Here is a 115,589-nt window from a genome sequence, read left to right as displayed (position 1 = left end):
CGGGAAACAGACATGTGGTGTGGATTCTAGATAAATATTTTGGCTCTATCTTCATGGCAGAAGACACTAACAAATATTCCAATAATAATATGTAACCAAGGCGCTATAGGAAAGGAGAAACTTAAGATAATCTCTATCACCAGGAAAAAAAGTACTACTGCCTACAGTTTTGATTTCCATGTATAAGAAGGCTGTTCTTGCATTGGACGCAGTGCAGAGAAGACACACTATGTCAATTCCTGGCAAGAAAGAGCTGGCATATAGAGTGAGGTTGAGCAGGTTGATACTATAATCATGGGAGTATAGAAGGATGAAAGATCTTCGATCTTCAACCTCTCACAACTGTGGTCTGAGGTTCCCATCTGCTTCAAAAGGACACCAATCATACCAGTGCCCAAGAAGAGCAGGGTGAGCTGCCTCAACAACTATCCCCCGGTAGCACTCACATCTACAGTAATGAAGTGTTTTGAGAGGTTGGTTATGGCTAGAATTAACTTCTGCCTGAGCAAGAACCTGGACCCGCTGCAATTTTCCTACTGCCACAACAGGTCTATAGCAGACACAATCTCACTAGCTCTCCATGCTGCTTTGGAGCACCTAGACAACCGCAAGACATATGTCAGGATGTTGTTTATTACAGCTCAGCGTTCAACAACATCATCCCCTCAGTACTAATCAACAAGTTTCAAAACCTGGGCCTCTGTAGCTCCCTCTGCAACTGGATCCTCATCTTCCTTATCGGGAGACCACGGTCAGTGCTGATCAGTAATAACATATCCTCCTCACTGACAATCAACACAGGCGCACCTCAAGGGTGTGTGCTTAGTCCACTGCTCTACTCTCTCTACACTCATGACTGTGTAGCTAGGCACAGCTTAAACACCATCTATAAATATTCTGATGACACCACCGTTGTTGGCAGAATCTCAGATGGTGATGAGGAGGAAAACAGGAGTGAGATAGATCAGCTGGTTGAGTGGAGTCACAACAACAACCTTGCACTCAATGTCAACAAGACCAAGGAACTGATTGTGGAAGGGGAAGTAGGGAGTACACACAACAGTCCTCAATGAGGGGTCAACAGTGGAAAGGGTGAGTAGCTTCAAGTTCGTGGGTGTCAACATCTCAGAGGATTTATCCTGGGCCCAACACATTGATGCAATCATGAAAAAGGCACGTCAGCAGCTCTACTTCATTAGGAGTTTGAGGAGATTTGGTATGTTACCAAAGACTCTTACAAATTTCTATAGATGTACGGTGCAGAGCATTCTGACTGGTTGCATCACAGCCTGGTATGGAGGCTCCAATGCACAGGATCGCAAGAGGCTCCAGAGGGTTGTAGACTCAGCCAGCTCCATCACAGGCATAACCCTCCCCACCCTCGAGGACATCTTCAAGGGGCAGTGCCTTAAGAAGGTGGTATCCATCACTAAAGGACCCTCAACATCTGGGACGTGCCCAATTCTTGTTACTACCAGGATGTACAGGATCCTAAAGACCCACACTCAACGATTCAGGAATAGCTTCTTCCCCTCTGCTATCAGATTTCTGAACAGTCTGTGAACCCGTGAACACTACCTCTTTATTCCTTTTATTTTGCACTATTTATTTATTTTTGGAACTTATAGTAATTTTATGTCTTTGCACTGTACTGCTGCCGCAAAACAACAAATTTCACGTCATCTAAGTCAGTGATAATAAATCTGATTCTGATTCTGATTCTGAAGCTGATCTTATTGAAACATGTGAGATTCTGAAGGGCATTCGATGCTGATAGGATGTTTCCCTTTGTGGAGATATTTGGAAATAGAGGGCACGGCTACAGAACAACGGGCCATCCATTTCAGTATAAGGACGAATTTCTTCTTCCCAGAGGGTTTAAAATCTTTGAAACCCTCTATCCCAGGGAACTGTGGAGGTGGAGTCATTGAATATATTCAAGGTGGAGATTGTACATAGAACAGTACAGCACAGAACCGGCCCTTCAGCCCACAATGTTGTGCTGACATAGCTATTCCCTCCTACCTACAGAATGCCCATATCCCTCCATTTTCCTCTGATTCATGTGCCCATCCAAGCCCCTCTTAAAAGCCCCCAATGAATTTGCCTCTACCACCCTATCAGGCAACGCATTCTAGGCATCCACCACTCTCTCAGTAAAAAACATACCCCTCATGTCTGTTCTGAACCTACCCCCTCTCACCTTAAGTGCACGCCCTCTGATATTGGATCGCTCAATAATGGGAAAAAGATATTGCTTGTCCACCCTACCTATGCCCCTCATAGTTTTATACACTTCTAACAGATCACTCCTCAGCCTCCGCCGCTCCAGAGAAAAGAGTCCAAGTTTGGCCAGGCTCTCCTGATAGCACCTGCCCTCTAATCCAGGCAGCAACTAGTAAACCTTCTCTGCACCCTCTCTAAAGCCTCGACATCCATCCTATAGTGAGGTGACCAGAATTGCACGCAATACTCTAAATGCGGCCAAACCAGATTTCAATAGAGATGCATCATAACTTCTTGACTCCTATACTCAATACCTCGATTAATAAATGCAAGCATTCCATAAGCCTTCATAACCACCCTGTCTACCTGTGTAGCCACTTTCAATGAGCCATGGACTTGCACCCCAAGGTCTCTCTGTTCTTCAACACTGGGTCTTGCCCTTAAGAGTGTACTGCCTCTTGACATTAGTCCTTCCAAGGTGCAACACCTCACATTTATCCGGGTTAAACTCCATCTGCCATTTCTCTGTCCACATCTGCAGCTGATCTATATCATGCCTTATCCATCGGCAGTCTTCTACACTATTCACAACTCCACCAATCTTGGTATCGTCTGCAAACTTACTAACCCACCCATCAACATACTCATCCAGGTCATTTATGTACATCACAAACAGTAGAGGTCCCAGCACAGATTGCTGCAGAACACCACTACTCACAAGCCTCCAGCTCAAATACGTCCCTTCAAACACCACCCTCTGTATTCTGTAGGCAAGCCAGTTCTGGATCCACACAGCCAAATCTCCACTGACCCCATGCACCCGAACTTTCTTAATTAACCGATTATGTGGGACCTTGTCAAATGCCTTACTGAAGTCCATATAGATGACATCCACAGCTCTACCTTCATCAATTTTTCTCGTCACCTTATCAAAAAACTCAACTAGGTTAGTAAGACACGGCTTGCCCTGCACAAAGCCATGCTGGGTTTCCCTAATCAAGCCATTGGATTCCAGATGCTCATATATCCCATCTCTAAGAATTTTCTCCAGTAATTTCCCTACAACTGACATGAGACTCACCGGTCTATAGTTTCCCGGATTTTCCCTTGTTCCTTTCTTAAGTAGATGAACAACATTAGCCACTTGCCAGTCCTCCAAGACCTCATCCGTGATCAAAGAGGACACAAAGATACTAGTCAAGGCCCGAGCAATTTCCTTTCTCACCTCCCTCAGTAACCTGGGGTATATACCTTCGGGCCCTGGGGACTTATCCACCTTAATACTGTTTAGGAGACCTAACACTACCTCCTCCTTGACCTGTAAATGCCCTAACATGTTTCCGCCCTCAGTTCCAATTTCTGCGTCCTCATTCAGAACCTCACCCACATCCTCTGCATCCAAACATAGTTTCCCTTTCTTTATCGTTAAGTGGTCCTACCCTTTCCCTCATTATCCTCTTATTCCTGATGTAAGTATAGAATGCCTTTGGATTCGCCTTAATCCTACTTGCGAAGGAATTTTCACGGTGCCTCCTGGTTTTCCTAATTCCTTTCTTGAGTTCATTTCTAGCTTCTTTATAGTCCTCACGTGTTCTGCCTGATCCTAACTTCCGAAGCTCTACATACTTGACCTTTTTCTTCTTGACTAAGTTCATTACTTCTCTGGACATCCAAGGTTCTCTCATTTTGCCATTCATGTCCTTCCTTCTAATCAGGATGTACCTATCCTGCACCCTATGTATTTGATCCTTAAATATTTTCCACATGTTTGACATGGACTTGCCAGCAAAAAGGTGTTCCCAGTTTACTCTACCTAGTTCCTGCCTTATGCGTTCATAATTTGCCCAGCTCCAATTTAAAACCCTCCCGCTAGCCCCATACCTAGCCTTATCTATAGCTATCCTGAAAGTTAATGAGCTGTGGTCACTGTTCCCCAATTGCTCACCCACTGATAGGTGAGTCACCTGGCCAGGCTCATTACCCAACCCCAGGTCCAGAATAGCTTCTCCCCTTGTTGGACTGTCAAAGTATTGATTTAAGAACCCCTCCTGGTTACACCTGACAAATTCTGCCCCATCTAGCCCCCTTGCACTAAAAAGGTCCCAATTTATATCAGGGAAGTTGAAGTCTCTCATGACCACAACCCTGTAATTTTCACACATTTCCTTAATCTGTTTGCATATCCGATCCTCAATGTCCCGGTGGCTACTGGGAGGTCTATAGTACACCCCCTAGGGAATGATTGCACCCTTCCTATTCCTGACTTCTATCCATATAGTCTCTGTAACCGAGCCCTCCATTATATCTCTCCAGACTACAGCTGATATATTATCTCTAATTAGTATTGCAACTTCTCCCCTTCTTTTACTTCCCTCTCTATTCTTCCTAAAACTTTGAAACCCCAGTACATCAATCACCCATTCCTGTCCCTCCATCAGCCAAGTCTCTGTGATGGGCAAAACATCATAGTTCCATGTATTGATCCATCACTCTTGCCCATAATACTCCGAGCATTAAAGTACAAACACCTCAAACCATTCATCCCATCACATCTGTTATTAGGAATCTGCCTGATACTATATTCCCTGACATCAGCCCTCCTGCCCGTTCCCTCACTTACTGACCTGTTGTTCTGGTTCACATGCCCCTGCAAAGCTAGTTTAAACCTTCCCCAGTAGAATTAACAAACCTCCTTGCCAGGATATTAGTTCCCCTCCAGTTCAGGTGCAACCCGTCCCTCTTGTACAGGTCACCCCTTCCCCAGAAAAGGTTCCGATGATCCAAGAACTTGAAACCCTGTCCCCTGCACCATCTCCCCAGCCACTCATTTGTCTGTGCTATCGTCCTGTTCTTTCCTTCACTAGCTCTTGGCACCGGAAGTAATCCAGAGTTTACTACCTTAGAGGTCCTGCTCTTCAGCATCCTTCCTAACTCCCTATACTCATTGCACAGGACCCCTACCCCTCTCCTGCCTATGTCACTGGTACCAATATGCACCACGACCTCTAGCTGCTCACCCTCCCCCTTAAGAATATACTGCAACTGCACCGAGACATCCAGGACCCCAGCAGCCAGGAGGAAACACACCATCCTGGCGTCGCTTCGGCAGCTGCAGAATCTCCTGTCTGTCCCCCTGACTATCGAGTCCCTTATAACTATCACTCTGCCTGACTTCACCCTTCCTTTCTGAGCCTCAGAGCCGACCACAGTGCTTCTGGCCTGGCTGCTGCTGCCTTGCCCAGATAGGCCATCCCCCTCAGCAGTATCCAAAGGGGTATACTTGTTGCTGAGAGATATGGCCACAGGGGGACCCTGCACTGACTTCTTTCTCCCCCTACCTCTCTCGATGCTCACCCATCCACTACCTGAATCCTGCCCTCTGGGTGTAACCACCTGTTCAAAAGTCCTGTCTATGATTTGCTCAGCCTCCCTGATGTTCCTCAGTTCATCCAGCTCCAGCTCCAGCTCCTTAATCCGGTCTTCCAGGAGCTGAAGTTGGCTGCACTTCCCGCAGGTGTAGTCATCAGGGAGACCATCAAGCTCCCTGAGTTCCCAAATCCTACAGGAGGAGCATTCCATTGCCATATCTGCCATCCTGCCTACACTGTATTAAGGGAATCTAAGACCAAAGCAGCAATAATAAAAGGACAAACTTACCCTTCTTACATGTTCTTTGACTCAGCCTCTTCTCATCAAAGCCTCTTGAGACAAAGCCTCTAAATTCCCACTCTGACTCTAGCCTACTTCAAAGATAGCCGCTCCAGTGACGGCCGTTCCGCTAGACCCTACCTCCCTTTTATGGTTAAAAACACCAAGCAAATGGAGATAGGAAAAAAAACCTCACTGGCTCAGGTGACTCTCCACTCCCTTCCCACTGCTACTGCTTCCCACGCCTGCGCACTGGCTTCTGCTAGTTTAAATTTCTGTCAAAGGATTCAAGGGGCATGGGACAGAAAGTGGTACCGAGGTCAAAATTGGAATGACCATGATCTTATTGAATGGCAGAGCAGGCTCGATGGATTGATTGGTTACTTGAATGGGATGGGTGAATGGGTTGCTCATTTAAATACTTTAATGAGGCTGAGTTCCCATCCAAGCACTCGTAAATCCTGATAGTCTGGCATCTGGTTCACCCATTAGTCTGGAATGTGATCCTGGGGTCCAAAGGTTTGCAGCCAGAGCCAGGGTCCAGAGTGCTCCTTTCCTACTCCTCTTAAGCTTGTCGGATTCACTGGAAAATTTATTAATTTATCAAAACATTCAATAGTCTGGAAAATATACCAGGCTGGCACCACCAAAGTCCTAAAGCTGCCCAATTATTGGAATTTTACTCTAGCCCCTTACCCCACTGGCTAACCTGCTTCTCCCCGGCAATCAAATCTTCTTCTGAGTACCACGATCTCTAACCTGCCCCTCAATTTTTCCAGTCACTCCTTTCTCCAACCTTTATACCTGATCTCTCAAACAACTGATGCCAAAATTGATTTTGTCCGTTTCACATTACTGGACAAAGTTAAATTTACTAGTCAACACTTCCCCTCCCGCACACTTCCATCCTTCCCCCACTCCCAGCCACCCTATATCCTTTGGTCATGCTCCTTCCTCCTATAATCTGTTCCAGATCTTAAACTGCATCTACCAGCTCAGATTTATCTGCGAGCCTTAACTTAATTACCAGTGTACAATAGAAACAGCTAATGAACAAATTGATAACATCCGATTCTTTTTTTTTTGCATGTTCCCTGACTTGCCTGGCTATCTCTGTGCTGATTGCATTACCTCCAGAAGATGTTTCTGTGAGCTTGATACTCTCTGTGAACCAGATAAAACCAATTAAAATCATTTATCATTGAGTCTACTTTCACTTGAGCTTTTCCATTGGACAGTAAGGACATGTGCCAATGCTGAACACCAATCACTTAAATTACAGAGAGGCTTGGAAAAAGATTTATGAGACACTAACAAGCATTATGAGGATTTAGTAAAAACTATGGTGGTATCAGCACTTTGGAAACAGGCAACTGTGGTATGTATGTTCAAAAAGAACGATTGGATAATACACAACTGTAGATTTATTAGTCTTCCTTCGACTGAATGCAATACAAAAGGAATGAAATATTAGGTTAACGCTGAAGTGATCCTGCACTACAGCAACTACTAAACAATATTCATGAAGGCTCTACATGGGGAGAACTATTGCTTGATCAACCTCTCAATTTCTTAGAAGCTGTGACAGCTTAAGCAGAAAATGAATCCAACGCAAATACTGAAAATGCTGGAAGCATGAAGCAGCTCATGCAGCACCTGTGGGAGGGAAACAGAGTCAATATTTCAGGTAAAGGATTCTTCATTAGAACTGGAAACATGAGAAAACAAGTGTGTTTTAAGGTGCAGAGAGAGGGGATGGTGGAGGAAACAAAGGGAATGCCTGTGAAAGGGTGCAGTCCAAAATTAGAGACAGAGGAGAAAAAACTGAAACAGAAAGGTACAGCCACATCGATTAAGAGATGAAAAAGACAATAGGTATTTGAAATTGTTGAATTCAGTATTAAATCCCAAGGACTTCAAAATGTGCTGATAGAAAATTAGTTCTTTGGCAGAAAACAGATACCAATTCTTTGGCAGCATTGGAGTAACGTAGGAGACTGAGGTCAGAGAAGTCAGATAGGAAGTGAGTTGGAGAGTTAAAGTGACAGGAAACTGAAAACTCAGAGTAGCTTGTGCAAACTGAACAGATGTGTTCTCCGTTGTAGTCACCCATCCTGTGTGGTTTTTCAAACATGAGAACTAAAACCATTTGAATAGGATGAAGAAAAGTGAATCACTGATTTGATAGTGGGAAGGGAAGGGATAAACTGAATTCCTAATCCACCTTGCAGCACTTTGTTCACTATGGACCAATCTCAATACTGTCATCAAACCTGTTGACAAGTTTCCAATTCCCTGGTCATCTTCACCTTTAATGTCACATCCTTTGATACACGTATCCCACACAAGAATGGTCTGATGTCCCTTCACTTCTCCCTCAGACAGAGGTCTATCACATCCCCTTTTACCACCTCTTTGTTACATTGAACAGCTTCTCCCTCAACTCCACTCACTTCCTCCAAGTCAAAGGTGTAACTATAAAAACATGTATTGGCCCAAGCTATGCCTGTTTCTGTGTCAGATACATGCAACAGTCCTTGTTTCAGACATATTCAGGATCCCTCTCTCAACTCTTTTTCTGTAACATTAATTACTTTTTGGTGCTGTTTGCACACACACAGAATTTGAACATTTCATTACCTTTGCTGCAGATTTTTACCCTGCCTTCACTTTCACATGATCTATCTCTGACTCTTCCTTTTCATGCCATCTTCATCTCCATCTTAGGAGACAGGTTAGTGACCATTATAAGCCCACCGACTTCCAAAGCTATCCAACTACACCTCCTCAAACCCTACCTCCTGTGACCTCCTGTGAGGACTCCATTGCATTATCCCTGTTTCTCCATCATATCTGATCTGACGATGAGACTTTCGACACCTTTGAAATGTCTTCCTCTTTCCTTACCAATGCTCCCCCTCAATCATTGTCAACAGGGCTCTCAACTGCATCTCCTCTATATCCTGCAGATCTGTTTGTAACCCCTCTCTTCCCAAATGGAACAAGGATAGGGCTCCCCTTGTCCTTATCTCCCACCCACCAGCCTCCACATTCAACAGATCACCCTCCAATTCTGCATCCTCCATAACTGAAGGATGATCCACTGAATGTGGAGACTGGGAATGTTCCACCACCAGATACATCTTCCCCTCCCATCCCCTTTTGACATTTCAAAAAGACTATTTCGTCTGCTACTCCCTGGTTTGCTCTTCCATCTCCACCTACCAGAGTTGAGTGTTTCCAGAATTTTCTGGTTCTGTTCTTGATTTCTAGCCAAAGGCCAAATAGGCCAAAATCAGCATGGTTTCATTAAGGGGAGATCTTGCCTGAGAAATTCCTGTTGGAATTCTTTGAGAACGTAACAGGCAGGATAGACAAAAGAGAATCAATGGATACTGTTTACTTGGATTTTCAGAAGGCCTTTGACAAGGTGCCGCATATGAGGCTGCTAAACAACATAGGAGCCCATGGTATTACAGGAAAGGTATTAGCATGGATAGAAGATTGGCTGACTGGCAGAAGGCAAAGAGTGGGAATAAAGGGGGCCTTTTCTGGTTGGCTGCTGGTGACTAGTGGTGTTTCTCAGGAGTTACTTTTCACGTTATATGTTAATGATCTGGATGACAGAATTGATGGCTTTGTAGCCAAGTTTGTGGATGATACAAAGATAGGTGGAAGGGCAGGTAGTGTTGAGGAAGCAGGGAGTCTGCAGAAGGACTTGGACAGGTTGGGAGAATGGGCCAAGAAGTAGCAGATGGAATACAGTGTAAGGAAATGTATAGTCATGCACTTTGGTAGAAGGAATAAAGGCATAGACTATTTTCTAAGCAGGGAGTGAATTCAGAAATCAGAGGTGCAAAGGGACTTGGGAGTCCTAGTGCAGGATTCCCTAAAGGTTAACTTCCAGGCTGAGTCAGTAGTAAGGAAGGCAAATGCAATGTTAGCATTCATTTTGAGAGGACTAGAATATAAAAGCAAGGATGTAATGCTGAGGCTTTATAAGGTGTTGGTCAGACCACATTTGGAGTATTGTGAGCAGTTTTGGGCCCCATATCTAAGGAAGGATGTGCTGGTGTTGGAGAGGGACCAGAGGAGGTTTACAAGAATGATCCCGGGAATGAAAGGGTAAACGTGTTTGATGGCTCTGGGTCTGTACTTGCTGGAGTTTAGAAGGATGAGGGGGGATCTCATTGAAACCTACCGAATATTGAAAGGCCTGGATAGAGTGGATGTGGAGAGGATGTTTCCAGTAGTGGGAGAGTCTAGGACCAGAGGGCACAGACTCAGAATAGAAGGATGTCCCTTTAGAACAGTGATGAGGAGGAATTTCTTTAGCCAGAGGGTGGTGAATCTGTAGAATTCATTGCCACAGACGGCCATGGAGGCCAAGTCATTGGGTATATCTAAAGCAGAGATTGATAGGTTCTTGATTAGTAAGGATGTCAAAGGTTATGGGGAGAAGGCAGGAGAATGGAGTTAAGAGGGATAAATAATTCAGCCATGATCAAATGGCAGAGCAGACTTGATGGACCAAATGTCCTAATTCTGCTCCTATGTCTTATGGTCTTACTAAACAAAGTCAGGCAGCATAGTTGACAACAACGCATCCCTCCCCGATGAGCTCAATGTATTCTATGCACGTTTTGAACAGAAGGGCAATGAAATGACACCACCCACCCAACAGCCTCCAATGCACCTGTACCCTCAGTCACCACTGCAGACATCAGATCAGCCTTCCAGAGAGTGAACCTGCAGAAAGCACCTGGCCCAGATGGTGTCCACGGCCATCTCCTTTGATCCTGTGTGGATCAGCTGGCAGGAGTATTTGCAGACATTTATAACTTCTCCCTACTCCAATCTGAGGTCCCCACCTACTTCAAGAAGACCACAATCATCCCGGTGCGTCAATGACTACTGCCCGGTGGCTCTGACATCCACCATCATGAAGTGCTTCAAGAGGCTGGTCACGGCACACATCAACTCCAGCCTCCCAGACAACCTCAACCCACTGCAATTTGCCTACCGCCAAAACAGGTCCACAGCAGATGCCATCTCACTGGCTCTACACTCATCTCTGGAGCATCTGGATAACAAAGACACATGCGTCAGACTCCTATTTATTGACTACCACTCCCCCTTCAATACCACAATTGCAAACAAATTCATCTCCGAACTCCTGGACCTAGAACTCAGCACCTCCCTTTGCAACTGGATCCTTGACTTCCTGACCAACAGACCGCAATCAATAAGGATAGGCAGCAACACCTCTGTCACGATTATTCTCAACACTGGTGTCCCACATGGCTGCATTCTCAACCCCCTACTCCCTATACATTCACGACTGTGTGTCCAGATTCTGCTCTAACTCCATCTACAAGTTTGCAGATGGCATCAACGTATTGGGCCAGATCTCAAATAACAACGAGACGGAGTACAGAATGGAGATAGAGAGCCTAGTAGCATGGTGTCATGACAACAACCTTTCCTTCAATGTCAGCAAAACAAAACAGCTGGTCATTGATTTCAGGAAATGGGCAGAGCACATGCCCCTGTCTGTATCAATGGTGCTGAGGTGGAGATGGTTGACAGCTTCAAGTTCCTAGGTGTAAACATCACCAATAACTTGTCCTGGTCCAACTGTGATGGACATTCACTTTCCAGGCCCCAAAGAGGCTTATTGATTACTTTAGCTTTTTAGCACAGCAGCATGACCTGTCCGAAGGTCAAGAAGTGGTTGCTCATTAAGCTAAAATCCCTTTTGCAAAAACAGCAAAAATTGTCCAAGGCTCAAGATGTTTGTTGTTTGCTAAGTTAGACTTCCAACTGATATTCCCCTGCTCAGCCTCTTAACATAAACAAGAGAACAATAGGATCCATGCTTACTTAACTAAACACTCCAGTCACCTGGCCTGAAAATGTGGTTGAAAAACATCACATGCCAATGATGTCAACTAGGTGAAAAAGCAGTATAAATGTTCGAAAGCAGTCAGGCTACACGGAATGACACAGAGAAGGGGTTACAGAAAGAAGATCTAGAATTCATTCCTCAGCCTTTGGTTTTTGTGACGGATGACTGTTCGTCTGCAACTTGTTGGTGTGACTTTTTAGCTTGTAAGAATTGTATTTATGTTTGGAAGTCCTTTGTAAGTTACAAGTCATTAAGAACTACATTAAAATTAAATGTGTCTCATTTAATTTTTTTTAAATTTTTCTTTATTTACAGCATGGTAACAGGCCCTTCCAGCCCAACGAGTCCACGCCGCCCATTTTAAACCCCCAAATTAACCTACCCGTACGTCTTTAGAATGTGGGAGGAAACCACAGCACCTGGAGGAAACCCACGCAGACACGGGAGAACGCACAAACTCCTTACAGACAGCGACCGGAATCAAACCCTGATCGCTGGCGCTGTAATAGCATTGCGCTAACCGCTACGCTACCGTGCCGCCTTTTTATTAAAATAAAATAAACTGTGTTTCACCTGCTTCATTAGCTGGAAGTATCTTCTCCTTGATTGGGAGGAGGGAGCCACCGCTCGAAATAGTAATTATTAACGGCTGGACCTTTCCGTAGAGACTAAAGTAGTGAAGTAAACTAGTCCTTGAAGTGTAGGTTAATACAGTATAAAAACACTATGATGCTGGAGGAACTCAGCAGGCCAGGCAGCATCCGTGGAGAAAAGCAGGCAGTCAACATTTTGGATCCTGATCAGCACACAACCACATAGACACTATGGCCAAGAAAGCACACCAGCACCTCTACTTTCTTAGAATGCTAAAGAAATCTGCAATGTCCCCGTTGATCTTCACCAGTTCTTATAGGTGCACCGTTGAAAGCATCTTATCTAGATGCATGACAGCTTGGTATGGCAATGCTCTGCCTAAGACTGCAAGAAATTGCAGAGAATTGTGGACACAGCTCAGTCCATCACAAAAACCAGCCTCCCCTCCATGAACTCCATCTACACTTCTTGCTGCATCAGGGAAGCAGCCAGGATAATCAAAGACCCCACCCACCCTGGACATTCTCTCTCCACCCCACTTCCATTGGGCAGAAGATACGAAGCTTGAAAACACACACCACCAGGCTCAATGACTGCTTCCATCCTGTTGTTATAAGACTATTGAATAGACCTCTTGTACAATGAAGCTGAACTCTTGACCTCACAATTTGCCTTGTCATGGCCTTGCACCTTATCGTCTGTCTGCATTCCACTTTCTCTGTAACTAACCGCAAAACTATACTCTGAATTCTGTTATAGTTTTTCTGTTTGTACTACTGCAAAGTACTTATGTTTTTGAAATGACCTGTATGGATGGCTTGCAAAACTAAGTTTTTCACTGTATCTCAGTACATGGGACAATAATAAACCAATACCAACACCAACAGCTTTCCAGATCCAGCCCACTGAGTGCAGCTAGGCAGGGACCCTGGACAATAACTCCTGGAATGGGCACTGGGTCAGCATGATCAGATCCTAAATTTCATTCTTCCAAAGGTGAGGGACTGCCCAAACAGAATTACACATTGATGTTAGGAAAATAATCTAGTCTAGAACTTCCTGCTGCACTACAGAACTGAAATGCAAGTAGCTCATACAGCTACTGCCACCTTCTTGCACATGGTTGTAACTACAGGCTTCAGCAGATTCTGGGCACCCGCTCCAAATCGCCCATCTGTCTGCTGCTGCATCCTGCTCCGCATGAAATTGAAATTATTTATTTCAATGACATTGTTGATAGTATAGTGTTGGATTTTACCTTTTTCTTAATATTGTTGAAAGTCCTTCAACATTTCCGTTACCAGTGACAATTTCCAATTTGCCAAGCCTTGAGCAAAGTGAAACATCTCAGGGTGCCATACAAATGACCAAAATTTGGTTAAAGATGTGGGTTTTAATGACTGATTTAAACAAGAAAGTTTTATGGAACTTGGGGATATTTGAGAGGGGAGAATTATTGAAGCAATAGTAAACTGTGGGGTTGGAGGAGGTTACAAAGGTAGACAGGTAGAGGCCATGTAGGAATTTGGTTCAAAAAAAGCTGACAATTGAATGAACTTCAATAAACATGACAGCTGAAATATGGGACAATTAGGCAATGTTACAGATGTGGAAAAAAGTGACATTAATAATAGCACAGATATTTGATTAGAAGCTCAACTAAGGTCAAATATGGTCCCCAAATTGCAAAAGGTCTGCTTCAGTTGCCAGGGACAGGGTTGGAATCAATGGGCAGAGAACAATGATTTGACCTTTTATGTATCAGGTATATATAAGTTTCTTGAATATTGCTGGCAACTGTTTATTTTCATTACTAATGTCTCCATACTGAGATTTATAAAAGATCAAACATAGAAAAACTACAGCACAATTCAGGCCCTTCGGCCCACAAAGCTGTGCCGAACATATCCCTACCCTAAAAATTACTAGGCTTACCCATAGCCCTCTATTTTACTCAGCTCCATGTACCTATCTAACTGTCTCTTGAAAGACCCTATCGTATCAGCCTCCACCACCGTTGCCGGCAGCCCATTCCACGCACTCACCACTGTCTGAGTAAAAAACTTACCCCTGACATCTCCTCTATATCTACTCCCCAGCACCTTAAACCTATGTCCTCTTGTGGCCATCTCATCCTCTCATCATTTTATATACCTCTATCAGGTCCCCCCTCATCCTCCATCGCTCCAAGGAGAAAAGGCCGAGTTCCCTCAGCCTGCTTTCATAAGGCATGCTCCACATTCCAGGCAGCATCCTTGTAAATCTCCTCTGCACCCTCTCTATGGCTTCCACATCTTTCCTGTAGTGAGGAAACCAGAACTGAGCACAATACTCCAAGTGGGGTCTGACCAGGGACCTATATAGCTGCAACAATACCTCTCGGCTCCTAAATTCAATTCCCCTATTGATGAAGGACAATACACCATATGCCTTCTTAACCACAGAGTCAACCTGTGCAGCCGCTTTGAGCGTCCTATGGACTCAGACCCCAAGATCCCTCTGATCCTCCACACTGCCAAGAGTCCTAGCATTAATACTATATTCTGCCAACATATTTGACCTACCAAAATGAACCACTTCACACTTATCTGGGTTGAACTGCATCTGCCACTTCTCAGCCCAACTTTGCATCCTATCTATGTCCCTCTGTAACCTCTGACAGCCCTCTAAACTATCCACAACACCCCCAACCTTCGTGTCATCCACAAACTTACTAACCCACCCCTCCACTTCCTCATTCAGGTCATTTATAAAAATCACAAAGAGTAAGGGTCCCAGTACAAATCCCTGAGGTACACCACTGGTCACCGACCTCCACTCAGAATACGACCATTCAACAACCACTCTTTGCCTTCTGTGGGCCAGCCAGTTCTGGATCCACACTGCAATGTCCCCTTGGATCCCATGTCTCCTCACCTTCTCCATAAGCCTTGCATGGGGTACCTTATCAAACGTCTTGCTGAAATCCATATACACTACGTCTACTACTCTCCCTTCATCGATGTGCTTAGTCACATCTTCAAAAAATTCAATCAGGCTCGTAAGGCAGGACCTGCCCTTAACAAAGCCATGCTGACTATTCCAAATCATATTATACCTCTCCAAATGTTCATAAATCCTGCCTCTCAGGATCTTCTCCATCAGCTTACCAACCACTGAGGTAAGACTCACTGGTCTATAATTTCCTGGGCTATCCCTACTCCCCTTCTTCAATAAGGGAACAACATCTGCAATCTTCCAGAACCTCTCCCGTCGCCCATAGTAGAGTTATTTGAGATTTCACATGATACTAATGCCTCAAATCACTTGCGCTCTGGCAATATTTACGTGGCCATCATGACTGTTGATGCAGCACTGATTCCACTTCTGCATGCATGATGATTTGATTCCCACAAGATCAGTGTCCACCATATCTTCTAGTCCTGCTTGAAATTCCCTTTTAATGCTCAGGTATCACAGTCTGAGTGTGTGACATCATGCAATTGGTAAATATGACTGCTTCACAGGGGAAATTTGATGTTAAAAATGTCAACAGAAAAGGTGCAATACTGATAGAATCTGAATCGAAAAAGAACAACTAAAACCTGTCAGCTTTTGTGAGCCATTTCTTCTGCATATCTCATTTAACACAGTGCTAATTCTGCATTGTCTCCTTTTTAGTAATAAAAATCACCCCTTTTTGTTAAAAGCCCTATTCTTGCTTGATCTGCTTGTTATTTACTCCTTCGGCAAAACCTTCCTTGTTCTACCTGTGTTGTTGGTCCCTACATGGACCAAGACAACTGGACCTTTCCCCTCCATCCTAGTCCGTCTTCATCCACAAGGAGATATCCATAGTTCTGGCAACATGCTCAAAGCAACAGGGAACCATATCTGTTCTCACGATATTGTCTCCTACAACATTCCTTTTCACACCTAAATTTGAATGGTCGCCCACCCCATGGTATTATTGTCAGTTTGTTCATCCTTCCTGGAGTCCCTGCATTTATCTATGGTAACCGATTAACTTATCAGCGCATCTGTCATGTGTAGGAGGAAACTGGAACACCCAGGGGAAGCTCACACAGTCAAAGGGAGAATATATAAACCCCACATGACACCCAAGATCAGAAAAAAGCAAGAGCTGTGGCGTCTCCAATGCTACATTCCAAATCTCCTCACCTGCCTCACCCAAAGACACACATTGACTGACCAACACATCCTTTCATGCTGTAGCTTATTCCCACTTCATTCAAGTCAATTGCAATCTCTCTGATAAAACGATTTATGGAAGCATGACATTATTTCTTCAAAGGAAGAGTGACATCTAGAATACTTATCTACTGATCTAACTATGTTGTCCCATTTCTGAGAATCAGAACACGCTTGTAGAAAACTTCAGGCAATTGCTGTCAAGAAATCAGTAAGATTGATGAAAGGAAAAACAAGCAAGATTCCACAACCTCACAATCATTGGAAAAGAATTAGATTTGATATGAATTTTTTAAAAAACTAGATGATATGTGATTTTTGAGCAGTAACCCAGTAAACATTAATTTAATAGTTATACTTAATTAATATTTTTTATTTGTAGAGACTACAAAGGGAATGAAAGGAGGAAAAGAAATTGTTGTTTGAATCAGCAGGCAGAATTTAAAAAGCATCATATTTAATAAGTCCAGACATGATACCTGTAGTCATAATGGCCACTTGAGACCAGTACCTGCATTGGGCTGTCTTTCTTTGACCAGGAAAGACTGAACCTCATGCATGCATAATTTTAAGCTTTAAATGTTTATGATTAATTATACAAACTTACTGCTGCACAAGGTAGAACAATTGCTACTTTATTTAGTACAACATGCAAGATAGTGGGCATATTCGTAAGAACATAAGAAACGTAAGCAGGAGTAGGCCATTCAGCACTTTATGTCTGTTGTGCTATTTAATAAGTTTATGACTAATCTCTTACCTCAGTGCAATTATCCAGCAATAACCTTATATCCTTTGATTGTTGTAATATTGGTATTGGTATTGATTTATTTTTGTCACATGTACCGAGATACAATGAAAAGCTTTTGTTTGCATGCCATCCAGTCAGATCAAGCCATACATAAGTATATTGAGGTAATAAAAAGAAAAAACAGAATGCAGTATATAGTGTTGCAAGAAATCAATCTCTGCCTTGAATATACTTGGTGACTAAGCTTCCAAAGCCCTCTTAGATATAGAATTCCAAAGACTCACCACACTTTGGGTGAAAATATTCTTTCTCATCTCTGTCCTGAACAGCCAACACCTAACTTTGAATGGCATCCACTGTCTCATTCGTGCACCTATTCTGTCAAGCCCTGTAAAAATTTTGTATGCCTTCCAAATTCCTTACTGACCAGGTGTATTAAGAACACAAGAGATAGAAGCAGGAGTAGGCCATTTTGCCCCTTGTGTCAGCCTCAGCATTCATGGCTGATCTTTCAACTCAGTGCCACCATATTGTACTAACCCCACATCCCTTGATTCCTTTAATATCCAAAAATCTACTAGTGTCTGTCTTGAACAGACTCAGCAACTGAAAAATTCTACAGCCCTCTTGAGTAGAGATTCCAAAGAGTCACCACTCATTGGGGAAAAAAATTCTTTTCACCTCTGTCTGAATGGCTGACCCCTTATGTTGTGACTGTGGTCCTTGATTGTAGACAATCTGGCCAGGGGAAGCAGCAACTCCACCCCCAGTCTGTCAATGCCTACAAAAAAAATTGTATGATTCAATAAGATTATCTCTCATTCCACCCGAGTCATTTTCTCTTCTTCCTCCTTGAATCAGCAGAAGGTACAAAAGCTTGAGAACACATATCACCAAACTCAAGGACAACTTGATGTCATAAGACTTTTGAAAGGACCTCTTGTACACTAAAGGTGAACTCTTGATCTCTCAATCTATATTGTCATGGTCCTTGCACTTTATTTGTCTACCTGCACTGCACTTTCTCTGTACTTGTAACAATCTATTCTGCTTTCTCTTTTGTTTGCCTTTTGTACTACCTCGATGTACCTGTGTATGGATTGATCTGTCTGGATGACATGCAGACAAAAGCTTTTCACTGTATCTTGGCGCATGTGACAATAGTAAATCAATTACCTGCGACCAATTAAACTCCAGAGAGCATAGACCCTATATGCTTAATCTCACATAATACAACAAATTTACCATCCCAGGAATCAACCTGGTGAACTGTCACTGCACTCTATCATTTGTGATTATATTTTTCTTAGGCAGGGAGACCAGACCTGTACACAATATTCCACATGCAGGTTACCAGGGCTCCATATGATTGGAGCAATCCATCTGAACTCTTATACTCAAATTTTCTTGCAATAAGGGCCAAACTACCATTTGCCCTCTTAATTGCTTGCTGTTCCTATATGTTAACTTCCAGTGATTCAGACATAAGGACACCCAGGTCCCTTGAAGTACAAGCACCTTTCAATCTCTCCCTCTTGAAAAAAAATACTCTCCTTTTCTCTTTTTTTCTACCAAGAATGACCCCACATTTTTTCCATATTATGCCTTGTCATTGCCCATTTCCTCAACTTGTCTATATCCCCTTGAGGTCTTTCTACAACCTCCTCATAACAGACCTGGAACCCATGTTTGTATCATCAACAAACTTGGATATATTAGACTTGGTTCCCTCATCCAATTCATTGATATAGTTTGTGAAGAGCTAGGGTCATCAGCTCCTGGGGATTTCTTTTCCGTTCCATCAATTTCTCTAATAGTATTTTTTCACAAAAGCTCTTTTTTTTATCTCCTCATTCACTCTAGACCTGTTCTTCCCCACTATTTCTGGCAGGTTTTTTGAGTCTTTTTCTGTGAAGAGACACAGAAAATATTTGTTTGATTTCTCTGCCATTTCTTTATTATCTAATATAATTGCTTCTGTCTCATTAAGGGACCCACATTAACCTTGTAAAATCTTTTCCTTTTTACATATACACAAAAGCTTCTGGAATCTGGCTTTATGTTTCTTGTTCAATTACCTTTGTCGTCCCGAAATTAATTTTCCCCTTCTGTCCGCTGTAAGTAACACAGTGCCACGAGGTCGATTCCAACAAATACCTTTAATAGCAGTGCACCGCTAGGAGAATTCTCTTCAGCACTCACTAAGAGTCGCTTCCCGAGTTCTCTCCGCACAAAGGGCAGACAGACATTTATACAGGAATTGTCACGCACATCCCATGCAAACGGTGCCACGAGTTTCAGTCAAGCTATAGAGATCCCGAGACAGCTATCACACCTCTTGTCTTAGTATAATTGAGTTATAATCAAGGCATTCAAAGGCAGGTATCACCCTTCATTGTTCAGACCAAGCCTTCACCTCGATGTTAATTGCACCCAGTATCGCCACCGTCTGACATATCGGAATGGTCCGTTACCCGAAACAAAGGCAGTTAACATACTTAACATTCCAACCTAACTAGTGGGTCAGCAGCTTGCTAGTCCTTGCTAGAGAAATATAAATGCATATATATATATATTTTGTTTACCAGTTATAGGTATGGTTGCAATTCTTAACCCTTCACTTCCTCATTCCCTCCTTTTTATCATTTCATGATAAACTAGAGCGGCGCTGAGAACGGGGCTGAGAGCTTATTAATAAGGACCTTGCAACAGGTATTTAGACAGGCCAGCACCACACAGCATACTATTATAATCACGATTAGTCCCACAGCTCCATGCAGCAGGTATGATGCCCACGTCCCTCCTAGCAGCCACCCCAACCAACTTGTTCCTCCTGTAAGTCCCTGTCTAAAGCTATCTACTTGCGTCTGAATGTCCTGAATGGCATGGGAGGTGTTGTAGGACTCGTCTCTCACGTTGGTGATACATTTGTCCCCAACTATAGCACATACTCCTCCTTGCTGAGCCAACTGGTAGTCCATAGCATACTGGGTCTGCTGGGCATAAAGTCAAAGCTCTGCCAGTTCCCGGTTCACCGCCTTCAGGCCCTCCATAGTACTGTTTTCCAGTGCAGCCAGTCCACAAATAAGGTAGTTCCGGTTTTTTGCGGCTATAGTTCCTGCCGAACCCCCCAGAGAGAGAGTACTCAGGAATCCATAGCCTAATGATGCTAAGGGAGATCCCAATGACATAGGATCCCTCCAATCCTCACAGAACTCCTCACTAACTGACCGCACCACAAGTCTTCGTCGGACATGAGCCTTCTGGGGGCAGGGGACCGTGACCGGCCCGATCGTTCCTATTGCAAACCAGGCTGGCAGAGTGGGGGTGGCTGTGGTGTAAGTGCCATTAAAGAGGAACACATGCCCTGCCGTGGCCCGGCAGCAGGTTACATTACCCGATTGCCGTGGACTGGGCATTTGAGAATACCAAGAGATCCCAGAAACATTTCTCCCATGCTCCCTTAGGTAATTCTCCCTGGTTAGCCATTCTAAAGAGACATTAGACAATCTCACATGGGTCCCGTTCCCTTCCCCACAAACCCATCGCTCTCCTGCAAGTAACGTAACACACCTAGTGGCAGCGCACTCACAGCTAAACCATCCCCCTTTAAACCCGCGATTCCTCTCTGTACAGGTAGTGGCGGCACATGCTATCATATGCTGTACAATCTCTAGCCCACAACGCCACCCTTTGCCGGTGAAACAGTGGGAGAAGGACTGGTGGTGGGCTGTACTACTAGGTCCTGTTACTGTTCCTTGCAAGCATTTACCCGGCAGCCCCCTCCTGTAAGTTCCCGTCTGTCCAACACACTTTGTTTTTGAAAATTCATACTTTAAGAGGGCCCTGGGGCTCCAGCTTGGTGTGGCTACAAAAAGGCCTTCCACTGACTCTGCCAAGGGGTAACAAACAGTGCGATTCCCATGTAGCTGCATATGTATTTTGTAAAACAAATCATCCTCTAACGCCCACACAAGAGTACTGGTAATGGTGAGGAGTTGGAATTTAAAAAGTATTATCTTTCCTCCGGTGGCCATCGTTTACAGTCGCTCAGATGAATCCAGCATTCCTGGCCTTTTACTTTCACGGATGTCGGTGTTTGAAGTAGTATCTGGAAGGGGCCTTTCCACCGAGGTCCCAGTTTAGGGTGCTCCCAATCCCGTATCAGTACCGAGTCTCCGATTTCCAGGTCAGGCAATTCCGTGTTCTGCCCTTCAGGTGGTTTAAAGGCACTCTCCACCTGTGAATGAAGAAATTTTAAAGAGGACGTAACTTGTCTGAAATACCTTTGTAGTTCATCCCCCATGATATTAAGGTCAACCTGTGTGGGGGGTTGGGTGGCGGTGTCCCATGGGGTTCTTCCCGGACGCACATAGACGATTTCGGCAGCCGATACCCCGGTGGCTGAGTGGAGGGTGATCCTCATATGGTATAATGCTAAGGGGAGAACCTTCAACCAGTTTAGACCTGTCTCTGACACTAATTTGGTTAGTTTATTCTTAAGGGTGCTGTTAGGTCTCTCTACTACATCCACTGATTGAGGGTGGTAGGTGCAGTGGAACTGCTGTTCGATATGCAATGCCTCGCACAAATCCTTATTTATTTTCCCTATGAAGTGGGGGCCATTGTCAGAACTTATCCGTCGGGGTACCCCAAACCTTGGTATAACCTCTGAAAGCAATAACTTTACCACCGTTGAGGCCTTATTGTTGGTGGTTGGAAAAGCTTCAATCCATCTACTAAATACATCAACAATAACAAGACAGTACTTGTAACAATGTACACGCGGTAATTCAATGAAGTCGTGTTGTATACATTCAAAAGGACCACCTGGCAAGGGGGTTTTGCCTGGGGTGCACTTCACCCCTTTCCCAGCATTGGTTTGTTGGCATATCAAACACGACCGTATTTTGCCTTGTGCTGCTTTCTCCAATCTGGGGTGCCACCAGGTACGTAATAAAATGTTACCCATTCCCTCCTTGCCAAGGTGGGTGTCAGAATGTAGGCAGTCAATAAGCATTGGTAACAAAGAATCAGGCATACATACTTGACCGACTGGAGTAACCCAGAGGCCGTGTAGCACAGAGTGCGTACACCCATGCGCCTTCCACATTTGTTTTTCTGAGTCAGGGGCGTCCCCCTGTAAGTGCCGCACAGTGACCATGTCTGGTGTGCCCGGCATTGCTATCTTTGGCTTGCAAACAACTGCTTGTCTTTCCATAGTGGAAACGATTTTAGACCCCTGGTGTGCTGCCAATTTCACTTCTGTATCTGCCCTGTTATTGCCCTGGGTTATTAGGGAGGCATCTGAGCGGAGAATTTAATGATGGCCAATTTGTTTGGGAGGAGGATGGCTTGGAGGAGGTTCTTTACATAAGCCGCATTCTGTATGGGGCTACCTGTAGAGGTCAGAAATCCCCTGTGTGCCCAGAGTTGGCCAAAATCATGAGCAACTCCAAAAGCATAGCGGGAGTCAGTGAAGACATTAGCTACTTTGTCCTTGGCTAAAATGCAAGCTCGGTTCAGGGCAAAGAGTTCTGCTTTTTGGGCAGATACTGGGGGCTGCAGAGATGCAGATTCCACACTCTGGGAGTCGTTTACCACGGCGTAGCCACTAAGGCGGGTGCCCTGTTCAGAAATGTAGGAACTACCGTCAACGTACAGGTTTAAGTCGGCTGACTGGATGGCCTTATCTGAAAGGTCCAGACAGGGTGCAATTAAAAAGTGGTTACGCATTAGACAGCCATGAGGTGGGTCCGCAAGATCCTTAGGTGGGGTCTCTAGGAAGGTGGCAGGATTAATGGTCGTACAGTAGGCAAAAGTGAGGAGTGGGTTATTCAGGAGTGCTACCTCGTATCTGTTTAAGCGGGCCTGGGTAAGGTGTTGCGTCTGGTAAGAGGTTAAGAGTGCCGTTACAGTATGGGAGGAATAAACCACCACTGCCTGTTGCAGGGTTATATTGGAGGCTGCTGTTACTAGGGAATAAATGGCTGGAAGCATTTGTGAGCATGGTGGAAGTCCCCTTGCAACTGGGTCGAGCCGAGTGGAGTAGTATGCCACCGGTTTTTTCCTATCCCCATGGGTTTGAGTAAGGACAGCTGTAGTGCAGTCCTCTAGGACATTCACGAAGAGCTGAAATGGGCGATCATACAAAGGGTGTCCCAGGGCCGGGGCGCTGGCAAGGGCCTGTTTGAGGCTATCAAAGGCCTCCCTTTGTTCCTTGTTAAGTTCAAAGGGTCCCACAGACTGGCTTGAGGCCAAGGGTGTGAGGTGCTTAGTAAGGAGTGCCACGTTAGGTAGCCACTGCCTGCAGAAATTTACTAAACCTAAGAAGGCACGCATACCCTTTGGGGTAGTGGGCGGTGGGGTGGCAATGATGGGTGCAATACGTTCGGGAGTGAGCCGCCGCTCGGTAGCACTAAAGAAAGGGTGCCCAGAAATTTTACCTGGCGCTGGGTTTGTTTTACTTTCTGTGGAGGTATTACGTATCCCCAAGAGTGGAGCATGTTAAGTAGTCTATTCGTGTTCGCGATGTTGGCGGGCTCCGAGGGGCTTGCTAGTAAAAGGTCATCTACATACTGGACAACAGTGGATTTATCAGAAAGGTGCAACCCTTGGAGTTGATTATGTAAAACTTGAGAAAAAATAGTCAGGGAGTGTATAAAACCTTGCGGGAGGAGCATCCAAGTGTATTGTTGACCTTGGAAGGTGAAGACAAACAGGTACTGCGAGTCGGGAGAGAGGGGAATTGCGAAAAATGCATGCTGCAAATCCACAATGGTAAAAACGCAAGAGTCGGCAGGGATACTGCTGAGAATGGTAGCTGGATTTGGGACCACGGGATGTAGTGGCTCCACTATCTCGTTGACCTTACATAGGTCTTGTACAAGGCACCACTCTGTCCGTCTGGGTTATGGACGGGTAAAATGGGGGTGTTACAAGGTGATTGGCAAGGAACCAGGATGCCCTGTTTGCAGAACAAATCTATCAACTGAGTTATTCCGTTGACTGCCTCTCTCTGAAGGGGATACTGTGGGACAGAAGGCAGTTGTGCTCCCGGTCTTACACGGATCTGGACTGGGATCACTGGGGTGTACCCTACCTCGGACTTCGATGCAGCCCATAAGTCGGGGGTGGGATCATCCGAAGGGAGTTGATGGGGCTGGTGATGGTGTAAACAGCCCGTCACCGAGAAAGGGACGAGGTAATAAGTCAGGGTCCCCTCTGGCAGAGCCTGAGGAACTCCGAAAAGGCCTTTGTCTGCCTGTACCTCAAGCCGGTGGGCTAGGAATCCCAGTTCCTTTGGTTTATGTCCCTCGTTAACTGACAGGGTAATGTGAGGGGACATCAAGCCTGACTGATTCCACAATTCATTAGGCACTTGGACCAGAAGTGCTGCCCCCTCCTTTCCCACTACTTCCCCTAAAATAGTGACAGTCACCATGCTACCCAGGAGAGCAGCATACAACCCTTCTAGTTCCCTTGAGGCCCCGATGGGGTCGTAAGCTAGCGTCACATGCGGGTCAGTGGTTTCCAAGGGTGGGTCAAAATCGCTGCTCGTGAAGTTCACCGTCCACCACTGAGGAGGCTGGTGAATCCAGAGGATCTTGTGGGTTTTAGGACCAGTAATGGTAATACCTTCATCCAGGCATTGTATTTTGAGTCGGAGGGAGCAGAGCAGGTCCCTCCCGGCTAGGTTAACCCCCAGTTTTCTGGTTACCGCAAACTGGATCAGGCATTCCCGATCTTCAAATTTAACTTGTAAGGGTTCAGTTAAGGGGCAGGATCTTTCCTGTCCCTCCAGCCCGCTCAATGGAACTGAGGCAGTGGACTGTTTAAAATCATGCTGGGCAATACAAGGGGCTTCGAGGGTTGAAGTATTTGCTCCCGTGTCTATCATAAAGGGAATCGGTTTTCCTTCAACTAAGAAATTGACGATGGGTTCATCGTCCGGTTTATCGGTGAGGGCAGGGTACATGGAGAGGCTACTCTCCATGTCTAGTCATGCAGAAAACGGGTTGTTGGTTGAAAAAGGTTGTCGTTTATCAGGGGGTCTCGTCTGCCGATGACGGTAGTGGGGGCAGTCCCTCCGCCAATGGTCAGGTGCCCCACAAAGGTAGCATCCCGTCGGCCTGGCGCTCACTGGTGCAGGTTGTTGGGGTCCCCTGGGTCCTAGGTAATTACGAGAGGGTGGTGGTGCTGGCCCACAAGGAGGCCCATACACTGGGGCTCTTAAGTCACTGGGGTACAGTGGGTATCCTTTACCAGACCAGTCAACCCCTTCTGGAACGCAAAATTGCCGCTCCATTTGATAGCCCCTATTGTCGGAGTAGGGAGGTTGGGGCCGAGGGGGTCTCTGCAGCATTTCCTGTTTTACCTTTGTGGCTTTCTAATCGCGCCCATTACTCCAAAAGTGGACTAGTGCCCTCCTCATGGCTTGTCATGTGTGGTCAGGCCAGTTCATGTCATTAGTGCGGATAGCTGATGCCACTCCCTCAGAGATGCATCATAATAGGAGGACGTTAAACTGGGGGGAGGCATTGCCTCTGTTGTAGGCATCGTCCCCCGCATAGGTCCTGTAAAGTGAACAGAAACAGTCCCAAAAGTCTGGGCCGTCCTCACCTTGTTTCGGTCGGCATTCTAAAACTTTAGTTATGTCAATAGGCTGTTGAAGGGTTTTACGAAGGGCAGTTCTAATGGTGGCCACCTGGTCCTGAGGCCGGACGGCCACCTGAAAGGCTGTCCAGTCAGCATAGTTTCCCAGGTGTTCTTTCCACTGTGCCACTTTATTAGTCGTAAGGGCCATTAAACAAAGACTGAAAAGGTCTTGTGGGGCGGCCTGATACATCTGAATTGTTCCGATCACATAATCTATGAAATCCTCCGGGTTGGTTTTATGGTTGGGCACCTGACTCATGATTAAGCACATCTCCTGAGGCTTCCAAGGGGTGTAAATTTGGATTGTAGGATTAGCGCTGGCTTGGGCTGGATCGGGATTGGGAACACTCCTGTTGGGGAATTGTTTCTTAACCTTGGCTCCCTTAACCCCTTTCAACATGGGTGGTGGGCTGGGATCTGTAGGGTCATCATAATCAGTGGTAGAATCAGAGTCGGTGTCCATCTGAGAATCTATTGAACGACTGTCCCTTGCCAAAAAGCTTTGTCGCTTGACTGTGGCCTTAGAGCCACCCGTCTGTGGGCTTTCCCTTCGACTAAGCCGCATCCTGGTTCAGGATGCAATAGGGCTATGGACTTGTCCTGGGGGTGGGACTTGGCTAGTAGTCGCTGGTGGTAAGGGCAGGACGGCTGGCGGGCTAGCCACATTATATGGGGGTGGCAATGAAACGGGGGGGGGGGGGGGTAGGTAGGGGCTGTGGGTCGGACCATCCAATCCTCCTCCTCTTCATCCATATCATTACTTTGGAACAACAGGGGCATGCCAGACGTGTCGGGAGGTACCTCCACTTTATCCTTACTACTTTTATTTTTATTTCTGCGTTTCTCCTTATACACCTCATTTACCTCTTCTCTCTCCCTTCTGCTCCTTTCAGCATCATGGTCTCTGCACTGAGACTTCAGGACTTCCCAACTCTTAGGATTTCCCTGTTCATCACACACACTAATTCCCCTTCTGCGCGCATTATTTTCACAGCTAGCCTGCTTACATTTATTTGTTAGGTCTTCGGCCGTTTTTCTCCAAGTGGACATTAATAATTTCCATTTTCCCCCTGTATTCCACTCCCAAGTTGCCTTTTCTGCTTTTAGGCATTTATCTACGTCCCAAGTCCCCCCCAATGGCCATATTTCGTTTCCCAATTTCTTATTGAGGCATGCTGATAATTTACGGAAGTTACTCTCGTTCTTCGGATCGTCTTTACATAACTTAGGTAGTGGGGTATTGGACCCAGACTTATCGAGAGTTTGTCCCATTTTGTATTCTTCCCGATCGGACAGTACGAATCGTTGCGATTACCTATAAGATCGGTCTCTTTCCTTCACCCACTTCAGGTTCCTGACCTTCCCATGGGGGATTTCCCCTCTTAAGAACCGGTCTAAGGCAGGGTGACAGTACCGGAGAACCGATCTCAGAACTTAGAGCTCAAAACCTTGAAATTCACAAACTTAAGACCCCGAACCCGAAACTGGGGACTCGAACCCCGAACAAACTTAACTTAACTTAACTTAACTGGGGACTCGAACCCCGAACAGAATTTAACTTAACTGGGGACTCGAACCCCGAACAGAACTTAACTTAACTTAACTGGGGACTCGAACCCCTCCTTACCTGTGGCACTCGGTCAGGTTCGTGAGGAGTCCGTCAGAGGATTTTCGGTAATCGAAGGGATCGATCAGGTGTCCGACTCCCTGAGAGGGATCAAGGTGAATCATACCTTGTGGGCCCTTCCTTCTCAGGTGGCCGTTATCCCCGTCGGTCTCTCACTCCGCTTCCGAAACCTCGTCTTGGACTCCTGGCTGGCTCGCCAAATTGTCGTCCTGAAATTAATTTTCTCCTTCTGTCCGCTGTAAGTAACACAGTGCCACGAGGTCAATTCAAACAAATACCTTCATTAGCAGTGCACCGCTAGGAGAATTCTCTTCAGCACTCACTAAGAGTCGCTTCCCGAGTTCTCTCCGCACAAAGGGCAGACAGACATTTATACAGGAATTGTCACGCACATCCCATGCAAACGGTGCCACGAGTTTCAGTCAAGCTATAGAGATCCCGAGACAGCTATCACACCTCTTGTCTTAGTATAATTGAGTTCTCATCAAGGCATTCAAAGGCAGGTATCACCCTTCATTGTTCAGACCAAGCCTTCATCTCGATGTTGATTACACCCAGTATCACCATTGTCTGACATATCGGAATGGTCCGTTACCCGAAACAAAGGCATACTTAACATTCCAACCTAACAAGTGGGTCAGCAGCTTGCTAGTCCTTGCTAGAGAAATATAAATACATATATATATACTGTTTACCAGTTATAGTTATGGTTGCAATTCTTAACCCTTCACTTCCTTACCTTCACATTCTACTTTCCTCATCATTGCCTATATATTTCTTTGCTGAATTCTGAAATGTTTCTTATCCTCATCTTACTGCTCCTACTATCCACATTATATACCTTTTTCTTTCACCTAGTGCTATACTTATCATCTCTTAGCCACAGTCGGACACTCTACCTATTGTTTTTATGTGTCTTAAAAGAGAAATCAAGTTCCAGTTTATTGTCATAGGCAATACATACACAGGGTACAAATGCCATGAAAGTTAGCTTTGTGTCGCAGCATCACAGTACGTTACAAATATGACTAACATAAATTAACATAAATTATACATAATTTACATGACAAAATAAACAAAATAAACAGAATGACATCAGTGCAAATTGTATCTGTTGTGAACTATGTATGAAATTCTTTAAATCTTAACCATTGCTAATCTACTCTTTTACCTATTAATGCAATTTCCCAATATACCAAAACCAACTCACACCTTATACCTTCCTAGCTGACTTCATTTAGATTTACACAATTGAAGGATAGATCTCTGCATTGAACACTGACTCCTTCAGAAACAAATAAGCATACAAACAATACAATCCTATGTCTCCAAAAAGCAATAGCTCAGAACAATACACAGTCTTCTAGAGGAAAAGTGCAAAGATTTCTTAAAAAGAAAATGGACTACCATAACAATAGCAACATTACACCCTACTCCATGTTAATTAAAACCACCACTGTGATCTTCACATTGTTACAAAATATCTCAGCTATGAAAGAGCTTTCCACTTGAGTAATGGAGAGTGACTGGTGATTTCCAGATGTGAGGTATTGGCTGTGGGATTGTTTCTCCTTCGACCTGAGACTAGTTAGACAGCACGGTGGCACAACTTCAGCACGTAGGTTCAATCCTGAGCTCTGGATTTGTCTGTGGACTTTGCACGTTCTCCCCGTGACCATGTGGTCTTTCTCTGGGTTTTCCGGTACTTCCCACATCCCAAGGTTGTGGCTACTGTAAATATGTAGGTGAGTGAGAGAACCTAGGGAGAGTTGATGGGATTGTGGGGAGAATAAGATTGGAGTAGTGTAAAATTAGTATAAATTAATAAAGCGTAAAATTAATAAAATTGGGGTAGACTCGATGGAGCGAAGGGTCTGTTTCTGTGCTGCATGACTATCTATTTTGGATTCACCAACAGTGGACAAAACTTTGAATATGTTAAAGAAAAATACCTTTCTTGTGATACTTTGCAAACCATATGACGATGGAGCTTTTTGGGGTAGCCATTTCCAATGTCTTCAGTTGCTTTCTTTCCCAGATGGCTAGCACAATTCCAAAAACTGTAGCCCAAGGCTGTGATAGCATAGATCTACAATTGCTATACTTCTCTGCATAAGCTTTCATTGTGTTCTTCTTGGCTTTATCACTCTTAAGCTGATCATCTCTGATAGATATATGTAGCTGACCTTATTCTTGATGTTGAGTGAAGCATTGCTCTGTAATTCTGCATAAACATATAAAGTTCTTGCATTCCTGATTTCTCTTTGGGACAATCAGCATGCATAAATTTCTTTAGTGTTTGCGTAAATCTAATCATTTCACCATTGGATTGTGGACCGAAACTGTGATCTTGCAATATGCGAATATTTCTGAAGTCATCACTGTTGAACTGCATTCTATTATCTATTCTCACTATTTGCAAATACAAAGAACAATGCAAAGAGATGATTAAGCTTTGGACTGCTGGCTTTCTTGAAAGTAGAACTAACTGTTGTAACAATAAGGGATCCTCTGTAGTCATCAACAATTACAGAAAAATGATCACCTAACAAAATCGAGGAGCAACACACAAAATGCTGGAGGAACTCAGCGAGTCAGGCAGCATCTATGGAGGGAAATGGACGGTCTATGTTTTGGGCCAAGACCCTTCCTCAGAGCTGCCCAGATGATTTGGATCAAGAATCTCCATCTCGACTGAAAGATAAAGGGGAGATAGCCTGTATCAAAAGGTGGAGGGAGAGGGTGTAGCAAGAGCTGGCAGGTGATAGGTGGATCCAGGTGAGGTGGGGTGAGAGGCAGATGGAGGAGGGGAGAGTGGGAATAACGCCAGAAGCTGGCAGGTGATAGGCAGAAGCAACAAAGGGCTGAAGATGATGGAATCTGATAGGAGAGGAAGATGGAGCATGGAATTAAGTAAGGGAGGTGGGGATGGTGGGGGGGAGGGGGTGCGGGAACCAGTGGGAGGAGTGTGTGGGTGATGGGCAGATGGACAGGATGGAGGAGGGGAAAGAAACAGACTGATGGAAGCTGGGGTGAGTGATCCCTGCAGAAGGCAGAAAGGGGTGGGGATCTTCCCCTCCCCACCCCTTTCTTCCACTCCCCACCCCTTTCTTCCACTCCCCACCCCTTTCTTCCCCTCCCCACCCCTTTCTTCCACTCCCCACCCCTTTCTTCCACTCCCCATCCCTTTCTGGTTTCCGCAGGGATCACCCTCTCTGTGAATCCCTGGTCCGGTCACCCCTCCCCATCCCTCCCCCTCCCCAGACACATTCATAGGAGGTCTAACACCTGACCCTATACTTCCTCCCTCACCACCATCCAGGACCCCTGAACATCCCTTCCAACTCACTTCTACTTGAGATTGGGAGCCTGTTGCATTGTTGTGAATAACAAATACATAGAAGAGATTATCAGAACGGTTGTTACTTCTACACTGGCTCCAACACTCAGTGTATGATTCAATGAGTTTTGGCACAGTATGCTCGCACGAAATGGTTGAGTTTTCCACTGGACTTGTACCATGGTCCCTTAGCAGAACATTCTCCTTTGTCGAATCAAAGAATCATACAGCATGAAAAGAGGCCATTTGGCCCAATTTGTCCACACCAAACAGTGGGCACCCTTCCGTATTTTTCCCATTTCCCAGCACTTGATCCATAGCTGTCTATGCTTAAGTGATTTAAGTGCTCATCTAAGCACTTCTCAAATGTTGTCAAGTAGCCCAGCTTCAACCACTCTCTCAGACAGCGCATACCACTCTCTGGGTGAAGGACATTCTCCTCCTATCCCCTTTGATCTCTTCCCCCTTACCCTGAACCTATGTCTTCTAGTTTTATCTACCTCTGCTATGGGGAAAAGTGTCCTGCAGTCTACCCTATCTATACCCCTCATAATTTTATATACAACTAGCTACCACCACAATGATGGATCTGTTTTCAATTCTGCTTATCTGTATGGTGCTGTGATTTTTCTCTGTTGATGGTTATGAGTGAAATCTTTGACCCTGATGTTATTTACCCTTCTGACCCTATTCACAACAATGTTGTGTGGTCTTTCTGAATCAACTGCTCTGTTCTCTGTAAGTAACAATGATCTTGTTTACTGAAGCTGCTCAGATTGATTACTATCTTTTCCAAGTGTTTTCCTCTGAAATTACTTTGATAAGCATCCTTCAGTGTTCTGCAATTTCATCTTTTGCTCAAGATCAGAAAATATATAATTTACAACAAGCTGTCTGAATACCAACAACAATAGTTAATCGCTTCATTTAGTTCTTGCATTGTGTACTGGAACACAATTGTCTCATGGGCCAGATTCTGTTGTGGGGTGAAATGTGCAGCTTTTACTCCTTTGCTAGTAACAATTACTTGTAGGTGATAGTATTTTGTAAATATTGTGTAATTCTTCACTAAGCAGCCAGCATAATCAGAGACCCCACCCACCCTGGACATTCTCTCTTCTCCCTCCTCCCATCAGGCAGAAGATACAAAAGTCTGAAAGCACATACCACCAGACTCAAGGACAGCTTTATTCCACTGTTATAAGACTATTGAATGGTCTCCTAGTACAATAAGATGGACCTTTGACCTCACGATCTACCTTGTTATGACCTTGCACCTTATTGTCTGTCGGCCTGCACTGCACTTCCTCTGTAACACCTTATTCTGCATTCTGTTATTGTTTTCCCTTGTACAATGCACTGATGTGATGAAATAATCTGTATAGATGTCATGCAAAACAAAGTTTTTCACTGTACGTCGGTACATGTTATGATAATAAACCAATTTACCAGTTTACCACTACCATAGTGTAACAGGAAAGCTTTTATTTTCTTTGTATCATCTATAGTTTCAGATCCTATCATTCCATTTCATACCTGTCTTGGTGGGGCAGAATGGCTCAGAATGCAAGTCCAACATTGAAGCACTGAATGCACAGAGTATTACTGTTTGCTCAAGCATACATTTTCAATGTTGGCTGACTTGCACAGACTGATTGATTGGATTAGGCAATACACTGTCCCATCAGCAGCCACAGGGTAGACTGGAAGGTGGATTCAATTACAGAACCAGCATGCAAGGAATTTTACACACTACATTAAAAAGCAACAGCAGAAGTACATTCTGAGTGGTATTAACATATACAAAGTGTTTAAAATTGCAACAACTACATTAACCGTGAAACCTATGACCAGTAAACCATTGATATTTCTGGTTCTTTAAACAACATACTGTTGCAAAATGTACAACATTGGCTGTTTCCTTCATTGCTAGATCCAGATATATAATAATGCACATGCTCAGTAGACACACACAATCTTAAGTAGGAAATACACACACAATTTTTTAAAAGGAGATGCACTTACATATCAAAAACAAGACCATGGAGCCCTGATCCTGAGGGATGGATATGGAAATTATGACTCCTCTTGTGAGATAATTTAAAAACTGGAGATCAAAAAGGGGTCATCTTTTTGTGACAGAGATGAGGTGAAATGTTTTCTCTGAGAGGATCTGAGACAATACCACCACCTGCATGTTCCCTCTAGATCACACACCATCCTGCCTTAGAAATATATTGTCCTTCAATGTCACCAGGTAAAAATCCTGGAACTCCCTCCCAACAGTGCTGTGGGAGGACTGCAGTTGTTCAAGAAGGTGGTTCACCATCACCTTCTCAAAGAGTGATTAGAAATGGACAATAACTGCTGGCCTTGACAGCCACCTGTAGATTCCAAAAGCAAAATTTAAAAATTCATGAAAGTCTCTTCCTTAAAGGGTGGCAGAAGCAGTGCCTTTGAATGTTTTAAGACAGAGTTAGATAGATATTTGATAAGCAAGGGGCTGAAATGTTACAAGGGGTAGACAGAATAAAGAATTGAGATTAAAACTAAATGGTGAAGCAGGCTTTAGGAGCAAATAGCCTACTCCTGTTCCTAATCTGTAATTTTATATGGTTGTACAAATGTACCACTCTGCCTAGTTAAGATCCTCTTAATCTCCATTGTCCGTTTCCTAAATTGCATCAATCCTGTTTACCCAATATGTGTACACTGGCTTCCAATTTAGCCAGTCATGATTTTAAAATTCTTATCCCTGTATTCAAATCCCTCACCATCTCTGCAATCTTTTCCACCAGCCATATGTCTGATATACGTATCAGCAGATCTTAAAATTTCCTACACATCCCCAGTTTCTTTCATTGCTCCACTGACGGTCAAACCTAAACTGGGCCCTAAACTCTGGAACTCTTAACAACCCCTCCAGCCCCCAAATCCCTTGGCCCCTTTAAGCACTCTTTAAAACTTACCTTTTGCTCAAATTTCCTCATAACTCTCATATGGTTTGTGCCAAGTTTGATCTGGGATGTTTTATTACGTAAAAGGTGCTGTATGAATGCAAACAGCTCCTATTGTTATTATTCATCTCCGTGACTTTGAGACACTTGTTCATTTAGCTGTGCAGCACATATTAGATGGTACTTTGTCCCTTATCTAATGATGTGGGAAACACAAACTAAACAGTGCTACTTACAATGAAAAGGTAAAAATACAAAACTGTTTGATAAATGGAAGGCCTAGAAATACTATCATTTTAAATGCAATCATTTATAATCCGGAAGACCAATAAATTTTCTAATACATAGACCAAGTCTAACCAAAGTTAACTATTCCCATAGAGCCTCAGACATTATTCCTAATCCTGAAGCTAACTGTAGATATTAACACATATCCTGTTGCAACGTCTTCATCATTAATCTGTTTAGATTCATAGATTCATGGAGTTATGTAGCATGGAAACAGGCCCTTCAGGACAACTCGTCCATGTCAACCAAGACACCTATCTACGCTAATCCTATTTGCCTGCATTTGGCCTATATCCCGCTAAACCTTTCCTATCCATGTACTTGTCCAAATGTCCTTTAAGTATTGTAATTGTACCAGCTTCTACCACTCCTCCGGCAGCTCGTTCCATATCCCCACCACCCTTTGTGTGAAAAACTTGCCACTCAGATCCCCTTTAAATCTTTCACCTCTCACCTCAAACCTCTGCCCTGTAGTTTTAGACTTCCCCACCCTGGGAGCTGTTCTGTTCTGTTCTGCTGCTGCTTTTCAATGTGGTGTGTAAGATTCCTTTAATTCCTTTAGAGGTTTATAAAATTATGAGAGGCATCGATAGGGTAGATAGTCACCGTCCTTAACCCAGGGTGGGGGAGTCTAAAACTACAGGGCAGAAGTTTGAGGTGAGAGGGGAAAGATTGCTCCCAAACTATCCAATCACTTTTTATAACTCAAGCCCTCCAGTCCAGGCGATATTACTGTGAATGTTTCCTGCACTCTCTCCAGCTTAATCATACCATTCCTATAGTATGGCGACCAGAACTGCATACAGTACTCCAAGTACATTCTAACCAATGATTTGTACAGCTGTAACATGACATCCCAACTCCTATACTCAATGCCTCAGCTGTTCAAGGTCAGCATACCATACACCTTCTTCACCACCTTGTCTACCTATGCTGCAAATTTCAGGGAACTATGCATTGTACCCCAAGTTCTCTCTGTTCAACAACACTCCCCAGGGCTCTGCCATTCACTGTGCATATCCTTCTCTGGTTTAACTTTTGAAAATGCATCACTTTGCATTCATCTGAGTTAAATTCCATCAGCCATTCCCTTGCTCATTTTCCCAGTTGATCTCGATCCTGTTGTACCCTTAGACAACCTTCCTCATTGTCCACCATACCGCCAATTTTGGTGTCATCTGCAAACTTACCAATCATGCCACCTACATTCTCATCCAAGTCATTAATATATATGACAAACAATAATTGACCCAGCACTGATACCTGCAACACACCTCTGGTTACAGGGCTCCAATCTGAAAAGCAACCCTCTACTATCACATTCTGCCTCCTACCACCAGGCCAATTTTGTATCCATTTTGATAACTTACCCTGGATCCCCACATATTCTAACCTTTTGGACCAGCCTACCATGTGGGAGCTTGTCAAAGGCCTTGCTAAGTCCATGTAAATAATGTCCACTGCCCTGTCCTCAGCAATCTTCCTGGTCACTTTCTCAAAAATTTCAATCAAATTTGTGAGAAACGATCTCCCACAAACAAAGCCGTGCTGACTATCCCTAATCAGTCCTTCCCTTTCCAAATGTGAACAAGTCTTGTCCTACAAAATCTCTTCCAGTAACTTCCTCATCACCAATGTAAGGCTCACTGACCTGTAATTCCCTGGCTTGTCCTTGCAGCCTTCTTAAATAAATGCACAATGTTATCTATCCTCAAGTTTTCTGGTACCTCAACCGTGGCTAAGGAAGATACAAGAATTTCTGCCAGGGCCCCAGCATTCTCTTCCTTTGCTTCCTGCCACATCCTAGGATACACCTGGTCAGGCCCCAGGGATTTATCCAGCTTTATGTACTTCAAGACCATCAACACCACTTCCTTTTTAATGCTAATGTGCTTCAGGATATCACTGTTCTCTTCCCTGAACTCACCAGTGTCCAAATCCTTCTCTATGGTAGATACAGACAAGAAGTATTCATTTAAGACCTCGTCTGTCTCCTGTGGCTCTACACTTTGATTACCACACTAATCCTTAAAGGGACCTACTCTCTTCCTAGTTACCATTTTGCTCTTCATATAGTCATAGAATCTTTTACAATTCATCTTTACCTTATTTGCCAGGGATATCGCATGGTTCTTTCTTGTCCTCCTAATTTCATCTTCAGTGCACTCCCACATCCCTTATACTCCTCAAAGATGTAGGTTGATCCCAGCTGCCTATACCTAACATATGACTCCTTTTTCCTGACCTAATCCTCAATATCACTCAGTACCCAGGGTTCCCTAATCCTGCCAACCTAGCCCTTCACTCTAACAGGAATATGTACCAACATGTACAATGATCTCTGGCTGCTAGCCATCCCCCTTGAGAATGTTCTGCAACTGCTTGGAGACGTCCTTGACCCTGGCACCAGTGAGGCAATATACCATCCTGGAGTCTTGTTCGTGGCACAGGATCTCCTGTCTGTACCCCTGACTATCGAGTCCCCTAATACTACAGCTCTCTTTGTCTCCACCCTCCCCTGTTCTGCATCAGAGCTAGTCCTGGTGCCATAATCTTGGCTGCTGCTGTCTTCTGAATGTATTTATTATTATTCTATTTATTTATTATTGTACTGTTTATTCGCAGGATGTGGATATTATTGGCAACTCCATCTTTTGTTGTCCATCCCTAATTACCCCAGAAATGAGGCACCATTTAGGAGTCAGTCATATAGTTGGTCCGAAGTCATATATCGGCCAAACTGGTAAGGAAGCAGATTTAATTCCAAGCAGGACAATAATGAATGAGATCGTCTTTTAAGACAATCTGGTAGTTTATTGGTTATCATTACTAAGATTAGATTTAATTCCAGATTGTTTTATTTATTTGAATTGAAATTTCCCGGATGCCATGGTGAGATTTTAAGTTGCAGCACAGATGGATAGGGTGGTGAAGAAGGTGCTTGCCTTCGTAGACAGGGTTATTGAATGCAAGAGTTTGGACATCATGTTGCAGCTGCACTTGGAATATGCTGTACAGTTATGGTCATCACACCAGAATGATGGAGTAGCACTAGAAAGAGTGCAGAAAAGATTCACCAGGATGTTGCCTGGAATGGAGGACTTTAATCACAAGGAGAGATTGGATAGGCTGGGACTGTGCTCACTGGAGCACAGGACGCTGAGGGGTGACCTTATAGAGACTTATAAAGTAATGAGGAGTACAAGTGGAGCAGATAGTCACAGTCTTTTTCCAAGGGTAATGAGATCAAAAACTAGAGAGCATTGATTTAAGGTGAGAGTCATGGAGTCATAGAGTCATACAGCATGGAAACAGGCCCTTCGGCTCAACTGGCCCACGACGACCAAGATTCCCATCTAAGCCAGTCCCATTTGCCCATGTTTGTCCCATATCCCTCTAAACCTTTCCTATCCATGTACCTGTCTGAGTACCTTTTGAATGTTGTTAATGTACCTGCTTCAACCACTTCCTTTGGCAGCTCATTCCATATACGGGCCACTCTCTGGGTGAAAAAGTTGGCCCTCGGGTTCTTATTAAATCTCTCCCCTCTCACCTTAAACCTATGCCCTCTAGTTCTTGATTCGCCAAAGAGAGGTGAAAGATTTAGAGATCTGAGGGGCAGGTTTTTAACACAGAGGGTGGTGGGTAAATGGAATGAGCTGCTAGAGGAGGCTGTAGAGGCAGGTACAATCACACCATTCAAAAAACATTTGAATAGGTACATGGATAAGAAAAGAGGGATATGGGCCAAATGTAGGAAAATGGGAATAGCATAGACATGCATCTTGGTTGGCATGGATGAGTCAGGCCACAGGGCCTGTTTCTGTGTTGTACGACTCTAATGTGTCTACACTAATGATCCTAAACTCTGGATGATAATGCAGTAATCATTATAATATGGTAGCCCCGAATTAACCTTTAATTAATCATTCTGTTTATTATTTTATTATTGCGTTACTACCACCTTTGGAACATCAACTCTGTTTATCAATTTGTGGGTCACGTAATAGTATGTCACAATCCCTTAAAAATAACACAAAATGCTGGAAACAGGCAGCAGGACAGGCAGCATCTGTGGAAAGAGAAATTTCTCACATTGAAGAATCGTCGTCAGAACTGAGAAAAAGAGAAAGCAAGTTCATAGAACAGTACAGCAGTGGACAGGCATTTTGGCCCACAATGTTGTGCTAACCTTGATGCCAATTTATACTAAATGTCCTCTTCCTGTAATCATCCATATGCCTCCATTCCCTTCATATTCATGTGTCTATCTAAAAACTTCTTAAACTCTACCAAATCACCTGCTTCCACCACTACCACTGGTAACCTATTCCAGGCACCTATCACTCTCTGCGTAAGAAATTTGCCCCTCACATCACCTTTAAGCTTCCCCCCTCTAACCTTAAAAGCATGTCCTCTGGTGTTCGACATTTCGACCCTGAGGAAAAGATTCTGACTGTCTACCTTATCTATGCTTCTCATCACTTTAAAAATCTCTGTCAGGTCTCCCCTCAGCCTCTGATGCTCTAGGGAGAACACCCCAAGTTTGTCCAACCTTTCCTTATGGTTCATACCCTCTAATTTGGGCAGCATCCTGGTCAACCACTTCTGCACCCTCTCTACAGTCTCCACATCCTTCCTATAATGGGGTGACCACAGCCACACACAATACTCCAAGTGCAATCTGACTAAAGTTTTATATAGCTGCAGCATGATTTCCTTACTTTTATACTCAACACCCCTACCAACAAAGGCAAGCAAGCCATATGCCTTCTTTACCACTTTATCCACTTGTGTAGCCACTTTCAGTGAACTATGGACTTGGATCCCAAAATTCCTCTGTGCCTCAACGCTATTAAGGGGTCCACCATTAAATGTAAACTTACTCCTATCATTTCACCTCCCAAAGTGCAACACCTTACACTTGCCTGGATTAAACTCCATCTGCCACTTCTCTGCCCCTATCTGTAACTGATCTATGTCCCGCTGTGTTCATTGATAGTCCTTTACACTGTCCACAACTCCACCAATCTTGGTGTCATCTACAAACTTGCTGATCCACCCAGCTACATTTTCATCCAAGTCACTGATAAATATCACAAACTAAAGAGGTCCTAGCACCAAACCTTGCGGAACACCACTGGTCAAGGACCTCCAGCCAGAATAACAGCCTTCCACCCCTACTCTCTATCTTCTATGGGCAAGCCAGTTCTGAATACAAATTTGCAATGCACCCTGGATCCCATGCATCTTTATCTTCTGAATCAACCTACCATGAGGGACCTTATCAAATGCCTTACTAAAGTCCATGTAGACAATGTCCACTTCCTTACCCGCATCAAGCACCTTTGTCACTTCCTCAAAAAACTCAATCAAGTTTGTAAGGCATGACCTGCCCTGCACAAAGCCATGCTGACCATCCCTAAGCAGGCCACGCCTTTCCAAATGCACATAAATTCTATCCCTCAGTATCCTCTTCAATAGCTTCCCAACCACTGACGCGAGGCTCACTGGCCTATAATTACCTGGATCATCCCTATTTCCCTTCTTGAGCAAAGGCACTACATTTGCTGCTTTCCAGTCATCTGGAACCTCACTTGTTGCTAGTGAGGACACAAAGATCCTTGTCAAAGCCCCGGCAATCTCCTCACTTGCTTCTTTCAGTATTCTGGGATATATGTCATCAGGCCCTGGGGACTTATCCACCTTAATCATTTTCAGAAGATGCAGCACTACCTCCTCCTTAATCTCAAAATGTCCCAGCACATTAGCATGCCCCACTCTGCCTTCACTATCCTCCAAATCCTTCTCCTTGGTAAATATGATGCAAAGTACTCATTTAGCACCTCAGCCACGTGCTCTTACTCCAAGCACAAATTCCCTCCTTTATCCTTGGGTGGACCTATTGTTTCCTTAGTTATCCTCTTTTTTTTAACCTAAATTATAAAATGCCTTGGGATTCTTCTTGATCCTGCTCTCCAAGAACATTTCATGGCCCCTTTTGACCTTCCTAATCACCTGTTTGAACACTTTCCTGCTATCTTTATATTCCGCAAGGGCCCAGTCTGATTTTAGTTTCCTAAACCTTATGTCTGCTTCCTTTTCATTCCTGACTAAATTTAGGACCCCTCAGGTCCTAAAATTCATTATACGTTGAAGAGAAGGTGAGGGAGGGATGTGGTCTTAGTTGTACCGAGGACAGGGGCCCATGATTTTAAAAAAGCTGGAATCTTTGCAAGGAGTATCTGTTGACAATTTTGTGCTGGACACTGAGTCGGAGGCGTGAGGGTGTATGGCTAGGTTCGAAGCATCGTACACATCAATTGGCCTCCAAAGGATTATTTAAAACAGGAGGTAGCGGAACATTTGACAGGAATTACGCAATCTTTTCCGCAGAAATAGAGAGTACGTTCACCAGAAATGAACAATAGTTGTGTACAAATTATGTGCATCGGCAATGTACTTAACCGGCTTGATCGACTGTGAAATTATCCAATTGACCCCACTCTTGGAATGGTGTGGTCGCTGGATGCAATCTGTGCTCAAAATATTTCACGTGCAAAGTATGATTCAAGAGAAACCAACAAGCAAAACAAAAGTATTTTTTTTTATTTCTTTCACTATTGAGCAGTGAAGACCAAAAGATTTGCTGCCGTTAATGCATGAAAATGTGATTGTGGACGTGGAACAACATTTTCCATAGCAGATGTAAAGAATACAACTGTTATAAATGCAAATAAATATAAAAGGAAATCAAAACATCTAAAGCAACTTAACGACAAAGTTTAACAGGACTATCTGACCTGTGTACAGTTTGTATTCAATAATAAAACACCGGAGGCAGTTTGTTTTACAAACACCATGATTGCAAGCTGCCTAATTCCAAAGACTTTATTTCGAAACCAAATGTCAAACTATCAGAAAGAATGTAAAATATTTTAAAAGATTAAAATTGGGAACCACATTCAAATTAATAATTTCGTGAGGGCCAGTGTATTTGCCAATCAAAATATACTTTGTATTTAGAACTATTTCACGCGTAATATCGTTTACGGATTCAACTCAATCGAACCCACGGGTGCACACGCATATCCCCATCTCCTCATGTTTAATCATGCACACACACACTTTCACTCACTCATTTTGTTTTCTCTCCACATGAACATAAAAGGCTCTCTTTAATTCACGTACATGCAAACATACAGTGCAGACAGAAAATTATAAAATGTCTTCAATATTCTCTTTGTTTTATATAATTACTAGATCGCACCCTTCGGTATCATTTCCGTAGATTCACACGAAACTATACATTTGTTCATTTAGTTGGTGGCTTGGCACTGCAGCTGCCCGTTTATTAGCGAGATATAGCGCGACGTGAACGGCGTCCGCTATCTCGCCCCTTGTGGTTTGACACAGGGATAACAACCTGATGATTACCTACAGGAGAGATCGGAGCTCCCAAAGGGCAAAAGCACACCGGAGACTAGAATTTCAAAAGTAAAAGCTGTTTTCTTTCAGACAGTGATGGCATATCTTAAACTTTGTCGCTTAACAATCGGAAAACAAGCTAAAGGAAGGGATTGCATTAAACAATTAAAATTAGAAATAGTAAGTAAAGATGAATATTTGTCTCCTTCGCCGCATAAATCTTCAATTGGGCGTTGAATCATTTGATGAGATTGGGAGAGGATGGTGAGATAGAAATTTCATTAGGGAGTTCAGATGTCATTGTATAGCCACTATTTGAATCTCAAAATTCGATAGCTGGATTGCAAACATTCACGTGCATTATTCACTTTTGTTTTACATTCACTTCCTCGGGTACGGGTCTCACCAGTATTTGTTGCCCATCCCAAGGTGCTCTTCAGAAGGTGGCGGCGAGCTGCCTTCTTGAACCACTGCCGTGCAGACGATGGCCGTACTCTCACTAAACGCCAGGGCAAAGGGGAGGGAATTATTTTGTTTCATCTCACTTGCTTGGGCAAGTGCTGAGAGAGGGGAATGGCGAATCTCCCCGTGGTTGGGCTAGCATCCTGCCCGGACGGAGCTCATCACAGGCGTGTATGAATCCGCATAATCATAAAGATGTGTTACATGTATATTTCTTCCGAGTATAATTTATATTTATGTTGGGTTCCCACCTCTGAGAAATAATAGTGCAGAATCCTGGCAATGTGTTTCTTGGCACTAGTACTACGCTGCTCTGTCAGGTGGTGAGACAAAAGTAACTCTTTTACCCCGAAGTAAAAGATACCAATGGTCTGTATTTGGCTCTTCACAAAGCAACGAGAAGTGAGGTTCCAATGATTTACTGGGAATCCTGAGCTGTAAGATCTTTCCTGAAAACCCGCAAATGTCTTAATAACCTCCAGACACCGACGTAATTTTCAGTCAGTATGTTGTTCTGGGGCGCTCGCGATTCTATGGGCACGCTTCCATTCTCCCCTGTCGTTGTGCTGGGGTCTTCCTGGAGTTCAAATACTTGGGGAGCTACGGTGGGAGATTCAGTCTGTTCCTCCTCGTCCCCTTTGGTCAGTTCTTCCAGGTCATCGTACTTGGCCTGCTGCCTCGTGTCGAAGTATTTGGCTACGCAGTAGGTGACCGAGCCCACCGTGTTCACCACCACGCCGGCGATGAAGAGGGAGGTCGGCTCCACGTCCTTGAAAGCCAGCATGCCCACTGTGATGGTGGCCACACTCTTCACCACTCCCACAAAGCTGGTGGTGACCGCCGAGTTGATGTAGGTGCAGTGCAGGGTGGTGAAGTTCATGAGGCAGCCGATCAGGATGCAGGAGACGAAGGTGCAGCAGACGACAGGATCCCGCCAGCCCGGGTACGACCAGATATTGATGACATCCAGGCTGGCGAAACTGCAGAGCAGCAGGATCGGCGAGGCGGTGACGGCGATGGTGTACTGGGCAGTCAGGGGGCCGTAGGAGTGCTCGCTGCCCTTCTTCTGGATCACCACCAGATAAGCGGCGTGCACCAGCACTGCGAATACCCCGGTCACGTAGCCGATTGGCTCCCCGGAAAGATCACCAGCTCCTGGGGGGAAAGACAGGGCGGTGAGAAAAATGCCGAATAACTTTTACCGGCCACACTTTCGTGCACTGGTACCTTACGACGAAACAAACAGAGCGAGAAGGGATTTAGTAATAAAAAAAGAACCGAAGAAACTATTCAACAATTAAAATACTAACTGACGCCGTTAAACAAATATTTGACAATGATGGCTATATGGATAGATATAAAAGATGTATAAAACATAAAAGATTTATAGATATATCTATATTTATGTACATTGTAGATTGGATGTCAATGCTCAGACTAAAATTATTTGATTTATTCAACCAGATTGATTTCTGCTAATTATTCGATCCCTTCCGTTATGTTGGTGCAATACAAGAACAAAGTTCTAGCGCAGCTCGCCTTTGTTAATTAACCTTCGCAACATGTTTTGCTCAACGCCCACGAACGAACTAACGGCAACTAGTGTCTTCTGCGGTTGCATGGAGAATTAAACATCGGCGAGAGAGGAGAGACTCTGGCCTGAGGGACAGATCCCCCGTGATACTGACCTGCCAGCGCGGCTCCGCAGGTGGTGAGGAGCACTGCTACACTGACGCCGATCGAGGGGATGCCATTCTTGAGAAGGAAAACTCCTATTATCAAAGTAACGAGAGGTAGACAGCGCTTGAAAACAACGTACATGGGAAGACTGAGACCTCGGAGCGACCACAGAGTCAAGCAGGACTGCAGAGTCGAGAGCAGGGTAACGCTAGCGAAGACTTTGGCCAGGCTAAGGCTGAAAGGCGGCACGTCTATTTTACCCAGTCTTCTGAGGATCTCGAGGGTCAGAGCGGCGGTGCTGCTGGTCAGGCACTGGACCAGCGTCAAAAAGATGAAATTGTACCGAGAAATGAGAATCTTCAGCAAAATGTTCAAGGATCCGGAAAACACTCCGTGGGCAACAGCCACCGAGATTCCCAGCGTCCTGCCTTTACACAGCTGCATGGTGCCTGGGATGTGAAACTAATTTGGAAATGGTCTCAGCAGCAGTTAGGCTTTGGGTACCGACTGCCACGGATACTCTGCGCTCTAGCACCGCCCACTCTATGCCTCCATTCATTAACCTAAAGGTGGGGGCGGGAGGATTTGCCGGACTGGGGTTGAAACTGATCAATTGAACACTTTGTTCATGATCACCCATTCAAAATGCTGCAAAGTCAAATGTGAATGATCCCGAGCTGCTGACGCATGGAAACCAGTTGCAAATGCACTATTCCATTTACTTAATTAAGTGAGTAGCTTTTTTTTTTGCATTTCTTTTCTCCACTGCATGATACGGCGAGTGGTGAGTCACTGCTCAGGGGTTGTCAGTCAAGTAATGCAGAATTCATTCACCAGTCTTAAAATCCCGATCTTTCAAATTTACGCAAAAGTGTTCGATGTTTGGATGAAAATAAAACACGGCTCTAAGTGCACCCCGTGTCAGGTGCAGAACAGAATCTGCCCTCTGAACGATAAAACGACTATCTCCCACTAGCTGAGTACATTTTCTCTACGTGAGCAAAACACTCCGCGGGGGCATCAGTCAGGGGTGGGAGCCGCACTGTCTTCTATTGCTGATAACAGGCACCGACTGGAGGCGCGCTAGGAGCTGATTCTATAGGGAACTGGACACATGGCTGTGGTGTCCCTTATTTCCAACAACTTCTGTTATTTTTACAAAACATCGAGGTAGCGCAACGCTACTTTCTCCCAAAGATGTACTTTTATGCATAACTAACTTAGAGAGTTATTAAAGGATTTTGTATCCGTCAATATGCCCAATATGATATCTGACTTCAGATCACTAGACGACGGAAAAAGAGAATGATATCTCTACTATGAATTTAAGGGTTTGTTTTTGCATTTGATTGGAATCCAGAAATTCCATTATTAGAAGCAAATGTTCCTTTTCTCAATATAAATATTTTTCTAGCGGGTACTATCGCAGTTCCTTTAATTGATAGACTATTTGCCACGTTTGCTAACCTGTCGTGGCAGCTTCTGGGTCAACAGATGAAAATGAAGATCTGCACTTCATAATCTGCTCTCTTCAAATTTCTATATTGCTTTCTGGCGTGTGCATAATTACATTGGACTTCAGCCGTTTTAGAGGTAATGTTGAGCTGCGCCGTTTCCTGCCCCTGCCCAGCTTTTATTTCTTGGAATCATTCATCACGAAGGCCATTTGGCTCGTATAGCCTGTGCTGATTCTTATTGGAGAGCCATCAAATTATTAGCACTCCCCACCTTTTTTTCCATGGCTGTATGTTGCCGTTTCAAACCACTATCATTTCTTCTGAGATACTTTTGAATCTGCTTCAGTTATCAAGCACATTTCCAGACTTAACCTTAATATTTCTTTTGTTACATTGGTGGGCTGTCCAGTTGCAGACATAAAACTTATCTGAGGCAGCCCTGAAATCAGAATCGTTCTAGTGCAGACCATTTAACCCATCGGTACCTGTTCGCTCCTAGGAGAGCGATCACGAAACTCCCATCGCCCAGCTCTTTCCCCATGGTCATGTAAACTGTTTTCTCTCTCTCTCTCTCTCTATAGCCCTGACTGATTCTGTTTCCAGCACCCTTGTAGGCACGAGTTCCAAATCATAACTGAGTTTTACCTCTTTTGCTCGAAAATTTAAATCTATGCCCATAGACCTTGCAACCATTTGCTAATAGGAACAGCTTTCTTGTATTTAACATAACTTAACCTTGTTCATCTCTATCAAACCTTTTCTTCACCTTCTTTGCTCCAACGCGGACAATCCCAGCTTCCCCATGCAGCTGAAAATCTCTCAGCCTTGGAACCCTTCTAGCAAATCTTTCTAGCACCCTCACGTGCTTTCTGAAGAGCAGAAACCAGAACTGAAAGCAAAATTGCAATTGTCACTTAATCAGTCTTTTATACAGATTCATTACACCTTTTCTTTTGTATGCTGTGGCTCTATTTCTGAAATCCAAAATCCTCAATGCGTTACTAACCACTATCTCAATATGGAGACACAAGAGACTGCAGATGCTGGAACCTGGTGCAACAAAAAAAAATCTGCTGGAAGAACTCAGTGGGTCAAGAAGCATCTGTCGACGTTTGGGGGTAGAAACCCTGCATCAGGCCAGTATAAAGAGGGGAAGGGGAGCGGCGAGAAAGGATTCCAAGGTGATTGGTGGACTGAGGAGGAGGTGTGAGATGACAGGCAGGTGGTGCAAGGCAAGGGCGGGGGGGGGGGGGTGAGGGGGGTTGGGAACTTGGAAGACAGTGGGAGGTGAATATTAGATGGAGGCAGACAGAGAGAGAGGAAGAGGAAAAAAGAAAACAGATGGAGCAAAGTGAGGTGAGGGGAGTGTGAAGGCAGGAGACTGCCGATGGAGGGAGATAAGCAGGAACACGAGGCATAGCTGTCTCCTACCTTCACGCTCCCCTCACCCCACTTTGCTCCATCTGTTGTTTTTCCCTTTTCCTCTCTTTCTCTGTCTGCCTCCATCTATCATTCGCCTGCCACAGTCTTCCAACTCCACCCCCGCTCACCTCCCCTACTTGGCACCACCTGCCTGTCATCTCACACCTCCTCTTCAGTCCACTAATCGCCTTGGAATCCTTTCTCACCACTCCCCTTCCCCTCTTTTACTGGCCATCTCCCCTCTCCACTCTCACTCTTGATGCAGGGTTTCCACCTGAAACATCGACAATTTCCTTCCTCCCACAGGTGCTGCTCGACCCACTGAGTTCCTCCAGCACATTGTTTGTTGCTATTTCAACATGACCTGCCACTTCCAAGCATATATGTATATACACACAGCGATGCATAGTTCCTGCATGTTCTTTAAAACTCCGCTATCTATATTCTCTTTCTTTCTGCAAAATTGTTTCACTTTTGCAATCTGCCTGCATGTACTGTGAGCCTGTGCCATCTTGCAGTAATCCAACATAGCATTTCTATTGATTTTTATTTCTTGACACGTGTCGCACACTGTCAAAGACAAGGTGAAGGCTACAATATAACAGGCTGGATTATACACTCTACCTGGGTAGCTCAAACAGGAATGAGGCAGCCTTTTGGTGAAGTGTTTCACACCTGAAGCTTTTGTGTGCTCTTTAGAATATTGAATCAAAAGAAACATACTGTGGATTCTGGAAATCTGAAATAAAAATAGAAATGCTGGAAATACTAAGTCACATCATTCAAGAAACAGAACTAGTTTCAAGTCAATGATCTTCCATTGGAAACTTTCTGATGAAAAGTCATTAAACTGAACCACTAACTATCCCTTTGCACAGCTGCTGCCTGACCTGCTGAGAATTTCCGGCATTTTCTCTTGGTGGTCTTTTTAGCTGGCTGGCTCACAATCTAGTTTCTAAAAATGTTAATATCACTTGAGCCCATGTTTTACTTCAAGGCATTCTCTTCAGGTTATGTTGACATGCAATGTATGGAAAGCTAAAAATATGAAAAACCAAATATTTTTATAATGTAACATTTTTAAGTGTCATCTTTAATCAATCGGAGACAGAGGATGATGGTAAAAGGCTGTTTTTGTGATTGGATGCCTGTGACCAGTGGTGCCTACAGCATCAGTGCTGAGACCCTTACCGTTTGCAGTATACGTGAATGACTTGGATGTGGATGTCGGAAGCAAGATCAGTTAGTTTGATGATGACGCAAAGATCGGCAGAGTCGTTGATAGTGTGGAAGGTAGTCTTAGGCTGCAGAGAGATATCCACGTGTTGGTTATGGTGAAATGGGCTGAAAAATATCAGATGGAATTTAATCCAGACAGATGTGAGGTGATGCATGCTGCCGAAGCGAGGACATACACCATGAATGGAATAAAGGGACCTTGGAGTACGAGTCCATAGGTCCTTGAAGGTGGCAACACATGTTGATAACATGATTAGGACGGCATATGGAATACTGGCCTTCATTAGCCGGGGCATTGAATACAGAAGTACAGAGGTTATGCTCCAACTTTATAAAATCTTAGTTAGACCTCAGCTGGAGTACTGCATGCAGTTCTGGTCATCAAGATATAGGAGGGATGTGATAGTGCTGGAGAGGGCGCAACGGGGATTCACCAGGATGTTGCCTGGGATGAGACTGGAGAGGCTAAGTCTCTTCTTCCTGGAGCAGAGAAGGTTAAGAAGAGACATGATTGAGATAAATAAAATTATGAGGGGCATAGATAGACTGCAGGAAACACTTCTCCATATCAGAAGTAAATAAAACTAGAGAATATAGGTTTAGGTAAAGGGGAAGAGATTTAGAAGGGATCTGAGGTGGAGCTGCTTCACCCAGAGAATGGGAAGTACCTGGAATGCACTGTCTGAGAGTGGTTGAAGCTGGATCGCTGACAATATTTCAGGAGTGGTTAAAATGAATTACTTAGGCATAGAGGGCAATGGACCAAGTGTTGGACAATGAGATTAATATGGAAGAGTGTCCACTGGTCAGCATGGATGAGATGGGCCAAATGGCCTGTTTCCATTCTGTATCATTCTATGAATTGCAATCATTCATTGGAATCAGTCTTCATATGTCTGCTCTCTCACTGTTGCAGTAATTTTATGTAACCTTTATCAGTTACTTTCATCACATCCCTATTATGCTTTAATTCACAAATGTACAGTATATTTACCTTTCACCAGTGTTACCTTTGACCAGTGCTTGCAAAACAGATAGCCCTGTCCTCCACCATACACTTACCTGAAACTTGCTGAAATCAGGCCTCCTTCACCACCAAACTCCCTCCAGAAACCTCCCTATGGTTATATCTTCCTTTCATAGAACAGTTCCAGCATGGAAGGAGGCTATTTGGCCCATTAAGCCCTTGTTGGCTCTCCAGAAGCTAGCTGAAAGCAGAATCCGGTCAATCCCATTCCCCAGCCCTAGAATTATTTTTCTCTTAGCTATCTGCTTGCATTTTGAAAATGATGATTGGATTTGTTTCCATCACCTTTCAGGGAGTGAATTCCAGATTATGACTACCCTTTGCATGATCAAGTTTTTCCTTATGTTGCTCTGGTTCTTTTACCAAATCTGCGCCCTCATGTTCTTGATCCTTCCAGCAATGCAACTGATTCCATTTCCTCACCCTGTCTAGACCCTTCAAGATTTTAAACACCTCACTGAAATTAAAATATAGATTTAGCATTTTGGTGAGCTTGCCCTAACAGCACTCTACACTAACAAGTTCACAGTCCTGGCCAGAATCCTCTTCCTGAGAGTTCAAAATAAAACTAGTTCAAGATACAAGTTAGACCTGTCTAAACGGAGTGCATTACCCCCACCCAGATCATATCTGTATAGTGCTTTTGCCTGTACTATTAATATTCAAAGCTGTTGTGGTTAATCCTGTTCATATTCTTTCATATATACCCACTTCCTTTTGTTTCAATTGTGTAAACCAGGTCTTGTAACAGCTGAATACACAGTTTAACTCGTTCTATTCTGGCTAGCTTCAATTAGCCACCATCTTACTCAGATTAGTTCCTTATTTGCCTAGAATCAAAAAAGATTGTGTTTTTAATCAACTGTTAAAGAAGTTAATTGTTAACAATGTTATGGTCATCCAACAGCAATTTCAAGGAAATTTGTTACAGTTCAATTGAGACTACTCCCTGCATGAAAAAATTGAGCTCTTCTAATGGTGCATTTTATTTGCAACCTAAGTCATTAAAGTTACATTACTAAAATGAGTAATGCCTGCAGAGCTATAACCATAGCAATAGTTAAAGATTTAGGCATAAGTGTTACTACGAATGCTGCCCTTCACTAACCACAACCTTCTCTCATGAGTACTAATATTTGGAAATGTCAGTTTATATTCTAGGCTTTTTTTTTACAGAACTTAATTAAAATTACATTTTCATTGTTGAATTTTGGTCACTCTGACCTTCCACTGAAATAACTCTGTTGCCTATACTGTGGTCTCTGTTCCTTCTCTTTAGCTGAGATTTTTCAATAGTTCAGTTACCTCTTGGTTCCCACTTTGCTCAGACACTGCTCCCATGTTGGTGGATGGCGAATGTGTTGCTATCTGCTTTGACTCAACTTTTGATCTACTCTGATCCACTCACTTATTAGAATGACTCCATGTCTTTTCGATAAATCCTTGAAGTCGTTATTAATACCAGATTTGACAATTTAATCATAATTTGACCTCCTATTTGCCACCCTCCTTAAAATGCTATCCAGCATTACAGAACAACACCTGACCACTGCCCAAGATCTCCACACTTTGTCTCCTTTTACTTGTGAAAGCCAAAGCATTAATTTAGTCTGTGGGGATGTGGTGTTGTGTTGGAAGCAGACAGATAGCCTGAGAGAAAGCAACTACATTAAATCTACCAGTAGCATGTAAACAAAATATAGTACTTGAAATTTGAAACAAGGGTAACATTCAAGGAGTAGTTTAATCAGAAGAGGGCAAGTAATAAATGAAGCGTAATATGTATTTTCTAAAGAACAGATCTAAGATAGCTCTGGGGAGCTCTAAGATAGCTCTAGGGGAAGCAAGATGTCCAATATACCTTTGCAGCATGCACTAGGATTCATTGCAAATCAGGTTAAGGCTAAGAAGTGGAAGCAATAAGGGGCAATGATTACTTATGCTGCTGCATATTATGTGGAGCAAGATCATGAGGTTGTGCCTACCCAGAATGAAGAGATATCAGATGGAAGGATATCACCAGAGTTACAGAATCAGATTGAGCTTCTGTAATGCCGAGTGGCCCAGGTCACTGCAATTATGCAGCAACCTTGTATAAGGTTCATGCTGGCTCGGTGATGCAGCACAAACCTGAGGAAGTCAGGTGTAGAGTGAATACCTTGACTAAAGATAATGACCACATCTCAAGGCCGTTGGAGGAGTCACCAGAAGTGTTAAGTGAAACTCTCTGATGACCCCAAAGAGAGATGGGGCAATATGAATTCAGGATATTCCCAGATTCCTCAAAACTGTGTGCCCTGATCATCTCTGCATTGCAGAGGAATCAGAATAGCACTGTCTAGTATTTTACTTAGGTAAATTATCAAGTACCAAAAGGAGGGACTGTAGAGTTGGGATAAAACAGAACAAATGTCTCTGTCCTATTAAACAGGTCAGACTTGGTTCTATAATTGAGCTAGCAGGCTTAGCAGGACAAATAAGCCAACTGAAACATTCTCTTGAAGATAATATCCTTTCACTGTCAAGCAGGACAATACAAATGGAGATACAGTATATAGGAAATACTTAATTAAACTATTGGCTCTAAATAGGCAGGTGAAGGAACAGCTACAAGATGTAAAAGACAAAAGGGCAACAGGATTGTTCCTAAAGCAATTAACCTCTGCAAGAATCCAGGCAAGGATGAGAGGTTAGTCAACACAGATGGTCACTAGTAGGAACGTGGCTACTAATAATAAGCCTCTTGGGCACAGGTGATCTTTGAAAAGACAATTGATTGATTGGATGATTAAAAGGATGTGTTATGATTAGATACCAACTAAGGAAGAGGGTTTCATCTTGGATTGCTCATGAAAGTGCTGATCTATGATCTGTAACCTCAGAATTGGATGATACAAGCCACATCTAATTATGGTTAGGGTATTTTTAAATCACCCTGGAACCTTGTATCTGGGTGACTTCTGATAGATTTTCCTATACACAGGACACTATTTGGCCCATCAAGTCTATGCTGGCTCTGGGTGCATTCCCATCAGTACACCCACCCATCCCCACATTTTTTCCCTGGTAACCTATTCTCTCATATGCCCATCAACACCCTCAATTCTCCTGCCACCCACCTAAACAGCGAAAAATTACAGTAGCCAATTTTGGAATGTGGGAGGAAACAGGAGCACCCACGGGACACCCCATGGTCCAAAAAGATAGCACCCTGGTTCAGGATCGAAACTGGGCCACCGGAGCTGTATGATAGCATCTCCGTGCCATCCCAATGCACTTTCCCGAATAAACCAAATCATTTGAGTTTCAGCTGAGTACTGTGGGGTGCAGAGGATGAGCAAGTCTTCAACAACTTGCAGGGTAAAAAAAAATTATTGAGCTGAAGGCCAAAGGAAAAAACCTTAGACATACTGAGAGATGCCTCTTAAAAGCAAAGTCTAGGTCAATGCCTTCACTTTTGGCGAAACATCCATTTTTAAAATTACACCTCAGAAGTGCCTCAATTTATTTTCCATATTCAAGACGCTATATAAATGTGAATTGTTGTTGCTGATTACAAGAAAACCAAGGATAAGTTAGTCTGAAAGTATGAGTCACTTTGAATGTTATTAACACATATATACAGTACACTTCATGTCAGTGTTAACAATGACAATATCTGTAAATGTAACAAGACCGAAAAATAATCAAAATTTCTGAATAATGAAAAGCTCTTGTTGCAGCAAGAGTTCAAATGATTTTTCTTCTTCAATCATGATGAAAATATGTTCAGGGAATCCCAGATCATAATAATTCCTCCAAATCAATTTCTGTTGAAGTTTATCTCGCAACCCCACTCCCCTCCACCCATCCAGATCTGAAATGAATCTGGTTATAGTAATCTTAAGACAGTGTCTTATCTTCACAGTTGGGATCAAATCACAAGGAACCAAGACAGACATTTATTCTCAGTTGACCTAAGCATTAGGGTGAAATATATGAATTGAAGTACAAAATATATAAAGTCAAATTTCCATATAGTTACAAAGCTTTGCAATAGCTAGCCACTCATGAATTCACACAAGAAATAAATAAACTGCCAGTATTGTATTTTATCCACTACTTTCTTAAGTACTCTCCAATGTGGACAGATAAGATGGAAGTTTGCAGTTCCCATTTATCAATCTTCAAAGTAATTTAAATTATAGGGTAGTAAAATGCAAAAAAAAATCCTCTAAGTACAATTCAGCACATGCCAGAGACATCAAACTGTACATTTAGCTGTACATATATTAAATTGCTGAAGAGCTTTACAGATTAACTAAATATAACAGCTAATGCTAGTTATGAGCTCCTGACAACTGCATATAAAGAAATACATCAAACAATAGTTTTGGGAAGTGGAACATGATGTACTAAATTGTTCAATGATGCCAAATTTAATGATTAACAGTAAGGCAAGATGGAATATAGATCTTCACAGTTTCATCCCAGGCACAATCAGCAACCTGTAAGGAAAGTACAACAGGACTCAAGAGTTAGAAATTTTTCTATCATTACAAATCTAAAAATGGTCAATAAAAATGTCAAATTATGATGATGGCAAAAATAAAAGTGAAAGTTGGGATGTCCAGTTGGGTTTATTACTGAGTTAAACTGTAGTCATCTTTGAAAAACTAATCAGGCAAAATTGAATTTTTCTTTAGTCAACCAGCTCAATCCTTTATGGATCCACATAGATTGCACACTGTTTTGGTGATATTTTCTGCTAATATGCTAATCCAGTGAATATCCGTTCACATACATAAAAATGATGCATCAGGCTGACCTTAACAGAAAAGGTGGACTGAAGCAATGCAAAGAATTGTGACTGGGAGGGGTTAGTTTGGGTGTGGAAGCCTTTAACTACCTTTGATCCAGCCATGTTGCCTGTCTAAAATATACATTATGTTGCTTGCCATCAATATATTGTTTGCTCACAATCTTGTGAAGAACTTTGGGATGATACTACTGCATTAAAGATACTACAAAATGGAAATTATTGCAGGAGGCCACAGCCAGATACATCAGAATGGGAAGGAAAATTAAAGTTGCAGGCAACATGAAGCCCAGATTCACCCTGTGGAGTTGCTATACAAGGTGGTTACCTAATCTGTTTTTGGTTTCTCCATGCAGAGGAAACCAAGTTGTGAATGCCACATGCAGTACACTCGATTGGAAGAAGTGCAAGTGCATCACTGCTTCAATTGGGTCCCTGGATAGTGGGAAGAGAAAAGGTAATAGGAGTGTTGCATCTCTTGCAGTTGCATGGGAAAGTGTCTGAATAAGGGGCGTGGTTAGTGAAGAAGGAAAAGAAGTCCAGCGAGTCACAGAGGAAATGGTTCCTTCAGAATGCTGAAAGGGGAGGTAAGGGAAAGATGTATCCAGTGGTGGAAACTTGTTGAAGATGTTGGAAATTGGGAAGGATGATGTAGTGAATGCAGAGTCTGGTAGGGTGGAAAGTGGGGACTGGGAAATCTCTTATCCTTCCTCTGTCTAGGAAAAATGATGAAAGCAGAGGTGAGGGAAAAGGATGCGATGTGGCCAAGACCTCCGTCAACTATGGTGGAGGGGAGCCACTGCTCAGGAAGAGGGAAGATATCTCAGAGGCACATGTGTGGAAAGCTTCATTACTGGAGATGGAAAAACTAGCAGAATGGAATAGAGGCCTTACAGAAAGCAAGGTGGGAGGAAGTGGAGTCAAGATAGCTGTGGAAGTCTGTGGGCTTGTAACGGACGTTTTCCCGAACCTATCCCATGACATGGAGACAGGGAGATCCAGGAAGGGAAGAGTCAGAGATGTGAAGTTGAGAGCAGGGTGGAAATTGGCAATTAAATCATGAAATTTTAATTTGTATACGAATGCAAGAAGGAACACCAATGCAATATCAGGTGTTCCAGAAACGAGTTGAAGGAGAGGGCTCAAATAAGATTAAAACAAAGAATGTTCCACATATCCCACAAAAAGACAGGCACAGCTTGGGCCCATGTGTGTTCCTATAGCTGGATCTTTAATCTGGAGAAAGTGAGTGGCATGAAAGTCTTGTAATTAAAGATGAACTTATTTCATCTCCTGTATCATTTTTATTGAACACAATGCTCTAATTGTATATTTTAAACTAAGAGATCTTTTGAATTAGAGGTCTTTAATACATTTGCAAGCGTCCATCAGTTTACAGGCATTGAAAAATATACATCCGAAGCATCTTACAATCTACAAAGTTTATACTTGTTGAAACCTGGAACTACACTCATCCCAATCTAATCTTCCCTTCAGACATTAACAGATTGAAATCAGTGAGGTGCTGACTTCCCTTCTAAAAATTAGCCCAGATGAATATCTGAGCTGGAACAGGTTAAGTACCTGTTTTAAGCTAATTCAGTACCACTCTGTTGCTTTTTGATAACTCGAGCAATTTGCTTCTGCCAAAGTAGATTTCAGCAGGTTGACATACTCCTGCACCCAATGCCTATTCCAGCAACAAAGTGAATGCAAAATGATGAAAGATAATGTAGGAAAATATTTAAAATATTCAAGTCCTACAACAGCACATTCTAATCACTTACATTCTCAATTAATTGCTTTACTATATTACAACAGCTTAGTTTTTTTTCATCTACCATTGTATAACCTTACAAAAAGTGGTGGCGGAATCTAACAGCCTATACTTATCTTAATCGTGTTTGTTCATTTGGTAAGTCTGCAGTGAATGCTGCCAACAGTTAGTTTCCTATTAATTCATTCAGAGGCACTACAACTGATCCATTAACTGATTTAATTTTGCTTCCATGGTTGCTGTCTCCAATTCATCAGCATTCTTTATCCTCAGCCCTAAGGGAGCTTTCGCAGCACTCTTGGGATAATCTAATAAATCAACTATAGATTATGGAGCTAATTCACCTAACTTTGTATTCCTTCTTCGAGAAATAGGAGTTGGAGTACAGTGAAAGGCTTTAATTCTGTTTTCTGTGCACACAGACTTCATTTCCAACTAAGCACAAAATTTGATGTGATCATTATTCTTGCATTGTTGTCAAGCAAATACACAGTGTAACTATAATTTCTTTGTGGTAATAGTGATACCATCTTGCACACAATTAAATATCAGCAGTAAAATACAAACATTGTCCCAACACCTATTGAGATCTTTGTATTCACTATGATACAGTTTAGGTGATGCATGGCTAATTGTGGCTTTTCAGAGTTGAGCAGCTGTTCCAAATTGTACAGATTGTTTATTTCAAGCAGTCAATTGGATTTTTAAAAGCTCATATGATTATTACTAAGAAGTTTTATTGTCAAGTACATTGTTAATGGTTTTCTTTTTTCAGTTCCCTTCTGTCCTCTTCTGATAGCTTCGTGCCTTGAGAAAGTAGTAAATTCTTACTGTGCACCTTGTTAACTAACTGTTGGCAACATTTACTGACAGCAGGTTATTTGAGTATCAAAGGAACCACAGCCAAACTCTGTTGTGTTATGCTCAGTGATTTTCTTGTAGGACATGGTGGATAACACTGAGGTGGAAAAAATTACTCATTCTCCCACTGCCCCCAAATATCGCTCCGAGATCAGTTAGTGTGCAGCCAATTCCAAATCCACAGAATCAAGTGGCCCACCAAGATATGATGGAAATCAAATTTAGCTGTAGAGCCATAAAAGGTGCACAAGGTGAAAAAATGTGCTGTTTTATTTAGCTTCACTATGTGATTTCCCTTCAGCAGTTTGGTTCTGCTATTTGTTCCAAACCAAGGATCTGGAGCTCATTTATAGGTTTTGAATTAATTCATTTTGATCAAACATTGAAGCAGTTAGTCACGTACCTGACCAGGGATATGTATGCTGAAATCAAGCCCACATACAAATTCTGTGTGGTGCTCCAGTGTTTCTAGCACTGAGTCAGGCTTGGAAACATCCCAAAATCTATGAACGAAAACAAATAAATGCAATTAAAGTAATTGAATGGACTTAAAATCATATTTTAAAGTTATGACGCAGTTAGTATTCCATCGTACAATCTGATCCACGTGACGTGTAACTGGACTGCAACTCTTTGATAGGCAGATGTAATAATATACATGTTGGATGTTGCCCCCTCAGATATAAGAGGGGAAATAATTATAATTTTGATTTTGTCCCACTAAAATATTTTAAGATGTGTGTTTTCTCTTTCAACAATGAACAGAATAGATATCTATTTTGTAAGCTGAATCTATAGCCATCTGAAATCTCATAAGAATGCTGTGCATTGATTTCCGTACTGGAAAAATATTTTTAAAAATATTTTTAATTATTCATTTATGTGATGTAGTTGTTACTATCAAGTATGCCTTTTAGTACTCATCCCCAATTGTGTGGTAGGGTGGTGGACTTTCTTCTTGAAGAATGACCAGCAGCAGTATGGTGCAACAGTGACCTAGTAGAAAACTTCAGAAGAGAATATGGGGTGGAGTTCATGTGGGTAAAGACAGCAGGTTGCTTTCTTTTCAGGGCATTAATTAATGTCGCATTAACAGTCATGACAATACAACAGCTTTTATCAATACAAGCTTATTTCCAGATTTTCTAAAATAAACAAATATATGAATTGCCATGATGGAAATTGAACTCGCGTGCTCCAGAGTATTTGTCCAAGGCTCTGGATTACTGATATAGTAAATAGCCATTCCGCTGATGATTCTGCAACCATTTTAGATAATTTGCCAAAATCTATATGAAAATATGTTCACAATGTAATGTTATCTTGATAAAATAATAAAATGAATGATTAACAAATATAGTTGAATCTGTAACATTCATAACCCTAAACACATTAAGTGTAATTTTAGAATTTGGTAGTGTACTTTCAAACTAATAAAGTAACTATTATATGGCTGGCAAGTAATTGTTAATTAGCACACAAAGCCAATCTATTTCCAGTTCCACAACACTGCCTAATTCTATCCTTGCCTCAGTTCAGCAGCTGCTAAAATATATAACTATCCTTTTGTTATTTCTAGATTTAATTATTCCAACACACAACGGGCTGGCTTTATTTGAAGGGAAGGGATTCTACCCTTTGCAGAGTTGAGGTCATCCAAATCTGCTGCTGATCCTAATTCATGATATATTTCATTTACATATCACCCTCATGCTATTGATATGCGTGACTAAGCAATGACCAAGTTTTAAAAGCCAAATCTCTCCATGATCTCTCACCACCGTACCTCTGTAATCTTCTCCAAATCTTTGAGATTAATGCCCTCCTCCAATTTTACTTTCTTGATTATACCTAAATTTAACTGCTCCACAATTGTAGTCATACAATAAACTTTATGGCCCAAAGCTTTGGAATTCCCTCCATAAATTTCTTATTACCTCTGCTCCATTAAGATGCTCCACAAAACCTATTGTTCAGACCAAGCTTATGATCATTTGCTCAAATATCTGTTTTTGGGCTTCACATCAAATTTTATTTAATAATGATGCTGGAAACCCTTTGGGATGTTTTGCTATGTTAAAATAAATACAAGCTGTTTCACACTTTATATCTGTATATTCATTTCAATAGATACTGGGCCTTCCCTAAATGTCCAGTTGCAGACCAATCCCAAGGTATCCAAAGCTTGCATAAACGTTAGCTTCAGAGTACAATAAATCTCTGATAATCTGGTAGGCTTGGGACATTGGTAGTGCTGGAATAGCAGATGTTCTGGACTATTGGATGCTAGTCCTATTAGTACCCCTATATTACAAAAGCACACTTTTATTTCACTTTTTTTTTACATTACACGTAATACACATAAAATATATAATACAATTTCCAGTGAACCCTGGGAGCAGGAAATATATAATACAAGTACCCTTGACCCTGGCTCCAGTAACAACCTACCCACTTTCCTGTATACCCAACACCCAACCCCCACCACACACACATCTTCCAGACCTCAACCCTGGCTCTGGCCACACCACTGGCCCACAGTCCGGACCCCCACTCTGGTTGCACTCCGGATCCTCAGCTCAAGCCACACACGTAGCCGCAGCTTGCTTTGTGGGCCTCCAAGCTCACATTCCAGAGTAATGAGTGAACCAGATGCCAAATCATCAGGATTCCATAACAACTGGATGTCAGATTATCGGAGTTTACCTATCCTTGCTCCCACTGAACTGAAACTAAAATAGCAATGTTTGTGATTAAACAGTGCAATAAGCTTGGGTTTTTATGAACAAGCATTGGAAGTACAAAATCTTGACAACTAACTAGATTCATTACTTTTTTCTCTTCATGCATTTGGCTAATTTACTTTCCTTCCCCCTTTGATTCATTTCTATATTGAACACAGCCAGCTGGATAAGCACTTTTTTCAATTGAGTTAAGTACAAGAGCATATTATGGATTTTCTCACATGGATTAGGTCCAAAAAACAACAATTTGCTGTGCAGCACTGGACAAGACAGCTTTTCAGAACTCCCCAAGTGAAGATTTTACAACCATAAGATATCTGAGCACCTGTCACCATCCTAAGTTAAACGTTCAATGCTGAAGAATTTAACTCATGCACACCAGCTGACTATAGTCATCATCAATATGTGTAAAGATGTTCTGGTCCTTTAGCATTATTATCAGTTATGTTTTTCATATCATCAATTAAAAAATAACTGCACTGTAAAATATAATTAAATACCTTGCACGTTACATGTTAATTAATTCACTCCATGTGGTATCAAGAAGTGGCTGACAGCACTGGATACAGCGAAGGCTATGGAACAAGACCACATCCCAGATGTAGTATTGAAGACCTGTTTTCTGGAATTAGCGGCCCCTCAACCCAAGTTGTTCCTCTATTGTTACAATACTGGCATCGAGCAGATAAAATGGAAAATTGCCAAGACCCAGGACTCAATACCTCCCTCTTTAACTGGATCCTTGACCTTCTAACCAACAGACCACAATCAGTGAGGATCGGCAGCAATACCTCCGGCACAATTATTCTCAACACTGGTGCTCAATACTGCGTCCTCAGCCCTCTACTCTACTCCCTATATACTCATGACTGTGTGGCTAGATTCTGCTCCAACTCCAAGTTTGCAGGTGATATTACTGTTGTAGGCCGTATCTCAAACAGCGATGAGTCAGAGTACAGGAAGGAGATAGAGAGCTTAGTGGAATGGTGTCATGACAACAACCTTTCCCTCAATGTCAACAAAACTAAAGAGCTGGTCATTGACTTCAGGAAAGGGGGCGGTGTACGTGCACCTGTCTACATCAATGGTGCTGAGGTCGAGAGGGTTGAGAGCTTCAAGTTCCTGGGAGTGAACATCACCAATAGCCTGTCCTGGTCAAATCACGTAGATGCCACAGCCAAGAAAGCTCACCAGCACCTCTACATCGTCAGGAGGCTAAAGAAATTTCATATGTCCCCTTTGACACTCACCAACTTTTATCAGTGCACCATAGAAAGCATCCTATCTGGATGCATCACGGCTTGGTACAGCAACTGCTCTGCCCAGGACTGCAAGGAACTGCAGAGAGTTTTGGACACAGCCCAGCGTGTAACGGAAACCAGCCTCCCCTCCTTGGACTCTGTCTTTACCTCTTGCTGCCTTGGTGAAGCAGCCAGCATAATCAAAGATCCCACCCACCCGAGTCATTCTCTCTTCCCTCCTCCTCCATCAGGTAGAAGATACAGGAGCCTGAGGGCACGTACCACCAGGCTTAAGGACAGCTTCTACCCCACTGTGATAAGACTATTGAACGGTTCCCTTATATGATGAGATGGACTCTGACCTTATGATCTACCTTGTTGTGACCTTGCATCTTATTGCACTGCACTTTCTCTGTAGCTGTGACACTTTACTCTGTACTGTTATTGTTTTTACCTGCACTACCTCAATGCACTCTGTACTAACTCAATGTAACTGCACTGTGCAATGAATTGACCTGTACGATTGGTATGCAAGATAAGTTTTTCACTGTACCTTGGTACAAGTGACAATAATAAACCAATACCAATACACCCTGTACACAAAAAGTGGGATATAACTAACCTGGCTAATTAGCACTTAATCATTCTACTCTCAGTCATCAATAATGAAAGCTGTTGCTGAAAATGCCAACAAACATTAGTGATGCACTAATAATGTGGCTACAAGAGCAGATCAGAGGCTAGGAATCCTGCAGCAAGTAACTCACTTCCTAAATCCCCAAAGGCTGTCCACCATCTACAAGGCTCAAGTCAGGAGTGTGATGGAGTACTCTGCACAGGCCTGGATGAGTGCAGTTTCAACAACATTCAAGATGCTCGACACCATACAGGACATAACAGCCCACTTGATAGGCACCCCATCCACACCGATGCACAGTAACAGCAGGTTGTACCATCTACATGATGCACTGCAGCAACTCATAAAGACTCCTTAGACAACACCTTCCAAACCCATGACCTCTACCAATTAGAAGGACTAAGGGCAGCAAAAGCATGGGAACACTACCACCTGGAAGTTGCCCACCAACCTGACTTGAAAATACATTGCTATTCCTTCATCATCGCTGGGTCAAAATCCTGGAACTCTCTCCCTAACAGAATTGTGGGTATACCTACACTTCAAGGACTGCAAAGGTTCAAGAAAGCGGCTCACCACCACCTTAGGGATGGGCAATTAAATGCTTGTGAAGCCCAGATCCCTTGAATGAAAAAAATCCACTGACCTATGCTCAGGTTGGGTTTCACCAGGACCACTCTGCTGCAGACCTCATTACAGCCTTGGTCCAAACATGGATCAAAGAGCTGAATCCAGAAGTGAGGTGAGAGTGACTGCCCTTGATATCAAAGCAGCATCAGACCAAGTGCGATATCAGCTAAAAAGTAACCGTGCAGTAAACACATAAATACATTTTTTGCAATCAGCAGATCTGGAATTCAGCTCATTGATCCATGTTTGAACCAAGGTTGTCATGAAGTTAATAACCATCAAAGAGAAAACACTCCAGTAGTTGGAGTCATACCACACGAAGGAAGACACAAGAGACTGCAGATGCCAGAATCTGGAGCCAACAAACAATCTGCTGGAGGAATTCAGCAGGTCCAGCACAAAGGAAATAGTTGTGGTTGTTGACAGTCAATCATCCAGCCCCACAATATCAGTGCAGGAGTTTCTCAGGGCAGTGTCCTTGGCCTGATCATCTTCAGCTGCTTCATTAATGATCTTCCTTCCATCATTAGGTCAGAAGTGGATGTTCACTGATGATTGCACTACCTTCAACTCCATTTGTATTTAAATGAAGCAGCCCACGCCTACATGCAGCAAGGCACTGAAAACCTACCCTCCACCTATAATGCACAAGTTAAGAGTGTGATAGTACATTCTCTATTTGCCTGGATAAATGCAGCTCCAACACACTCAGGAAGCTTCACATCATCCAAGGCAAAGCAGCCCTCTTGATTGGTATCTTCTCCACCACACTAGCCATTCATTCCTTCCCCATAAGTGTACTACCAACAATGTGCACTGCAGTTCCTCCCCCCAGCTGCTCTAGCAGCATCTCCCAAACCCATAACATCATAATAAGGAGCACATGGGCAGCCGGTGCATAGGAACACCACCATCTGCAGGTTTCCCTTCAAGTCACACACAATGGTTCAAGAAGGCAACTCACTGCCCTCTTCTCAAGGTTAAGTAGAGCTAGGCATGAAATGCTGGCCTTGCCAGTAACACCCACATCTCTGCAAATGAATTAGTTTAAAAAAAATGGAAGAAAATTTCCATTGCCAGAGAGATGTGGCAAAATTGCCACATCTCATGCCCTGGATAACCTGGCCTGACAGCCTGACAATCCTCCAAGGAGCTGATGAGGGAAGCCTTCTATGTCATCCCTCACCATGTGAAGGTACATCCAGGAAAAATGTTACAACAGAAAGAACCTGAAATCAGTTGAGAAATATGTTCAATAATTTCTCCAGGACTGGCAAGGTGTGAGAATGCAGTGTGACTTCACAACTGTGCCAAGAAGTAGATGCTGCTGTCACAATGCTCCTGTATACCACATGCTTTACAAAATTTGAACTCACCAAAACACCAAAAAATAATTTAAAATTGAAGTAGTTAGACTTTCTTAAAAGGGACTAATCTCTCTTAAAATGCTCAACAAAGGCAAAACAAATGCTGCACCATTTATAACAAGTGTTTCTCATAAAGATGAATATATCTGAATATTTTATAGGAAAAAAGAGGAATCGCCCAGCTAAAGATGGGAACAAAGGAGAAGCATATTGAAGAGGGTTTGAGGGAAGTGAAAAGGGAAAATTGGTTTTGAGAGTGAGGGTGATTGATCAGAAAATTTAAGGACGGTTCTCAAAAGGTCAGACAATGGAACACTAGGGACCAGCAAAGATCCAAATTCAGAGACCACTGGGGTTACCATACTTGTGTTGCTTCTCTGCAACTGCTATCAACTTGGTCTCATTCGCTTGTTTATTCTTGAAACTTTTCATGACTTTTTTCCCAATTTATATTTTGCTTTTTCAAATATTTATCTTCCCTCATTTTAAATGGATCATAAATTTATGGCCTTTTCAGTTACTGAGTCAGGGACTAGAGGGAGCAGCAGGGGATGAAAGTAAACAGCAAGGATTTGGGTATTACTCCTATTAAAAGGGAGTAACCAGAGGAGAATTTGAAACTGGAGGTACAAACTTGGAAATGGGTGTGCTTGGATACAGTGGTGCACGGCTATAATAGGAATGATGCATGAGCAGGACATAATAGGAGAGGATTAGGGATGCAAAGTTCTGGATTCCGTGAACAAAAAGATTGAAAATCAATACACAACTAAAATTGCTAAAAGAATATAGTTAAACAAAATGTGATTTATTAATATTGATTTTTCATCAGTTTGCATTTGGAAGCTGGTAGGAAGCCATAAGACATAATAAAACATTAATTTGAAATGGTTTGATGGGTTTATACTAGTCTACCAGCATCGTGAAAGTACTTTAAAATCCCAACACACTAATATATGCATCCAGTTATGTCTCTCCGTATGAAGTGACATGGAAAAAATGACTAAGTTAAATATTTGGTGTTGGGTTTACACAATATCTATTTGTTAGCACTTGTGTCTGTGTCTTGGATAGCATGAATAACACTGAAATTCATTCCATATGCTCCCTTCAATCTCTCTTTTCCACAATTTCCTTTTGGAACACACTGATCTCCTGAGTATATGATGCTAGATACCTCTAAAGCCCAAGTTACTTGTAAAATGAAATACTCATAATTTATCAGCAGAGCAATGGCAGTAGGTGATACAAGCATACAAATATGGAACGGGAATAGATTATTTGTCCTCTCAATCATTCAATTAGATCACAGGGATCACTAGAACTTTAATTCCACATTCCCATCCATTTGTTGTAGCTTTTTACCCACTCGTTTATTAAGTATCCATTTAACTCTGCATAACAATATTTAAGGACTGTTTCCATCATCCTTTGAGAAAGAGAGATTCAAAGTCACAACCCTCAGAGAGAAAAAAATATCACCTCACCTTTGTCTTAAATGGACAATTTCTTATTTTTAAACAGTCACCCCTAGATTCTCCCACAAGAGGAAATATCCTTTTCCTATCCATCTTATCAAAACCCTTCGGGATTTCATATATTTCAATCCATATTCCTCTGTTACTTCTCTAAGCTCTAGCATAAACAATCCCAGCCTGTCCATCCTCTCTTCATAAGACAATCTGCCATTCTGGGTATTAGTCTAGTAAACCTACTCTGAATTGCTTTCATTGTATTAACATCTTTCCTCAAATGAGGACACCAATACTGTGTTTTCCAGATGAGGTCTCTATATATCCGAAGCATAACCTCCCTAATTTTGTAGTGAATTCCCCTAGCAATAAACAACAATATTCTGCTAGCTCTCCTAATTACCTGCTGTACATGTATTCGAGCCTTTTGTAAACCATGCACCAGGACACCTAGATCCCATTACATATTGGAACTCTGTTATCTCTCCCCATTTAGATGATATGCTTCCATTATTTTACTGTCCAACATCACATTTTCCCACATTATACTCCATTTGCCAATTCAGTTAACCTGCCTGTATCCTTTTGTAGCCTCATCAAGTTATTTTCACAATTTATTATCCTACCTATCCTGTTTCATCAACAAATGTAGTGACCATACCTTGGATACTTTCACCCAAGTGATTGATATAAATTGAAAAACCTGAGGCCTCAGCATCAATCCCTGTGGTACACCAGGTGTTACATTATGCCAACCAGTAAAAAGACCAATTTATGCCAACTCTCTGTTTCTTGTTAGATATTTATTTATTAGTCACATGTACATCAAAACACACAGTGAAATGCATCTTTTTTGCATTACTGAGTGTGCTGGGGGCAGCCTGCAAGTGTCGCCACTCTTCCGGCACCAATATAGCATGCCTACAGCTCTTAACCTGTACGTCTTTGGAATGTGGGAGGAAACCGGAGCACTCGGAGGAAACCCATGCAGACACGGGGAGAACATACAAACTCCTTGCAGACAACGGCAGGAAGTAAACCCGGGTCGCTGACACTGTAATAGCATTATGCTAACCGCTACATAGCCAGCTGATCTTCTAACCATGCCAACATATTATCTCCTATACCATGAACTTCTATTTTCCTCAAAAAGTTATGACATGACACCTTCACCATCAAATGCCCTCTGGAAATGTTATAACCCTAACCCTTCAAAGAACTCCAATAGATTGGTCAATCATGATTGAGGCACCCTGGATGTTGGCTGAAAGTTATGATTCTGGGATCATGACTATATTAGGCTGTTGCTTGTTTCCCCAGTTTTGGCATTCTGGTTACAAGAGTGTAGTATAGGCCAAATGGAACCTTTATTAGGTCTGCAGTCTTAATGTGGATGGTCCATCTGGTTTTATATTTTTTCCTGAAACTCTTTATGGTCTCCTGTGTCATTCTGAGGGCAGCTTTTTATCTGCTGTCATTATATTGGTGCTGAACACAAGTAAAATGAAAACACTGGAAAAGTGCTTTGATATTAAATGCTTCAGACATTGCCTTAACAAAATTTCGTAAGATTTAATTCCTAAATACACATATTTTTTAAACAGTTACCAGGACTGAAGAAAGCATTTTGTGTGAAGTGTGATTACAAAGTTAAGATAGATAAGAATTCTGATAATATTAACTCTTGCAACAACCTTGGGGTTATTTCCACAGCAAATTAAATGGCAAAATGATAATCACATTTCTGATGTGAACAAAGTTTTCCAAAAGAACACGTAGGTTAAGATTCTACTGAATATTCTAATGAAGAACACCATTCCTTTTCACTTTGTGGGATATATGTCAATATGTGAGGGAACAGATGTTGGAGCAAATTTTTCCTGCTGCTTGTAGATACAAAGATAAAATACCATTAAATTTAGTAACTCTGGCAAGATACATGATGAATATTACTCAAAATGACTGGGTACTTTAAGGATAAAGATGACAAATTGAGGGCAAAGTTTTAACCCAAATGTATTTCCAACATAAAAGAAATTGGTGCAGAAAATGCAGAAATAATGAGACCACTAAAGCTAACCTTACTGATGCTGCACAACAAATTCAAGGTGGCTGGTAGAGTGCATAACACATCTTGCAGCATACTTTGTATTAAAGGCGATTCCCACTCAGCACATCAGCTTAGTTGTGTACATCTGTGCTTCTCTGCACCATTTTGCTGACTTCTTTAAAATATTATGTTCTAACTTGAGCTGGACCAGCTGCTTTTGAACAATATTTGTAGCAATTCCCTGAAAGACTAACTAATCACTTTTAACATATCACTTCATGCTTTAAAGGTGCAAAACTTGCTTTGCCTTCTACAGCATTTGTTTTTAGGGTCACAATTCCAGTCACACCATCACTTTTGTGGTGATGCATGAAAGTGAATTTACACAGCATCTTATGACAAGTTGTCTATAATTTTAAGTTATAAAGACTTCTAGAAGGCATTCAGTAAGGTTCCATGCAATAGATTTGAAAAAAAAAGGAAATTCCATGTATGTATTGATACTAACTTTTCTCACAGGTTGGTTATCAGTTTGCAAGTATGTGATAGAAAGTTAGGAGTAAAGAGATCTTTCTAGCATTGCAGAATTTTGCTATGTATAAGATACTTGCCTTACATGCCTGCACAGCATCCATGAGCAGACATCAACCTAATTCAGTGCACATCAAGTAATGTGGAACGTATGTGAGGGATAAGACATCAAAAAAAATTCAAATCTGTTTTTGTAATAAAGTGGAGGATTCTCCCTACAAATGTCCTTAATTTATTGAGATATTTTATTTGTAAATTGCACTTACTGAAGCAAAGTAATTACAACTGGAGAATAAATTGAACATATTCCACTTTTTCACTGAAAAATTGGCAGGCAAAAGCAATGGGATGAGACTCCATTTGCCTTAACACTCTGGTTTCCATCGTGTGGCATAAATACACAAGCCAAGTTAGTGCCAACTCTTCTTCTAATGCAGTCCCTCAAGATCAAGGATGACTTGTGTTCTGAGGTGGTCAACAGGATCATTATGAGACCTGCAGATTCTGCTACAGATAGGTAGGAGGTGCCTGTCAGGGCTGGCAACCGGATAATTTGGAAAGTGATGAAATCCTTCCGCCATTTATGGTGAAAGTAACAGTTATGGAGCTCCTTTGATGTGTTACATCCAGCAAGCACTCGCTGTGGCTCTGTTCTTGATAAGTACAAATTTTATAATTGTCCAAGCAAGAGACCACAAGGATGGCCTCACCATCCACACCAAGGCTGGTAGATACAACTGTAGGATCGACCACTAAGTAATCAGCTGTTATTTCCATCAGTTGGGCCCCATAACAACAGCAGCAATGTTGTCAACAGGAAATCAGGAGTGAAGGTCTCAAGGACCTCCAACAGTAGCTCTTCTCAAACAGCGCCTCACAGACAACCTTACAACCTCTAACCAAAACCTTGCAAGGTTAGGAAACCCTGCCTGTTGAGAGATATTGAGGCTCTGGTCAAGAAAAAGAAGGAAGCATACATTGGGTTTAGGAGGTCAGGGACGAGGGAATCCCTTGATGACTATAAAAGGATGAATACACTTGAGAGGGAAATCAGGAGGGGAAAGAGAGGGTATGAGAGGGGTCTAGCAAGTAAGGTCAAGGAAAAATCCCAAGAGATTCTATAGCTATATTATGAGTAAAAGTGTGGCTAGGGAAAGAGTAGGTCCCCTTAGAGATCAGCAGGGCCGCCTATGTCTCGAGCCACAGGAGATGGATGGGATTTTTAATGAATATTTCTCCTCGGTGTTTACCAAGGAGAAAATCATGGTTGTTAAAAAGATAAGGGAAACAAGTGGAGATGCTTTGGAGAATATTCATATTACCAGAGAGGAGGTATTTTCAGCCTTACAGCTCATTGAGGTGAATAAATCCCCAGGGCCTGCCCAAGTGCATCCTCGGACTTTCCAGAAAGCTAGAGAAGAAATAGTGAACCTTGCGGAAATATTCACTTCATCGTTAGTCACTGGTGAAGTTCTCGAAAACTGGAAGATGGGGAACATTGTTCCGCTATTTAAGAAGGGTAGCAAGGACAAGCCAGGGAACTACAGGCCAGTCAGCCTGAAATCAGTAGTGGGGAAGTTACAAGAGGGAATTCTGAGGGACAGGATCTACCAGCATTTGGATAAACAGAGTCTGATTAGGAGGAGTCAGCATGGCTTTATGCATGGGAAGTTGTGTTTAACAAATCTATTAGAGTTTTTTGAAGAGGCAACCAAAAAGGTAGATGAGGGTAGGGCAGTGGATGTTGTCTGTTTGGACTTTAGCAGGGCCTTTGACAAGGTTCCACATGGTAGGCTGGTCTGGAAGGTTAGATCCCATGGAATCCAGGGAGAGCTAGTTAGGTGGATTCAAAATTGGCTCGGAGGTAGGAAGATGAGGGTGGTGGTCGAAGGTTGTTTCTTGGAATAGAGGCCAGTGACTAGAGGTGTCCCGCAGGGGTCGGTGTTGGGACCCTTGTTATTTGTTATTTATGTAAATGATTTGGACATGAATGCACAAGGCTTGATCAGTAAGTTTGCGGATGACACAAGATTAGGAGGTATTGTTGATATTGAAGAAGGTTACCCTAGATTACAGGGGGATCTTGATCAGTTAGGGAAGTGGTCTGAGGAGTGATGAATGGATTTCAATACAGATAAGCGTGAGGTGATGCATTTTGGTCAAACCAGAGTAGGACTTATACTATGGGAACTAGCGAGTGTAATGGAACAGAGGGACCTAGGAGTACAAGTGCATAGTTCATTGAATGTGGCGTCACAGGTAGACAGAGTGGTAAAAAAAGGTGTTTAGCACACTGGCCTTCATCAGTCAGGGCATAGAGTATAGGAGTTGGAACATTATGTTGCAGCTGTATAAGTTGTTGGTGAGGCTGCACTTGGAGTACTGTGTACGGTTTTGGTTACCCCATTAGAGAAAAGATGGGGTTAAACTAGAAAGAGTGCAGAAAAGACTTCCAAGGATGTTGCCAGCACTAGAAGACCTGAGTTACAGGGATAGGTTGTCTAGGCTAGGTCTTTATTTCTTGGAATGTAAGAGAATGAGAGGTGACCTTATAGAAATGTTTAAAATTATGAGAGGCATAGATAAGGTGGATGGTAACAGTCTTTTCCCCAGGGTAGGGTAGTCCAAAACTAGGGGGCATAGGTTTAGAATGAGAGAGGAAAGATTTAAAAGGGACCTGAAGGGTAACTTTTTCACGCTGAAGGTGGTGAGTATATGGAATGAGCTGCCAGAGGAAGTGGTTGAGGCAGGCACAAAGGTATCATTTAAGAAGCACTTGGACAAGTACATGGAGGGCAGGGACCTGGAGGGATATGGACCGAACACAGGAAATTGGGACTAGCTCAGTGGGAACCATGGTTAGCATGGACTGTCCTGAAGTACACTATAACTTGGAAGAGATAATGAAGGACTCATCTAGTGAGTGCAAACAGAAGATCCGCTTGGCTAGTTAATTTCAAATATAAGATGCGCTTCAATTAGACACTCTACCATGACTCAAGGGCGAATAAATAGCCCTATAGGCACCTGAAGGCTGAGAATCAATAAAAAACCTGCGATCTAAAAAAAAAGGTGGGTAGAAAAAGCACAGGAGGTCCAGAAAACTGATCATGTCATGCGAGTATTTTTCAGAACTGTCAAGGCCCTCTATGGCCCAAGGACTCTCTCCACTGACAGCCAAGAATTAGAGGTGTATGTAGTGCCTACTAGTACTGACTGAGAATGCCTGTGTTCCATTAAAAAATGTACCAACTATTAGAACTGAGACTGTCCAAGCTGGAATACAGAAAAGATATTATTTCATTTAATATACTGTACATATACTATAGTACTCTGGTCAGACCACAATACTCCTTGTGTTCAGTTCTGGTCGCCTCATTATAGAAAGGATGTGGAAGCTTTAGAGAGGACGCAGAGGATATTTACCAGGGTGTTGCCTGGATTGGAGAGCATGTTTTATGAGGATAGGTTGAGCGAGCTCGGGCTTTTCTCTTTGGAGAGGAGGAGGATGAGAGGTGACTTGATAGAGGTGTACAAGATGATAAGAGGCATAGATCGAGTGGACAGTCAGAGACTTTTCCCCAGGGCGAAAATCGCCAACATGAGGGGACATAATTTTAAGGTGACTGGAGGAAGGTATAAGGGGGATGTCAGGGGTAAGTTTTTTTTACACAAAGAGTGATGGGTGTGTGGAACGCACTGCCTGCAGAGGTTGTGGGGGCAGATACATTAGGGACATTTAAGAGACTCTTACATGGCCACAAGAATGATAGAGAAATGGAGGGCTATGTGGGAGTGAAGAACCATAGAACAATACAGCACAATACAGGCCCTTCGGCCCACCAAGCTGTGGATTAGATAGATCTTAGAGCAGGATAAAATGTTGGCACAACATTGTGGGCCGAAGGGCCTGTACTGTGCCGTAGTGTTCTATGTTCTATTTGAATCAGGACCAAGGCATGAAAAAAAAGGGAACACTCTGCATTCTAACCTGTTCTCTTCTTTACATAAATATTAATGTTTATCACAATGAAGTTGTGAGCAGAAGCAGTTGCCACGAATGATTTTTATTTCAAGCGTCCACTTGTGTCGCTTCTCAGTGACAAACTCAGTGGATATTATCGCTCTTCTCCAAAATCACATAATAATAGTACAAAGTGGCAATGGAGTAAGAGGAATGCAAATCTCCATGAGGACATGGTGCAGATAACTGTATTTACCTTTATCCAAATGGTACATAATCCTTGCGATTCTCACAGTTCCCAAAACATCCCATTTTAAGGATGTTGATTATGCACAACATCACAAAACAGCTACAGCCCAATCATGCTGACTACTGCCAGCCTTTCCAATTGTTCAGCCATTGAAACAGCCCAGGACTTGCCCAGCATTACACCGGGAAAATGGCCCCTTAGCTCCTGTCAGACCTGGTGCAGAATCTTAAGATAACAATTATTTCAATAAGAATTTAGGAGGACTTAAAAAATAACGTTATTTTAAAATATGTTAATTATTTACGTTTTTATGATTTCAATTAACTTTATTTTTAATACAAATTTTAAATTTAGTTATCAACTTCAAGTTTAATTTCAATAATTTTTAAATATTTCTGAGTGTCACAAACATTTAAAATCTACTAAATTCATCCCAGCTTTTACAAGTGGCAAAATCCAGTCCCCAGCTTTGCTGGCTGTCAAAGGTATTTTGGACACGAGTTTCCTCACTGGGCTGCCCAAGACTCTGCTGCAGAGGACCAGCCAGATTGCTGTTGCGCATCAAACTTGCCAGTATGGACGTGGCAGACTGCAGAGAGCGATTCTAGGCCAGTGCAATCCAGCACAATATTTAATGTTCTGACATTACTGTTAAAGATACATCAGACCTAAGTACATTACCATCTTGTTTCTGAGCTATAAAGTATATACATGTAAGGACATGAAGTTAAAAGTATTTGATATCTTTCGGAGACACAAAAGATGCTGGAATCTAAAACAAAATAATGAGCTGCTGGAGGAACTCAGCAGGTCAGGCACCATCTATGGAGAAAAATGGACAGTTGATGTTTCGGGTCGAGCACTTTTATCTGGAGTGCCTTGATAACTTTTAGTTGTTCAAAAAACATGCCAGCATTTACCGTTCATCCCTAAATGTTCATTAAACTAGTGGCTTATTGGACCATTAAAAAGTTAACCACATTGTTTTGTCTGGGGTCACTTATAGGTCAGAACAGGTAAGGATGGCACGTTTCCTTCTATGAATGATATTAGCAAACCAGATATATCTGCGTTACAATCCAGGCATTTTACAGCCATTATTACTGAGACTAGACTTTGATTCCAAGTGTATTTACTTGAATCTGAATTCCCCAACTGCCATGGTGGGATTCAAACTAGTCACCAGATCAATAGGTCAGGCATCAGGATAACACTTCTGTAACTTAACCACTGTACTACAGTCACCCCTAGGTTTAGTCTATGAAAATAGCAAATCACAAAGAACCAAAATGTCCTGGAAAACTTTTCTGAATTTAATCTTAACGAGATATTCACCAAGAAATCAGAAATCTCATCAGTAAGCAAATTAGCAAATACTATCCAAAGCCGATGAGCAGTACTCAGAGAAATTGTCAGTGCTTTTACTAAGGAGGGCTAAGTAGGGATGAGGATGAGGGAAGAGGAAAATAGGTGAGGAAAGAAATGTCACTTACCTGACACTGAAATCATATGAACAGGAAGCTAATATATTTGCATGAAAGGGAGAAAACTGCAAAAGGAAATATTAGCATTAACACAATGGTGTAATATTTCTGAAATTATGGACCATTTATTGACATTTAAAATTTATATACAGTTTTACGGTTCCATTATTTAAGCTTTTTACATCTAAAATACTTAATTTGTGGATAATTTCTTTGGTATTTTGCTCTGAAGATTTAAAATGGTTTAGTAAGAAAATATATTACAGTTTATTCACTACAATCATACATTGGACATGATTACCTTATGGTAAAGTCCACTGGTGAGAAAAAATGCTTCCAAAAGTGTATAACAATCCATGAAAAATACATTCATGCTTTGAAATTCTGCATATGCTCCTTTTTCTCCCCTTGAACCATATTCTAGGTCCATCACTGTCTCTGTCAAACTAATGACCCTCAGCCACCAATGGAAGTGATGCATACATTACCTAGGAATGTACACTGGTACCTTGCTAAACACTGAGTGTAAATCTATGAAAGAGAATGCTTGTGGAATGTTAGCAGTTTAGCATTACCTAGAGTGAAGTGTTATTGACAGTGCTGCTGTGCCAGACACTGACGCAATTCACTGTCCTGGGAACCTGGCATAAACCCCTGACTTCTCCACTTCTGTGCAGTGCTATGCAGGAAGATGCTGCAAATTCCTGCCCTCTGTTGGTGGCCCTGTAGCAATGAATCCCCCACAGCATGGTGCAGAGAGGCTGCCTGGGTGGGACTGACAATGGCCAGTCTGGGCTAGTGGCTGCTCAGCGCTGAGATGTTGGGCTCAGAGCTGCACTCTGACCAGCATGGATTGTTGGCCACTACATGGGAACTGACAGCAGCTGCTCCATATCTTGACACTGCAATGGATCCTACAGTCTCTCTCATCACCTCCTCTTTGATGCGATGGAAACTGCTGCCCTTCCCCTCTTTGTTTGCCTGCACAGTCCTCCCCAGCAATGGCCCATAATGTTGAACGGCTCTCCCGGCCTGCCCAACACCACCCCTCACAGGCAACCCCTCCACACGGACGTCTGGGTGATTCATTGCTGTGGGAGCACCAATAGTGAGTGTTGGTTCACACCAAGTTCCCAGCAAATAAGCATGCATCAGTGGGCAGTGCAGGGATTTGTGGCATGGCAGCCCAAAGCTGTGATGTCAGGAGTACACGCTGGGTTCTCAGCATAGCAGAGCACAGCCCGAGTGGATGTCCTTTTAAAGCACAGGAGGTTCATAACCATGAGTGTGCAAACTGGAAGACCACGAGCACTATAACAAATCAGCGTTCTGTGGGTTAGCGCTAAACAGGATATCAGTACAAACATTCTTGATATAACATTATGATAAACATCTTTATTAATCACACAAATTGAACTCTCACTTTCCATTTCTTTTTAATTTTCAAAAACACTTGCCTAATTTGTCTTTAAATTTCTTTGTGTACATAATAAGTGCATTTTATTCTAATTCAGGTGCTCAGGCACATCACTGGGACTGGATAAAGGGAGCTTTATTCTGCATGCGACTCATTGTATGTGATGCAACTTTTATTTTTACTTGAAGAAAGAATGGAGTCAAGACTAGGGCTCAGGACAATGTCAAGGTTAATACAGTTGGACTGAAAATGAGGAGAAACAAAAACTGGTTGTTTGATGATAAACAAGTGTTAATTTTAGAAAGCTTTTGATGAGAAATTTCCTGTTAAAATGACAAAGGGAAATTTCGTTGCAAGAGGAGAGGCCAGAAGTGAAAACTGATCTAACCATAGAGCTCTTTCTTGTGTTCTATTCAAAAGACACAAAATGACTTAAATTTACGAAGTACATCAAGAGAATTGGGAGAACATTGTCAATTGGAAAAGTAGTGTTTAACTCTTGGGACAAACTAATCCTACTTGGAGATGAGATGCTGAGTAACACAATGATGGCATGAAAGAGATCAGGTTTCTTGGAATGGCATTAATAATGACATACACAATTACTAAAAGATAAAAAAAACTTAAGAGATAAAGGCAAAATAAAGTAGTGGTTTTTGAACACACATGGGAAACTGTTTCAAGAATTTAAAATAGGAAGTGTTCGGTCCAAATATATTAACCCTGATATTGTCCTGAGCCATGGTCTTTGGACTCCAACATATCGGGATTCAACCTTGAGACTACAAAAGAGGTGAACATTGTTCACTGGAGACAAACAAGACTGCAGATGCTGAAACCTGGAAAATAAAAAAGAATTCTGGAAGAACTCAGCAGGTCAATCAGCATCTGTGGCGAGTCAATGGAAAAGGAATCTGAGGGAAAATTGGCTCTCTATTAGCACATATGTGGAAACCTTATGATAAGATTTTATTCAAAAGTGCCTGACCCCTAACAATTACTATGTCCAAGCTGTTGAAAAATGAATAAGTGATGTCAAGAGTGATGCTGAATAATAACAATTATGTAGCAACAACACAAGAAAGTAGGGAAATGGAGAACTGGCAGACAATCTCATTGATTGCATAAAAGGTTTATGTCCAATATTTCCTTCCAGTAATACCCTTCCTGTTCATATATATAATTTAAAAATAAACAAGTAATAGTTTAAAGCAATCAGCAGCCAACAAAAGAGTCAACTTCTTAATATTTACAAAATAGGAACTGGTGATAATCTGCAATGAGAAAACAAATCATAATATCAGCACTGTACCATTCAAATAAACCAAATTTCTGTAACTGACACTTCTCAAAACACTGTACACATAAGAACATTAAATCCACCCATTTAAAAAAAAGATGAGTTCAACCACCGACAGCAATCTACCATGGTTCACCTGCATGACTATGAGTATACTGAAAAATTAAATGTACTTACTTTGACTCTTCGTATAGCATAGGAATGGCCAGCAAGCTGATGTACTGGCTGCCGGATACTTCTTAGATCCCAACATCGTAAAGTGCAGTCAACTGCTCCAGTAACAAGCAAGTTCTGAGTTAAACAGAATGCAATCATATTCTTTAGAGCAATTTTACATTGTGACTTTGAGTAACAATTGGCAACTCATAAAGTACAATTAATTTATTTAATGAAATGAACTCTATAATCTTACCTGATCATATTTATTCCAGTCACAGGTCAAGATTTCTGCTTGATGAGCAGGAATTATTATTCTAGCTCCTCCTGTATTTATATCCCAGATTCGCAGCGTATGATCACCTAAAGTAACATGAATATACATTGTTCTTTCATTCTTCTTCCAATCAAATCAGCCTCCCAAGAATACAACAAATTGAGATTGGCTGAAGCATCTGATGAGTGACCATTCCTAATCCAAATGCATCTTTAAATGTGCAAAAATAAAGTGTAGAAGATGGGTGTACAAATAACTATACCACTACAGCTGACAAATACTTCTTTCTTACAAGGAAATCTGAAATAAAAACAGGAACTGTTATTTTTTGTTTTCTTTTCCTTTCTTTAATAAAAACAGGAACTGTTGGAAACATATTCATGGAAAAAGAAACAGTTAACATTTCAGTTCTGGGATCCTTTATTAGTACTGGGAAAGAGAGAAAACAAATTAGTTTTAGGGAGCAGAGAAGATGGGCAAAGAATGGGTAAAACAATGGAAATTTGTTTAAAATTTCAATTTAAATTGTTTAAATCTCACCTTTAGAACTCAATATTGAATTTTATAACTTTCAATAACTCTTTCTGTCGAAAGTAGAACAGCCATTTCTGCCTGTGATTATTTTGGGTCAGTTTGTCTATCAGACCTGTTGGGCATCTCCAACAGACTTATGAAAGAGAAACAAAGGACTGCAGATGCTGGAATCTAGATGAAAAACACTATGATGCTGGAGGAACTCAGCAGGCCAGGCAGCATCCGTGGAAAAAAGCAGGCGGTCAATACTTTGGGTGAGGACCCTTCTTCAAGACTGAAGATAGGAAAAGGGAAAGCCCAATATATAGGAGGGAAAAGCAGAGCAGTAATGGGGGGACAAAAGTGGGGAGGTGGGGTGGGCACAAGGTGGTGATAGGTAGATGCAGGTAAGAGATAGGGATAGGCAGGTGCGGGGGAGGAGGGGAGAGCAGATTCACCAGGGGATGGGTCAAAGATAAGGAGAGAAAGGAAAAAAAAGAGGGTCATAGAAAAAAGAGAGAGAAAAAGGGAAAAAGAAGCATGGTGGGTGAGGGGGGAGGTGGGAGTTGTGGGGAAGTGGGGTGGGGATTACTTGAAGTGGGAGAATTCAATGTTCATGCTGTTAGGCTGCAAGGTTCCAAGACTGAAAATGAGGTGCTGTTCCTCCAGTTTGCGCTTGGAATTCTCCTGGCAGCGGACAAGGCTGGTCTCACCAATATAAAGGAGGCCACACTTGGAGCACCGAATGCAGTAGATGATATTAAGGGAGGTCCAGGTGAATCTCTGTCTCACCTGAAAGGACTGTTTGGGTCCCTGGAAGGAGGTGGTGTAGGAGCAGGTGTTGCACCTATGGCAGGGGCAGTGGAAAGTTCCCAAAGTAGGAGCGGGATGGGTGGGGGGGGGGTGGGGGGTGGGGGAAGAGTGAACTAGGGAGTTGTGGAGAGTGTGGTCCCTGCGAAAGGCAGAAAGGGGTGGGGAGGGAAAGATATGCTTGGTAGTGGAGTCCCATTGGAGATGGTGGAAGTGGTGGAGAATGATGTGTTGGATACATAGGCTGGAGGGAGGAAATGTGAGGACAAGGGGGACCTTGGGTCTGGGAGGGGTGGGGGTGAGAGTGGAGGTGCAGGAAGTGGTAGAGATATGGGTGCAAGCTCTCTCAACCACAGTACGGGGGAAGCCACAGTTAGAAAAGTAATTGGACATCTCGGATGTCCTGGAGTGGAAAGCCTCATCATGGGAGCAGATGCGGCGGAGACAGAGAAATTGGTATTGGTATTGGTTTATTATTGTACAGTGAAGAGCTTGTCTTACAAGCCGATCGTACAGGTCAATTCATTACACAGTGCAGTTACATTGAGTTAGTACAAAGTGTATTGATGCAGTACAGGTAAAAACAGTAACGGTACAAAGTAAAGTGGATAGCATCCTTGCAAGAGAGAGGGTAGGAGGAGCTGTAATCAAGGTAGCTGTGGGCATCAGTGGGTTTGTAGAAGATGTCGGTAGGATAAAGAATCTCCTGAGATGGTGATGGAAAGATTGAGGAAGGAGAGAGAGGTGTCAGAGATAGTCCAAGTGAATTGGAGAGCAGGGTGGAAATCTGTGGCGAAATTTATGAAAGTGTTGAGTTCCGCACGGGTACAAGTGGCACCAATGAACTCATCGATATAGTGGAGAAACAGCTGAGGAATGGGGCCAAGTAGACTTGGAACAGAGACTGTTCAATGTAGCCAACGAAGAGGCAGGCATAGCTGGGGCCCATGCAAGTGCCCACAGCTACACCTTTGGTCTGTAGAAAGTGAGAGGAATCAAAAGTGAAGTTGTTTAGGGTGAGGACAAGTTCAGCCAGGTGGAGGAGAGTGTTAGTGGAAGGGGCTGGTTCTGTCTCTGGTCAAGAAAGAAGCAGAGGGCGGTGTGGCTGTCATGATGGGGATTAGAGGTATATAGGGACTAGATGTCCATGGTGAAGATGAGGTTGTGTGTGCCGGAGAACTTAAAGCTATGGAAGATTTGGAGAGTGAGTGATGTGTCACGGATGTAGGTAGGAAGGGATTGGAGCAGGAGGGACAGGATAGTGTCCAGGTACGAGGATAACTCACAGAACACCTGTGCTCTGTCCATAACCGGGATCTGCCTCTCCCCATTGCCAGCTCAAAACAGGCTCCCGCTCCCACCCCAGGAACTTTCCACTGCCCTTGCCATAGGTGCAACACCTGCCGCTATACCACCTCCTTCACCTCCATCCAGGGACCCAAACAAACCTTTCAAGTGAGACAGATATTCACCTGCACCTTTCTTAATATCATCTACTGCATTCGGTACTCCAAGTGTGGCGTCCTCTACATTGGTGAGACCAAACGCAGACTAGGTGACCGTTTTGCAGAACACCTGCACTCCGTCCGTAACTGTGATCTGCATCTCCCCGTTGCCAGTCACTTCAGCTCCCCCTCCCACACTGTCACAGATATGTCAGTCCTTAGCCTCGTCCACTGCCAGGAGAATCTGTATGTTTAATCAGCATTTTGTTTACTAATGTAGATTCAAAAGGACTGGGGAAGGAAATAGATCTTCAATAAACCTAACTGAGACTACTTGGAGAACCACGTCAGAGTCTACAATTCTTGCTGGGAAATTCCAGTGTAGACATTTTCCTGGTAGGAAAATAACATTTATCAGCTGTAGTACAATGGCTGTATATAAAGCCATTTTCTTAATGTCTTATCCTACATTCTTTTATTCACTTGCTTGTTATGATTTACATTAAAGAGTGCAGAACACATTAAATGCAGAGAGGAAACTAACTCTACCCAACTATCAGTAATTGAGCCTTACGATCAATTATAAAAACACATTGTACAGATAATCCGTCATACATTCCACCACAATTTTAGCTGACTTTGCTTGGCTACATAATACATACGCAGCAAAATTGTGCTATAGCAGTTGCCATCTGAATTATAACCTCTGGGGTTTACTAACTTTTAATCATATGGGATTATACTGTCCGAGAATGATGCTGCTGAATGCCTCTTTTTGAATGAAGATGGAAGATGTAACGTAGCACATTAAAATGGGGAACCCAAGCATGGTATCTGTCTGCAGTACATAGTGAATACTACACAACATCAGAATGTTTTGATAGTACTTTCAACAATGTTGGCATTTTCTTCAAAAAGTTAAAAGAGCTCATCTACACCTGATAACTATATGAATGAATTCCTTCATTATATCACGGTTAATCTTCTAAGCTATCAACAGGGTGAAAATTAACTGTTATAAGTACTGAGTGAATGCAATACATCAAAGTGTTACATCTTCCAGAGATTTTAGACAGAAAATTATTCTACATAATTAACCAGAAAATGGCTGGGCTGTTTTGTGAGCAGCAAGACTATAGCACAGCCAACAAAGCAGCTTCACCTTCATTGAGGTTTGATAATTTGAGACCAAGTTAATATTTCATTGCCTAGATGAATATCCAACAACATTGCCTGTGATCTGCATGAACCTGTGTATTTTGAAGGATTAACATGGGTTGTTCTTCACTTTTCCCTGGACAGCACATTCACACAATCCTAAAAAATGCTGTGCACATTAGAAACAGCATATTAATGACGTTTGCACACTGTCATTCAGGGGCTGCGAAAGGCAGTGTTTTGATCTCTAAGACATACACAATCTAGGAGCAAATCAAATAAATGGTCCAAATAATCATGGCATTTTGGGCACAATTTATCCACATGTGTAAAGCAAGAAAAATGGCTAACATTTTATCATCTATTGATCACTCCTAACAAACCTTTGCCATAGTTATGGCTCTATTCATAAGAGTACATCAGATGTCTCCAATTGCACTTGCTCAATGTCTCCTGAAAGATTTCCAGGAGAACTAGAAAAGTAACCTTTCTGGTGATTTACTGCATACTTGAGTACTGAAAAAATTCTCCTTGCTATGCATATTCTTCTTTGCTTATTAGAATCATAGAGCTATACAGCAGGATACAGGCCCTTCAGCCCAACCGGTCTGTGCCAACAACGTCATCCACCCAGCTAGTCCCAATTTCCTGTATTTGGCCCATATCCCTCCAAGCCCCACCCCTTCATGTACCTATCCAAGTGCTTCTTAAATCATAATACTGTACGTGCCTCAACCACTTCCTCTGGCAGCTCATTCCATATAATCACCACCCTCTACGTGAAAACGTTGACCCTCAGGTCCCTTTTGTTTTGCCACTTGTTTTGGACTCCCTACCCTGGGGAAAAGACTGTTACCATTCACCTTATCTATGCCTCTCATAATTTTAAACACCTCTATGAGGTATTGAATAGATTATTATGTTATATACATGATGACATTAAAAACTGAAAAGCTTCTTAAACATGAAGTGCCAAATATACATGAATTCTTACTTAGTGAGGAAAAATAGGAGATGCTTAGCACTTTCCTTGGCTCAATTATTTGCACTGGTTTAGGCTCACAGACACAAAATTAAAAGTTTAACTACAGTAACAACATATGCACAGGGTAGACATTTTCACATGTAACCTCCAGTCTGTGGTTCTCCTACTGAGGAAATTCTATAACCTGATGCTCGCACATGTAAAACTATACACAGTATGTTAGTTATGTGCAAATCATATAAGCAACTTAAATGGACATTTTCCTTCTCCCTTAAAATTAAGCAGGTCAACATAAGCCAAAACAATTTACCAGCAGTGTCAATACAATTAATTGCAAAACCTAAAATAAATTACACAATCAAAACTGTTGTGTTTCAGCTACAACTTGTCAAAGATGTTATATCTAGCTATACTTCTAAGCAGCTGTATCCTGCATTTAATGCAGAGATTTAACTGCAAAATTCTCATCAATCAACTTCATTAAAGCAGATAAAAGTACAAATGATCCATTCTACTGTTAGTTACTAAGGTAAACAATTTATTTTATCAATGCACCTTGCTTCAATAAGAGGTTAAGTTACATTTTCTCATCAAAACCCATTTTACATTTCATTACATTATAAATAATTTCACATCTTGTCTTCCCTATTTAAACCAATAAATCAGTCTAAGTACATGGAGGCATCCTGATAGCAATTTATTAGTACTCCTTACAATGAATCTAGAAGCTGTTGGCAGGGACACCCTGCTGCTCCATAGGGTAGGATATTGAAGTCTTTCCTGAAGGACCAACATTGAAATGACTGCAGAGGTTTGAACTTGGTATACTTGCTTATTAACAATGCCAAGATAGTTGAGGCTGGTGCTTTAAAAGTAAAGCGAATGTTTAAGTGATGTGGTGGGTACTAGCAAATCATCCACATGGCCCCGAAAAAATATGTAAGTGATAAGTTTAATTTTCCCAGAAGTATAAGAGTGCTGGATACAATAAAATAAAAATCAGAATAGAGATTTTTCTGACTCTTATCTCTCCTCCTTAATTCCAATCACTATTTGTCTTCCTATACCTCATTTAAATCTAATTTCCATTTTCCAGTTTAATAATTCCAAGTTGGGCATTCGTGGTAAGGACTCTTCCACTGCCATTTACATAACTTTGATGCACTGTACTTAGGTATCCCAATTCTGACCACGGAATACTCAGTGATAAAGAGAAAAATCTGGTGATTCAGGTCCTTCTCTCCATTTTCCTGACTTCATTTCCAAAAACGAAGGGAAGACGCAAACTGGGTTCCCTTTCAGAATTTGTTTCTGGCCAACGTGGCTTTAATGTTCCAGTAAATTACTAGTTGCAGAACGTATTCATAAAACTAATTTTTGGTGAACAATTATCCAGTCACACAAGTAACAAGTTTTGTATTTGAAAGGCACAATATAAAGTCTTCCATTTGCAAGAAAAGGATGAATCAGTATAAAAATACTTTGTCTGATGTTGAATATTCCTGCTGTACCACTGAATAGAATGAGGTAGATTTACACTCTAATTCCTCCACACAGATTCATGACATTAACATATTTGCCAATGAAAAAGGGTTGTTTATTTGTGGTAAGATTAAAATAAACCATAACCAGGATTGACAGTACATTTAAAGACTGTCTGACTTTTAAAAAATTCCTAACATCCTCTGCTTTAAAATATACAATTCGATTGAGCCTCAGGGATCTGTATAGACACAGATCAGATATTTTCTGGGATATGATGCTTCCTGTGCAGCTGGGACCAAGCAAGTGTCATCTACAGATTCCAGCTGGTTAGGGTTAAATAATCAGAGCTTTCAACATCAGACAAATCCCAGCTGAGAAATTTTTGGTAGTAAACAGCACACCCAAGACATTCACTAATAGCAAAGCCATAACCATGGTTAGAAGCAGAAGGAAGCATCTGTCACTGAGAGGCATCAATATGTTCTTCCTTACTCCTCCTTCATTGTCTCATTTCCACATTTTCTCTTCAAAGCCCACCTGGTTGTAGGATTTGAAAATGTTTTCTCTACCTTTGCTGCAGACTATAAGTAGAGATAGGATAGACAGAGAGCCATCCGAGCAATCAGTAGTAACAGAAATCTTCAGAATACAACAGATTATATTTAAACACTGAATTGCAAAGAATTCACAACTCAGAACCAAGCCATTAAGCCCAATCAGATGAAATTATGTTTATGTTCCACACAAGCCTGCTATGAAGTTATTTTACTTCACCTTGTTTTATCATCACATGCTTCTACTCATCCAGAATGGTGGGGGTCAAGAACACACTGCCAGCAAGAGTGGAGTTGGCTGAAACCTTCACACATTAAAAAGAACATGGATTACCATTTGAGGTGGCACTTGGAGGCACATTGTTGCAGCTAACAGAGCTGCAGGCTTGCAACTCCAACGACCCAGGATCAATCCTGTCCTGACCCCCCAGTGACGTGTGTGTGTGTGTGTGTGTGTGTGTGTGTGTGTGTGTGTGTGTGTGTGTGTGTGTGTGTGGAGTCTGCATGTCTTCTCTGTGTGATCACATGGGTTTCTTCTGGGTGCTCCAGCTTCCTCCCACTTAACCAAAACTTGCGAGTTGGTAGGTTAATTGGCCACAGTAAATTGCCCCTAGTGTGTAGGTGAGTGATAGAGACTGGGGGAGTTGATGGTAATGTGGGAAGGATAAAATACGGTTTGTGCAGGATTAGCATAATGGGTCCTTGATGGTCAGCATGGATTTGGTGGGCTGAAAGAACTGTTTCTGTGATATTGATTGATGATTAGTGCTAATATTCTTTGCTTCTTTACATGTAGGGCAAAGGAGTGAGAACTGGGAAGGCAAAGTAATGTAAATAGATTTTTCCTTTACCTTCATGAACATGATGGGCCAAAAGGCCTCTTCCTGCACCATGACTTTTGTGGTACTACCTTAAGATTATGTCTACAATAGATATTTATGCAACTGTAGAGCAGTATAGTCCAGCATGTTGCATTGACAAAGATAAAAATAGGTGAGAATATACTCAATCCAACCTATCAACCCTGTTCCTCCCCCAGTCATGCTAACCTCGTGTAGCTGCACGATTCCCAACGACCTTGGGACCCAAGTTCCGTGTTCATCCCCTGAGCAAACTGGGGACCAGGCCTCCGGACATTGTATCCTGAGGCTGTTGCATAATCAAAGACTTCACATAATCAAAGACCTGCTTCACTGTTTTAAATGTCTCTGATCATCAGAAGTATTTAAGAACAGTTGAAATTGTTACAAAATAGTACACAAAATCCAGATAGCATACAAAATGATAAAAGACATAGACAGGATAAATAGCCAAAGTCTTCTTCCCTGGGTGGAAATGTCAAATACTAGAGGGCATTGATTTTAGGTGACAGGGGAAAGTTTAAAGGAGATTTATGAGGCAACTGTTTCTTTTACACAGAGAGTAGTTGGTGCCTGGAATATGCTCCCAGGGGAAGTTTAAGAGACATTTAGACAATCACATGAGCAGGCTGGGTAATTGAAGGATATGGACAATGTTCAGGCAAATAGGATTAGTTTGGACTGCCACCATGGTTGCCACAGACATTGTGGGCTGAAGGACCTGTTCCTGTGCTGTACTGTTCTATGTTCTGTGTTATAATTTTGGCATCTGTTGTATTTTAACTTCTTTTGAGACAAATACTCTCACCAGTTTCCCAATTCATTTGCAAACCCTTATTTACGTACAAATGTACAAATGATTGAATCTGATATCTTTTACTAAAACAATCCAATCAAGTTCACATCTATTCCCATCTCCCTTTATAATTTTTACCCAGCTCCTCTGTTTTAATGGACATGGCCCTTTTTGTTAATATTTTCATTCAATTTGTATTTTCAGAATACAACTGTACACTAGGCTGGGGGCTGCAAAGATTTACCGGACAGCCTGTCCAAGGGACCCTCACACTGCCTGACTTTAAGTCTGCTCTAGTCTAACTATCAAATGACATAGTTAATGATACCTTCTATTGGTGCTGAAATGTATGCAACTAATGTTACATTTTTGTTTCTGCTAAGTTTTGGATGTGGTAACAGATCAAACAGAAAAGGATAGATATTAGTTCAGGGCAAAATTGCTAACAGGTTTAACAATTCATTCAGGCCAAAGAAAGATCCATTTAAGACGATGGAAAAAAAAACCTAAAGATCACATACTGTGATAGAGTGAGGACTAAAGGAACAGGTACAAGATAAGTAACTTTAAAAAACAGAAAAGAACTAAGCTAGGGATTGTCTGTAAAACTACAAATTGGGTCCCACCTTTATTTTTACTCTTTCATACACCAGTCTCTTTACCAGTGCAGCGAAACTCTGATTTTCTTTCTCATGGATGTTATGTCATCTATACTTTCCACTTGTGATGTCTCTCATTGACGCAAGTATGTTGTATTTGTCATGACTATATTGTGTATGTGATTTTTGGGAACTAGGCAGCATCATAAATTCAAGAGAGCAGCAGTCACAGATTAACCTCCTTGTCACGGCTATAAATAAAGGCCCGTAAATGAATCCAGTCTGCAAGGTGAAATTTATTACTCTTTCCATTGTTTCACAACTTAAACTTTTCCCTTCCTCTATTTCTCTTTCAGATACATGAACTCATCATCTATATCACATGGTTATTAGTTATCATCTAAATTAAGAAATTCTAATTTACATGGGAGTACAAAATATTTAAGCATATAATCAACTGAATAGAGGCTTGGTGCTCCTAACAGTGCATTTATTACTGTTAATCTCAAGAATAAATATTCTGGAAAACAGCTTTTCACAGAAGTTTCATCTGGAAACTATAATTTAATATATGCCTACATGTGCTGAAAGACATGCACTTCTTATTAAGAGCTACTGGATGGAGCTTTGATTGTAGCTATGAGGAGAACGATTACACTGCACATTGTCAAAGTTGAACCAAAGGTGAATTTATTCCAAGTGGTGCAATAACACGTCCGTACTATTCATGTATTTATTTCTGTGCTGGTATGCATTTCAAGGTGGGGAAGGGAGGAAACAATACATTTTAGAACTTCCCATGATCAGAAAACACTGAAGGATATCCTTGATTTTCAATGGAACACAGTTCAAGCTGATGGAGGATGATTTATTGATAACATAATGATGTTATTACAATACTGGACAAGCGCTGGTGAGGGAGAAGGCAAGAAGGGATTCACAGTAACCATGACTTTAACTTGGTCTATAATATTGTGCAACAGGTTAGAGCAAGGCAGTGACAGCATTGGTCCTGCCTGCTGTCCACTGGTGGTCCTGCAGTGCAAATAACACAAAATAAATATTCTTTCTGGGTCCAATTCCTTCAAAACCCAAGCATTAAACATTTATGAGACACTCAGCCTTTTATGCCAAGTACTTCAGATAGCTACCAAAATCCAAAAGGTCAAAAAGCAACAGGCAGCAGTGTAGCAGAGACATTGCCCAAATTTTATCTTCACCCAATCCACTCACATTGGGCACTGGGTGGATGGGAATGGATCTAGTGTCCCAGTTAGTGAAGAAATTCTAAAATTAACTTGTTTTATTATGTAGGTGCCATTACTGCAATCTCAAAGATTTAAGTTTTCCAGCAGATCCTAAACGGTTTTGAGCTTTAATCCATCTATCTGGATATGTCTGTGCATTCATTTTAATTTAGCAATTGCCGCATGCTAAATCTGTAATTTCACTTTTCAAGTAGTTTTATTAGTAGACATATAAATACAGATCAAATCCCTAAATAATGGCACACAAGAATAGTCTAGATTACTTAAACAAATTCTGCAAATAACCTTATCCTCTGGAGACAACAGACTGTAGATGCTGGAATCTGGAGCAAAAAAATGAGATGCTGGAGGAACTCAGCACTGACTATCCATTTCCCTCTTCTGATGTTGCCAAACTTTATCCTTTGTTCTGCTGTCTCCTAACACATGATCTGCATATACCATTGTATACAATACACAGTGCACAGCAGCACCAACACATTGTGTTTTACTAAGCAAAGTCTGAAAAACCTAACTGATGTGTATTTTAAAGGTATCATAGGTTATGCAACTCAAAACCACCTAGTCAACAACAGGAAGGTTTATTTAATCCTGCAAAGGTTCTGACACTACAAGCACTGTACTCACATATTCATGCATGTTGGGCTAATAGATTTCCAGCAGCTGCAGTTTTATAGATTTTCAATCCCTATCACATATGCCATTTGGACCCATAACCTGTGTGATCAGTCACTTAATAAGTTGATTATACTGTCCAATCAGTCATATAGCACAGAAATGGGTCTTTTGGCCCACCACGTCGATGCGACGTTTTTGCCCATCTATACTAATCCCATTTACATTAGGGCCATATCCTTCTATGCCTTGTTTATTTAACTGTCTAAATGCCTCTTAAATGTAGTGATTGTACCCCATTCCACCACCACCCCTGGCACTGTGTTCCAGATATCAACCACCCGCTGTGGAAAAAACTTATCCCTCAGATCTCCTTTAAAACTCCTTCCGCTCACCTTAAACCTTTGCCCTCTTGTTTTTTTCATTCCTATCATGAGAAAAAGATTTGACTATCTCTGCCCTATGCCTCTCATAATTTTACATACTTCTATCTCATTATCTTACATACTTCTGTCAGGGTACAACCTGGCCTCCTTCGCTCCAGGGAAAACAAGCCCAACCTTTAGAACCTCTCCCAATAAGTAAATACCTCCAATCCAGGCAACATACTGTTGAATCTCCTCTGCACCTTATCCAGTGCAATCTCATCCTTCCTACAGTGTAGTGACCAGAACTGCAAACAATACCAAGTGCAGTCTAACCAGTGTTTTGTAAATTTGCAACATAACATCCCTACGCTTATTTTCTATGCCCTGACCTATGAAGGCTAGTGTTCCATATGTGTTCTTCACCACCCTACCAACCTGTGTTCCTACTTTAAGGGAACTATGGACTTAGACTATATATCTTTGTTCATCACATTCCTTGGTGCTCTACCATTTACTGTGCACGTCCTACCCCTATTTGACTTCTCGAAATGCATCACCTCGAACTTGCCGGGATTATATTCCATCTGCCAATGCTCCACCCAACTTTCCAACTGATCTATGTTCAGTGTATCCTTTCCACAATCCTCACTGTCCACATCACCGCCAATTTTTGTGTCATCTGTAAACTTACTAATCAAGCCTCTTCAGTGATTGGTCAATTGACATTGGCAGATGTATTGGTATTGGTTTATTATTGTCACTTGTACTGACATACAGTGAAAAGCTTGTCTTACAAACCGATCGTACAGGTCAACTCATTACACAGTGCAGTTACATTGAGTTAGTACAGAGTGCATTGACGTAGTACAGGTAAAAACAATAACAGTACAGAGTAAAGTGTCACAGCTACAGAGAAAGTGCAGTGCAATAAGGTGCAAGGTCACAACAAGGTAGATCCTGAGATCATAGTCCATCTCATTGTATAAGGGAACTGTTCAATAGTCTTATCACAGTGGGGTAGAAGCTGTCCTTAAGTCTGGTGGTACGTGCCCTCAGGCTCCTGTATCTCCTACCCGATGGAAGAGGAGAGAAGAGAGAATGTCCCGGGTGGGTGGGGTCTTTGATTATGCTGGCTGCTTCACCAAGACAGCGAGAGGTAAAGACAGAGTCCAAGGAGGGGAGGCTGGTGTCCGTGATGCACTGGGCTGTGTCCACAACTCTCTGCAGTTTCTTGCGTTCCTGGGAAGAGCAGTTGCCGTACCAAGCTGTGATACATCCAGATAGGATGCTTTCTATGGTGCATTGATAAAAGTTGGTGAGAGTCACAAGTGGCACAAGTGTGCCAAGTCTACCACAGCCAGTGGACCTTGCACCATTTTGAACATCAGCTTGGTTTTGAGGACCTTATCTTTCAGTTTCAACTGCATGCAATTAGCCAGTCTCTCCGTCCTTTATCTCTCAGGAAAGTAACATGTTATTGTTTCATTCGGGATCCCTCGGTTTCCAAGAAATTAATCCCATGATACACTGATTTCATTGTTACTATCTTTATCAGTCATTTACCTCCTGCCCCACACATTTGTAGATTTTGGCATTCTTGTCTCCCTGTTTCCTGTTTCAATTCATTTCAATTCAATATACATTAAATTCTGTCAGCAAATTCCACTTTCCTCTGAATCTCATGCATAGTTCATGAGCTTTAGGTAGTCACCTATAGTGCATATACTTTTCATTTAAAAAAATCTTGGATTTATGTAGCTTCACTCATGTTCTTTTCAGGGCAACCAATGCACATTACAGCCAATGAAGTACTTTTAAGAATAATCCAAGAGTAACGTAACTGTGATAAAGTAGCAACATAATTAGATAGTACAGAGATTTACAAACAAAAGAGTCTTGAATTTATGCAATGCCCTGCTGCATCTTTTAAGAAAGTTTCCAAGTGCTATGCAGAGTGGCATGATACGAATAAAGCTATGAAAGGGGGCTCGCTATACAAAATAATACTCTAATGACAAGCAGGAACTTTTGTATTTGAACCTATTTCATGTAAGGGTGTCATGGTGCAGGAAAAATTAATGTGACCAGATACAAAGTTAAGGATATATGTCTCTGTAAAATATGATCCAATTTTCGATTTCTAACATATTCCTTAAAGCGAAATTCAAAAGTGAAAATCATCAACATTGAAACAAACTTTAAACAGAAGGCAGCCTGCGAATGGAAAACAGATTTTCAAATGGATTACCACTATGCTTAAGGGAATAATAATAGCTCAGTCACTGATTTAAATGTCAGATAGAAATTGTGATGATCCTCAGAACGTACAGAAGTATGCCAGCTGAATGAATTCTACATAATTTTTAAGTGAGCATAAAAAAAGGTAAATATTTCATACCAACAAAACACCCTTAGCTCCCACACCTGCCGGCTATGATGCAAGTGTGCCACCTTGTAAACTACCCACCTACTCCAGCCATGGCAGTCTGCAGGTCCCCCACAACTGAACTGAAAGCTCATCAGCCAACACACAACTGAAACAAAAGCAAGTCATTACAAACTCAAAAGAACTGCCTAAGAAGAATAATACTCTGGATGACAACGTGCTGCTAACAAATAACAGAATATTGAGTAAACACCCTAGCTTTCAAGTGACTTACATGCATGACCTTGTGATATCCATCTGCAATATAACAGTGCAGGTTAAAAAGCAGTACAATATAAAAAGCAGACACTGTAACTTCTCAAAATATGAAGAAAAAATGTAAAATGCAGCACTTAATTATATATCATGCGGATGCTGGACTTGCCATGTATTTTCAGTTTATGCATTGCTTTTCCAAATTATTACATTAGATCGTTCAGAGATTGAAAAAACATTACTCTGTTTCTGAAAGAGCGGCATTATTTTTCACTTAAACAATTGCTTGGGCCCATAATATTTCTCAAATAAAGTAAAAGCGATATGAGAAAAATAGATATCATTAAAGAACCAATTAGGAAGGTAAGAGAAAGGATAGGCAGGGATAAGTTTTAAACATAGACATGAAGATGTTGGTTGGGGCTAGAGGAGGAGTTCTTGAAGTGTGTGTGGGTAGGGGTGGGGGGAAGGGGATTTGGTTGAGTTAGGAAATGAATTTTATGTGTTATTAATGTAGCTGAAAGGATAGTCTTTAACAAGTAGAGAGAAAGTGTGAATCAGAAGGATAAGAGTCTGTGATCAAGATGTAGGACCTATGGAGGTTGTACAAGTACAGAAGACAATAGCCAATTAAAGACTTGAGGCCCCAGGGGCAGCAATCAAAGTCAGCAAAGACAAGAATCATGGGTAACCAGAGGTTAGATACAGGAGCAATGTGTGTACTGAAGTTTAAGGAGGGCCAATGAAGGATATGCAGAATTTCTAAATTGATGGACTGAACGGAGGTCTCTGATTTGTCACAATTAACATCCAACATCCAACATCCAGTACTAAATGAAAAAAAGTCTCCTCCATCTAAAATAATGAAAAGTTTGAAGTAATAAAGAGGTTCTGTTGAGGTAGTAGTAGTAGTTAGGATCAAAATTAAAAAGCAGAATCACAGGTAATCACCTCTGGATTATCAACTGAGCAACTATAAATTAGCATATGGCTACTATTGAATGTGTGACTCAAATACTGGCATGGGAGGAATGGCACCATTGTTGGAGAAAGATGGGGCTGTTCCATCAGGACGGGTTTCACTTGAATCAGCTAGGTGAATCATGCCTTGGTGAATCCTACTAAAGACATAGGGCTGTGGGGATGGCTTTAAATTAAGTAGTGCAGGGAACAGTTCGGGCAAGGGAAAATTTAGAAAGCTATAACGAAAAGGCAAAGTGACTTTGCAAGGGTAGCAAATTGGATAATGATAACCAATGTGTGTCTTGAAGGTACATGCATACAAGCATAGGAGCAAACTCCAATTAAATAAGGGATAATAGTAAAAATAAGAAAAGAGAATGCTCTTTTGAGTACTTGTAACAAGATGGATGAATTAATGGTACAAATAGAAATAAATTGTTCTTCTCTGTTACTAAGGTAAGAATGCAAGGTCACCAAGCCTGGGAAATGAATAGTCTAAAGCAACTGACATCTTGGATGTATCACAGAAAGGAAGAAGTGCGGTAGTCTGTTAATAAAGAATTACAGCATTATAGTTGTGAGAAATCATCTTCGTTCATGAGACCAACTGCAATCAGTTTGGGTGGAGGTAAGAAACAGGATGTGGATAAAGTCACTGATGGAAGTAAAGTACAGGCTCTCCAGTAGTAGCTGCATTGCTTGTCAAAATTTATATTAAAAAAAATGGGGGTAGGAAGAAAGAACCTGCAATAATCATGGGCATCTTAATCTTGACATAGATTGAACAAATTGGATTGGCAAAGGTAAGCCTTGAGAATGGGTTCACTGAGTGCGTTCAAACAGTTCCTTGGAACTACTCTGTGGAACAACCAAAAAACAGACCATTTTAGATCTGTTTTGTGCCAATGACACAAGATTAACTAATTATCTCAAAATAAAGGATGCTATCAGGAAGGCTGATCAGAGCTTGAAAGAATTTCACATTCAGCTTAAATTAGGTCAGGTCAGAAACTTGTGCTCAGTTTACAAAGGTGAAAGCAGAATTGGATAAAATGGACAGGAAATCAGGACTAAAAATAAGACAATAGACAAATGGTGGCAAATGTTTCATATTTGGCATATTTGAAATGTGGCATAGTTCATAATTCTCAGCAAAGATACATTCCATTCAGAAATAAAGACTCCACAAGAACCATAATCCACCCACAGCTAACCAAATATTTAAAGCTGGCATCAGAATGAAAGGCACAAAATACAGTGGTGAATATTTGGAAACCTGCAGAGAATGTCTAAAAAGATAATCAAGGAGGAAGCACATGCATTGTGAAAGAAATATCAACAACGCCATTGAGGATTTTTACAAGGACATGAAAAAATGAAGAGCTAAAGTAAACCAGATCTTTAGAGGATGGGGAATTAATAAAGAGAAATAAGGAAATGGCTGGGACATTGAATAAACATCCCAACTCTTATATTCTATACCCTGACCAATGAAGATAAGCATGCCATATGCCTACCCTATCCACCTCTGTTGCCACTACACACATGTACCCTGAGGTACCTTTGTTCATCAACCCTCCTTGGGGCCCATACCATTTATCGTACCTGTCCTATCCCTCCTTGACTTTCCAAAATACATCACCTTGCACTTGATGGGATTAAATTCCATCTGCCATTGCTCCACCCAACTCTCCAGCTGATCCATATCCTGCTCTAGCCTTTGATAACCTTCCTCACTATCCACAACACCAGCCAGAGTTCCCAGCACAGCAGCAGTGGAAAGAGCAGGTGTTCACTCCAGGTTCCTATCACAGCAACACTGTTAGGCACCATCCCTCTTTATGTAAAGCTGCAATGACCCCTTTTAGGGCTGAATCCATTGGCGTTCTTGTTCACGGGACACATCCTGGACACTAAGCAAGGTACCAAAGTACAGTGGAGTCAGTGAGGTTACAGGGAGCAAGCAAGAAAGAGATCAGATCAGCCACGATTTTTTTTTGTTTTTAATCACCAGTGCCTCTGCTCACCTACTGCTGTAAACATGCCTTTTGTTACCTGTGAAATTGTCTATTTCTATTGCATACAGAAATACAGCTCTGCTCTGCATATTCTAAACCCAAGCTGATCATTCATCACCCGAAGCTCAGCAACCTGCACTGGCGTCTGGTTATTCAGTGCCTCAAATTATTTTTATTGCTTTCATTTTCCAATTCCTTGTTGGTTTCAGCACCCTCTGAAGGCTCCTCACTCCACCAGTTTAGATCTCCAATACAGCCTTACTCCCATGCCTCATTAGTCACTGTGCCTTCAACCAGCTAGGCCATCAGCTCTGGAAACCTCTCAGTCTCCTCATTTATCATTTTTTTAAAACCTATTACCTCAAAGCGTCAGTGTATAAATTCTGAAACTGAGTCGTGCAAGTAGATGTTTGACCAGATGACCAAAGGCTTGATCAAGAAGGTAGACTTTTGAATATAATAAAAGATTGTTGTAAATATGCAACAGTTTAGGCAGCATCTGTGAGGAGCAGAAAATAATCAACATTTCACGTTGAAGACTATGCATCAGAACTGACTGGAACTTTCAACCGTTATGATCGATTGGTCATTGACCTGAAATGTTAACTGTGTTCCTCTTGCTATCTGACTTGATGAATACTTCCAGAATTGTGTGTTTTATTTGGACTGGGCTTCATTAAAAAAGTTGTACCCAAGATTGTTAAACTTCATTCACTGTTGCAGGAAGATCCAAAAAAACCACATTATTTCCTTGTAATCTTGGTCACCAACTGAACAAACTTCCAAAGGACAACATCGACATGGGAAGGCAAAAGGTACCGTCACTGAATAACATGCTATTCATCAGTGTTTTTTTTTAAAAGAACACACAAACAAACCTTTCAGACAAAAAAAACCCATGGCTTGACAGTGGTCAGACAGAAGTCTAATAATCATATGAATGTGTATGTTCTGGTGGCCAAGCCTTGTTTGAAAGCCAAGCAATAAATAAAAAACATGTGGCTTGGCTCTGGAAGATTTTTTTTAAATAAATCAACATCTACAAGAGACAAAGCCAATGTTCTAACAACACCCAGAATGAAATTTGCAGAGTATCATCCAATTCTAATGATTAATTAATAAAAAAATAAAATTTAAACTTAGAGTTAGGGTTGATTGTTACTAATCCATTCATCACGCGAACAGCATTAAAGTACTCATTTTAGATTAAACAGTTTACTGAACTTATTTGACAAATTGTGAAAGCTGAAACTGAATCCCACAGAAAAAGTACATTATCTAGAGTCTGATGAAAAGCAGATGGGAGTGAGATTCGTGGCCTGCAGCAGACTCTCAGAATCTGCAAGTGCCCTTAGCTTTAACGCCACTCATTTTTAAAGTACAGAGTTCAGTTGTACCTTTATAACATATGTTTTTCCACAGTGTACAATGGATTAAGGGGTGCGTATATACAGATCATATAATATTCATACCCTCAAGACACACATCCACACTTCTGTCTCCTCTTTATTAATTAGAACCAAAATAAACTTTGACAAAATGCAGATTGATTTTTTTTGAATGAACCTCTTGTACAACAAAGATGAACTCTTGATCTCTCAGTCGACCTCGTCATGGCCCATGCGCCTTATTGTCTACCTGCACTGCACTTTTTCTGTAACTATAACACTATATTTTGCATTCTGTTATTGCTTTTCCCTTCGTACTACCTTGATATACTTATGTTTGGAATGATCTGTCTGGATAGCATGCAAAACAAAGTTTTTCATTGTATCTTCGTACATATGACAATAATAAACAAATTACCAATTTTAAAATGCACAATCTACAGAACCACCATAATCTATATTGTTACAGATAAATTTGTCTAAAATGGTTCAAAATGTTAATCTGCCCCAATTACACAGCAGTAAATGACATCAACTAATAGGTGTAATCAGCGCCAGTTACTGGGTGGTGTGGAGCATGTGGGAAATTCAGTAATACTACTGGACATCTGACTATTTCTATCCAATAACTGCCCAAAATACTGACAAACATGTACCAAACAACATGATACCCATGCCAGTGCACACACTGAATCAGATTTTAAAAACACAGCATTGGGAAATTGGGATAGGACATGGGAAAATAATCCCCAGATCTGACAATGCTGGAAAGGATCTCAAAGTCCAGAGGTAGTGCTAAATTACCAGATGCTACCATTTTATAGAAAAACATCTCAGACACAATGGACTAGTTAGATTTCTATCATCAGGAGAGCAAACGAATCATAGAATGGAGTGGGAAAGTATGTCTAGAAGGGCATTTAAAGCTTTTATAAGCATTAGGACTGGTGGTAGTTTTGTGATTTAGAAGCAATGAGGAAAACTTAGAACAGTACAACACAGGAACAGGCCGAACATGATGCTAAATTAAACTAATTCTCTTCCGCCTGTACATGATCCATATGCTTACATATCCCTACATTCCCTGCACAGTCATGTGTCTATCTAACAGCCTCTTAAGTGCCACTATTGCATCTGCTTTCACCACTCCCCCCAGCAGCCCATTCCAGGCACCCACCACTCTCTGTGTAACAAAAAAACTTTCCTCCTCTCACCATAAATGCATGTCCTCTAGTACTTGACATTTCTACCCTGGGGAAAAAAGATCCTGACTGTCCACCCTATCTATGCTTCTCATAAACTTGTAAACTTCTATCAGGTCACCCTTCAGCCTCGGATACTCCAGAGAAACAATCCAATTTTGCCCAACCTCTCCTTATAGCTCATACCCTCCAATCCAGGCAGCATCCTGGGAAGCCTCTTTTGCACCCTTTGCTAGGCTGAAAATTTTTGCCAAAATGTATTTTTACAACATATTTTAGTTCCAAAAGGACAAGGGAAGTTAGAGTTTGATGAGAACCTCTTGTTCCCCCCCACCACACACACACTTTATGCAAGTCATTGAAAAACCCTGACTTTGCATTTCAAACATCAATTTCAAATTCAAAAGAATTTCAAATGCCGTAAATTGCATAATCTTTTCATTTAATTTGAGATATTATCCTTTCCTTATGAGACCAATTAATTTTAACATAATCATCACAATGAATATTTTGACCTTCAGAAATACTGCATGGAAGCCTAATTGATGTATAATCTAAAACTCAGGAAGAATGTTAGCCTAAAACAGTGAATGCATATTTGAGAATCGATATTTATTTCTGAAACAAACAATGTTGCAGTGTTGGCGCCACCATGTGGTATTAGACAAGCAACACATCCCAAAAGTAAAGTTGTGTGATTTGACAACTTACATTTAATAAGCACCATCAAGTCAGCTCAATTCAATATTGGGCTTCAACATGCCTAGATGAAAGATCAGGTCCCATTTCTCAAGCTTCCATTGAGTAACATAATAGAAACAGCACATTATCTTATCTTATTTTCCATCTTGGCATGTTGAAGTGTTGTAGCCTCAATACTGAATTCAATCATCTCAGAACAACCTGCTTTTCCTGTGTCATGCCTAGCCAGTTCTGATGCAAGATCATCCACCTTAACTCAGCTTTTCTCTTTCCACAGATGCTGACAGATCTGTTTGGGTATTTCCAGCATACCCTTTTGTTTCAGATTTCCAGCAATTGCTCAATTCTGTCTCTTGTGTGGGCAGGCACGGTAGTGTAGTGGTTAGCGTAACACTTTACAGCGCCAGCGACCTGGGTTCAAATCCGGCCACTGCCTGTAAGGAGTTTGTACCTTCCCCCCGTGTCTGCGTGGGTTTCCTCCGGGTGCTCCGGTTTCCTCCCACATTCCAAAGACGTACAGGTTAGGAAGTTGTGGGCATGCTATGTTGGCACCAGAAACGTGGTGACACTTGCAGGCTGCCCCCAGAACACGCTACGCAAAAAGAAGCATTTCACTGTGTGTTTCGATGTACATGTGAGATAAGATATCTTATCTTATCACAGTTCAAACATATTCTTATTTTTTTAATCTCTAAAAGCCGTCATTCACCTGTTAACTGGATGGCTTCGAAGCATTGACATTCTTGATTTTCAGCCTATTACAGAGATCTTCTCTATTCTCTCCACCCCACACCCTCTCTGCAACTTCCCATGAAGGGTCATTGATTTGAAATATCAACTCCATATATCTCTCTACAGAATGCCACATGACCTGCTGAGTATTTCCAGCCTCTGTAGCTTTTTTGTTTATAATTAATGATCTAGCTCTAATCTTGTTTCAACAGCATCAAAAGCCTATTGCAGGTTAAACTTGTAGTGCATAGGTGTCACAAAACAATTCTTCAATTAAAAATATAGAGTTCAAAGGATGTAATAAAAATTAGACTGTTTTCAAGCAGTTTCTTTTCCTTAAAACCCAAAGAAATGTAACCAACTTTGAAGACAGCTATATTTGAGAATAATTTCCCATTTTAAATAAAATCTGCAAGTTACAAATTTCATTCCAAATAAACAGATCTTTGTTATTGCACCACGCACATTGTATTGCAGTGACATTACACAGAATTCACACCACACAAAATTACTTCACAGTATTGGAACATATTGTGTAAATTATGATTTCATATGTCAAAAGATAAGCAGTTTACCAAAATATTTCCAAAAACATTCAAAAGGTTAGGTTAAGTGGTGGGATCAGGAACCTGAGTTACAAAATTCATTAGTATTTTTAACAAACAAAATGGCACCGGAGCATGGCGACTCGTTGGAAGCTGCTCTCTGCAGACTTACTCATTACTTTTAGTATAATCATTCTACACTTTTAAATTTAAATTCTATGTCACTATTACTAATAATGTTCTTTTACTCTGTATTCTGTTATTGTTTTACCCTGTACTACCTCAATGCACTGTGTAATGAATTGATCTGTACGAACGGCATGCAAGACAAGTTTTTCACTGTACCTTGGTAACAAGTAACAATAATAAACCAATACCTAAGTACTTATATTGAAAAAAGATGTACCTGAGGCTGAAGCAAAACAACCTGGGATATGTGGTGACCAGATTGTGCTGTAAATGACACTTTCATGTCCCCGGAATGTAGAAACTGAATCTTTTACCAATGGATCCCACTGCAGAAAAGAAAAACACTGATCAACTTCTCTATAAACAGACATATCCAAGAACTAGCACATCATCTAAATACAATGTCAGGGTCTCTGTAGTCAGAGTTCAAATGAAAGGCCTTTGTTTGGTATAATGAGTTTGACAGTTATTTTTGGACCATTTTAAAAAGAACATAATGGGTAAGTCCTCTGTGAAAAACAACTTTAGGTATAGAGACAACTTCTTTTGAAATTACAATGACAGTCCACAACAAAACTTCAAGGAAAAGTATTGGACAGATCTTTCAACCAAAGGGCTGCCTTTATTAAGAAAGCAAGTATTAGTTTTGGGAAGGGATACAAGATAAATTCTATCTATAGCAAGTAAAGATAATATTTCTTTATTAGTCACATGTACATCAAATCACACAGTGAAATGCTTCTCTGCGTAGGGTGTTCTGGGGGCAGCCCGCAAGTGTCGCCATGCTTCCAGCGCCAACATAGTATGCCCACAACTTCCTAACCCGTATGTCGTTGGAATGTGGAAGGAAACTGGAGCCCCCGGAGGAAACCCACGCAGACGCAGGGAGAACGTACAAACTCCTTACAGACAGTGGCCAGAATTGAACCCGGGTCACTAGCACTGTAATAACGTTACGCTAACCACTACACTATCGTGCCTGCCCTACACTACCGTGCCTGCCCCTTACACTACCGTGCCTGCCCTTTTACCAATTATGTTTTGGGAAGAATCCAATGTTTGCGTTCAGGATTGCAGTGAATGGTATATCACATTCGGTTATGCTGCTTATTGGTTGCTCCATCTCAGATAAAGCCACATTATGGTACAAAGCCAATACTTTTAGAAGTAATGGGGAATTCATGTGGCAGCACACATGTTACGGACTCAGTGAAAGTCCCTTTAAGATAGAGAGTGTGTGTGTATGTGTGTGTGGGGCGTGCTTACGTCAATAGAAGATAAAGGACGTAATGACGTTGCTGAAGAAGTCAGAAGAAGGAGAGAGAGAGAGAAGGGAGAGAGACACCAGCCTGCTTGTTTTCTCTATCGATAGATGAGAAACAATAACTGTGTTTGCCACTGAAATCCATGTATGGAAAAGTTGGAAGTAATCCGGTGGAGTTCACTTTGTTGCTGACCTGTAGAAGGAAACAGGTATTTGTATGTGGACGACCACGGTTCGGATGCTTTTCGGGGTGAGGAAGTCACTACCGAGTAAACACTGAAGTGTCGTTTGGGTTCCATCGTGGAACATTTGGATTTCGTATGTACTCTCTCTATGTTTTTCTACATCTACATCTTATCTTCAGACAACGGTGGTTGTTGAAGAAGCCCTTGCTCATGTTTCACCTTATGGCTTGCGGAACTGAACTTTAAGAACCATTCAGGAACTGGGAGTTTTGGACTTTGTCACACACACACACGAAGAGTTTAGTTTTGGGGTTAACTTTCGAGGTTTAACATTTTTGAATTCTAACATAATAACATTTTTTTTTAACTTTTATTTTACGTATTATCATAAGTAGTGATTAATAAAATAGTTTTTAACACTGAATCATGCTCAGTGTGTTTCTTTTGTTGCTGGTTTATGACACACAGTACAGTCCTATTACCTGTCAACAGAGTGCAGGTTTCTTTAAATTATATAGGAAAAGCACCTGAATCTTAGAGCAACCAGATTAATTTAAAGGGTGAGATCAGTGATGAGGAGCAAAATTAATTGCCTTGAGAAGCCAGTGGTGATCCACCACCCTGAACTGCTTCGTGTTGAAAGTAATTCCATAGTACATTTTGGTTGGATTCACAATGAACTTAAAAATCAAGTGGTGGGTGCCAAGGGGATGAAGGATTAAGTGGGGTTGGAACTCGGAGGTGGTGGCATTCACATGACCCGCTGCCCTTGTTTGCAATAATGACTTTAAGAGGTTCTGAAGTACCTTGTAAATAGCAGACATTACCTTTGCCTTTTCTACTCTAAAGAGGACCCAAGATTCTTTAGTCCATCCACATAGCTATAGCATTTCCAATAAATTAGTTTTACAATTCATTGACCCTTCATGTTCAAGGGAATTATAAAAATTGGTGCTCAACAAATTCAAAATTAGGTTGTAACTAATCATTCCACTGGCCCATTTAAAAATGAAGGCAATTTCAAATAGATCATCAAACTTTGTGAGATAGTTTCCTTAATGCAGGTAACGTTGAGCAAATGATACCCCGTAATTCCATTCACCTCCAACTCTTTAATTGCACAAGTAGGCCAGCCAATATTGGAATTTAGCCAGTGGGGCCATAGGGAACCTCCGACTAGTTGCAGTGCTCACATCATTGCATTACAGACTCCTGCACCTGCACATTGCAGCACAGAATTGAGGAACACACTGCAAGTCAGATACACATGTATCCAACCACAACTGGATTCAACATGAAGCCTGGGGCATTCCGTAAGTTGGCAAGCTCAGGGGCTGGATACACCTCACACCTTGTCCTTCAACTTTACACCAGCCCTAGCTGACACATCCTCCACGACCCCATTCATTTCAACCAACAAGCTTCATTTAAAAGGAAAGTGGTTTGTTTCATTTACTTTACTGTAAATAACATTGTTTTAATTACATGGTATAGTTTAACTGTGTTAAATAAATGTATCAACTGAGGCATTTGGAAACAGTGGCAAGATCTTTCGACAATTCAAACTGTCAGAAAACCATCAAAGCTGTGCCTGGGCAAAGCCTCTGTCTGCATTACCCGAGACCAACACACTGCTCATGTCTGCTCCATCTTGCACAGTGGCTGTGGCAGCAAAGACTCAAGGTCATTGGGAGTCTGGAATGCAATGATGTGAGCATTGCAATTCGTTGGAGGTTGCCCCACTGGCTAAGTGCCACTGTTGGCTGGCCTATTTGTGCAAATGAACAGTTAAAGGTGAATGCAATTACATGCAGCCACAAAAGATTAGCGTGGCTCAGGGCCATCGCAAGGGCCAACCATGAGACAGGCTGGTCCAATCAATCTGGCTGAATGTGGACCATCAATTAAACTTTCTTATATTGTTTTAAGGGTTCCTTATTTTTCATTTTTGGTATGTTCAGAATAAAATCTTTGGAAGAAAACTAATGTTTCTCCATTGTTTCTTCTAAAAAACAGAATAAACTTACTACTTTTATGGTCCGATCCCACGATCCAGATACTACAAGGTGTTCTCCTCGTGTTTGGCTCCAATCCACACAGTAAACCTGTGACAGCAGAGGGGAAGAATAACACAAAATAGTTAAACAAGCAAAATAAGATGGTTAATCCGAGGATTGCAAAGGCAAAATGAAACTTGGAATCTGAGACTTGGAATGGCTTTTTCACATGTACTTCACGAGACTCTGAATAACCAACCCATGGTTATCAGCAAGGTGACCTCCACTCACTTAATTGCTTTAATTTGATGAAACAATCTATCATAAACAACTCAACTATTCTTTATTGAAAAGTCTATAGACACATCACTATGAAAAATCCACAGACATTTAACAGGTCATTTCACACCACTTAATGTTTGATCTTATAACAGAGAGAAAGGCATTTTTATATTGTTTATAACAAAAGATTATTATTGGAAGATGGAACAGTACAGCACAGGAACAAGCCCTTCAGCCCATGATGTTGTGGCGAACTAATTAAGCGCCTAACCGAAATAATCCCTTCTGCATACACAATGTCCATATCCCTCCATTTCCTGCACATTCATGTGCTTCTCTTAAGAGCCTCTTAAATGCCTCTATCGTATTTGCCTCCACCACCACCCCTGGCAGTACATTCCAGGCACCTACCACTTTGTAAAAAAAAACTTGCCCTGCACATCTCCCCTGAACTTACCCCCTCACTTTAAATGTATGTCCTCTGGAATTAGACATTTCAACTCTGGGAAAAAGATACTGGCTGTCTACTCTATCTATGCCTCTCATAATGTTGTAAACCTCTGTCGGGTCCCCCCTCAGCCTCTGCCACTCCAGAGAAAACAACCCAAGTTTGTCCAACCTCTCCTTATTGCACAAAACCTCTAATCAGGCAGCATCCTGGTAAACCTTTTCTGCACCCTCTCCAAAGCCTCCACATCCTTCTTATAATAGGGCAACCAGAATTGAATGCAATACTCCAGATGCGGCCTAACTAGAGTATTATAAAGCTGCAACATAACTTCCCAACTCTTGAAGTCAATGCCTCGACTAATGAAGGCAAGCATGCCATACGCCTTCTTTACCACCCTATCCGCCAGTGCAGCCACTTTCAGGGAGTTATATACTCAGGAAGAGATCCCTCTGTACATCAACACCGTTAAGAGTCTTGCCATTAACAGTGTACTGTCCCTTTACATTTGATCTCCCAAAGAGCAACACTTCATATTTGGCCAGATTAAACTCCATCTGTCATTTCTCCACCCATATCTGCAACTGATCTATATCCCTCTGTATCCTTTGGCAATCTTCCACACAATCATCACCACTGCCAATCCTTGTATCGTCTGCGAATTTACTAACCCACCCATCTAGATTCTCATCCAAGTCGTTTATATATATAAATCACAAACAGCAGAGATCCCAGTGCTGACCCCTGCCGAACACCACCAGTCATGGACCTCCAGCTCGAATAAGTCCCATCAACTGCTACCCTGTCTTCTATGGGCAAGCCAATTTTGAATCCAAATGGCCAAGTCACAGTGCATCCTCTAAGATTATATGAAGCCTTTTAATTCGCTTACTGTCAATAGTTCATTGAAATAAATCAGATATTAAGTAAACATTCCCACTGAAAAGTTGTCAGGGTCACTGAAAATTTATGTAAAATTTAAACACAGCTTCACAGGATTCAATGCTAGACCAAGCAGACTCCTTGTAATGTCACTAACTAAGTAAACTTTTTATCTAATAGCAATTTAACATGTTCACCTTGCCAAGCATACCATTATTCGTCCAATTAGCCATGCATCCCCATGTGTACATTAGAACAAAGAAAATAGTAGGAAAGGATAATATGGTCCCCTCACGCCTGTTTCACCATTCAAAAATCAAGGCTAATCTGACCTCTACTTTCTTGCAAGATCCCCATAATGCATAAGAGCCATTATGAGGATCTTGCAAGAAAGTGGAGGTCAGATTAGCCTTGACTTTAACAGTGCTAGATCAGAATTCAGTCCCCATGGGAATTCTTCAGAAGGGGAAAGAAGTGTTGCTTTATACATATAGTAATTTGTGCAAGTTTCAGGTAGCAGGTATTTAAAATGTGTCTTGTGCTTACTATAAGTTAATATGTCTGTTTATTTAAAATAAATCTTGCCAAAGTAAAAGAGTAGATAGTTGATACTGCAATAAACAGTAGATAAAACTAGTTAATCAAAAACAAATTAAATCTCAAATGAATGAAAACCTCAAACAGTTGAATTCTGTAGACATTGCCAAACATTAGAGAAGGGAAATGCTAATTGAACAGTTTGGTCCAGAAGGTAGGAATATCTCTTGGGTTAGGTAGCTATCTAGATTTGGGCAGAGGTCATGAAAGAAAGAAGTGACCAAGAATCAGCCAGGTGTTTGGACTAAGAATATACTGATGAAGGACCCTTAACTGTTGACCTTATCCCCAAGTCTATACAGATGTGAACAAGAACAGGAAATCTGACCTTGACAATGTTCAAGTAGGGGGCATTGAAAAGAAACACGGTAGTGACCAGGAACAGTGCAGTCAGGGAGAGAGATCTGGAGATGTGACCAAATGTTCCAAGATTGCGTTATCTTCCCAGTGCATTGATTAAGGAAATCTCCCTAATGCCGAAGAAGACCTTAGAGTAAAAGAATCCTCGTTAGCACAAGGAATCAGACTCTGCTGAGAAACTGAGGGATTATGGTTACAATTAAAAGAAGACCTTCAGAAGTATTAATCACAGATTACTATCCAAATTGCATGCAAACTGGTATAGGTCTGAACGGATCTGGGAGATAAACGGGCAACCACAAGAGCGGTATGGGACAAAATGTAGCAGCAAGAACTTAAAAAAATCATAATATAATGAGGTACATTAACAAATCTAACAGAGCGTATTGGGGCTGAAACCATCAGAAGAAATTCTGGGCAACTCGTGGATGTAGCATTTGATAAGATACCACAGAGAAAGTCATAAAACAAGGACTCATATGGCTGGGGGCAACATAACGGGGCAGATCGTCAACCCAAATTTCAGTTTCTATACCAGAAGCTTCTTGGGTATTCCAATGGAGGTGCTGATTTCCATTGCTGACATGAACATCATCTTCTGCCCCAATGTCACTGACTGTTGCCACACCTCCGCTGTCCTTCTCCAATGAGCCTGCATCAATTTAAAGCAAGTGGAAGCAAACAAGTTCCCATTTACATGAATGGGGAGAATTGACTGCCAGGAGGAAGGTAAGCAAAGTTGTTTTCATCTTTGCTTTCGACGTTTAAAAAAATGCAATTTACGGTATGAGAATATTTTTTAAAATATTTTTGATTGTTTCAACACTTTTAAAAAAATTTCAAATACTTCTGAATGATTGTGAATCTCAGGGTAAAAAGATCCTCACTGGCTCTCAAAAGCTGTTGTTCAAGTACAGCAGGTTGCCAGTGTACTGCACTCAGCCATGCTTGAGTGTTATGAGCCAGGCTTTCTACAAAAGACTACCTGGGCCACACCAGAACATGTCCCGGGGCAGGTGAACAACAACTTCAAAACAATGGTCAATGTGCCTCTTTAGCAAAGATAGAGGACTGGTTAAGGACAGGTGGTAGGAGCCATTTTCATAATGGCAGACAATTACTAGTGAGATACTGCAGGGATCAGTATTGGACCATCACTTATTCACTATTTATATTAATGATTTAGATAAAAAGGCAGAGTAACTTGAGTTGACTGATGATACAGAGGTGGATGGGAAGCTGAGTTCAAGGATGCAAAGAATCTAGAAAGAGATAACGTCAACTTAAGAGAGTGAGCAACAAGGTGACAGATGAAGTATAAAAAGATTATTGACTTTGATAGGATAATTTACGCTAAATGCTGAGAAACTAATAAATATTTGTGTAAGAGGAATCATGAAATGCTAGTTCATGACATGCAGGTACAGCAAGCATTAAAGCATCAAAATGTTTCCTTTGATGGTCGGAGTGCCAAAGCAGGGAAATGTTGCTAAGTTTGTGCAGGGTGTTGGCAAAACCACATTTGAAGTAGTGTGTGCAAATTTGGTCTTCATTCCTAAAGAAGTATCTGGGACTTTGTTTTAGGCTCAGTGCAGCACACATTCAATGGGCTGATTTCCAGGATTAGGGAATTTATTCTACGATAAGAAACTGAGCAAGGTTGGCCAAAGCTAACTGGGGTTTAGAAGAATGAGACGTGATCTCATGAAGGCATGTATGATTCCAAGAATTGACAGGGATGAGTCAAGGAACTGTTTCCTCTAGCTGGAGAGACTTGAACTAGGGAGCATGGTGTGAAAAAACAAGATACTAAAGGAATTCAGCGGGTCAGGCAGCATCTATGGAGGGAAATAGGCAGTTGAAGTTTCCGGTCAAGATCCTTCATCTGGACTGGTGAAGCAGTCCAGATGAAGGGTCTCAACCTCTTGTTTTTTTTACTCCAGATTCTAGCCTCTGCAGTGTCTTGTGTCTCCTAGGGATAAGGATCAGCCATTTGGGAATGCACTGAGGAGAAATTTCCTTTAAGTAGAGTGTTACCAATCTGCAGAATTCTTTCAGTTGTGGATATTCAGTCATTTAATACATTCAAGGCTTAGATTAGTAGATTTCTGTGCACAAGGACATCAGTTGAGAATTTAGACTCGAGGTACAGAATCAGCCACATTTTTTTAATTTCTTGCTGTGATATTTTATTAATGTTGTTAACAGAACCTACCATCCAATATGACCTACATAGTCTTGATATTTACTTTCATTAACAAAACTTCAATTCACACTAATATATTGCCATAAACAACTCTTGTCTGTCATCTGATCACATCTTAGGAAAATCCAGATAAATTACACAAACTGGTTGCAATTTAACAATTGTGCTAGTTGGATTCCCAAAAAGCCAACAGATTTGTCAAATACAATTTCCTTTTCATAAAGCTGACTCAGCCTCATAATATCATTTACAGTTCTAATTTCTTTACCAACTTCTTGGTCACCCTTTGTTGAAATTTCAAACCTTCCAAATTCTCAGTCTTAATATCACCATTGGGGCAACATTGTTTTTCTCTTTCAATAAAATCCTTAAAACTTCTCTAGTTGATCACATCAGTACTACATTTCAAATGAAGTTTTTATTCCCGATGGGAATGTACATTCACTGTAAATTATAAAAGCAGCCATCGTTTTATTTCCATTATTGCCACCACTGATGGACAGAGTCACTGGCTCTCTTCTTCATGGGTCCAGAATGTTTTTGCACTTCAACCAGCTTTAAGTCAAAGACCACTGCAACAATCCTGAACATAACTCAGTTACAATGTCCCCTTCCTAAGATTTAATTGATGTGGCTTTAGTATCTATTAATCTCTTCTGTACTTTTCATTTGTCTTTTTTTTTCCTTTAATCTGTTCTGTTTAACTCCCTCACCATTCCTCTTTCATTTCATCTGAATCTACTTCCCCTTAATTCCTTTGCCATTCTCTAAAGTTTTTTTCTCTTTATATTTCTTTCATTTGCTAATGAGATCAACAATTGGATGTGGGCTTCCATTTGGTTCCATGTGGTCTCACATTTGTCAGACATTGTTGACAAATCAACATTCGCCAAGTTGCAGCATAAATAGAACGAGATGCTTTTGCCACGCAGAAGAGTCAAATTAGCATTGATCACTCACAAACCAGCCATTTCTCGTTCACTAAGCTCTGCCTCAAGTGAAGTCATTTTAAAAGTCTGGAATTTCTACAACTGAAATTAAGGTAACAATCCAATCAAACTGAAAATTCACCAAATTTTATTTTTACCTCTTGAGTATGCTCCTTGAAGACTCGTAGGGGTCCAGTAGGGCCTGCTGTGTCCCAGATCTGTAGAGATCCATCACCACTACCAGTGACCAGGACATGTTCATTGTTCTCACTCCATGTAACATCAAAAAGGCTATCGTTCCAGTCAAAACTAAACAGAAGGATAATGTATTTAAATATGGCTATTTAAAAACTTTTTTTCCTACTTGAGAATGTACAATTGTCTTTGTGTTTTCTGGAAAGCAGGGCTTATGCACTCAGAAAAACCTGATTATATAATAGAAATTCTCAATTAATACAAATTTTATCAGCCTACAAGGCAGATATAACAGGGACAGAACTTCCTCCATAGAAAAATAAAAAGTTGTCTGACATCTTGTTGAACTAAGAAAGCAAAACACTTTCAAAAGTAATACATCTCTAAAAATGGGAAAACAAGGATAAAATGATTGTACATTTGGCACCAATATAGGAAAGCAAATTTCTTAAGGGAGAACTTTAGAAAGAGAGGTAAATCAAATCACCTGTCCACCAATTAATCCAAGCAATTTGACTTCTTCCCCCAACATGTAATTCACCCAGCCTCTCAACTGCTTGGTAGCCCCAGGAGCCAAACTTTTTTTGAAACCATAAAGCCAAAATTATCCAAACACACTTGCTCATTGAATAAGCATCTAACGAATCTGACCCTGACAGCATCTTCCAAACTCATGGCCCCCATGAAGGACAAGGGCAGCAGGTGATTGGGAACAACTGCATGCTCCCCAAATCATACACCACCCTGACTTGTCATCCCTTCATTATTGTTTGGGTCTAAATCCTGGAACTCCCTACCCAACAGCAGTCTGGGAGTACCTTCACCAGAAGGAACTCAGCAATTCAAGATGGATCACCAGCCTCTCAAGAACAATTAGGGATTAGCAAGAAAGGCCAGCCTTGCCAGCAAAACCCAGAGCCTGATGAATTTTAATCAATGTTATATTTATTAATCCATTTAAGGTTTTAATTTTATTACATCTTGAAATGCCTAAATCATACATTTCCTCAAAAATAAAATGATTAGTTAAAGGAGCAGATTTAATTTTTAAAAACTTTGTGTTTACACATTATTACATACATAATTTTTAACTGATTCTGTGATATCAACAAATAATATCGAAAACAACTAGTCAATACATTTTAAAAGGTGTTAACTATTCACAGGGTAAAAATTATGTGTAATTATTGATGAGTAATGCCAGTTATGGGGGAAATGTTTCACACAATGCTGTAACCCTACTCTCACTTACAAAATAAGGGGCCGGCCATTTAAATTGAGGTACATAGAAATTTCTTCTCTTAGAAGGTAGTGAATCTCTGGAATTCTCTGCCCAAGGGTGGTGGAGGCCAGGTCATTATATATATATATATATTTAAGGGTGGAAATAAATACATTTTTGAAAGATCAAGGAATTGAGGGATATGGGGAACTGGCACAGATGAGGAATTGAGGTTGGCACAGATCAGCCATGACCATATTGAATGATGGAGCAGGCTTGAGGGGCCTGGTGGCCTCCTCCTGCTTCCTTGTGTTCTCATGGCATTTCCCATGCAACTGCAGTAAATGCAACCTCATCCCTTCTCACCAATTCAGGGACCCAATCCTTCCAGATAACACAGGGATTCACTTGCACATCTTCCAATGTAGTGTTTTGCATCCGGGGCTCATCGCATGTCTCCTCCACATTGAAGAAATCAAACACAGAGTGGGTGACTTCTTTGCAGAACATCTCCCTGAGCCTCCAGTGGCCTGTTAATGCCACTCCTGTTTCACCCCAACTTTGGCCCATTTGTCTTTGGGCTCCTACGCTTTTCCAATGAAGCCCCAATGTAACCTCAAGGAACAGCAACTCTTCTTCAGTCTAGATGCATTGCAGCCCTCAAGACTCAACGTCAAAGTCAGCAATTTGACATAATCAACCTTCTCTGTTTTTCTCAGAACCGGCCAGTTGTGATACAAGGTCTATTAACTTTGGTCTTGTCTCAGCTGCTGAATATTTCCAGCATTCCCTTTTGTCTCCAGTTTCCAGTACCTGCAGTGGTCTGCCTCTCACAGGCATGTTCCAGCATGTTTATCTGTTTATCTTTTCTACTGCCTCATTCATGTATTAACTGGACAGCTCCAAAAGCAATTGTGTCATCGCCCTCTCACAGGCATTCCATTTATCCTCTCCACTCACCAACCTCCCACACCCACTTCCCCTGCACCGCAGAATATACTTTTTTTTTCACACTTCAATTCTGGTCACTGGCCTGACATTTTAATCCAGTTTTTCTCTCCACAGAATGCTCCTGACATGCTGATCGTTTCCAGCACTTCCTGTTTATTTTTTTTTTCCAGAATACATGCCTTCTTGATTTTTATTATTCTTATTTCAAGCTCTGACTCAAAACACATTTCCTCTTCATTTTCTTATTTACTGAAACCAACGACAAGCAAAATGTGCAAGAAGCCAAGCCTCAAGGCAAGAATGTTAGATTTCCATATCAAGCCCAGGGCTTAATGGAAAAATAATTGAGCATTTTTAAGTAATAGAGTTACCCATGACATATAAACTACATTACAGTAATATGAAAAATCTATTTCAAAATCTTATTGCCCAAGTATATCCTAATGTTGTAGAAATCTATTAAATGTTAACTCTGATAACTAGTTTGTTGATTTTATGTTAATTGCAATAAATTCACCATAAGGATCACAATAGAGAAAAACTCTGTTAGTGCAGCTTGCTTTGGTGGTGCATTTATCCTGAAGATGAACAATGGAAGCTGCAACAGGATGACATGTGCTGGGGGCATGGGAAAGGGGACCCCAGTGAGCTGTCAGGCAGCATGGGAATAGGGGCTCCAGTGAGTTTCCAGGGAGTTTGGGAATCAAGGCATTGATAAATGTGACAGGAGGGTGGAAACGGGGTCCCAGTGAGATTAAAGGGAGTGCAGGTAACATCACCAGTGAGTCAGATGCCGAAACAACTGGATTTCTGAATAATCAGAGTTTTATTGTAGTTGGTGTTAGAATCACAATATTCATAATTTGCCTTTCAGAAAGAAAGCTAGACAGTGGTGTAGGAAAGCCAAAATGGTTAAGTTCACACAAAAAAGAAACCCAATTTTAGTCTTTTTTCCTGCCAATATTCAGGAATAGTATGATTATTAGGAAAACATAAAGACCCTCTTTTGTTTTACAGTACCTCCTGAAAAAGTTAATTCCAGCTTCTGTCTGTTCCAGCACCACTAATGTTCCACATCCTGAAAGATAGTGCATGCAAAATAATCAAGTACAGTCAACCACAAGTGTTATGTAAAGGCAAGCCCCGCATCATGGGGGGGTTGCGTCCCTAGAAAACGGCCATATTGTGAATTACCGTAACATGAAGCCATGTCATCTGCACATGCATCAAGAAATGTGTGTTGAAAAAAAATGTGTTAATTTATTTACTTTATTCTGCAAGAGCGAATTTTATTCTGTTTCTCAAATTTCTGGGGAGTGATTTGTGAATTCTGTAAGGGCCATAATGCAGGGGTTGCCTGCACTTATTACCATTGCATCAATAATTCACGTTCACCACTCACGACAACCTGAGACTATTAAATACCACAGTAATTGCTGAAGATTAGATAAACTTCAATTTTGCAACAATTACCTGATGTAGTTTGCTTGCATTATGCAGCCAAACTGCAATGAGCTTGCTGGTGATCTAATGTTTATAGGTAGTAACAGAATTGTAACCATGGTAATTTTTCTATATAAAAAGTATTGCATACATGAGGCATGCTCATTTTTAAAGTGCCAGTCTTCAATTCAATCAAGTTTACCACAATCTATCAGACTCAAACTTTGTACATTTCCCTGAATAGAACACCAGTATTTTACTTCTAGCAGCCACATGGCCTGAACTACAGTAAGCAATTCCTTTACATCTAACCAAAACAAAGTTTTCTATACTCTCGACATAGGTGGGCTTTTTTTTAAATTATGTAATTTATTTTCTAATGCAAATAGGGCAAAAAACTGACAATCCCTACACAATCATACTTATTTCAGTACTTACAATGCAACTTTTGGACAATTATATCCCAAAATAAGTCACCCATCAAAAAACAAAGAGAAAGGAAACTAAATTTAGAAATGTAGGGGTGTGATTGTACCAAAAAAAATTAATTTACATTTGATTCATTGAAGAATGTCACTGAAACTAACCACTCATCATGGCAAGCAATTGAGATCCTCAAATATGTCCCACCATTCATTTAGATTACGCGACTCACCTTTGTATCACATCCTTACATACTTTAGCTAATAAAATCCCATCAATTGCAATCCTGAGTACTTTAATTAAACCATCATTTACAATCTCCTAGGCAAGGTAAACTCTTAATTCTGCTACCCTCTGTGAAGAGAGCTTCCTGTCAATCATGAATGATTTAGCTTTAATTTTATTAAGCCCACCATAAATCATTCTTCGGTGAGATGCTAGATAAATCTATGCAACCTATCCTGATAAGATCAGGTGTGCTCAGATCTTGTGCTGATCAGCTGGCAGAAGTATTTGCGGACATATTCAACCTCTCCCTGCTTCAATCTCAGGTTCCCTCCTGTTTTAAGAAGACCACTATCACCCCGGTACCAAAGAAAAGCAAGGTAACACGCCTCAATGACTACCGACCAGTGGCTCTGACATCCACCATCATGAAGTGCATTGAGAGGTTGGTCATGGCACGCATCAACTCCAGCCTCCCAGACAACCTGGACCAATTGCAATTTGCCTATCGGCGAAACAGCTCTACAGCGGATGCCATCTCCCTGGCTCTACACTCAGCTCTGGAGCATCTGGACAGTAAAGACACATACGTTAGACTATTGTTTATTGACTACAGCTCTGCCTTCAATACAATAATTCCAAGCAAGCTTGTCACCAAACTCCGAGACCTAGGACTCAACACCTCCCTCTGTAACTGGATCCTTGACTTTCTAACAACAGACCGCAATCAGTGAGGATAGGTAGCAATACCTCCGGCACGATTATTCTCAAACAGTGGTGCCCCACAAGGCTGCGTCCTCAGCCCTCTACTCTACTCCCTATACACTCATGACTGTGTGGCCAGATTCTGCTCTAACTCCATCTACAAGTTTGCAGATGATACCACTGTTGTAGGCCATATCTCAAACAGCGATGAGTCGGAGTACAGGAAGGAAATAGAGAGCTTAGTGGAATGGTGTCATGACAACAACCTTTCCCTCAATGTCAACAAAACTAAAGAGCTGGTCATTGACTTCAGGAAAGGGGGCAGTGTACATGCACCTGTCTACATCAATGGTGCTGAGCTTGAGAGGGTTGAAAGCTTCAAGTTCCTGGGAGTGAAAATCACCAACAGCCAGTCCTGGTCAAATCATGTAGACGCCACGGCCAAGAAAGCTCACCAGTGCCTCTACTTCCTCAGGAGGCTAAAAAAATTTGGTTTGTCCCCTTTGACTCTCACCAACTTTTACCGATGCACCATAGAAAGCATCCTATCTGGATGTATCACAGCTTGGTACAGCAACTGCTCTGCCCAAGACCACAAGAAGCTGCAGAGAGTTGTGGACACAGCCCAGTGCATCACGGACACCAGCCTCCCCTCCTTGGACTCTGTCTTTACCTCTCGCTGTCTTGGTGTAGCAGCCAGCATAATCAAAGACCCCACCCACCTGGGATATTCTCTTTTCTCTTCCATTGGGTAGAAGATATAGGAGCCCAAGGGCACATACCACCAGACTTAAGGACAGCTTCTACCCCACTGTGATAAGACTATTGAATGGTTCCCTTATACAATGAGATGGACTATGACCTCACGATCCACCTTGTTGTAACCTCGCACCTTATTGCACTGCACTCTCTCTGTAGCTGTGACACTTTAATCTGTACTGTTATTATTTTTACCTGTACTACATCAATGCACTCTGTAGTAACTCAATGTAACTGCACTGTGTAATGAATTGACCTGTACAATCAGTTTGTAAGACAAGCTTTTCAGTATACCTCGGTACAAGTGACAATAATAAACCAATACCAATGATAAATTATCTTGGCTAACATTCTGGAGAACCAACAGCTTGACTCATTTAGGTAAAGAAAACTGTGCTGGAAGATAAGTGGAGAGAGCTGGGAATAGGGATGGAGAAGAGAAGTACTCCAAAAAGTCAAAAGTAAGTTTCAGAGGCAGAGGGCATAATTCATAGGCCTAGTCCATTAATCCTGAGAACACAATTTCAAGTATAATCCATTTTTACCATTTGTTAGCACAATTGCAGAACCAAGCTAAATCTGCAGATTGTAAAGCACGTTCTCTGTGAAGAAAGGGGTGCGTTCTGATCGGCTTTTATCCTAATATCAATAAAACGATCTATAATAAAACAAGAAAACCCTATTTTCATTTGAGATTTCTAACATCTTCAGTTTCCTGCCTTTCGATTACAACTGAGAAGATTTGACCATTATCTCACCAGCATTGGTTTTCTAAATTGCAACAGTGACCACACTTTGAATGCATTTAATTTTGATCATCCTGGGACTTCCTGGGGCTAGGCAAGATGTTTTATAAATTCCAGTCTTCCATTTCTCACTTTGTCTCTACTTTTTTAGTGTTGAGTTGAGAATCTGAGAATTCATTCACACATAACAAAAAAATCCCAAATATGACCCCTGCTGGATTCTGCTTTCGACCAACCCCAGTCAACTACAGCTTCTTCTGTCAATGTTGATCAAAATAAACAGGAAATTAACATTGTTACAGAAAATTAATCTCACATTAGTGACTGTCTAATGATAATCATTGTGTTATATATTGTATATTGCAATATGCTCTGGTTGGAAAACTTTGCAGCCTAACGTAAAGGTGAACCTCCATACCGCAGATTATAGTGTAACCAATCGTATTAACGTGCTTGATGGGAAATCTGATACATACATGAGGGACAGAGGAACAGATTAGGATATGTGACCGAGAGGAAGGCCTGTGTATGTAATAAACACCGAAACAGACCTCTAGGATGGAACGGTCTGTTTCTGTGCTACATATTTGAACGTTGTTTCCTCACGACACAGTATCGAGAAAGATGAGTAATTTAATAACCAAGTTTATTCCTTAAAGAGTCACACTGGATAGATGAACTGTAGTTGACCCGAATAATATGTAAAAATAGCAATAAATCTAAAACAAGTATCATCCCAGCAATGTGCCCAGAAGTTCATCGGAATTACTACATATACATCTTTGGGGCTGAATATACTTCCTTTTGCACGAATTCCCTGCTCTTAAAGCAAAATATAATTCTATGATGCCTAACTTTGACAACAAACGATGTGTGTCGGCCATGGTACCTGCGATTCCGTAGTACTGGGAGGTAGCGCAGGCCACTCTGGAGGGGAAATAGGGAGATATTTCTACTGCATAACCGTGGCGGGCTGGCACCCGGAAGGTTTTAATTGAGGCAGCGTCCGTCATCCTTCATTGTCAAGCAAGCGGGGTGAGCGCTGAGGGAGCGCCTGCAGCCCTGCCCCCGAACAGCGGAAGCTGCGCCGACCCATTGCACGCGGTCACGTGACGCAGCCGTCAGAACGCAAATGGAACGCCGACCCGGATCCGGCTGCGCGCGACTGCTGCGGAACGCGAGCCCAGTGCGGTTCCCTGCCGCTGCACGGTGAGGCGGCACTGCTTCTAATGTACTTGCGTTGCAAAATGAAAGAGCCTCTTCATGAAAAACAGCGCCCATTTGCTGTGTGTAATCACTATCTTACTATCAGTAAAATCACTATCAGTAAAAGGAGACCGCAGGCAGAGGAAGTTCACAAGCAAATGAATTTACTGACAGAAAATCATCAAAATTTAATTGCATGTTGCTGCTTGCAGAGCCCTTTTTGATGTTTCCCACCTTTGGCTCAAGATTCCTCATATTTTAACATTTGCTGAATCCCACTCGCATAAATCTCGCATACCATGCCAATGTGAGTGTGGAGTCCTTTCATTTCCCCCAAAACATTAATTATGCAATAATTTATACAAACAGGTCATGGCGTGTATCATAATGTTCACTCAATATTTCCAGTATGGAAACCTAATGATTTCTTCCCAAATAAGCTGAACATTTGGGAGGTTATCACATGGCACCTAGTCCCTGTGTCTTAGTGGTGGGAGGATCCTATTCTCTGGCCTTTCCCCACTGAGCCTTTGAACAGCTGCACCAAGCTTCACAACATAACATGGCAAATAGTCCTGCACGTTGGAATATGCCATTTAGTAGTGTTTGCGAACATCTCACACTAGAAGATCAGCAAGTTTCTGGTAGGCCAAAGTGCATCATTCACCAAGTTGAAGATCCTCCAGCAGAGATCAACGTTGGTCTCAGTATGCATCCCTGGAACAACCAATACAGCCCAGAGTCCTGCATAACACAGCTGCCCGGAATGAACGTGGTCCTGCATCCATTTCCAGACCTTAAAAGCAGAAAATGCTGCAAATACTCAGCAGGTCAGGCAGCAACTGTGGGAAAAAAAACATAGTTAATGT

At 41.7% G+C, this 115,589-nt stretch overlaps 2 protein-coding genes across 2 annotated transcripts; both read right to left on the bottom strand.

The window, feature by feature from the left end:
* Window positions 1-42,496: 42,496 nt before the first annotated feature.
* On the bottom strand, window positions 42,497-44,226 carry LOC127575184 (solute carrier family 35 member D3). The gene is made up of 2 exons (XM_052024884.1): window positions 43,767-44,226; window positions 42,497-43,233 (listed from the first exon to the last, which is right to left on the bottom strand). Exons 1-2 carry the CDS (start codon window positions 44,200-44,202, stop codon window positions 42,497-42,499), a joined length of 1,173 nt encoding a protein of 390 aa, XP_051880844.1. The 5' UTR covers window positions 44,203-44,226.
* Window positions 44,227-52,410: 8,184 nt separating this feature from the next.
* pex7 (peroxisomal biogenesis factor 7) lies at window positions 52,411-114,861 on the bottom strand. Its single transcript, XM_052024798.1, has 10 exons — window positions 114,404-114,861; window positions 110,234-110,291; window positions 107,004-107,154; window positions 101,172-101,249; window positions 97,913-98,021; window positions 75,839-75,945; window positions 75,604-75,717; window positions 72,719-72,774; window positions 56,743-56,842; window positions 52,411-53,390 (listed from the first exon to the last, which is right to left on the bottom strand). Exons 1-10 carry the CDS (start codon window positions 114,525-114,527, stop codon window positions 53,322-53,324), a joined length of 966 nt encoding a protein of 321 aa, XP_051880758.1. The 5' UTR covers window positions 114,528-114,861; the 3' UTR covers window positions 52,411-53,321.
* Window positions 114,862-115,589: the final 728 nt, after the last annotated feature.

This window comes from Pristis pectinata, chromosome 10 (genome assembly GCF_009764475.1).
Source record: "Pristis pectinata isolate sPriPec2 chromosome 10, sPriPec2.1.pri, whole genome shotgun sequence".
Classification (NCBI taxonomy): Eukaryota; Metazoa; Chordata; class Chondrichthyes; order Rhinopristiformes; family Pristidae; genus Pristis; species Pristis pectinata.
This window is presented reverse-complemented; position numbering and strand designations above follow the sequence as displayed.

Excerpts from the sequence above, each read along its gene's own strand:
- LOC127575184 (XM_052024884.1), bottom strand. The coding sequence starts at position 44,202 with ATGCAGCTGTGTAAAGGCAGGACGCTGGGAATCTCGGTGGCTGTTGCC. Across the intron at positions 43,234-43,766 it reads CTGCGGAGCCGCGCTGGCAG|GAGCTGGTGATCTTTCCGGG; the intron begins GTCAGTATCACG and ends CTTTCCCCCCAG.
- pex7 (XM_052024798.1), bottom strand. The coding sequence starts at position 114,527 with ATGACGGACGCTGCCTCAATTAAAACCTTCCGGGTGCCAGCCCGCCAC. Across the intron at positions 110,292-114,403 it reads CCAGTACTACGGAATCGCAG|GATGTGGAACATTAGTGGTG; the intron begins GTACCATGGCCG and ends ACTATCTTTCAG. Across the intron at positions 75,946-97,912 it reads TTGTTTTGCTTCAGCCTCAG|GTGATCATACGCTGCGAATC; the intron begins GTACATCTTTTT and ends ATGTTACTTTAG.